The 144179-nt window shown below is 38.6% G+C and overlaps 1 protein-coding gene across 1 annotated transcript; it reads right to left on the bottom strand.

The window, feature by feature from the left end:
* Positions 1 to 44490: 44490 nt before the first annotated feature.
* LOC140234903 (uncharacterized) lies at positions 44491 to 130105 on the bottom strand. Its single transcript, XM_072314944.1, has 15 exons — positions 129969 to 130105; positions 128995 to 129167; positions 100727 to 100819; positions 88111 to 88227; positions 83168 to 83284; positions 79425 to 79559; positions 61683 to 61811; positions 60190 to 60354; positions 58869 to 59108; positions 53355 to 53483; positions 52155 to 52265; positions 51472 to 51651; positions 49380 to 49569; positions 48166 to 48338; positions 44491 to 45324 (listed from the first exon to the last, which is right to left on the bottom strand). Exons 1-15 carry the CDS (start codon positions 130103 to 130105, stop codon positions 45032 to 45034), a joined length of 2382 nt encoding a protein of 793 aa, XP_072171045.1. The 3' UTR covers positions 44491 to 45031.
* Between the last annotated feature and the right edge of the window lie 14074 nt (positions 130106 to 144179).

The raw sequence follows: 144179 nt of genomic DNA, 5'->3' as shown, positions 1-144179 counted from the left end.
CAAATTTCTCATTACGTCCTCAGTGAAAAGGTTCTGAATCAATTAACGACGAACGTAGTTGGATATTGCAATATGCCTTTTAATGGTAAGGAGTATAGTACGTGTAAATGTTTACGAAACGGTATGTTGATGAAGAATTAAAATGCTCAAGTACGGCATTGTTATTATAAGAAGTGATGAAGTCAGAATATTCACTTCGTGTATTTGCTACAAATCGATTTCCTTGTGTGTGTGCGTGTGTGTGTGTGTGTGTGTGTGCGTGTGTGTGTGTGTGTGTGTTTTAATTAATTTAGGCATGAACATGGCTGATTTGCCAAATATACAAGTACGACATATAGAAACGCTAGTATAATGGTCCCGATAGCATCATTCATGTTTGAAGGCTCTCATCATTTTCACAGATCGGTCATTGACCTTTCGCACTACATTCGGCTAAGTTCAGTGTTTTCGAAGGATTTCCTATCCATTCGACGTTTTTCACACGGGATGTCCTGTATTTCAAACTGTGAACTTCAAGAAATGAGAAGAGAACATGAAACGATCCCATAACGCTTAAAAGTCTCAAGTGCTTATATTCCACCTCTTCTCCTCACCGCCCCCCCCCCCTCTCTCTCTCTCTCTGTGACTTGAAGTTTTGCAGGAATAGCTGATTTCTTGTCGATTGTTCAGTTAGCTTGGGAATACAGGGGAAGGAGTGTGGCGTATATGCGTTGCCTGCCCAATTTGCGCTTCATTTCTGGCGCCAAAAATAGCACGAGTGAGTGTCATTTTTAGCGCCGCAAAGGCAATCGAAAGGCCGCTGGTAGGTTAGAATGAAGTCTGAAAATCAAGAAAAATCGAGAGAGAGAGAGAGAATGAACGCAATGACACTTTACAAATCACTACACGGTCTTTTCTAGTATAATTGCAAATCAGTATGCTATCGAAATTAATTCGATTAACATAAACCAAAGTAAGTGCTCAGAAGAAATTCGCTGTTCTTGCTTTTAAGAAGAATGTCTTGTTTTAAACACAGAATACCAAGTCATTAAAATTGAAGCGTTCTGAAGTTTCTGGTTTCTGAAATAACAATATTTTCTTTGACTCATTTCGAGCTGTGCTACTAACATTATATAAAATTACTCAGCAGGAAATTTTCACATGAGTACAAAACAAACCTGATCAGGTATTGTGGATTTTTTTTTTCTTTTTTTTTTTTTTTGGAGGGGGGGGGGGGTTCCTTGCCCCCTGTCTCACCTCACCTTCAATTTGACTTCAGTGAATTGAAAAAAGACAAAACTCAGACCAATACGGTGTTCATCAGAATAAATAACAACCAAATGGTCATGACTTTCTAAAGTTTACATGAGATCTGAAAACGAACTCATTAGTCGCCACTTACCCTTGCTAAAATTAATTAGCTATGACTTAATCATCTTAAAAGGACTGTACAGTACTGGTTGAGGTGGGGATTCATGTTTTGAACATACCTAAGTGAGATAATGAAAAACCTCTAATGAAATATGAAACAGCATGTAATTTTAAAAAGGATTCAACGTTTATTTGATGAAAATTGTTTTTCAAAAATGGCCGAGATATCCAAAAAAGTGATAATAATAAAAGACTACAGGCCACGTCTTTTATTAGGATCTCTTTGTTTCACCTTGTTTTTGGATATCTCAGTCATTTCAAAACCGATTTTCATCAAATAAACTTTTGATACCCCTTAGAATTGCATGCTCTTTGACATTTCATAGAGTGGTTTCTGAATTTCTCGCAAAACGTTAAAAGCTATAAATCCTCACCTCGACCAAAACTGTACACACCCTTTAAAGGGATTAAAGGGATGGTACAGTATTGGTGGAGATGAGCATTGGGCTTTTAACTTTTTGCAAGATACCAAGAAAACACTTATGATATAGTACAGAGCATCATACCATTTTAAGAGGAATTCAAAGTTTATTTGATGAAAATCGGGTTTGGAATGACTGACACATCTAATAACAAAGTAAAACAAAGGGATCGTAATAAAGTGTGGGTCCCACACTTAATAAGAATCGCTCTTTTTGGATATCTCAGCCATTTCAAAACCAATTTTCATCAAACAAATGCTGAATTCCTCATAGAATTACATGCTCTTTCATATTTCATAAGAGGTTTCTCATTATCTCACCAAAAAATGTTAGAAGCCTGAAATTAGGTCTCAACCAAAACTATACGATCCCTTTAAAACCCATCACAAAAACATTTTTGCCAATTATAATTCAGTAACCATGGTAACATAAGCCCCTTTAATCCTCAATCTTATCATCAATCGGTTTTCACACCACAATAGGGATAACGATTACAAGGGTTTTTTGCCATTTTGACTGAACTTAGCTCAAAGAAATTTAGTGGTTGTTTTTGTGCACGTCAAGTTTATCATTTAGGCCTACATATTTTGAAATTTCCGTCTGATTCCCTTTGACTTTTTGCTTCTGATATATCTATCTGACAACCTTGGTTGATAGCTACTCACACTATTACTCGCCATGCGGTAGATGTTCCCTTCACAGACAACGAGAAGACGGGATATAATAATATCTGGGATACTGGGGGGGGGGGGGTAGAGAGAGAGGGGTGGAGGCGAGTTATGACACAAGTATAGAGAAATTGCAAATTGAAATGTTCTTGACGCATATTTTTCTCTCTTTGGTCCAGTTTTGCTTGACCTGAGGCCTGCTCTGATTGCTTTTATTCCCACTTCCGACTTCTGAAGGCTATGTACCGTCAACAAGTCGCAGCCCTGTCACATCGTCATAATACTCTAGCGCAGCAGGTGTATATAGAACATCCACAAGACGCATCGTTCATCATTTCCCTTTCATCTTCTCTTTAAATTTTTATACTTTTTTTCTGTGTTTCGAGGGAACTTGAGATAGGTGTATTTTTGTGGGTTTTTTTTCCTTGTCAAGTATAACCAATGGATTCGCGCGAATATCATATCCGTGTTTATGTGTACAGAATTATGTTGTTTGCATTAGTATATAGGCCCTATGCCTAATGTGAAGACAGTCATCTGGAAATGCTTTCATAATGTGTAGGGCTTCTTTATCATTACGGTATAGAATGCATTCAGTAATTATATTGCATTTATTTGCAATGTGATGGACTATAAATGCCTTGATACCATGTTTCCACGTTTTATATTTTGACGACTTTATACTAATATACAACTATTTTTTTTTTCAGTGTTAAATTGCCTGTACTTCATTTCACATAATATCTTCAAGCTGAATAATAAGGCATGATTTGTGGTTTACGGAGAAAGGGTGGGAGTGGGGGACCCATCCCTGTTGACCTCCCGAGGAAAGGGCAGCCTGACCTCCTTTATATCCAAAGAATAACTGCCGTTCTGCTTATTCGACGTTTCATTTGAAATCATGCTCTATGTTTACAGCTGATCTTAAATGTTTAAAATCCTTTCGCCCCCAACAAAAACAGAAGCAATTAAATCATAGTTGCGTTGACAATTAAAAACAGCCCTTTTATCCTTCTGAAATTATCACTTTGTATAGAACACCGTGATGTTTATTTCATCATACATTTTTTTTCCGTCATCATCTGAGGAAATCCCGAATCTTTCCAAACGTTTCAAGCTCGTCGCAAATGTGTTAAATCATTTCGCATTCGCTGTGAGGGACCATCATTCTGGTGTTTCATGGGATTTCAATAAAAATGTTTTGGTTACTTAAAATTTGGCATACAAAATTGATATTTGGTTGCCCGTGTGAGAACAAGTTTTAGTTACCTGCATGAGAAAGAGCTGTATTGTGGGTTGTTGTACAAAGTTAAAGATCACAACCGAGGTTAACTGCCAACTGCTATTATGACATTTTCCTTTGGTCAGCGCTATCAGAAGACCCAATTTCACTTGATCTCTAATTCCCGCACGAAGTTTGTAAATATTTCCTTTTTGCCCGAAGGCTATTTTATAAACCCGGAAAGAATACCAAACATGGGTACGTATAGAATATTTCTTTCCTTTCTCAAGGCAATAACTTTCAAGGCATGGTCATGCCTTCCTGTTTTTATGGTGTTTACAGAGTCAAAGAAATTGTTGTTGAATATTGTTCTTGTTTGTTTCTTTTTATTTTTCTCTGGTCAAAAATCGTCGGTTTTGTGGATAAAGTTTTTCTTCCGGATGGAGAGCTGGGATTGAAGAGCCGACAAGTTGTCACTGTATCATCATGATTGATTGTCTGGTATTAACGTTGTCGATTTCACTGTCTACCGTCTTCGCTGTCTTCTTCCTGTTTACTACAAACGGTGAAGGTTTGTTTCACTTGTTTACTGTATATAATACATCAAGTGAAGCCGTCATTACTAACCGTGAAACTCTGTTCCACCCTCGAAGTGGACTAGTCCTAAACATCAATTTGAAATGTTTCAACTGTCTTCTTTCTTTCGCCAGACAAAATGTATTTGCATCGATTCCCGCGAGCTGCTTCTCGAGTATATATAACAGTCAGTTATGGTTTGGGGCTGTTTCCTTAAGATATTAATCTTGTGTCTGAACAAGTATTCCCTACTGCTCTGCAAGTACTGTTCCCGCCTTTTTGTTTCTACAGGTCTTTCATGAAGAATTTTGTCTAATTTCTGCGCGTAAATCACTATGATAAAAGAAGTCAGCTATAGCTGAAATACAAGAGGGCACCTGTATGTACACCGCATCCTCTTTATTTTTTAGAACAAAATTTGGATAAGACGAAATTTGAGTAAAAAACGAGACCGGGTTACACTCCCTGACACTCTCTCCCTCCATCCCCCCCCCCCCTCTCTCTCTCTCTCTCTCTCTCTCTCTCTCTCTCTCTTTCTCTCTATCTATCTTTCTGTCTCTCTCCCTCTCGAGTTCAATCAATCAGAAGGCTACCTCAGATGGTGTTAGCGGTCTAGGTCATTGCCCGTTGAATTATGAACCCTTAATCTTCTGATATCGAAAAGGTTTTTACCCCGGCAGCTTGTTGTTTCGATCTCCGTTTTACTTTCGGTTGAGAACGATCCAAGAAAATATCGCCTCGGGTATTAGATAGAATGTCTTCATATGAAATGAGTTAAATAACGAGCTAATATTTGTCAACATCACTTGAGGCGTGTGATAGTTGGAAGAAACCCTTCTGGAAAGAACACAGCGTCCCACAGTGTGTTCACAGTGTATTCACAGTGTGTTCATATAGTCAACTATGTGAAAACGCTCGAATTAAACGTTGTGAAGATGGTGTCACCTTGTGGTGTAGTTTTCACAGAGTGTTCACATAGTAATGCTCTGCTTCACACTGTGAAATAACGACTCACATTGTGTTCACACTATTAAAACGCTCAAATTTTTAACAGTGTGAAGAAATTTCACACTGTGTTACAGAATGTGTTCATACTGTGTTCACACTTTGGTTCTCACACTGTGGAACACTGTGTTCTTTCCAACAGGGAAGAAAGCATCGATCGCAGCATCAGATGACTGAAGGAGAGAGCAGGGGGTAAAAAGGACGGCTGGAGACTATGGAGAAACTATCGTGAGCAATTCAACAACGTCAGTAACGTTGTAACATCCGGCAGGATGTTGTAGCCTGGTTGTACCGTAGGTGTCATAGGACTGTCCTTCCACCATTGAATTGTGCTTTCCTTAAGAGTATATAACATCTGCGCCTGTGAATGTTTCCACAACAGGTATATGGTACTATACAAAATGTTGTGGATCATCATCATCATCATCATCATCATCATCATCACCATCATCATCATTATCTTAGTGTTACTATTTTCCGTACGGTTTATGCACCATACTGAAGCTATTGAACCACAACACTAAACCACGGTATCTCCACAGAGACACTGTACCCCTAAGATCCTCCGTAGATATGCTTTACCTCTAAAAAGTTAAATTGTAACATGTTTGGACAGTTGAAACAGCAAAGATCTACACAACAACGAACTAAATTGCAACATGCAGCTATAGTGCCTTTTTTTTCGACCGTAACACCTTTGTTTGCGGTGATGCAATACCTGCGAGTTAGCGTTCAAACCGCCCTTAAGCTCACTCTAAAAACACAAAATGTTGAATTAGCATTTAAAAGGGCCGAGGAGTGACAACATTTTGAAAGTGTTGGTTTTCCTGCTAGATTCAACATATAAAATGTTATTTTAAAAGTTGGATGCAACACTTCAAAAAATGCTGTCACTCCTCGGCCCTTTTAAATGTTGATTCAACATTTGCGTTTTTAGAGTGCTGTAATACAACGCTATGTATAGAGCTAAAGTCCGACTATTAAAATGGACCAGCATGATTATGGACCTCCTGTACTGTGATGGAGTTACTGCTCCCGAATGAGCTTCTGCACCAACAAGATGCTACCGTACCACCATTTGGCTACTGCACCACCAGGGGTTCACTGTACTGCCTACGGCTCAAGCTACCGTACCACGTTTAAGCCAAGGCACCACCATAAATCCAGCGCACCAAGGAGCTGTTGTACCAGGTGCACCATGACGATTATGTTGTACCTCTTGCTTTTGGTCTACTGAAGTACTGCTGGTCATTTGTGGCCAGGGTAACTTCTGCACCCTCATTCCTCACATTTAAATATAAATTCAGAAAACACTTATTATCTACTTATAATTCTAGATAATCTGAATCAATTGTTTTAATTTATGCTTGAGGTTTCACCTGTCCTGATGTCGCAGCACTTGGCGTGTTCTGTATGCAGACCTCTTTTCTCTCTTTTTTTCTTCTTTCCTCTTCCTTTCCTGTCTTTTGTTCCTCGTAGACTTGTATTGTCACCGTCTTCTCTCTTCTCGGTACTGTCTCGCGTCTTATATATGTGTGGGTAACTGAATGTATGTACGAGTGTGTTGTCCTTCTCATATTTTCCCGGTACACCAGTTCAATGAAAACCGTCTGGGCGTTAGCATTGATACTCTATTCTTATTTCCTATTATTGTCGAAGCCAGCGTATCTCAAAATAGCTATATTTTTACAAACGACTTAAGTAATCTACATTCAATTATCTAGCGATCCACGTCCTACAAGCTTAGCATTTTAGTGGATCGCTATTTTCCAAAAAAAAAAAAAAAGAAAATTGAAGTTATTTTCTGAAAGCTCGCGAAGTATACATGTATACGCATCGTTCCTTCTGATTATTGTACATATGTTGATGTATGTAATTTATTTCGTATATTACATGAACCTTTTGTAAAAGTTTAGACAATATCATTTCATGATATGTATACTTTGTATTACGTTTTGATTTTCGTTGATTGGAAATAAACTATGATTGATTGATTGATTGATTGATTGATTGATTGATTGATTGATTGATTGATTGATTGATTGATTGATTGATTGATTGATTGATTGATGAATATTGTTAATGCATCACTCTTTCATGTCTTTTGGATCCCGTACCATCTTTGAGGTAGTCCTATAATGTGTAAATCGAGTATGTTTTGGATTTTTTTTTCTATTATGTGTGAGTGGGTGTGTGTCTGTGTATGTGTGTATGTTTGATTGGATTTTATATTGATATAGGTTGCCCATTTTCAATATCACACTAATATTCATAACATGTAAACCGCTTAATTTTCGTACGATGAAACACGTTGACGTGAATCAAGTATGACTGTCACATGTAGTAATATTTGAAAAACATCAGTCCGGTAGGGGAAAAAAAAGAGAAAAAGAAAAAGAAAAACCGTCAGCGACATGAAGAAATGAAGTGTATCCACGAAAAAGTATTTGTGCTCCATTTGTATTTAATCGGGGTCTATGCATGCACGTGTCCAGTCGAGGGGTCTTTCTGGCTGACTGGTTGTAATTACACGGTTCAAATACTGACAAGCAGGCACGTTGAAAACGATCAGACTGACCAGGGCCCTGGACAGACGAGAGGTGAGAAATGGAGCAGACGACACACATGTGTTTATAATTATTATTCAGTCTACACAAAGCGTGGCCTGTAGGTTTGTCATCAAGGTAGTAGTTTTGTTGTTGTTGTTGTTACCGAACATGCCGAACTTGACATGCTTGATGCGCGTTATTGACTGACGCTGAATCTGCAGGTCAGAAAGTGTAATATTGGAGACTGAGAGTAATTTGAATTGTGGGTCTTGTAAGGTCACGTGCCATTTTGATGCGATATTCTGTTTAATTTCCGTTTGGTTTGTTATGTTTATTTTTATCTTGTCAAAGTTTTCATGAATAGCTGACAAGTCCGGTGAATGGCATGTGAAGTATCTTTCTGCCCCGAAGTCGACCCCGTAGTAAACACCTGGTTGAAATCAAGATGCCAAAGGTTCGTTTCCGATTGACCGCTATTAGATCATCTGAGAACTTTCGTCGTTCTCACCTGTGTTTTGTTTGCTTTAGTTTTTTGCTTGCGTGTTTGTTTTATTTGTTTTGTATAAAGTCCGCTACTTCTAATATACAATTCATTTGCTCATGTGTAATTTAGCAGATGCAATTTTAAGTATGCATCATTATTTATTGATTTGATGTATTTTAATCCACAAGTCATTCGATTACTTTTATCGCGATTCATTTGAACTAATGAATAATTCATCTATCTATCTATTCCTCTGTTTCCTATCTATCTATCAATCTATCTATCTATCTATCTATCTATCTATCTATCTATTTTCTCCTTGTTCATATCCAGCTCCTGATCTCTGATCTCTGATCAGCCGATTTTACATCCGGGTCAGGTTAGATGAAAGCAATATGCATAAAACCAGTTTTGCATTTACTACAAAAGATCAACCTTTGCATCTCTTTTCTTTTCCAGCGGGAAGCGCAATTAGCTTTGTTGCAGTCAAATCAAAGAAGGAAACGGAGGAAGTTTTATCAAATTGGAATCAAAGTGAAAAAGCTATTGAATTTCAAAGATTCATGGTCGGATGGTGATATCTGTCGCAGGTAATGACGTCATCAATTGGCAACTCATGGTAAATGATTAAGCAATTACAACCCTATCCAATGTAAGAGCTATCAGTGTTTAATTGTGTGTGTTAGTGTGTGTGTGTTTACTTCATGTCAAAAAGGCGTGTGCATTTCTGTGTTTCATATCAATTTCATTAACGTGTTAAGAGAATTAGATTTTAGGAGGCCAGGGCCCCGTTTTATCAAAAGATATAATCGATTATAAATTTCCTTACCACACAGGCTGCCATAGACTTTATAGAAATCAACTATATAATCAATTATAACTCTTCATAGAACAGTACCAAAAATTGGAGTGTACTTAAATGGTGTGTACAGTTCTGGTTGAGGTGAGGATTTAGCTTTTAACGTTTTGCGAGATATTCAGAAACCACTCTATGAGAATGTTGTCAAAGAGCATGCAATTCTAAGGGGTATCAAAAGTTTATTCGATGAAAATCGGTTTTGAAATGGCTGAGATATCCAAAAACAAGGTGATACAAAGAGATCCTAATAAAGGTGTGGCATGTCGCCTTTTATTATTAGCACTTTTTGGATATCTAAGCCATTTGAAAACCAATTTTCATCAAATAAACGTTGAATCCTTCTTAAAATTACATGCTCTTTCATATTTCATAAGAGGCTTTTCATTATCTCATTCATTATGAATCCCCACCTCAACCATGCAGTCTCTTTAACATTACGCAAACAGAGTCATTTATCTTGAGAACTGGCAAAATATCTTTGAACTTAAACCTCTAAATATTGACAATGAGACTTTGCGATAGCTGCTATGTATTTATGCTATATTTATCAAGACGGTGCTGTTAAAAGTGAATACTTATATCCAAGATTAACACATTTGAGTTGAGATGTCTTTTTCTCCATACATGGTAGGTTTGTGTGTTTAGTCCTGTCGGTGTAGCTATGCCTAAGTCTGGACTATTTAAAGTCCACAACCGCAAAAGTGTACCGATTTCATTTTATTTTGAGTGATGAAAGACTATTGACTAATCCCAAACATCAACATTTATTCGATTCAACAAAACGAGGCAAGGACGAACACTGCATAGACAAGAACCTTTTTCTGCCAACCTCGCCGATGGCCTGGAATGAACAAGAATGAATCACAATGGTCATCGAGGTTGTTTTTACTCTTATCGAAATAAACCTTTGATACTGGAACTCAGATACGTTTGGAATCGTCTTTGTAGAGATGGTCGTTGACATCTCTCTCGTACGGTCTAACCTTGCCGAGCAGGGAGCAAGAATGCTGGTGTTCGAGTCGAAGAAAGGGATTTTCAAGGGTCCATACAAAATGGCGTCACCCTGGGGCTGCCTTACCTTTTTTTTTTTTTCTTAACTCCTCCCGTACGAGCGTTGCATTTTACTGATTTCCAATCGAGAGAATGCTCTCATAACAAGAGACGAAGACTAATAGTCAAACACAATACGAACAAATTGCGGCAAGGCATTCTCAATTTTGTCGCAATTGGATGTTTGAAGGGATGGAACAAACCCAGACGTTGTTCCGAATTCGAAGCCATGAGAGGGGCGGGAGAGCAACCACTAAGCGAACGTCCCCAGGAGGACTGGTATAGGAGTTTACTTAGGGGAGGGGTAAGAGTAGATGGATATTTTACCTGGAGTTATGCAATGATTCTCTGGTGTTTAAGATGTTATGTCAGAAGTTACCTATAGATATCGCATAGATATCAGATTCATCTTTTATTGGTCTATGATGGGACATGGAAATTTAGTTTTCATTGGCATTTGTACAATAATCATGACAACACAAACACATCTCATATCACAATTACTCATTTTAATGAAAGTTGCAATGAACACAAACAGCACCCCAGAAACCTTTTACACAATCTCTGACGGAATATAAATCACCTGGAAGTATAACATCAACTACAGTCCTCATACAAGTCAAGTGACAAAAATTGTAATGTCCTAGTTTTCATGCTTCTGTTTACCTAATGCTACTTGGTGTTAGCTAAAAGAAAATCCGAAATAAAACAAAATCACATCCTTCATCATACTGGAATCTGAAAAGGGCAATAAATTATTCGAACACCTGCAACATATTTGTTTTTAGCTGCTCATGCATATAAAGGCCCGAATTCACGAAGGTGGTACAAATGAAACCATGGTTTAAATCATGGACAAAAACCATGGAGCGCCAAGTGTCACATGCAATATTTCGTTACGAAATCAGTCATTTCGTCGATGAAATTATTATTTTGTAACGAAATGACATTTTGTAACCAACTGAACATTTCGTCCACGAAATGATAATTTCGTTAACGAAATATTCCGTGCGACACTTGGCGCTCCATGGTTTTTGTCCATGGTTTAAACCATGGTTTCATTTGTACCACCTTCGTGAATTCGGGCCTTTAAGAGTTACCTTAAGGTGAGATCATGACTTTGGAAGTTTCGTTTTTAACCGATCACAGAGTGTGCAATGGGTAATTCACATGTGGAATGATAGAAGTAAGGTCTTCTTTATCCAGGGTAGCCTCTTCAGTGTTGCCACTGCTCTACCAGGGGCCCCTGCCATTATTAGCCTTTCGAGTTGCCAGGTATATCCACTTATACAACTGCGTTGAGAGGGACATGGCAGGTAAAATCATCTGTCCAGGGACGTAATGCACTTGATGGGATTCGAACCCGGGACCTCCGACGGAATGTCAAGAGTTCCACCCACTATGCCACAATGTCCCCACGATAATGTAAGAGGTTTATTGGGTCGAGGTAACGTCTACAGCAGGCGGCACGCTTCGGTACAGGAAGGACAAAGTCAACTCGCAAATACAGTGAGTGGGTGTGTGTGTGTGTGTGTGTGTGTGTGTGTGTGTGTGTGAGTGTGTGTGTGTGTGTGTATGAGAGAGAGAAGATGTATCATTATTTATTTTTTTATCATTTCGTGACGCAGCATTGTAGCGTACGATCAAGGTCTTCCATCTATATGTGTTTGTCAGCAAGTCTCGTCTTTGATCGGTGCGAGGCTCTTGGCGAGAAATTGGCGTCCAGAAGCCGACGGTCTCTCCCACATATCCTCTAAGTGAGGTTTGGCTACATTGGCAGAAAGCACGAAGCGGAATGAGATTGGCGGAAAAAGGAGATAGCATTACGTCGAGAAATGTCTTAAGTAGGCGATCATCGCGTTTAAATAACAATATAGGATTACAGAAATTACACATCGGAAATTTTTGCTAAACTAAGATTTTTTGCGGGTGGTGGATAGCTGACTCTGGTAGACTAACCACGATACTTATGGATAAAACGATATGTTTCAGTAGTACACTATGACATTATTTCAAGGTTCGATGAACTCAATTATTTGCCGAGTTTTACAGTTCTCGTGACCACTATAGGGATTCATGTGTAGCGGTGCCTTTCTCAGTTTTAGGGGGTGTCTTCTTTACAGATGAATATGTCTGTATACTTTGGTCTGTTTATTACTTTCTCTCTCTCTCTCTCTCTCTCTCCCTCTCTTTATCATTTATCTATCTATCTATCTATATATCTATCTATCTATCTATCCATCTTTCTATCATTCATCTTTCTATTTATCTGTCCATTTATCCATCTATCTGTCTATCATCTATCTCTTTTTATCTATCCATGTATCTATCTACTTATCTATCTATAGATACGTATATCTATCTATCTACATATATCTATCTATTTATGTATTTATCTAACTATCTATCTATCTATCTATCTATCTGTCTATCTTTATATCTATCTATCTATCTATCTATCTATCTAGTTATCTAGTTATCTATCTTTGTAGAACGTTATTTCTTTATCTCACTATGTATATTGAGTCTGCTTTACCAGTCTGACTTCTTCACCTTCCATGTGCTACAACATTGAAATATTCCCACCAGCTATTATTATATTTATGAGAATACCTTCTTCCTAAAAATCCCCTCAGGCACACACTCCGTCTCCTTCTCTTTTTGTCCCTCCCTCCTTTGTCCTTCTCTGTATGAATCTTACATCGGTTTGCCTCTCTATTCGATCCTTGATCTTAACCCTCTTGGTTGCCACGAGTCGTTGGAAGTCTGGAGCTGCTTGCCATTTCAAGGGTTCTGCTATAAGCGTTGTTGAGACGTTAATCACACTCTCTGTGCTAACTTGCCGATCATGTATACAGACGAAAGAGGAGAGGGAAGAAGTGTGCCATTGGTGCGAAACACTGGTCGGATGCTGGGGGTCTTATCGATCCGAACCAGGGGTGTAGCGGTGAGTTCTTTAAGCCTCCACCCTCTCCATCTTCCCCTCCCACTCGCTATTGTTGAGACTCCCTGTCTATGTTAATTTCCTGCTAAAACCTCAAAACTGCACATGTATGTAATACTTGAAATTATAAGTCTAAATATGAATATAAACATAAATGTAAATATGAATATATATATATATATATATATATATATATATATATATATATATATATATATATATCCCCCCTCTATTTCTTTCCCTCTCTTAATCTTCTATAGCAGGTGAAAATCCCTCTCCTATTGATTTCTTTCACTGCTCACAGGTACATCATTTGGTCTGCGCAACGTTTTACTGTCATCAGCGAAATTTGTCAGTCATCTTAAAAATAGCCACTTGCATTGGTGTCATAGTCCCAGCCTTCTATATTAAAATGTCGTTGTATTTATGCTTGTTTACCTAGTAGTATAAGCCACATCACAGATGAGGCCCCATTACACATATTCAGTCTTACACGTATGCCCAAACAAGCGGTACACGCGCGATGAAGCGAAATATTTCACACATTTACAACAAAAAATGAAGACATCGAAAACAATAACAGTCACGTGACCTGAGAGGCTACCCCTCATGTCCGAGGCAGCTAACACGATTAAACGATTCCAGATAGTCAAACACTGATTATGATTTTAAAAAAAGGAAGCATTCAACTGTCGAAATTCTTTCCACCTTTATTTTGCTCTCATTTCCACGTTTTTGCTGACTTATGATACTCAATTTATTTATTCATATGAATTTAGATCCTTCGTCATAAGATTTTTGTATGTACCTCACCAGCAAATTTCAATTATGACGCCACAAACACTGCAATATCTGTTCACTTTTGGCTCATTATGATGCAAATTAATAGATCCGCAGTCATGCCACAGTCGGGTGCAAATCTGCGTCGGAGGGAATATAAAGTTCAGAAGAAAACAGTTCATTTTGGAGAATTTTCCGTTTGCAACAATGATAATGGACTTGCACTTTGCGTGTGTGTTACCGCTTCCCCTGTGGGAATGCCTTCCCTCTATCAAAACGTGCATATTTCACTTTACTGCAAATTCCTAAAAAATTAGAAAGTCAAAACAAAAGAGAGACATTACTAGTAAAACTTGACAGGTTTACGATATCCACAAGGAGGAGGAAAGACGTGGGTCTACGTGGGGGCACGTAGCGACCGTCGGCCACCGCCTACAGACGGCTGAGGTCACCGATACTGCAGAAAGACGGGGGGAAAGCTTGCTTCCCTCCACCCTTCTGTTTGAACCTTACGGTGACCTGCTTTCTGGCTTGTCGCGGGCTTAAAAATAGCGAAGAAAGAGAGACGGGGGAGGTCGGATTTTCTGACTTTCAGACAGGAAAAGGTGTTTCAGTTTGTTACCTGCAGAAGCAAAGCGCCATCCTCGAGAAACTTCGGGGTCAATGACGTGACGAATATGTTGTCGGGACACAATTATGATCTCAAAGAGAAACTTGGATACAATCGAAGATATGTATTCACTATACTGTATTTGGAATCCAGCGTTCTCGAAGTCTCAGAGAGTCATGATAAACATTTTAAGTCAAAGTGCGCTTTAAGAATACAACCAATACGACCAATATGAAAGAACCTAATAACCGAATGAGATCAGATATGAGGTATGCCCTAATTTATGTCAGTACCTTTAAGTGTTGTAAACGGTAAAGGACGAAATGAAAGCAGCGTTGAAAAAACTATGAAAAGAGTATTTTAATTTTAATTTCATTGTTAGACGTCTCAATCACACACATCCACACACACAAAAACAGAAATGATACTCATTGTAAATGAATTTACTCAGCATGTTCTATAGATCTTCAATAAAAGCAGATTTACACTGCTACTTCCCTTAGAGTTAAATGGCATTCAACGATTTTGTCATGCCCATGTAATGCAACATTATCAACTTTCACGACTTTGTCTGAATAAGTGTGTAGTGCTCGGAGAGGAAACAAGCCAAATTAGATACAAACACTTTGTTCACTGTGTTAATGAAGTTAAATTCTAGGAAAAAAAAATACGACAATCTAAAGTACCTGAAGTGAAGTGGTCATACATTAACGAAAAAGACGAGAGCAATAATATAAAAATGATAATTCATAAAATAATTCTCCCCCTTTAAAATTGAGCATTGTGTTCTCAAGTTCACTTGAGTCTTCTGTTGACTAATCCAATGTCTTTTTACACACCTCCCCTCTCTCCCTCTTCGCTTCTCCCTCTCTCCCTCCACCCCCCCCCCTCCCTCTCTCCCCCTACCCCCACACACGAATGCACCCAAAACTTTCTTGTCATCCTCTCATCGTGTTCCTGTAAGGCATCTCGAAATCTTTCTCCGGCCATGGTGTCAGTTCCTCCACACTCCCGAAGTCCGGCCTGCATGCCACCCCAAATTTGCACTCCTAGAGCCGCCCGTCTGGTAAATGGATTAACCCCCTTTTGGGTTGGGTTTCTTGCTCCTATACAACGCCACTCTAACGTCTCATCTTCCACACTAATCATTTGAGAAGAAGGCTGAGCATTTTGTAAAGGTGGGGTGTGTCGTGCGTAGACGAAAACTTCGTCTCACATTCCCAACTTCTCGATAGCCAAACGAGTTTCGCGGCAGGCTGGCTTCGGTGATGGGGGTTTTCTAAGAGAAGGTGAAATGACAACGCAAGCCTTGGGGTTCACTGTCGAAAGAAGATTGGAGTTTATTCCTTTAGACAGTCGGCAGTATTGGGGTTAAATAAAGGTTACCACGGAATGAGAGCAAAATGAGAGATATTTCATACCGAGGCTGGGTTGTAAAAGAAAGAATGAGACCTAAAATTTAAATCCGCTGGTTTCGAAATGTTCTGTGCAATCACAATGTGTAAAGGTTATCAATAGATCCAAGATTCTGAAGGCCCGTCCGTACTTTTCATATACTTTATTACCGCTACTACGCCATTACTGACCCTTGCTCAGTAAATCATAATCCGATTGCGGGCTAGACCCACTTCCATCACCTCCCTGATGCGATCCAATCCTTGACAGTTGTGCTGAATATAAACATATTTCACATGTCGACTCGGCGCGGTTTTCATACGTGCGTATTTCCTACCCAAACTAGGCTGGTTACGTCAGTCTCTGAAATATTAGCGATTGGCCATCTCAGTAATAAAATATTATGATTTGTTTTCAATGTATCATTCTCCATTATCCTTCCCCCATCAAATTATAATATGTATCAGAAAATTCTGAAGACGCACCTGTTCCTCATCAACTGATTTGATTATTGTGATTTAATTTTCATGACTCTAACTGCATGATTTCCAAATAAGATACCGTGGTTTTATCATTTCATCGGGCAGTGTAATAAGTAATCGCCATGAACACTTTCAATGTATTAGTTGCTCCCTGCGATGTTAATTAAAGATCACGGTTGAGTAAAAGCTAGACGTGGCTTGTGATTTTACTTGTGGATTCCCCTCCCCATTTCAGCCGATATACAGTACAATGTTTGCCTACTCATCTTTGAGTACGCCTATATGTGCTTGAACTTCAACTGGAGCTTAGGTTGTGTTATACCAACGGAGAGCACTTTGGTACATTATGAGGGTCGTTACTGTACAGACATGAACTCAACCTCTTGACCTTGTGTCAAAAACTGCAAGCAGCACGCTTCTCCAGCATTGCACTCGTCCAGGCGCTACTTCAACAAAAGAGGGCGTTTTATCCAACTGATTTCGCGTTTCTGGACCCTGTACTTACTTGGGGCCCTGGACCAAAGTTTTGCTGATGAGTGTGCCATGATGTGACGTGGACGAATCACTCGGACATATACGTGATAATTTACTTGCTCCGATATTAAATACGTTTGAAACTATGACTGTAATCGCCGGGAAGAGAATTAAAAAAAAAAAAAAAAAAACACGTTGAGAGTTAAAATGGATAATTCAACTTTTCCTACTGTTACCAGTTTAAAATACCCGACACAGAGTCGTCATCTCAACCACCATCTTGACAGGAGTAAGGATGTTGATTCAATGATTACGATCACCGTCATGTACTATACTTTTCCTCTCCTGGCAACCAGCGGTATGCTCCTAGAATTGCCACATTTCTTTATATACTGTATTACGACTTCTCCTCGCATTTTACGTAGAAATGCCAAATGAATAGATTAATGAATATGTAAACAAATGAATAAATAAATAAATGATGATGATGATAATAATGATAATAATAATATTAATAATAGCAATTGTTATAATAATAGTTATGATGATAATAACAATAATGATAACATACGTCCTACCTAGCGCTTTCTGCTTATAAAGGAATTGTAGTATTTGAGAGAAAAGAGTACATTTCTTAGTCTGAACAAAAATACAGAGAGAAAGAGAGGGAGGAAAAAAAGAAAACAGAGGAAGATAATTATAGAAAGAGAAGAAAAAGAAATCTGAACAAAGTTCAAATTCTAGCACGTTGATGCTTAAAGCATTCGATCAGCATGGAGAAATGGCATGCTATTTTAAACACCCCCCCCCCCCCCATATCTCGACTAGACTGGTAAAACTTCGTTCAGTTAACTAGCAATAATTATGCTGATGAATGAATAGTAGTGATTTAGAAATGTCAGCTAATTTTGCCTCCTAATTTGCCTTTTACCATCCTCATACCACATGCGTTTTCTATTTCTCTACCATCAGTATATTGCATTATACGCCATGTCTTCTTTTTCTTCTTTTCTATTGATTATAGTTTATGTAATATCTATAAGTACGCTTTGACAGTTAGCTTGGTTTTATATTGTTAGTTTTGATCGTTTGTGATGGTTATAGACATTATACATGCTTCACATAAGCAAGTACTCTTTGCAAATGCTTTCAAAAAATAAAAATAAAAAAATGAACAAATTTCTAGAGGCACAAAGTGTACCTTAAACAAAAATGTACGAATCCGTGGAATGCTAACCTTTAGGAGATATCTCTGAAGACAAGTCGGGTAAGGCCTAGTCGTTGTCGACATTCTATTGTTTGCGATATCACCATTTGTCAGACAACCTTCACTGGATACTCCCTGACAAAAAAAAAAAAAAAAAAAAAAACTTAAAGGGTTAGTATAGTATTGATGGAGATGAGGATAAGGTTTCTTTTTTTTTTTTTTTAAGATACCAAGAAACCACTAATGAAAAATTGCAGAGCATACCATTCTAAGAGTATAAGTTTATTTGAGCGTTCAAAATAAAAGGTCGGTCAGCCTTTTCAAACCAATTTTCATCAAATAAACGTTGAATTCTTCTTTCATATTTTATAAGAGGTTTCTCATTATCTCCCCCCCCCCCCCCCAAAAAAAAAAATGATAGAAACCTGAGGTTAGGTCTCAACCAAATCTGTACGATCCCTTTGAAGTGATTTAAACATTTAGCTGTCAATTACTATGTGGCATTATTTGGGAATAAGAAGAGATTTATGTGCTGTTCTTATACTATTTAAACATCCCTAGTATCACCAGCAAGCGGTGGTTCAATGGAACATACAAATTAAGTACGCTATCATTCGAACTTTTAACATTGTTTAATGCCATAATTTTCTCTCTCTGAAGTACAGGTAAGTTGTTATGATCACAAAGTAACAGGAATGTGGCTTTAATAATCACAAACCTATGATGTTACCTATCGTGCATTGACTTCTATCCCTTCCTCGCAGTTGTTGCCAAACTGGTCTAGTCTCTGATTCATTGTAAATATACCTCGGGCAAACAAGACTCTCGTGGACTGCAACAAAGAAATATTAACTGTTTGTCGAGGCACAGAGAAAAAAAAAATATATGATTGAATGCCACCTGGCAAATAGCGGTCTGTTTCCTCATGAACTCTTTACTCCATTCTCAAGACATGTCAAAATCTTCACCGACAAGACGGTGTGTTTGAAATATTGTCGAATACCGAATAGTCATGATAGCTATTGTTCTTAATTCAACACATTTTTAGGTCAAGTATTTTGCTTTTTTATTGTACCGGGAGGGGGGAGTTTCACCATGCTTCTTGGTGAAAACTTGGCGAAAACTTGGCGTCTTCGTTTGCTTTCAATTTTAAGATTGAAGGGAAGATATGAGTAAAAAACATGCCCCAAATTTTCGCAAAATTTCCAATGTGTGTTGTGTCTTCTGCAGGTCTTATAATTTCGATAAGCCTAAAGTAAAACACGCTGAAAATTTGGTGCAACCATTCATTTTTTTTTTTAACAGTGCATTTCTGAAATCTCCTCTTCTCATCTTTTTTTTGTACGGAACTAACACGTGAACTAAAATCTTCGTATAGGCATCTGTATCCTGACCCTCATAAACAGGATCAGCTGTTTATAGTCTTTCGTTAGACTATTGCCGTTTATTTAAACTGTTTCCATGAACACACACACACACACACACACACACACACACACACACACACTCAAGAGCATATACGCGTTGTTTGCAATAGCACATCTCACCATAACAAGTGTTATAAACACATACCATTTCCGAAACCATCAATCAACATGGGGAACGTCTTGTTAATTTCGTTTAGAAATGTATGCAGACTTCCTTCCAAGTCTTTTAATATCACTTGATGCTAAGAACTTGCTATAACTCTCCTTGATATGCTCTTCATTATACGGATATATCGTAAGGACAGTACAGATTTCCGGGTTGTACTTGCGTGTCAGTTCTATAGGTGAATGGACAAGGGTAAACGATTTCTACATTGAGATCCTTCCGCTCTCCTGGTGCGGAAATGTGGGTGCTATGACGAATGTTTACGCCTTCCTTACTGAGGTAATTGGAACTGAAGTTTCACATGTCCTCAAACGTGGATTCTACTTTTATCCACACTCTATTTTTTTTCTCCCTCGGTTGACAGATAAAAGATGTTCAAATTTCGAATGAAACGAACTAGAATAGAATGTCTCGAAGTATTCGTCCATACAGTAGATCATAACAAAAAGTCTATGTATAATGTCTGCCTATCTATCCATCTGTCTATCTCTTTTTGATATATCTATCTACACTATTAGAGATTTCAATGCGAGCATATATCATAATGACTTCGCTTTGAAGACGTATCTGTCCACCAGAAAGATGGCGAGGAAAACTGAAGTGAATTGGCGTGATAATCGCGTTTCCTCATAAACATTCTATAGTCAAAATGTGCGTGAGGACTAGAGGTTGCCTCTCAACGGGTAAGGAATGGCATAAAACAAATGGAAAATTTGGGAGACCAGGACCGAAAGTGAGTTTAAAGTTGAACAGCTGTAAGTGATCTCTGTGACTTAAAGTAGCATCGGAAGGAAGTGGAAAGTGATATAGAGGAGGAAGAAGAAAATTGGGGAATGTTTAAAGGGATGGTACAGTATTGGTGAAGATGAGAATTGGGCTTTTAACTTTTTGCGAGATACCAAGAAAACACTTATGATATAGTACATAGCATACCATTCTAAGAGGAATTCATCGTTTATTTGTTAAAAAACGGGTTTGGAATGACTGAAACATCTAAAAACAAAGTAAAACAAAGCGATCGTAATAAAGTGTGGGTCCCACACTCTATTATAATCGCTCTGTTTTGGATATCTCAGCCATCTCAAAACCAATTTTCATCAAATAAACGTTGAATTCCTCATGTAATTACATGCTCTTTCATATTTCATAAGAGGTTTCTCATTATCTCACACAAAAAAAAATGTTTGAAACCTGAAATTAGGTCTTAACCAAAACTATAGATCCCTTTAATGCCGGGATAGAAACAAGCATCCATATCCTTTTTCCCTAAATTGATAGAGAGAAATATAAACCTTGAGTGGAAATGAATATTACATCCTTCATTAGATCTATAGATTACATTGTTTGACAATAAAAAAAACACACACACACACACACTTTGACGCGCAAAACGAGAAGAGAATATCCGAGGTGAATTGGTGGAACGTGTATAGGAAACATCAATGGTTAAACATGTTATAAACTGAAGGTAATCGGGATCTTATGAAGAGAAAAAGGAATGTGCCATGTAGCGCAGCCATGTAGAGCACCAACAATTGCAATAATAGCATTAAAAAGAAGACACCGGATAAAAGAGAGCTCATTAATGAGGTTATAGAGGACAGTCACAATATAATGAGAAGACGAAACCGATTTAACCCCACACTGTTTGCTATAATAGACGATCGTTACACACTGCGCATGTCATTGCAGGGATGGAAGCTTTACTTGTTGAAGTTTGTGGTAAGGGGACTGTGACGAAAAAGAGAAACTTTTGGCCAACAATCGTCTACAACAGACTGGTAGCAGTGCTGCATTGAAATCAGATCCAAAGCAACATCAAGTCTCTCTTCCTTTCTCATCATTTCTCCTTCTTCTCTCTCTTTCTTGCTTTTTTTTTTCCTCTACTCTAACCCTTCTCAGGATAAATTGACCATCAAACTTTGTTCATAATATTTACGAAGCCGGTGTTCACCTGTTCCAGCCATAATCGTATTTGACCCATTTCCCCCTTTGATGCATTACAAGGAAGCCAGATATACCAAACTTCTTCAAGGGTATGTACAATTACAGCCATTGGAATGTGGGTCGACTGAACTAACCCATTTTTTTTCTTTTCTTTTCTTCTTTTCTTGTACTTGTTGGTCAAGTCGACATAATTCCCGAATATGAGTGGGTTGATGTTTGATTGACGAGATATATTATGATGATATTTGGATGACGAAACGATGAGCAACCGACGTCCAATCAGCAGGGTGGGCATTCCTTCGCGGACACCGTGGGATGCCTTCCGTGATAACTTCGCAAGGCCTGCCCAGCATCGCTCTCCACGTGTGGTTGGGGCACGGAGGTGGAGGGGTTGCCCGGTGAACAGGGACTTGAGGGGACACCTGTTTGATGCGGGTCACAGAGGGTCGATGGAATAACGAAATCAGATGTTCAAAGTTATGCCGATAAAACTTGAATGATATTCATCTTTTATTGACTCATCGTAGTAGTAGGTAAAACAGTCCCTCCCATCTATCATATGATGATGAAATGACGGATTGACCTGCGGAAAAATGGATAGATTTAAAGCAAGGCAAATGCATAGAAATGCAAAGAAGTATCACCAAACAAACAAACAAACAAACAAACAAACAAACAAAAATACCCTTGCAATGAATAGTGCGGCGACTGGAACATTTTGAGTTGTTCAATATTTACATGCTATCATCAAAATATTACAATCAATCGATGTTAAATACCACATGTATTCTGATCAGTGAGGATTATTCTGGCACGTATAAATCTTACACAAAATAAATGCAGAACTAACCTAAGCGCCATGTGATGAAGGATAATTTAGCAAGGGGGCGCATACAGTAGTATAGAGTGGTACCTGACAGAGCGTGCAGCATTTGAATGGTAAGTGTATTGAACATATGGATTCCCACTGGATGAATTCATAGATTGTTATGTTTCACGACCGTGCAGTACAACGAAATCAAATGTCGCGTGATATAAACTCAACGAATCACAACAATAAGGGAGTTCACGGTTGCGATTTGCGCATGTGCAAAATAAAGTTCAAATGAGAATGCTTGTGTATTTGCCATTGACTTTCCAACGAAAAGAATCCTTAGGCAAATGAGGATTTAGAATGTTAAGTTGTGTGTTTCACCTTGTTAGAACGCACAGGTGAAAGTGATTCATCAATAATGTTTAAAAAGCTGCACACGCTTTTCATTGACATTGATTACAAAGGTGGCATGCTTCAACAAAAAATGCTCTGTCACAGGTCCTTTCCATGTAATTTGAAAGTCTGTGGTGTAGGGGTCAAATGAGACATGCGCTAACCATGAACTCCCTTATACACTAGTCTTTATGTCAGCTTCACTTCACGAGTCAAGATTTAATATTTGCGATGAATCCGACATCTGTTCATAACCAACTCCTGGGTGCAATCCAGACCCAGGACATGATGCCTTGATTGAATGTGCAAAAAGTGCGAATCAGTCATTGTCACCTTCTGTCCCTAAAATGACCCATCCGTCCTTCACTCTACACCTTGCATCATTCAACCCTATAGCTATGCGAGTACCGCTGGGCGGAAATGCGGGGGAAATTCATCCCGTCGCCTCGTGTCGCAGAGCCATGCGAGTTCCGCTGGCACTCGCTGCAGGAACTCTATGTTCATGCCGGTGCTGGCATGATCTGTAGTCATGGAAACATACACAACAGGGAGTAAACCCTGGATAGTCTTATTAATATTAATAGAGAATGTGAAATATGAACCTTTATTTCTCATTCCAACGAAAAAACACCACACAACTATAATCTTATGACAACAAATATAAAAGGAACGTAAGAAATAAAAATAATAAAGGCACATGCCAATCATATACACAGGAACACAAAAGTAGAATGTCATCTCGGCTTTTCCTTTAAATAGTTCGACGGTGATGCCTGGAACTGATGATCGGCAAATGCCAGTTTGCAAATTGAACCATCATGCCTTTGTATTCTCTCATTTGTTTTTTGTTCTGTAGTTGTTGTAGTTGTTGTTGTTTACTTGCTAAGAAAAGATTAAGGCCTTTGCGACTTTACATGTGGTTTAAAAGCTCATCTCTGCATGCGAGAAACTCAAGGTATACTTATTGTATATCAACCTCAACCCTTATCAATATATCAATCTCAACCCTTAACTCATACACAGCCCATTTTTAAAAAGTTTAGGTTATTAACAGTGTATGATATTAATAAATTTGCTGTTTGTATTTTTATGTACTCTTATCTTAATAATATTTTCCCCAAATTTCTCGGTAATTATTTTACTTTTACTCAGGCTAGAAATACATACAATACTCGGCAATTTTATCATTTGTATATCCCAAATTATAAATATAATCACTCCAGACGAACAATATGTTATGCTGGTCCTTCTTTATGGAATGCTTTGCCAAATGACTTAAAGTGTATCCACAGTTTGAATTTATTTAAGAAAAGATATAAAATACATTTATTAAGTCAATAATTTTTCTGCTTTTGTATGATTTTTAAACAAATTATTATGTATAAGGATTAACATATTATGCTAACTTGCCTTGTTGTTTTGTTTCTTGTCAGTTTTGTACTTTGTAATGTCTTCTGTTTAAGTTTTTATGATGTGTGTTTTTTCTTGTCAATGTATCATTGAATGTATATTTCTTGGGGATTGACCTTGAAAGGCTGGTTTAAGCCTATGTTGATTCCTCCACTTCTCTTGATATAACGCCTATGTTTTTTATGTTTTTGTTGTTTTTTTGTTTGTTTGTTTTTTTGCCTTTATGATGTCCTTTGTATGCTGTCATGTACAATGTAATTGCCTCTTTTATCAGATTTGTGGAAATAAATTGAATTGAATTGAATTGAATTATCATGACTGTAAAGGCATGTTCAAGCACAAGTCGACAAGATGTTTCATCTGAGACTTTGTCATTGCGTTAGGTACTTTTTTTTCCCCGTTAGCCAAAATATAGTTTTGTTAAAACCCTTGTCATAGTTTATGGGGAAAAGATCACGTTGTAATATAATTTAATAAAGTCAATGAAGAAGCAGGGTAGGGTAAGGTTGCAGATTTGTACAGATCGTTAAGGTTTCAGCTGACGGTATTCCTTTCGATGAAAATCAAATGAGGTTCGTTATTCGGAAAGTTCGTAATTCCGAAACACACAAAGTGCCTACACCTAGACGTTCATTAAATTCAAAAATGAATTAGGAATAGTAGATCCGAGCATTTACGGCGTTATTCTGAAGGTTCGCTATTCTTTCAGAATTATTGCAAACCTTATTTCTTTTTCGGCATAGCAAACCTTCGGAATAACGAACTGTAACCAGCACATGAACACTATTTAGGGGGAATAGTGCAGGTTGCAGTGGAGGTCCACACCACTGTTAGTTGGCTCGAAAAATCAAAAGAATATTTCGCGAGTCCGACACTACGCAAAAAAAAGGCCCACGAAACCGACACAGTGATGTAATCTCGTTCTCTCATGAGCGTTTTGCGCCTAGTGTGGGCCTTGTTTGCCTACTGTGAGGATGAGTTTATGAAAGGGGTATCAGACTCGCGGGCTTTATTTGCCAAGTGTCGGCCTCATGGGTTTTATGAGTCGTTCAACTCGTGGGCCGTATGACTCGTTGGTGTTATTCTCGTTGGATGATCCCCTGTGTACTACCACATAGGCCTATACATAATAATTATAATTTATGGTGTCGTGCCCATCATCAGCCTTCATTTCACTTTTGATACTTGTTTTTCACAATATAGAGTGAAGGATGCCCACGATGTTTTGGGATCTATCAAAGTGAGGAAGACGAAGAAGAAAACTCACAAACATTTACGATTTGACAGTGAGTAGCAATCGAATCGCACTCTGCCCCTGTCTCCAACCCCTGTAGAGTTTGGAAGTTACCTCATCAAAAAAGGAAGCACGGGCAAGTCGTAGGTATGGAACGCCATGTGTTGCAAATGTTGGGGAAAACCACTGATCATAGGTTTTTACTCTGTGCGTGCAAAGTTACAGATCAGAGGTTTAAAACTATATACTAATCAACGGTTTCGAGCTGTGCGTGCAGAGTTAAAGCTTCTGATCAGAGGTGTTGCTTTGTTCTGCAGGGGGTGGAAACCTCTGATCAGTAGTTTTTACTTGCTCGAACGAGCAGAGAAAAAACCTCTGATCAGTGGTTTCTCCGACTTTTACAATACATTGCGTTCTATAGTCGTGAAATGACTTTCAAACTCAGACCGGAAGGTGTTGTTTCATCGTACGTCGAGAGCGAGCGACTGTATCGTATTTCTCTCTCAGTTTAATGAAAGTTTTAATGGCGCGTGACTCATTGGCGGCAAAACTAGATCACATATTTACGACCATAGGTCGCGCTCTACGACCCAATTTGTTCACTTCCAGCTCCATGTTCAACCGAATTCATACTTTGGTGTTACCCATTTAGCGAAATATAGATAAATGCAAGAGAGAATCAGTGAAGTAATGAATGAAATGCCTCATTCATATACAAATTTACTACAATTTCTACAAAATGGTATAGAAACGGGCTATCCGAATTTCATCAAACATGTATTGTTATATTATAGAAATCGAATACAATCCCAATACAAAGCAGAGGTAAACATGTTTCATCTTTTTGTAGGTTATTCCAAAGTCGACTGGATTCAGAAACATGTCTACAAAGCGGCTCGCATGTGATGGGTGTAGTTTTACTTTTATTTAGTAACACAAACATAATATGCTCTTATTGTTAACAATATCAAAAGTCAAAAACATAATATGCTCTTATTGTTACCAATATCAAAAGTCCACTTTTTACAAGGTGCATCAAAGTAGCCTGGACCAGTTACGCTATCATTGACTTACTAGTATCTCAAACTGATATAAACTGTTTCTATGGGGGGGGGGGGGCGCAACAACAACATATGAAAGATCCTTCTACTTAACTGTAAAATTTGCTTTCCATTCAATTGACAGTCCTTGCGGGGGCATGGTATTTTGTGCGAGTGCACGTGAGTGTGATAATTACAGTATTTCGTTGCATGTGTGTCTGGGCGTGCTTGCGTGTCATTATTTCTCTTTCAGGCAAATCGAGTATATTGCAGTTGAATATGCGAATATGATTTCAACAAAAAGTAGGTTATGGTTTGAAATTTACAATCAGTGACAAGTTAGACAAATTTGATCTCACCTGTCATTCAATGTAGTTTCACAGAAACTTGAAAAGAATTTATAATTCATAATCAGGAAGTAATTCTTATTCCAACAGTCACGCATACCATACCAACGCTGCCATCTTCGGAGTAAAGCAATCTTGAGGTCTTTTGCTAAACAGTCTGGTCGCGGGCGCAACTCGCTGGGGCGAAATTAGCCCCCAAATCTCTTATGGTGTCTTCAAGGGGACACATCGAAAAAAAAAAGTCCATATCACGGGATGAAAACCAACTGAAATATACAAAGAGAAATAAAAGAAAGGATAACACGTAACACAACGGAATAAGAAGAGGAGATGTTATAATAACGTAAAGGAAAAACAACGATTGGCAGAGAGGAGGTTGTGGATACCTTCAGCGGATCCATGACGTTGGCTTTCATGGTTGATGAAATATCTGCACGCCAAGCCAAAATTCTACCCACAAACATAATCCTAACGCCCATCATAATCCTAACATTAAACTAAACCAGGGATGTGAGAAGCTTACCACCCTGACTTAACCTAAAACCTTATCACAACCTTAACCCTTACCCTAACCCTAAGACATGGAGAAAAGACCGGAGCAATGTCGCAGGAACAAAATGTCGCGTCACCACGTTTAGCATCTAGTGACACTACGTTTTGATTGCTGTTTCACATATCAAGGGAATATTATTATATGAATGTACCACATAAACTGTGTTTTACTCTTAATGGTAATTTGACTGATAGGTATCGTAAATACTCCAAACCAGATCCCGAGACAGAAGAATGATGCGATGGTCCCCAAAACACAGACAGTACAGATCCTTGAGGCATATCTTTGACGCCTTTTCATGGTAAGGTCATTATATTGACCTGAACGTCTGCTAGCTGAACCCTTATTAAAATGAACAAGAAGCAACAACAACAACAACAACAACAACAGTAACCAGGTTTCCCTTTCAAACGAAAGGATTACATAAGGTGTAGCTTTGTGAAATTGTACTTGAAAGGATGCATAGAAGGTGACATTCTTCTCTTTCTTTAAAATTTTTTGATGATTTCAAGCAAAGGTTGGTTTCTGAAACTCAACAGCCGTAATTATTTTTCTTGTTCGCCCACACGTGCGCAGTCATTATAATGTAATTTTCCTACTCTTTCATTATTGCACAATGTTGGGTTATGCCCACTCACTCGTTTAAGTTTTCATCCACATACTTTTTCGAATGCCATATTCTGACCTGATCTAATATACGATAAAGGTATTTTGTCAAATCTTTGAGAAAAGCTTACTTTTCAGGTTTCTCCCCTTTTCTTACCATTACGCAGAGTAAATAATCATTTCTAATGCTTCTACACTAATTATAGATGTGATAATTGTATGTTTTTTCTTTCCTCTGGATACTTGTTTTTATTGCCCATTTCGTATATATTTGATATTTTCTGTCGCGAGTTTGACCGGTGATTTCGTGAAGCCTTGCAAATGCTACCGCTGCAGTACAGTACCATGATTGTAGTACAATTTTAGAGTTGGCCATAATATATTCCAAGGATATCCCACACACATTCTTTCTAGCTTTGTTCCTACGGTAAAAAACCACACACACTTACACTATCCGTGTGTTCTTAAATTAGATTCCTTGGTATTAGAATCTCGAAAACAAAAGACATGGCACATTTACGTCGAATTGTTCAGCAGACTCTGATGAGAGTGAACTATTTCGATAATTAGGGCATTTCTGCTAACCTCCGTAGTCGGGGAGAGCGATACTGCAGGCTGCATGCAGTATCCTGTTTGCAGTTTCTGTTCAGCTCTACAAAAAGTGAGCAATGGAGGCAAAAACACAAACATAAGTTCCACTTTTTATGTTAAAGCTTAGCAAAGATCTAGCAAAATGTCAGAGTATTTTTCCCGAGGCCTTATAGAGTCGACTGTGAGAGGAGTTGTATTTCGTCCCCTACAGGTGTGGAAGGATTACTGTCGGAAAAAAAAGGCGATATCTGATGGTCGTCTCACATGAAAGAAATGGAATAGTTCGGGAGGTCAGGATTTTTAAAGCAAATTCTTACATTTAAGGGATTTTTGGCCGGATTACGAGAAGGAGCCATTGTTCCGGTCATCTGTGAAATATTCTATTTTGTCTGGTTGCTTGTCGGTCTGTCGCGAACCCTATTATGATTGTGTTTGCGAGAGTCGTGACTCAGGTCAGGCGTGATACCGGCCAGTAATGAGGAAAGGATCGGGTTTTCTTCACGAAAAGAGAGGAAAAATAACAGTCCAAGAACGGGTTTTTCATTTTTCCAGGACACGGAGGTGAGGATTCAGGTGAAGGAGAGGTTCTCAGACTGATCGTCGGCTTTGTGGCTTCGAAAACATTCAAAATTACGAGCTAGACTATTGCACTAGTTGAATTTACATTATGAATATTCATGAATATTCATAGATTGATTGAATAGACACTTGGTTTGTTGATATCTTATCAATTTTATTAAGTCATTTATTTTGTTAGTTGTTAATCTATCTAGAGTTTTTACTCATTACTACCGAAAGAAGGCCTCTTATATAACTCGCCTCTCCCTTCGTCTTTTTTGTTTTCATTTAGCGCATCATGAACGTTCGATGCTTAATCCTTTGTATGCTTTGAGTACCGATTGGCACAGAAAACCTCGTAGCTTTGTACACACTGTCCATGGTCCCTGACACAGAAAGGGGTATTTATCAATGAAAAGGTTGCGGGAAATCCAGGTTGAAGAAAACAAAGAAACAAAGAAACGAACAATCTTAATACATCACGTCGACGGTGAATCCATGCGTAGTTAGAACGATACACCGTAACTAAAGGTTTGCGGGAAATCCAGGTTGAAGAAAATAAGGAAACAAAGAAACGAACAATCTTAATACATCACGTAGACGGTGGATCCATGCGTGGTTAGAACGATACATCGTAATTATTTTCTAAGTTTGTATTAAATCATTCCCATGCTTCAACTGAAATAACAATCGACTGTTATTCTGACTTTTTCCTCAATTCAGAGTTACAGACTCTTTATCCTAATTCTTAATCCCACTTCAAGCTTCTAAAAAGCGTACTAGCTGCTAAATATGACAGATCAGCAAATTGCACCTCAGTACCTTATACCACGATATTAATGCCTAGTTACACGCTCGACATCTCGGACGGGTGGCTAATACTTGTAGGCCCTATATTGTGCTAAATACGGAGTCTGGTTTTCAGATATGTCACACAGAGTGAGGAGGGAAATCCTAAGATGGAAGAAGGCAGAATTCTGCCCAAAATATACTGGGTGTCTCGTCTGTTTTTCTTCTCTTCAAAGTGCCTATTTTTACTGAGGCGTCGCGGCGTTAAATCCCTACACTCCCTGGTCAACGTCGCAAAGATTTGAAAGGGGTCAAGAGTGAGGAAAAATATCCAGGGTAAATATCTGGCGGGATTCGACAGCAACTGTAACTTTTTTAAAGACTTTTTGTGCTCCCCTTTCCTCCCTGAAGTCTGCAAATTTGCACAGGAACAAAGGGTTAACAGCGATCCAGGGATCGCTACAGGTTCTTCGTGACTTAACAATTTAAACAGAGGTCACGTTCAAACTGTGCTCTATATACAGATTCTGCAATATGGTTTCAATTTTGCCCCGGGCCTTAATTGATTTGGATGATTATCTTTCTACACGGTTTCCCATGAGGGTGATTCGACGGTGCTAAGCGACAATTACTTTCCCAAATTGATCCTAACCGCAACGATAATCGAATTGGTTAAACATTATTTTCTCCTTTCCGTGTTCTCCTCATTTGCCTCCGAATGTCTTCCTTTGGCTATTTTTTAACTGAGTGGATATGACGCTTTCTAGAAGTGCTAATTTGTTTTTGACTGATGTTTAACTCTTAAGGGACTGAGATGTGGCCTGTAGCAAACAGTAAATATTTATAGCAGAATGTATCAGAATGGCTAAAGTGTACACATTATCAAAGAATAAACATACTTTAATATGAACAGTCCTGATGTCTGGTTCTTTATGAAATATCCATAGTCGCATGGTACACTGACCCTATATAGGTTGCTTTTTTGCCATTTTTTTTTCTTTTCCAAAGAGACATTGGTTGGTATCTTTCAACCTTGGATACATTGTTGCGGAAACAAAAATCCTGTAAAAGGCGCTTAACAGCTATCCTTTTTTTTTTTTTCAAGCTGTCATATTTCACAGCACCAAAGTAAGCATTTGTTGGTAGCATTTTTCATCACTTTCATGTGAGACTGATGTCTTCTTGTTTGAACATTATTAATGTATAAATAATATAAAATCAATCATTGGGTTCATTCAGTTGCTAAATCTGATATAGTCCGACCCTTTGTTTTTAATCCGGAACAGAAATATTTTTAGATTTTGTTTTATATGTGTGTGTTTTATTTTTTGGTTGTTGTTGTTGTTGTTGTTGTTGTTGTTGTTGTTTTTGGTAAACCATCAATAACCCCCACTAGGAAGATATCATGGTATCTATGATAGAATTGATAAAATGCCACTTACTACCATAAGACTAAAAAACCGTCCTTTTTCCTAAAATACCTACAAATGTGACTTAATAAAAATACGTTCGACATGTGACAATCGCTTGTCATTCTTGGTAATTTGAGGTTTGTTTTGTTTTTATTCAAGCTTGTTTTTTGTAGAGTATTTATATAATTCTCCCAAGGACACATCATTTTTATCGTGATTCAAACTGAAACTATTTTTTTTTTTTGGGGGGGGGGAGGGGGCATAATGATCAGTCACTATTGAGAATATTTTTACACAATGAATTATCTTCGATTATGTTAATGTATCTCATATCCACTTCTCATCATAAGCTGTTTGACTTTTTTGAATGACCGTTGTTTGATAGTATATGATCAATGAGATTCATGTATCTACGCCGGTCTGCACACAAACGCATTGGTGAAAGCTTCGCGTCCCGCCCCTTGCATTGCTGCGAAGCAGAAAGTCGTGTTTCTGCCTGGATGCACTGCTCGACAAGCAGAGGTTAGTCGATCATGCGGTCCAATGAATCATTTGATAGACACAAAAGTTGTCAAAACATCGGTCTTGTCACCTCAAACCATTCTCTAACTCTTGTAGAAAAAGTGCAATCCTCGTCGCCCTCCTTTTTTGCCAACTGGTGAGTATCCTGTGCGACCTCGGAAACCAGCTTGCATTTCATTCGCTGTTCAAGATGTTGTTCAAAACGCGTAAGTTTGTGATCTGTTCAGTCCCCACATATAATCAGTACCCCTGATGTTGATTTTAAAAATGAAGTAATGGCACAGATGCTGCAGAAAATGACCGTAAAATTTATCTGAAAATTGAAAATGTGGGAGTAGTCGGATATAATTATGTTACTCTTTATTCTTCGTACAGCATTGTCATAATAGCCAAATATAACAACAATGGTAGTTTTCTATCATGGTGATTTGTTCAAAGCAGGGAGGCCACCTCACTGTTCAAAGATATCGTGGTAGGGGCAGGACTTTAGAACTCTTGCATGCTAATAGTGTTCTGTTTTTTAATTCATTTCAACATTACTTTACAACTGTGTCAGCAAAGTTAGGTTTAGTTTACAAACTTGAATTACCACAATGTTAAACGGTTTCTAAGGTATTAATATGAGAGAATACTGACAGACCTCTGGCATCGGGATTGTCTCAGTTATGTTATTTGTTAAATGTCTTCCAATATTCATACACGATGTTGTGGAATGCATGCTTGCAGTTACCACGAATGACACGGTTTTTCGAGCACAAAAACTTATTCGTCAAGATTTTGCCTCAACCTTTGACTTTGCCCACGTGACTGTTTGCACCTTTAATTTCCCATCATCGAAGGAGATTTGGTAGTTCACCAGTATAAGTTAAATTTATAAATCAATAAGAAAGCACTCTAGGCGATTTAATTTAGTCTAAAAGACTATTAACGTGTCACAGGTCAAATCGTTGGCCTGTTAATGAATTGTAACACAAACTTTCTATACTGATGAAACAAAACAAAAAATAATAAAACCGTGGCAGATTCCCAAACACAAGGAGAGTTATTGAACACGTACAACAGACAGTGTTGTGGAAATTAATGCTGTTTTCTGCCAAATTAAATAATGCAGATTTCTGAATCAAAGACAACGGTTGATGAAACAGAGAGGATTTTAGACAAACTTCTTATAACTTCTGAGGAAAGCCTAGACGGTGAGAAAATACGAATTTTAGCGACATGGCATGTGGAAACAGTGGCAAAAAAGAAGAAGTAAAAGATAACTGTGGATCCATCGGCAGATTGTTTTTGTGCCACTTACACTTCTGCAACTCTGGTCAGACAAGTAGGCGTAAATCAGTGAGGTAAAAACTCGAATCTATACAGCTCTCAAATGCCAATCACAAGTTGAAGCCTCGAAGTGGGTCAGTGCTCCAGATCTTGGAGGAAAAGAAACTCTTTCAGTATTCAAGAATGTATTTTGTTTCTTTTGCTCCGAATAGAGGAACAAAACCGCGGAAACTCGCTAGCACTGAGAGGAATGAGACCTACATTTCTAGATTTTTCCTAAGAAATAGAATAGTTCTTGCCCGTCAGTAGTGCACCACAATCTTGGCAACTGTCTGCCCTGCACCTGGGACAAAATGAAGGCTTGGCTGAGATCTAAACGTGGAGGACATCTGGTATACTGGAGTGCATGGTGTCGAAACTGAACTTATTCGTCCATTGAGATTAGATTAGGCACAACTGCATGTCATTCAAGTCGTCGACAGCTCGTTTATGTGCAGTAAAACAAATAGATAAAATCGAAAAATCCCGTCATCTTTCGAAACCATCATTTTCATTATAATAGATTATTTTGACATCATTATTATTGTAATTGTTGTCATTGTAGTGGGAGTAGCAGAACAATTAATATGATCACAGGTAACACTTTTATCATTACTGGTTGTCAAATGAATGGAAAATGAGAGTCACAAAAATATCCAAGTAGGCTACATGTGCATCACTAATAATTACTTTCTAGGTATTCATTCATTTTTCTGTTGTCTAACTTTGAGATTTATTAGTTTGAGGTATTAGGGACTTACAAGGACTCAAAACGTCATGTTCAATTACAATGATTGTAGGTCTTCAGCCTGATCCTCCCTAGTGGTCGAACAGAAGGTATTTTGTGCTCTTCTATCTTTTGTCATGGACTTAATTCTTAAAAAGTACACAACCCCTTAATAAAGCTAAGGGTGTACTTTCAATCTTTCTCAATTTAGTGAATACTCTTTACCATGTCTTCGTTTTATAGGGTAATAGTTTTGGTCTTTGATATCCAAAGATATTCATAGAAACGTGATTTCTTATTCCTCTGCCATCCTTCGGTAGGAAGTAGGTTAGCAGGTTATGATTATGTGATAAACTCACGCAAACCACTTTGCATCGGAGGAAGTGAAAACATGTGAGAAAATATTACTCACAACTCTGTCCTCGCAAGAAGGCACGTTCGCTCACACCCAGATATCATCACAAATATCGGAGGGAGACGATCATGTCAACGAGAATTTGAAAAGCGATAGTGGAGTTGGTATGGAAGATGCATTATTGCAAATTAGTCTTAAATCAGATCATCATCAGGGGTCAATCCAGTTTACACCAAGATGAGGAAAGAACGGTGGCGAAATTCGATCCATCAGTATCTCGAGTTTTGCGAACTATTCTTCGCGTTAACCTGCAAGATAGGTCTCGGCCATGTTTATATTCTAGGTGAAATCACTTGTCGACATTAGCCGATCAAATAATTGCCAAGCTGCTGAAAATGGCAGAACGATGGCCGTTTCACTACCTGGATAAACTCTCCAGACCAGACCGAGTCCCGGTAATTAATTCCGTACGGCGTCTGGGCACACTGTTAAGGTCAAATTCAGGTAGGAGTTTCGCTCACGTACTCCCTGTGGCAACAGTGATAGCTGAGCAGAACGACATTTTAGATTTCCTTTTCATAATGGAAGACATTCATGCATCACAAAGGTGAAGCATAAATATATATAAATGTGTTGTTGTTGTTTTTTGTCTTTTTTTTGTTGTTTTTGCTTTATGTACCATTACCAAAGTGATTAATTCTCAACAATCTGGAATACATTGAACAGCAGTCATTCAACAAAATAAATCTGTAACCTTGTTTCTCGACGTTTCGAGAGTCCTCTAGAGTTTAAATTCAAGAGTCTTTAACTCCCACTAGTATGATTCCACTTTAGTTCAAATACACCTGTGTAAGAAATTGATTTAAAGGCGGAGGAGGTGCGGAACCAATAATCTCAATGCATGGGTTAACCGACTTATCCCTATGTTAGCAATTATTCAATAATTCATTTCAAGTTGCTTTTTATGAGTACCACAATGATGTATTTTCAGGTGAAGTGTTTGATATTTCGTCCTATTCTGTGGCCATGCAGGAGTACTTCTGAGTGCTGTAAACCTTTTTCTTTTTTCTTGAAAACTATATCATCTTCCACAATATTCATAAGATGTAGCCCAGGTTGTTCGCAAACCAAGACATTTCATGACATTTTATTGGTCCCTCATATCTGTTTCATCATTTATCTCAAGCAGACTAAATTTGGAGGAATAGTGCCTATCAAATCAGAGCATACACACCAATATCCATGCATCCGGGCATCTTCATCTTTTAGGACTAAAGGTCACCTCATTCGTAGTAAGATAACCTGAAAATAAATAGTAAATTATTAACATGACGAGATTAGTTGCTTTATCATGATTGTAACATCTGTCCACTAACATTCCCTTATAACATGACATTTATATTGCTCCTCTCTTCTTGGTCCTAAGTTCTTTCCACTATAAACTCTAGACTGCCGAGGTGACTCTCTCCCCTCCAGTACGAAATATAATTATTCTCGGGTTTCACTCATGTAGATTCTCTAGAAACCATTTAGCCACGTTACACAGTAATAAATGTAAATTTTATCATTATTTCCTATTGGCCACATTTTGAAAATGAAATGTTTGTGGCGTCTTTGCCTTATGACAAGTATATGATGATTTGTTAGATATCAGCCTCATAAGCCGTTTTACATTCTAATCATCTTTGGCGAGTAACTATGTAGATTAAAGAGCTAATTTGCTCAGAGTAAGTGTGAGAGAGTAAAAGGAAAGTCCAAATTTGACGTGGATTGAATGAATGAAATTGAACACATCAGTGAAGGTTTCAAGAAAATTGGACGATCCCCAAAAGGTATGATTTTTTTTCTTTTTTTTTTTTAGCATAAGGAAAGAACACTTGACTTACCTCTTCCAGAAAGCAGGGGAATGATATTACCCTTATGATAAGAATAATCTATGTCAGTAACAAGTAAATGTAATGTGTACTTTTCATTTGATGGAAATATTCTGTAAAAAAAAAATGAATTCTTATTTATTCATTTTATTGTGTAAAGACGTCGTAAACTGTGGTAGTTTCCATATCCAGCCATGACGGCACCGACATTTCAAAAATTCATAACTTTTGATCGATCGTCCGATTTTTCTCAAACTTTCATTGAATGTGTTCTACTAACATTACTGCTTTCATTCAATCACCATTTAAAGTTGGGTTTCAGTTTCCTTTGAGAGTTCAGGCAGTGCACAACAAAACCATTCAATATAATCAACGCACCGCTGACTGAGCGAGTTTCCACGAAACTGGCACCTACGCCTACAGTGTGCATGACAATTTCATTCCGATATGACACATATATATTTTAATTTATAGAGTTCTTCTGACTCTGTGAGTCCAAATATTGTGGCAGCTTGCAACCATAACAATTCTTGATCTTGCCGATGAGCCTTATTTAATGACACGTCTTCGCTGGAAAGTATTTAGTTAGACCATGGACCTACAAAGTAGGTCCATGGTTAGACCAGGTAGGCTTGTCCAAACCAGTGATTTGGAAAAGAGAGAGAAAGAAGAAAGGGGGTAGAATATTTGGGGTCACAGTCAGAGATGTCGTTTTAATTTATGACAGGAATAGTAGGCCAACTGAGATGGCCATTTTCAAAGGTCAGATATTTCTACCTTTGTCTAAAGTTTTCCCACATACCTCTACATTGCACTTTTAACCCTGTCCATCTGTTTCTAATTGAAATGAATATGAAACACGCACCTGGCATTATTATGCTTGCAACAGGAGCGCAGTTAGACAGATCGAGCTGACCAGTGCTTTCCCCAAGAGTTATCCTCAAGGTTAAAGTTCAAGACAATCTCTCTGGTAGACTTTAAAAAAAGTACAAATACTTTTGAAAAAAATTGTTGCCTTCTAAATCTAAAACGACGAGAAAGTTAGTATCAAATAAAAGGGTATGTTGTACAGTAGTAACATAATTCATTACATCACAGGCATTGTTATTTTCTCTGGCTTCTGAAGGAGTTACTTCAAGTTCTCTGTTACTGTGTTATAAATCGTGTGATATCATTTGTTCCACTACTATGACATTACGAACTGTCATGACTGTTGTAGTCTTTCATCCGGCGATGGTGGCACCAAAATTTGAATAATTCCTAACTTTGAAGTGATTGTTCTATTTACCTCAATCTTTTCTGATGGGCTCTGCTGATATTGCTGCATTTACTGAATAAACGCATATAAATTGGAGTCAAATCCCTTTTAACCTCACTTACATGTTTTCATGGAATCTTCTTGATTTAAAGGGATAGCATAGTGTTGGTTAAGATGGATGAGTCAGATTTTAACTTTTGGGGAGATAGTTAGAATCCACTTATATCAAGGAGGTATGAGACACCTCCTTGCTTATATTAAAGAGCACACGGAATTAAAAGTTAATTTGATGACAATCAGTTTTGAAATGACTGAGATATCCAAAAACAAAGTAAAACAAAGTGGTCCTAATAAAAAGTGGGTCCCACCTTTCTTAGAACCTCTTTGTTTTTGGATATTTTAGCCATTTTAATACTAATTTTCATCAAATAAACTTTGAATTCCTCTTAGAATTTTATGTTCTTTCATACTTCACAAGAGGTTTCTCAGTATCCCACAAGAAAGTTTGAAACCTAAAGCCCCATCTCAACCAAAATTATTCCATCCCTTTAAGACAACCATCGTGCGTAAAGGAGGCAGCAGTCAACCAAGGAGAGTTGCCGACAGATCTCTCTCCAACTTTCCTGAATCGAAGATTTCCTTTGTTAAAGGACCTTTTATCCCAAACAAAAATATTTCCCCTGGTATCAACCAGGCAGGTATAGTACCAGTGTAAGAGCTTTCGTCTGAACTTGGTGCGTCCAGCATCCAGCATTGACAACGACCTTTTTCAGCAGAAACTGGTTCTCCAGGGAACGTCAGCTGCTACGCTTGATCCATTGGGGAGGTCAACGGAGCAGCCCCATATAAAGATCCACTGGTATCACGCCCGTGATCAACAATAGTTCTCCTTCATGTCCTTCAAGCACAATCCTTGAAAATGAATAGCTAAAGTTTATAAACGATTCTGCAGAAGAAAAAGAATGACTTTAAAGTCAATGTACACTTGTGTTCAAATTAATACTTTTTAACTTATTCCCAAAGGTATCTGTCCCCATGATTCAACATAGTTATCTGCATCTACGGTTCCATGCTACTAAATTCCCTAGGCAATTATGTCTATTAAGCCACTTTAGTATGAGCGATAATTACTGTCCCTGTATCTATAGATACAATGTTTGATGACATGAAAATGGTCACCTTCAGAAGACTTAATAAATCTAAATTCATCAAGACGTCACAACAGACGCTTTGGTGCTATCTAGCACGAATCATCATCAATTTATCAGAGTCGAATTAGCACAGCCTTGACTGCAACTTACGCGTATTACTTCCGTTCTTGAATACGTATTTATTGTATGCGGCACTTCTGAGTGTCTAGTATTTACGATCTTACTTTATTTATTTTATTTTATTTATTTATTTGATTTATTTCTGCTTTATTCCGTAACATCAGAGATGATTATGTACATGTCATTTATGACAAACAGTATATCGACACATATTTTTAGTACAATTATACAAGACAAATACAAACAGCTTATGGAACTTAAACAGAAGGGTCTCCAAAAAACTTTGAGGGTATATCTGAAGGACTGTTGAGAAAATTAATTTCTGTTGTGAAATTGACATGTTTTCGGGGTTCGGACAATAAAATTTGAGTGTAAGGCAGCTGGAGCCTCAGAAGAAACTTGCTCACATCGCTCTGACATGTCTGACGTTATGCTCAATGCTTTGCTGTTGTCGTCGTCGTCGTCGTTGTTGTTGTTGTCTGTCACTCATTACCTAAAACATGTTTATCTTTACTCTGACCCTTTGAAGGTGAGTAAACAAACAAAAAATAACGACAAAAAAGTGTTAACGCGCATTGACTAAACAGTGACAACGAACTCCGATATGTTGAAATTCAACAAATATTTTTTTTCTTTTTCTCTCTTGGGTAGGTAAGGACGTTACTGTAAAAATGGCCATTTTCGTCCATTTTGAGGTCCCCTAGAGAACATCATGATCAGTCATGAAGTGCTGACCTGACCTTCCAGTCCTTTACATTATGTTATCACTTGCCTATACTGCCTAACTTTCTCTTAGTTGATTTGTAGCTATTTTCATTGATATCATTGGCATCATTAAGTTGATTTCAGTTTTCTCCCCTCGTAATACAATAAGACCATTGTTGGTTGAAACCAAGTTACCCAAGTCCACACAGTATCTAGAGAGAAACTGGCATTGAGCTTGCCATCATGATTTTTATAGGATTTTGTAATGATCGAATATATAACGCTATATACAGAGATCCACCGATTAAAGGACCTACCAATACAATTGCATGTTGACTTGTATTGATTTATAACGGTCTGATCATTTCCTGTGTGACAAAAACATCTAGGCTTGTGTCATATGCTTGAAATATTTTTCTACTACTTTTATTTAGGTTACTTGGATACGCCCACAAAAAATAAAAGCTTTTAAAATCAATCGTCGATGATATCATCACTGTCAACCACTGCTAAACTACTTCTATGATTAACAAAAGACAGAAGAATGTACTTTCCCCTTTCTGCACTCAGCTGACCATAACTTGCATTTTTCCATGTAATGTCGTAATTAATTTTGTTAGTTATGCATTACATAGGTCCCTTAAGGGAAGAAACGCCATATGACAAGGCTAGCACAAAACCTACATTTCCGACATGATATACTTGTCGGCATATAACAACGCCTCTTTGCTGAGAGCGCAGCAGAATTTGAAAAACGGTTAAAAGCACTTAAAGTCAGGATCGATTCGTCAGTTAATTATGAAGCTGTGTTAAGCTAGCCTTGCAGAGACCACCCTGCTAACACAAACACGTCGAAATGAAGTATTTTATGTGAAACACTGACTTGTTTTGTATAAACTTTTTGATTGTAACAGTACACTAATAAACCGAAAAATATGTTAAGTATTACAGCGAAAAAGAGAAGGAAAATGAGGGAGTTGAATATCTCGTATGCTTCTCTTGTCCCAGATATCAATTTCAAACTAAATCGGCAATGTCCTTGTTGACTTTCCTTTGATATCACAGTTTCGTACACTTAGCATATTTTGCCATTTCATGACTTTCTTCGTTCTAAATCTAACATAAATAAAGGATTTATGGTTCGATGTTTGTTTTTATTTCATTTTATCGCCTGCTATCACAGTTAATCCGTACATTAAGAGGGCGCTGGCATCATGATGTCATTTTGAAGTAGCAGTGTCATGAATAACGTGACGACCGCATTTCCGGGAAAGTGAGAAGGCTACTAACTGAGGCTCAGTGGATAAGACTGCAGACTCTGAAATATGCGTCACTGGTTTGAGTTTCGTGACATCAGCGGTGATTGTGGCCATATAGGACATTTTTGACGGGACGTCATCATCGCATCATTCCACAGTCCTGCTGTAGGAGCTAAAAACCTACCGGTCCTATGTTTGCTAGGATCCATTGCTCTCTATCCGACCACGTAAAACAAATCATAATTAACTTCAATTCACTCGTTTATATTTCCCATTTAAATCAAATAATTCTTCCTCTGTCTCCAAGTGTTATTTTTAATGCACAGAGGCGGATTAACCCAGTGAAGACCGTCCCCAGTACACTCGGGTAGGCGTCTATGGGAAATGCGTAAAATAACAAAAATCAGCTCGTCCTCTGTGTGTTAAGGTGCAGAGAACCCTCACACCACACTGAGAGGGAAAGAGAATAAAAATGGAGTCAACAGAAACACTTTATACTGCGCCCTCATGAGGCCAAATCAGGAAGCTAAGGGAGAGGGAGAAGATAGCGAGAAACGTCTTTGACATATTTTACTATGTGATACACTGTAATACCATGCTGTCCACAATGGCGACCGGAATGGTTTTTATTTGATTTGATTTGGTTTCAGCATTCATACAAAAGTATAATAACAGAAAGCCAGTTGAACAAAGATACTGAGTAATATTTGAATAGAGGGAACAGGATTTGCGAACCTGCACATGTTCTCATAGTCATGACTCCTTTAATGTCATTGGTACGACAGAGAGCGTCCGACAAAACAGACGTATCATTCCTAATTCCTGCCTTGATCATTAACTGAACTAGGAAACATAATACCACTGCAAACAGCACGTTCCGCCGATCACGAGGGTCAAAGGTCAAAAAGATTTGTCTTTGATGATGCCATAGAGGGCGGGTTGAATGTACTGCCTACCAGGGTGGCATGTGGAGGTAATCATCCGATGAAACATAGAATGGTATCAAATTGCTCAAAACTCATATCAAAATCGAGGGGAAAATAAGCATCCTCGTGGAAACCTAACTGTTTCTGCATACCTGATAAAACTGCGAATATATCATAATTATGAATACATATTTATGTGTGTGTGTGTGTGTGTGTGTGTGTATGTGTGTGTGTGCCCATGTGTGTGTGTGTGTGTAATATATATATATACATTTTTTTTTGTATATGTCAATACTTTCTCGTGAAGAAATGGTCAGTAGGATTGATTTATAATCGAGTTGTTATGTTTGAAGGGAGATGATGGGCAGTATAAGTTGGTAATGGATTTGTCTTTTGAATGGCATTTGTACCGTTTTTATGTTCATATTACACCCAGAATGGGTTGATTTATGATTGATTTGAATGAAATCAATAAAATATCATTGAAAAAAAAAAAGGAATCATATCTCTACATGCTAAATGAATGGACAATCTTGTTCAATCACATTGTAATGAAGCTCAACATGTTGTGTATTAGACTTGGTATAGTCGGTCTGATAGTGTAAGCCAGTGACTCGATACAGCGACTCGGATTACCCAAAACAAAACAACAACAAAAAAAGTTCCAGCAACGTTCGGACATGAGTTCAGTGAAAATCCGTTTGTTTGGTTTGCATGACTCAGATTCTTCTGCATGTTCCAATTGTATACACTGTACTACATGACTATTGTGTCTATTTATCTCGAACAGGCAGAGACATAATACTACAGTAAATCTTTTCTTATTGTGGAAGAAACATGTAAGTGTGAATTTTAGCATGCTATTACCTCCTGACCTAGCTCATGATCTCCAAGATTGAATGAAGAGTGTCTTCATTTTCTTTGAGATTAAAACGACAGATAAACAGACCTCCGAATAATAAACACAAATCTTGTACACACTGACACAGGCACGTACGCGCGTACACACACACACACACACACACACATACACACAAACTCACACCTATCCCAAAACAACTGTTGTACCTACTAAGCGTGATCCTCACAAACCTCAATCAAATGCACCCGGGAATTAGGCTGTTCTCCATATGATATGGCTCACACCTTAAAATGGAATGTCCCTGACCGCATCTCAAAATTGTACCAATGATACTGAAATAAATGAAAAGAAAAACTAATTAAAATCAGAAATGCAGTTTGGCAAAAAAACTGAATAGCTGCAGATATTGATTATGAATTTCTCTACAAACTGCATTTCGGCTGGAAGATGAAAGCTTTTCTCATGGAATTTGAAGGGATTATTATTTGATTGGGTGCATGTACAGAAAATGTGTGATTTTTTTTTAGTAAAAAGAACTCGTAGTCTGGCTTTGCGAACCCTTGGACAGATTTTGAGCTGAAGATCTCCCCTTGGAAATTTGAAGGATGAAAGGATGTATCTCACTTGAAACACCTCATCTCTCCCAGCTATTTTACAGAATTATTTGAATTTTGAATTTTAACACACGTCTCTATGGGAAAATATTTACCTGTGTGAGCCCTATAAGCCACACGTTCCCAACGCCAGCAGTAGTTTATGAAGGGAAACTCAAATTATCTTGACAAGAACATGACAATAACAATCTTTGACAATTCAGTGATTATTCCGCTGATTTATTACGACTTCTCTGGAGACGGAAAAGCAATACAATAATCTCATTGTTTACTTAACTAAAAAAAAAAACACAACAAAACAATATCTGTACACTTATATCAATTGAAGATAATTTTAAATTTGAAAAAAAAAGAAAACAAGTACGTAATTGTATATGACAGAGATTTTCATTACATACACAGATCTGAAAGTCTAGACGTTTTCTTTAACTACGCTGATTGATTGCATAGTTAATAGTTTTAACCTAATAAATAACACAGAAACAAAATATATACATTAGTCTATGCTTTCCCAAGTCTCAACTGGATTGTGCTAATCACTGACAGGCGTAAACGACAGCAGCACCTGCGGGCATGTATTACATAGAATACAACAGTTTAATGATTATGTAGACAGATAAATAATTTGATCATCACCATAACTGATGACAAGAAAAAAAAAAAAGAAAGAAAGAATTTGAATGCTTAATTTATTAAGTAAAAATGCTGTCACGATCTCATCTAGGTCGAAGCTGAATAGTGCTGTAGAAACACTTCTTTGTAGCATTTTTTCCGTCCTCTGTCCAGAACATTCTTTTCTACACATACAAGACAGCACTAGCATTAATCAACTACATTTTAGAAGGCTCTACAACAAGTTTTGCACTTAAAACGAGTCATTTGACGTCAGAAAATGATATCGAGTAAAATTCTGAAAGGCACGATGGTTACGTCACACTATGTACATGATACGGAATAGCATCTAAATTGTCTTCTTTCGGCAGTAAAATTGTCAATACTGGCGTAAATTAGATTAATTTCCTCGCGAGTTTGTGGCCATTCCATCTCTAACTTAGAGCTCGATGTTTGACATTAATATGAAACAATTATGCTAATAAATCGCACGAATGTTTCTATTTTAGCACTTCAATCAACATATTCTCCCAAATAAACAGCGCCCGATAACAGATAATAAATAATGATAAAGGTCAGAGCTCTTCAGGTGTCAACACAAGGCCTCAAAGAGCCAAGAGGAACAGAAAAAAATTTAGCAAGAGGATTATGTTTTAATCAAACAAGAATATAATTCTATTGTATGGGACTACTTTTTTTTTTTACTAGTAGATATTGCCAACTACTATAGTAGTCTAAGATTTCATTTATTGTTTTTATATGTGCATCATCTTAATAAATAATGTGTAATGGCGGTCAAGTTCATGAAAGAATGGAAGACGAAATTCAACTTAATTTTGGCTGACAAGAAGAACAAGTCTCGTCACCAATCTCTTCGATATGTTTATCACATGATTATCCTTTGAAAAACTAAGTAAATTCGATTTGAGGACAATAACGTTGTAAAAGCAATATATATCAAATTTGATGAAACATAAAAACGGAAATCATGAAGTATTTAATCTGTCAATGTATGTTCATGAATAGTTATCATCAGTTGATAATGGGTCATATACAAAACTAAAACCATAAGTAAATCAAATATATAGCCACTATGTCTGCTATTTATTGAGCCGGTAGGACAGGCAGCATTTCGCATGATGGTCAATTTTATACGCTTTTATTAATCACATGTAACCTTTGTCAGAAGATCATGAATATTCATTAGATTCTGTTAGAGTTAGACACACTAGATAGTTTATCAGAAACACGTAGCAAGTGCTGTATAAGCCGCTGCCTGCAAAAATAATTTTTTGTTAGGAATAATGACTGGTCTTAAAGGTCGCCCGAACCCTCAAATGGTTCCTCAGTGAACAGCTTGTTGGGCGAAGTGTTCTCTCCCGGGGAGGACGATGAAACCGACGATGAAATATACTCCTCGAGCTCACAGTAAGGTTGATAACCGCTCCAGTCACCACATGGCATGCATACTCGACGCGAGCTGCCGTGGAGGGCGTAATCTGGGTTGCAGTAGTACGTGACTTCGGCACCGAAAATGAAACCGCCAGTACCGCGTCGCACACCGTTCTGAATATCTCCGGGATCTTGGCAGCCCTGGTTCGCGGTATCTGTAATGACGAAGCAAGCGACTTACGAGTTTCAGAAAATAATACTGTAATCTTTGGAAAATAGAAACATTCTGGGTAAAAAATAAATCAACAAAGGGGCACTGCAGCTGGCTGCAGCTCAAATGAAATGAAATGAAATGAAACGGTACATCACAAGTAGGAATTATTGCTGGTACATGTCTTTTATTAATCTTTCCAATACTTTCCAACACCGGGCTTTGTCATTCTTTTCCTTTGATTGAAACTGACACAGCTGTGTTTTATGTCTTTATTTTTTCTTGTATATTCAAGCTAGACATTATGTATTCCCACATTTTTTATGCTTTATGTATTTTCGATAGAGAAATAAAAAAATAAAATTGAAATTTGAAATTGAAAATATTCTAGACTGTTGCTACTTCATGTCATGTTTTATCATTAGCTTATTGAGAGAAAGCAATCTAAGTTAAAAAAAAAGTGAAGACATAGTATTCAAGCAAATCATGGTTACATATATAAGTATTCAAAAGATTAATGTTGAACAATGCGGTAGTCCTGATAATCGTACGAAATGCAAACTGTGCAGCGTTAGCAGATTCTGTCCAGTATTTCGGTTTTCTATATTATATTATTCTGCTGCAATTCAACTTTTAAGAAAACAGAAGATGCTGCGATGCTGTATTATTTCTAACGTGGTACTGAGGACCAGCGCGTGATAAAAAAAAAAGACAATGTTGAACAACGTCATTTGTATCTGTGGAGCATCATCATTCGCCACCTCATTCTGTGACGGATGAACACTGACATACAATGAGGGACAGAAGAGGGCAGCAGTTAATATTATCTGTGTGAGGGGTTGAAGCTCGGATTATCTGCAGCTACTCTACGTCGATGAGTTTTATTTTAGTCACTTCAACAAAGGGATGTATGTAGAAAATGTGAGTGTACCTCTGTGTACAAGTTGAGCGATACAAGAAGATGAAATGAAAGCATAAAAATATATGATGTTCGATCCATGACTCCGATGTTATTATTGTACAACATCTACTAACAATTCTTAGTACCCCCACCCCAATCAAGCAGCAGTGCAATGGATGATCAATGTGCATGCTTACGGACAAAATTTAGTGTGCTGTGCAATCTAGTACCTAACTGACTAGCCATGTAAACTTCTGTATAGATGATAGAAATAACTATAAACAATGATAGAGCCGAAGATAGCTAGGCATGTACGCAAAGCTGGATTTTGTTTAAAATTTCTTCGTTTGCGTGTGTATCATGTTCGAGCGTTGACTATCTTCCACATCTTTCCTGCTTGGAAAAAATCATTTCAATTCAGGTTTAATTTCAAACATTAAATCAGTTATTTTATTTTCATTGTATTATTCTCCTTTTACACTTCTTCCCCATGTGCACCAGCCGAGGCACCGATAACATATATAAGAGATGCTTACGTTCTTTAATTATATACATTTTTTTAATGATATTCTTTATTTGAGTTTCATTCAATATCAGGTCCATGTTGACAATTAAATTAATATGAACAACAACAAAAAAGCAGCTGTATTCTTCTTTCTTGCGCTGCTAAATCTCTCTCTCTCTCTCTCTCTCTCTCTCTATATATATATATATATATATATATATATATATATATATATAATACAATATATTTTGTAGGGTTTTTTTTTCCAAACATACTGGGCAGTTCGGAGTTCAGCTCATGTACACATTGGTACGAATGACCTTTGTATGTTTGTTTGTTTTTTCCTAGTTGGTAAGGCATTTCATTCGTTTACAAAGTGACATTATGCATAGGCTTGCTCGACGTAACAAGCCGTCACGGTGATGGACTTCGTCAATCATGTTTAAACAAATGATGAATTTGCGTAGACCAGGTGACCAGAATGATCCGTCAATTAACATTTGGGAAAGCATCAATTTCATTATTTTGCATTGAATATCTATTTTTTTTTTTCTATCGATATTGCCAAAATCCACCTTCGCTGTCAGGTGGTTCTGCTTGCAAGCACGACTGTCAAGGATTATCTGAATAATCATTACATTTCACATCATTATCTCAGTAAATTTAAAAAACATTTTTCTGCAAAGTGGAACCCCAAACTGGCTTCTTCCGTTTAAATGGCTGGTTCAGTTTCGGTTGAGATGGAACAACAGATTGTTAACGTTTGGGGGGGGGGGGTGTTCGTTTTGTTTTGTTTTGTTTTGTTTTAAGAAATATGAAAGAGCATATTTTAAGCGAATTCAGAGTTTATTTGATGAATATTGGTTTTGAAATGACTGAGACATCCAAAGTAAAGCAATCTTGATAAAAGGTGGGACCTAGCTTCCATTAGGATCGCTTTGTTTTACTTTGTTTTTTGGATATCTAGGCCATTTCAAAACCAATTTTAATCGAGTAAACTTTCGATTCCTCTTAGAATTATATGCTCTTTAACATTTCATGAAAGTTGTTTCTTAGTATTTTGCAAAAGTTAAAGGCTGAATCATCACCTGGAACAATAATATACCATGGATCCCTTCAAATTCCCTACTGGAAAGAGCACAGTGTCTCACAGTGTGTTCACAGTGTGTTCACATAGTCGACTATATGTGAAAACGCTTGAATTTAACAGTGTGAAGACGATTTTACACTGTGGTGTGCATGTGGTTTTCACAGAGTGTGCACATAGTAATGCTGTATTTCACACTGTGAATTGATGACTCACATTATGTTCACCCTGAAACGCTCGAATTTAACAGTGTGAAGAGATTTCACACTGTGGAACACTGTGTTCTCTCCAGCAGGGAAGTTTGGCCGTCCAAACATCAACGAAGGAAGGTTTTGATGGAAGACGACTTTACCTGGGACTTTGAAGACGATGTCTGTAACGTCTTCGGTGATGTCGTAGTCAGCGAACTCGCCACTGCATGCGTGAATGATACGCATCCTAGTTAATGTCTGCATGATGGCCAGCGCTGATCCATCCTCTGATGTAGTCAGATGAAGCTGGTAGTAGAAATTTACTCCCCAGACCCTGGAAAGGAAAATATACATGATTTGAATGATGGTGATGATGATGATGATGATAACAATAATAATGATAATGATAATAATAATAATAACAATAATGATAATAACAGTAATAATAACAATGATGATAATAATAATAACAATAACAATAATAATAATAATAATAATAATAATAATAATAATAATAATAGTAATAATAATGATGATAATAATAATAATAATAATAATAATAATAATAATAATAATAATAAGAATAATAATAATAATAATAATAATAATAATAATAATAATAATAATAATAATAATAATAATAATAATAATAATAATAATGATAATAATAATAGTCATCAATAGTGGTATCTGGATATTTGTTGGTAATAATAGCATTTACAGGGACTGAACAGTACTAGTTGAGGTGGGGATTCATGTTTTGATCATTCCTCTTATTCCTCTTTTGAAATATGAAAGAGCATGAAATTTTAAGAAGGATTCAACGTTTATTCGATGAAAATTGGTTTCCAAATGACTGAGATATCCAAAAAAGTGATAATAATAAAAGGCGACAGGCCACGCCGTTTATTAGGATCTCTTTGTTTCACCTTGTTTTTGGATATCTCAGCCATTTCAAAACCGATTTTCATCAAAGAAACTTTTGATACCCCTTAGAATTGCATGCTCTTTGACATCTCATAGAGTGGTTACTGAATATCTCGCAAAACGTTAAAAGCTACACCCTCACCTCAACCAGAACTGTACACACCCTTTAATGCACTAGATTTTACTTTGCTCTAAACGAAAACTCGAGACAGCCAAAAAGATAAAAATCTCAATATTCTAAATTGTTCTGCAAATTTACTTTAATTGGTAGATAGCAACAAATACATCAAACTCATACCTAGTCCAAGTAAGGCGTAAGTCGCTCATTTTACCATTCACATATAGGAAAAGTGCACTGAAAACTGTTCAAGGGCATGAATGTTTATGCTGTATTATGCATTGAATCTATACTATATGGATGTTTAAATATATTATCAAAGATACTTACACAACGCTTGTGTTGGGGGCAACGGTGGAACAATCTTCAGTAAAGCATGTGTGTATGGTGACTATCTGTGTAACAGGCCATGGAAAGGCGGCCGCCCACCATGTGAAATGTTCGGTCTGGTAGACCCAGACAAGCCCGCTGCCATCAGAGGCCTCCTCGATCGTTCCCGTTCCACTCTGTACCCAAAGACCTGTGAGATAAAGGTATTTGGAGAACAACAACAACAAACAAAATGAATACGATAATGGGACGTTCGTTAAAGTCGCCAAATTTGCAGGTTTTGCAGAGTTTTACTCTTCGCGAGTACTCGAAATCGTCAACATTTGTATTGTATCCAATTACCAACCCTTATGGGACGAACACCTCAATGCAATTTCCATAGCTTAGTCGATAAGAGCACCGGTCTAGCAATCCAGAGGTCTCGGGTTCGAATCCCAGTGGAATTCCTTTGTTCATTTTTCATATGAGTTATTAAGCAATAGCTATAATTCTATGTTGAATAGAATGGGTAATGACTAAATTGCGCTGGGATAAATTTTGTACCAAGGATATGGATTAAAAAAATACTGGAACTAAAACGACAGAAAAGAACAATACATTTTTCTTCAGTTGTGTCGTTGGCTCTAAAACTCACACAGTGTAATCAATATAAAAATCTTTGCTTAAAACTTTGTTTACGTAAATATATTTTTCTCTCTAACAAAGGTTATCCCATTGAGGACGAGCACATTTTCCTGTAAAAACACCTGCCCAAGCGTGTGGGTAAAGAGCAATCCCACAATGTAGCCATGTAATGTGACGGGGGAGAGGGGAGCAGGAATGGGGTGTGGTCATGAAGGCCGGAAAGGTTGGCGGTGAATTGAGAGACACACCCTAACTCTGTCCTTAATGGATTGCTATTTAAAGAGAACGACCTCATTGTTCACTATTTTACACCTCCTAATGTCTCTTATTCTCAGTTTAACCCCTAGTCTCTGAGACGCTCTAATTCCCCGCAGTGTTGACACAGGTTAACCTGGTTCTGAAAGCACTAGAGCTAAATGAATTGAAACTCCGTCATGACTAAAGCGTCATAAACGGATTAATGTTTAACAACGAATGAGAAAACTGACGAACACAAGCCCTCAACGTTTGATTATGATGACGAAAAAAAAAGTGAATTGAATTGAATTGAACTGAATTGCATTGAATTGAATTGAATTATCGATAAACTGCAAATAAGCGTGTCATAAAAAAAAATAGAATCTTACAAAGCTTCATTTTTGGAAATCTTGATTATTCAGTGACGCTCTTCAATTCTTTTGAGGAAAAGAAATCTGACCTCAAAAAAGACAATTTTAATCATTTTGCAGGGATGAATATGCTCCCCATCTAGTAATGGTGATGTCTATAGGAATTAGAAAACAGCGTTTAGTGAAATCTATAGTAATTACTATCACGATGAGTACTGAATTGATATTTCTAAGTTGTTGTTTAATTTCACACTAAATTGAGATATGTCCAGATATGTATTTGATGCGCTTTTAACAAAGTTGAAAGTAAATGTGACAAAAGCACAGCAACACAGAATGGTCCTAATAAAAGATTGGTCCACTTTTTTCTATTAGGATCGCTTTGTTTTGGATCTCTCAGTCATTGCCAAACAAGTGTTTCATCAAATAAATTTTAAATCCTCCAAGAATTGTATGCTCTTTCGTGCTTAATTTTCGTAAATTATGTGCTTTATAATCTGAATCCCATTTAAACCAAAACTATACTACCAATGCAATGTGAGTGATATAAGAAGCTGATGCAAAAAAGCAACAAACAATATACATCTTAAGGTATCTTAATAACGTCAATCTAGATGACCTACCAATTACTGATGGCTTTGAATCATTTGAATTGTTAAACAATTTTATTGTGTGACTTTCTCTTCTTCTTTCTCATCATAAGTCTCTCCCTGGTTTTTACTTTTCTTTTTTCCCCCTAGATTCAAGCTCAAACCTTAACCCATCTGTCGAGAAAGGAAATTCTAATCGAGATTTTATTTGATCAATCCTTGTAGGTACTTTTCCAGCCTTCTTCAGGGTTCAAGGTTCAAGGCACTAACCGATGGCCTCGTCGAAGTACCAGGCAGGCACCTCGTCGCCGACTTGGACTGAGGCGAATCGTTCTGATACAGGAATGCGAATAGTGGCCGCTTCGGTGAGATCAACCTTTGAATTGGACCCTGGCTCCGTGACAGCAATCTCGGCCACTGCCAATGCGGCTAGTTTATCGGCTGCTTCGCCTGGTAAGGTAAAACGAGGGGAGAGTGTCGAAAATGAATGTCTCTCATTAACACACAGGAGAATAAAATAGATTATTGCATGAAAGTTAAAAAAAATATATATATTTAAATGAGGGGGATATTGAAAGAATATTTATGCTCTTAAAGCAGACAGACAAAAGGAAAACGAATATTCATTTACTAAAAGCTGGTTCTCGACATAATTGCTGTTATAGATCACCAGAAAATTAGCGTGCTGATATTTAATGATACATGAATCAGCATTGGGTGAAATCGATCTTCCGCAACTTTACAGGACTTTTGCTACTACGGATTAGTGGTCCCAATTTTTCTCTTCTTTAGCATCTACTTAATATTTTCCGTTTTCATTTATATGCATCGTCTTTTTCATCGTCTTTTCTTCTCCTTCTCTTTCTTCTTTTCCCATCTTCATCTTATTCTGCTTCATCTTGGTATTGCGAACACCGATCACCGCGCGGCACTACTTTAGTATAGTGTCTTACCGTCCCCTGTGTGAACGTTCAATTCCGGTACGCTCTTGGAATTGTCCGGTTCGGACAGGTCGACGGTGAGGACGTCGATAGAGACAGGTCCCTGTGTCATGTTCAGACCACCTGTGAAAGATAGAAAGACGATCACAGTGAGGAGAAATGATGTTGAACAGAACAGGAAGAGGAAGTCATAGGTCAGATGACGCATTAAATCAGATTTTCAAGAATAATTGGGTATTAAAGAGCATCTTTTATGTTGCCTTTCTTGTGCGTACGGCGTGTTGTTTTTTTTTTTATATTAGTGTTTACATGATATTTGATTTACATAATCTCAATCTCTAATAAATTCTCACTTTTCAATGATACTGTACTCTTCATCCCATGTTTTCCATGTTTATGGATTTTCCTTTTTTATTCTTTAATGTTACGTACATACTCTGTGATTGTTATACATGTGAGTCCGCAGGTGCCCTCGGTAAAACATTTGGCAAACTTAAGCCTACATTGCTAATAGAAGATTGAATGAATAAACAGATGAATATATATATATATATTGTATAAGTTAATCAATATACAAATGTGAATTTACGATGAACAAGGTAGCATGAATGGCAGAGAAGAGAAAGTTGTCAAAAAATTCATAACGGGCGGATTGCGCTAACTAAAGGCGAACATTCTTTACATAGTGTAAAGAACGTAACAGAATATAAAAGTAACTACATACAGCAATGAAAGTTTAAGAGTGGAAACAGAAATGAATAATTCGGCCTCAGAGACTATGAATATGACGCAAAAAAAAAAAATTATAGTAACTGCTCCAATATGTCGGTTTGTAGAATTGAAAATGCTACATTCAAAATCTTCTGAAATAATTTGAATCCTAAAACTTTTTGGCAGATATCATCATAAATCAGAGTTTCAATTTAGGGACAAAAAAAAAATCAGGGCTTGGTAGACTTATGAAAATCACATCTAAGAACCATTAAAAGATTTGATCAGCAACAAAACATCACAACACTTGCTGATTCGATTTCTAGCCATTTACATCATAGACTTAATATCTTGTATCCATCAATTCATTCCAATAGTGAATTAACAAGACACGTCTAATAAAGGGCAACACAAGAAACTGTAAGAATTAAATTCTCAATCCATCCCCATCTGTCAATAGGGGAAAAAAGAAATTTAAGGAGTCTATAAATCTAAATTTACCTGCAGGTATTTCCACTTCGAGGGTTCCAGCGTTGGGGTCAGAGAAAGAGAACGTACGTGTTGTCGGCAGCGGGTATGGGAAAACTACACCATCGTTGTAGTTCGTTAGGGTCAAGGTTACCAGATTATCTGACGAAGCAAAGAGGTGACATATAAGTGAATCATATGTAGGACTCAGATGATGGCTGATACTCATTTTGCATCCAAGAATTATGCTCAATTATGCTCTCTTTACAAGCCAGAATGGATTTAGAGTTCAGTCAATAATCCCCACGTGAAGGGCTTCTGAACTTGATGATTTCGGATGATTCTTATAACCTTTTTTCGGACATAATGTGGAGTTATTACTGAAACTTTTAATGGTACTAGTTGAGTTTGGTCAATCTATATAAGGTACAACAAATGAGATAGTAATACCATTAAAAACTGTCAGGGATCGAGCCCTATCAATGCAATCGTGCCCCTGAGCCAAATCATTTACCCCTAAAACTTTTCCCTTCAATTCACAATTGATAGGTGTGAAAGGTTACAACATGTTGAGAGTGGACATGACTGAGTTTTGTCAGCTGTTGGTGTTAGGATGTCAGTCAGATGGGGAAAATGACAGCCTTATTCTAAAGGTCCAGTTTACCTTTGGGAGCAGTGATTTGAAATGTTTTCAAGATATCACATTATTTTGATGCCTATGTGTAGGTCTGTTGTATCACAAAACATCCTATACCATATAACATTTTCGCAGTAAAGCCCTAAATATAAGGACACATGAGTATTTTTCTCAATAAACCATAACTGTAGATGGTTTAGTCTGGAATCATTTTTTATCATAACTATTGTTCACATTTTGTGTATTCAACAATACGTAACATCGATTATACGGATTCAAATTCTAACAGTAATTGTTTCTATCCGTAACTCACATTTTATAACTATTTTAAAGCACTAAATGCTGGGTTTTTGCTTCAACGCAAATGGTAAATTATGCCTTTAATGCTCTCATGTGATAAGTGTAGTGCATGTGGTGATACGAGTCCAGTGACCCGAGCTATAACGTGCTCATTTTACAATGTTTTACCACCAAAATATATTAAAAAAAAAATATCCCGTCTGTCATCATCACTGTCATTATTTCTTGAGACACTAGAATTGTGTCATCAGTGAAATAACAAAGGCGAACCATTTCTGTTCTGTCAAAAATTATCTTTAAACCATGCACTAGAAAGCACTCCAGATTTCAAGTCCTCTTTTAAGTATGATAATAATTTCATAATTCAAAGCATGGTCTTCAGATCAACCCTTTAAAACATGGTAAGATTTTTTTTTTTTTTAAATCAATCAACATATTCATGTTGCCTTCTATAATTTGATTTTTCAGCGGACCTTTGGATAGCTGTTGCAAATTCCCTCTTCGTCTCGAATTGAGAAGTTCAATGCTTCCCTTTAATCCTTCGCATGCCCCCCCCCCCCCTCCCCCCCGGTCATCTGCCTGCTCTTAATCATACTCATGAGGTTTATAAATTTTTACTTTCAAATGGGATATTGCGCTAATAATGATACGTGTAGTATGTTCATCGTCAGAAAAGCCTGTTCTAATTTGAGTCATTTAGCTGTGTACTTTATAATGAATTGCTCATGATAGTTACAGGCGTGAAAAATGCCCCCCCCCCCCCAAAAAAAAAAAAAAATAATAATAATAATAATAATAATAATAAAATAGAATAAAATAAAAAAAGATAAAAAATAAGTTCGCATCCCGTGTTGGTATTGATGTCAAAAGTACAGTCTGCGCTGGTCTGATACGATGCGTTCTTTACTCCCACTGTCTCGACGCGTGCTTAAGGGATAAATTTCTCCGCTCAAGATATTGCTAAATCCCTCTTTCAGCAACAAAAGTCTAACATAAGTTCGAGAAGGATGGAAAATGAAAAACTGCAAAAATAGAATATAATCTTTCAAAATTTACAACTGAGAAGAGACTGATAATTCCACTGCGAAGACTGCTAGCACGCATTCGGCCATATGACTGTTAGTTCATGAACCCTGGCGTGAAAGCATCATTTCTTTTGGAGAGATGCTGCATCCTTTCCTATATAAATAGAGCACAGAAACTAAATGAATTAAACGGGTTTTAATTTTAACTTAATCTTATAGAAATTTTAAGGGTAGCCATGATGAAAACATATTTCAGATTAGCTTCTATTAATAGCGTTACTGTATCAACGATGTGATTATCATTTCGATTGCGATAATATGAAACAGAAACAAAAAGGGGAAATCTACTAGAACCGATAGATGAACTCAGATAGTTATTGCTGCGCACCGTGTTGACAAGGTAAAGTAATATACTGGCGTGATACCTCAGCTCAATGAGCTGTCTATGAGGATCACATTAATCAATGTTTGCAAAAATATCATCCCAGCAATTTGCCTATGTTACTTCTTTAGTATCTAATAATGTGACCATGTCATTTAATCCACTGGTTTTGTAATGGGAGCTGCGTGTGCCATAAACACAACACTGTCAGAATCGAGTTGGTAAAGATAAAATGGAAATTAATGAGAGTATCGTTCCTGAATGGAGAGCACTTTCGAGTTAAACCTCATAAAATTAATAAGTCAGTTGATATCAACACCACTCCCGTTTTTTTCTTTTATTCTCTTTATTTCGCTCTAATTCTCTTAGTCTTCCGTCATCTCTGTCCCCCCCCCCCCCGCCAACTTATTTCTCGGCGTTTAATTGTGATGATTGTAAAATGACTCACAATGATAAACTTAATGTTACATGATGCTGGTAGCAACGATATCAATGATGACGATAATAACAAATATGATTATAACAACAATGATATCAATAATAATGATAATTATAATAATAGTAATAATAACAATAGCAATAGTTATAATAAGAATATTGATAATAATGCTACTAGTAGTAATGACAGTAATGGTATTCGTAATAAAAATAATAATAATAACAATAATAAATTGGTACAACTTAGACAAAGTTCTGTCTGCAAATTAGCATCATTAGCATCATTGCAGTCAAGAATATTCCCCACAATCTAGGCCAAACAGGCACAACAGCCGTACAAGAAATCGAAAACCTCAAGAGAGAGAGAGAGAGAGAGAGAGAGGGAGAGAGAGAGAGAGATAGAGAAAGAGAGAGAGGGAGAGGGAGAGATACACATCTCGAATCGTGAACACAGAACTTTCCCGCTACTCAAGGGGAAAGGAATGCTCTCTCTCCCTCTATAAACCTTATATGGAATGCCAACTCGGAACTCCCATCTCTATTAGTAAGAGTGAGATCAAGAGCTAAGAGGAACTTATCATGGATTAAGGAACAGTCCATATTAGACAACTTTCAGCTCTTGCACTTTTTTAACATGGGGTTGAGGTCGTAAGAGAGTATTTTAAGAACGTGTTCACTGAAAAACGCAGACGTCCCTCACAAGATAGCAGTAATCCACCAAAAGCGCGCGCTTCTTTTGTTCCTATTCTTCGGTACCTTATCTCTGTGCCCTAGCCGGCGTTGCGTCTTCACCTATCCGCCGATTAGCTATCATTGCATATTACCACTTATAACGAGTGTCATTAACCTCGTTCACTGATAACTCATGTTGTGACAGCTTGCCGATTTACATGCATCTTTCATGAGTGATAAAATCTCGGCGTGCATGCTCAACTGCTTGGCTGTATACCTTCTTCTCCAGCAATTTAAAGGACAGTGGATTTTTCCCACGTCGTTTGCATGTAAGATTTTTTTTTTAATCAATAGCAAGTTTTGTTTTGTATTGTTTTTTTTTCTTTTCATCTCTCTCTCTCTATCAGGAAAAGGAGAAATTTGGATGTCATACAGAGAAAAGGTTTGCTTTTGTTTTTGTTTTTGCAAACGAAACTCATCGACAAGCTCGAACTGCTATCATTGGCTATGAAATAACATAAAAACAGAAAGGCAACCCAAGATAAATTCATGTAATTCTAAAGAAGTCTGGTTGAATGATTGATTATGAGACTGATCTCTTGAGCTATTGATCTTATTACCGTTTGATTACTAAGAAAGCGAATTTTAGTCATCATGTCAATGGGCTTAGTTCTGATGTGTCTGTCACTCTGTCTGTCTCTCTATCAGTATATTTTATAGACTAGTATCTATCTATCTTTATTTGTACCTCTGTGTTTGTCTGTCTACCTGTCTCTTTTTTCTTTTCGTCTGTATCATTTTGTTTGTTTGTCTGTAAATTTCACATCTTCTTAGCTTTCGTCCATTATTTTGAACATTCAGTGCGTTCTGTTATGATCAGGTGTTGTAAACCAGAACAGTTCATGTGTTGTGACCGTGTTATTATCCAATTAAATTATGTCTGTCTTTCTTTCTAACGCACGTCTTCATCTGTCAGTGATGTCGGTCCTATACATGGCTTTTCCCCCTTAATGTCTGTGATCTATCCTTTTACATACTCTATTCACGTCCCCCACCCCACCTGATTCTACATCAGAAGTGTGTTCTGATTAGTTTGTCTGCCAATGTCGTTTCGCCGTAGTGATGATGGTGGCACTGGGCAATGTTGGGAGGAAAAAATGTATCCGAGACCATAGAGCTATGCCGAGACTAACTATCATATGACAGGTTGTTGGAATATGGCTCTGGCTGGCTTTATTAATCACTTTTTAACGACCCATTCACATCGAGAAGGACATGAAATAGATGATTATGATTCCATCGCTGGGAAGTGATCGATCATCGGTGATTGACGATGATTACGAATCATCCATCAGCGATGATCCCCGCTGAGATGTATTGCGGATTTACTGAATTCCCTCAAGGAGTATCAGTACAGTGTTCGGCGTAATAGGCACCCATGTACGTCATAAACGACGATGGTTATGAAACCATTGCATCATGCATGATATTTCTAAGCTACCCTTTCAATCTTTCATCACTAATATTCAGATTCCTCATTTGTACATCGTGGTGGACGCAGCGTTACAACTTTACTTACCGCTTATTCGTCGATAACTGCACAAATATTTTTCATGGCTTCAGAAATTAATTCTTATTCTTCAAATAAACTCATGGTAATCATTCAACACGGTTTCCTTTCATATCAGACTAACGTTTTATCATAACTTATTATTGTGCATATTTTTTTCAATATTCTTTTTTTTTTCAATAATAAAACTCAACAATCAAAGCAAGAGGGCAACGGCATCTTTATTTTCTTTTAAGTATAAATAATCAACCTTTCCCGAAATATAAATATTCTTTTCTAGCTGATTTAATGCGCTCATATTATCGTTATAAAAAGTGGGTCCCACCTTTTATTAGGATCGCTTTGTTTGGAATATCTCAGCCATTTTAAAACCAATTTTTATCGAATAAATTTTGTATTCCTCTTCAGATTAGCTCTTTCACATATCATGAGAGGTTTCTCATTATCTGATTAAAAAAAAGGTTGGAAACTTTAAGCCCCATCTCCATCAAAACTGTCCCATCCCTTTAAGATTGTGACTTACTCTCGTTATTGCGGACATCAAATGACGTCGATGTCGTGGGATGACCAGGCTTGGAGGCAACAACGATAATGCTGGCGTCGTTCGGTACAGGAATCTTCGCCACACCATTGAGCTGGGTGAAGACTTCGTTAAGGGCAGCATCCCCGCCTTGGCGGACATCGTAGGTACGGATCCTGGCACCAGACACCGGCGCGCCACCGACTTGCTCCAAGACTAAGATAGTGACGTCAACATTCCTAGCTATAGAACAATAAAAACATTGACCAATCGACATCGGTTATTCAAATTTGTTTTAAACATTATTGCATGTACATCAAAAGTATCGATGATTATTGAATGAGTATGAAATAAAACTTTGCTTTCATGTCACTTCCAGCCACATCATGATAAACATTTCCTTTAATCAATACCATATTTCTCAACTCCAAACATTCATTCACTAGAGTAATATGAAAATCAAATATGTTATAAAAGTGAAATCATTGATCTTTTTATCTCCCTCTCATCTCCATTTAAAGACTATTGATACCATTCGTGGCACACTCTTATCTCATAACCTCCACAAAAGTGTTGCCTCTGGTACCCTCTCAACCCCAGAGTTGATACCAGTAGTATCCCCCCATCCCCTTTCCTCGGACCGGAGCTGACACAATATTGGTACCATCTCACCCCATTACCACGACATTGGATACCATTGGGGATACGTTCTTGTCTCGTTGCCCCTGGTACCCTCTCACCCCCTTGCTTCCAGGATTGACACCAGTAGTTACCTACCTCCCATCACCGTACCTCCAGAATTGGCACAATTGGTACCTTCTAATTCTCTTACCACAACTGTCGATACCGTTATGGATATACGTTCTTATCCCCATATACAATGTACCTCCCAAGTTGTTACCACTGCTACCCTCTCATCTCTTTTAACCCCCAGAGTTAATACCACTAGAATTCTCCCATCCCTTTACCTCCAGAGCTGATATAATAACGTGGTACCCTGTCATCCCCTTACCACAACTGTTGATACCACTGGAGGGTACGCTCTTATCCCCTTCACGTCCGTTGTTACTATTGACACCCTCTCATCTACCGCACCTCCACAGTTAATACCACTGGTACCCTCTTATCCTCTCACATCTTTTCAAGATTCCATTAGTATCGTGTCATCGACTTAATTTACTCCAAAGAAAAATTACACCATCATTGGTACCCCAACATCCACCCTCGCACCCTCTCGTCTTCACACTTTAAAGCATTGATGCCCTCTCAGACCCTCAATTTACAGTAAAGGTGATGTAATCGGTACCATCTCACTCCACCTTACCTTCACAGTTGATACCATCGGCACCCTCGAAGCCAGGGGGGCAAGGACCACACTCATATCGCTTGGCGGGTTCTCCCGAGTCATAGTCCAGGGAGTTGACATCGATCCTAATATTCATACACCTGACCCCTTCGAAACAAGGTTTGTCTGCGCATGTGTCGAGAGCTGCAGCGACCAATAAAACAATGAAACGATTGGGGGAAAAACTAGCCTATGCATTGTTTGCATTATCATGCACAGAAACAACAATATGAATTACAGAGTCATAACACCGTTGGTTTCTTCCTTGATTGTAAGAGTTTTGTTGTTGTTGTTGTTGCTGCTGCTGCTGCTGCTGTTGTTGTTGTTTTGTTTTGTTTTTATGAGTACCAGCTGAGCAAGACATGGCTTCCATTATCATTATGACCAGTTTGGATTCCTACTCTCCAATTGCTTGTCATCAATATGACTAAAATGAATGATCATAATATCAGTCGCACTGACTTGAAAGAGTTAATTGTAGATGATAACACAATATCATAACACAACATGAACATTCGTAACGTCTTCTTTATCAGTAGTGGCCCTGAGTCGACAGCAACCAGTTGTAAAATAACAAATTGAGAAATCCCAATGCTTAGAGTTCCTATGTTTTAACATCAGCTCATTGATATTCTGTTTTGTGCTGTCCATGACTATCCCGCTATACTGTACTCCAGGGTTGTTGTCATGTTAAACCAGACTTTAAGAGCCCAGCTGTTTGCGCCCTCAAATTCTATCACTGTGTTATGTATATTTTTCCTTCTTTAAAGATAGATGGGACGAGGAAACAGCTGGTATTTCACATTCTCATTGCACTGCAACTGGTTATTGAATGTCTTTTTTTTTCTGGATTTGCAGGTGCATGTGTTCCCTTCTTAATACACGCAATGTACACATTTCTAATACTGTCTAAACGGTATCATTGTTATTGTATATTAAGTCATATTGTATTGCCAGAACGACAATGGTTCATCCGCTTACAGCATGTGGCTTTTCTGACCCCTAACCTGCACTAGAGAAGAATTTGCTATATAACTGTATAATTGTACTTTTTTATTTTGTTTTTCTCTTATGTTCCGATCATTGTTGTACCCGTGCTCCCCTTCTCAATCTTAAACTCGTTTTTAACTGGGACCTGCGCTCAACAAGCTCGCTTTTAAGTAGGTTCCTTCATATTTCTTTAGCATTCATTCACAGATTCCAAACTTAACAGATCGACCACTATTATGTTTTATATATTTGCAATATTCTATGTATGTCATGTATTTCATTTAATTTTGTTATATTTGATGTAATTTTTCATCGAGAAATATGAAAATAAATTGAAATTGAAATTGAAACATAGACGTCTTATAATGCATATTCACATAAATTTGCCCTACATTTGCTGGTGTTCATTCTTGTTGACAGTATTTCTATGATAAGATACAAGAAGGTGCATAGCTTTGACATACAGTCTGTGTATTACTTACAAAGTGGTAGACACCGTTCGCCCGTGCCTACGTATCCCTGGTTGCAGACACAGCGGTATCCTCCAGACAGATTCTGGCAGTAGGCGTTGGCGTCGCACTTGCCTCTGTTGGCGGCACACTCGTTGTCGTCTGCTCGGCAAAGAAGAGCAAATCAAAATCAGTCAACATCAATTAGCATCAATCAAAATTTTTCACGATTTCGTTTCTTCCTGTTACTATCATATGCTTGATCGGTATCATTGTAAACATCACTTGCCAAAGAAGGAACCAGCCTGGTACATGAACACGCGTCACCTTCCCATGCTTGCCCGGCACTGGCAATCATGACTGGCACTACAAACTGAGCTGAAGCCACTCATTCATTCAATAATTCATTCGTTCGTTCGTTCGTTCGTACGTTCGTTCGTTCGTTCGTTCGTTCGTTCGTTCGTTCGTTCGTTCGTTCATTCATTCATTCATTCATTCATTCATTCATTTTCCCTATTTCCAGCAGAAACAATTTAATATTTCACAGAACTTGAATGCTCAAATCATATCACATTGTAGTATAAAGGAAATGTATAAGTTTGCAATATATTGACAGTATACGGAAATTTCATGGCAGTGATAATTATGATGAGGCTAAAAAAAATAATCAATGCCTTACCTCTTTAACATTTTCTCTTGGTCTCATTCATAATCAATAAGTGAGGCATGTTACACTTATGAACGGGATATGGGGAAAAACAATTCTTCGTTCAATCGAAACATTGTATACCTTTATATCTATGTACCAAAGCTTCGTGGAGCTGTAGTGTTCTGCTGAATAAAGAATCACAGATCTGGTACATCGTCGAAAAATAGAATAAATTCATTTTGGCATCCCTGTCAACTGAACCTTGATCAAAGGGCTTCTAACATCCGGTACGGCGTTATTTGTTCTTGAAAATTTACAATACCGTAACATTAAAAACTCCTATGGAGTTATTAAAATCGATCTATACGAAACAGAAATTTCACGTATCTCAAATCATTTCGTCAACATTGAAATGACGGTGCCGTGCGAGTGGTTGAAGCACTTGTAAAATCTACATATTTATGTGGTTGAAGCACTTGTAAAATCTACATATTTATGTGCTTGCTCATAAGGCTACTTTTTGCCTGTATACCTTTTATTCCCCCTCCATATCTGTCCATGACAAATGTTTCGATATGATATTACTCAACATGATAGATGTATAAGATTTCAGATTCCTCCGTGTGAATTCCCCAGAGTCGTGCGAAGAGTCGACCCAGATCGAGTAAAGTGTGTCGGGGTAATAATTTTCCTCTCTCCCTCTTTCTCTTTCTCTATTTCCTTCTCTCTCTTGGCAGCGTATTTATATTATCATTTCTTTCATGGGTGTTGACAAACTTGATTTGCAAGTCAAAACAGCAACATCGTTACTGCAATTTCCAGGAAACATGCGTGAATGGAACTTTGACACGCAGTGGTGATTGATAATACAGATTGAATCCGAAAAAAAAAAATTCCGAAGTCTCCCTTAGGATGAAATCTGTATTGCTGCATGGACCTACAACGTAGGTCCATGATTGCTGCTTGTGTATCACGTCAACATTAACGTAGATTCTTTCATCAGCTGATTTTTTTAGTATGACGCCTCCGTCAAGATCATGCACGTCCTCATCATCTCCTTCAGCGTCGAAATCGCCATCATCATAATCGTCATCATTGCCAACATCATCGTCATGATCATCAGCAGCTTTTTGATGAGGGTCATTATAACCACCATTCTTTCTTCCATCACAACCTTCATCAATATCATAATTATCCTCATAATCGACATCATCATCATCATCATCATCATTTTCCTCATCACTATTATCGACATCATCATCATCATCAACAGCCTCATCATCGACATCATCATCATCATTGCCATCGACATCGTCATCATCATTTCCATCTTCTTCGTTACCACTTGTACACTATTCACGTAGTCATTATCATCAGCATCATTGTCATGAATACTGACATCATCGATGTCGACTCTGACATCACTACCAAGGCACGACACTGCGACACACTCTTCACACAAGCTCCTCACAAATCGTGCATCTGATCTTCATGAACACAAAGTTTAACGCAAAGGATAGCATAGGATATATTCCAAAATATGTTTTGAATTTTCTCCTGTTTTTTCTCGGTATGATAAAATTTGAAACACGCATGATGTACAATATCTCTTCGATGAGATCGTCGACAAAGTTGATAAATGAAACCTTTACTGTCCGTCCCGTGTCAATGCACTTTCCTGCGTCCGTTGGCGTATGCTTCTAATATTGTAGGTTTGACGTATACGCCCTCAATGGCGGGGGCTTCTGCACTAGCTAATCGAGTGGATGTGAACCTAAACGTTGGACCGAAAGGGTGACCCTATTTGCGTTTTCAAATGAAATCCTGCTGTTCCTATATGAAGATTGTTCTTTGTACATTAAGGGACTTATAGAGACATTAAAGGTTTCAACCTACTAAGAGTCACAACAATTAGAAAGAGAACGTTTGATAGGTTGTGCTGTACAGATATGGGCGAATTATGAAGACGCTATGGATGATAAACAATTATTCACTATAAAAGATAAATCAATAACCTGAACGTGAATATCCAATTCCTTAGCAAGTTTCTTGTTCATTACCATATGAATAAGATTTGTCATCAAATACCAATAAATAAGAAAAGTAGCATTTCATAACGTAACAATAAGGGTAGAAGATTTCACTGTACTTCAATGTCTTCATTCAATCTTATTTGACCACGTGGATTGTATCCTAGTAGACCCAACATTGCCATTGTTCGTTTGCCGTGGAATTAATGAATACATGTATTGTACGTGGACTGCCTTTGTTGTTGGCGAGTCGTTACCAACAAACTAGGACCCCGTTTACAGCCGCGGCCGAGCCCGACCTCAATTGCGCGGCCGAGCCTCGCAATTTTGTCCGTTTACACTGCTGGGCTCGGCCGCGCTTTCGATTCAAACCTTTCATTATTTGGTCGTAGTGGCGCTCTGCTTGTAAACTAACGCAATTTGGTATTGTCTGGTTTTCAGACCCTTTGCCAAATGAATTCCGTGGCGACGAAGTCGCCGTTCGGGCAAAGGCCTTTGCCGAAGGAAAGAATCCTTTGCAGGACAAAACCACCTTAAACTATACTAGTTTTCGACGTTGAGGGGGTTTATATCCTGAATAGCGAAAGAAACATGCAGAGGGTTTGGAAGCCAGACTAAAATTGGCCGCGCAATTGGCCACGCATTTGGCCCAGTTTGCGTTTACACCAAGAAAAGGCCGGGCTCGGCCGCGGCTCGGCCGCGGCCGAGACCACCTCCAGAGCGAGGCCAAATGCGAGGCCAATTTTGGCCTCGCATTTGGCCTTTTGCGCGTTTACACTGAAGCGGGGCTTGGCACGGCCGCGGCCGAGCCGCGGCCGAGCCTCGCACTGTAAACGGGGTCTAAGACCCCATTTACAGTGCGGGGCCGGAGAAGTCGCCGTTCGGGCAAAGGCCTTTGCCGAAGGAAAGAATCCTTTGCAGGACAAAACCATCTTAAACTATACTGGTTTTCGACGTTGAGGGGGTTAATATCCTGAATAGCGAAAGATACAGGCAGAGGGTTTGGAAGCCAGACTAAAATTGGCCGCGCAATTGGCCGCGCATTTGCCCCAGTTTGCGTTTACACTGAGAAAAGGCCGGGCTCGGCCGCGGCTCGGCCGCGGCCGAGACCACCTCCAGAGCGAGGCCAAATGCGAGGCCAATTTTGGCCTCGCATTTGGCCTTTTGCGCGTTTACACTGAAGCGAGGCTGGACTCGGCCGCGGCCGAGCCGCGGCCGAGCCTCGCACTGTAAACGGGGTCTAAGCCGACAGTTGCCGTGTGCAGCGGTAATACTAACAACCAACGATGATCTCTCGTCAGGACATGTCATATTGCAATATCAGTATGAAATGTACGATGTTTGAGATAATGATAGCGTGTGTGACTCATAGCCATAGAGGAAACACTTTATATCTCTCATCCAGATATTTCCCTCGAGATACAGAGTTCAGCATGGCTCTGGACCAAATTTTGTGGGATGTGTTGGAAGCCCTTTGCGATCTGTTTCAGCAGATTTGTGAGGAAAGCAGTAAGTCAGTATTATTTACGGTCTGTAAAACGTCTGAGCCAGGTTTAAAGGGGAAATCCAGTCCAAATTATAAGATAGTATGATAAGAAAGAGTAAAATATAAACGAGTTCAACGGTAAAATTTTGATCGAAATCGGACGAAAATAAGGAAGTTATGACATTTTTGAAGTTTCGCTATTTTGGAGAGAAACAGTTCTTGAACAGTCAATATGAATATGCAAATAACAAATTGAGCATGTCATACCTTCACAATACTTGCCATATAGTTTGTTTTGAAATTTCCAGTTTTTCATTAAAAAAAAAATCTCAAAAGGCTTAAATTCTCGTACATGTTACTGATCACTATTCTGAAGTTATTCAACCAGGAATAACATCATGTTTCAGACTTTAATGACAGAAACATTGAATTTTCATCATTTTTTGTACACGATCAAGAGGAAATTGTAAGGTTATGACATGGTTAGCTCATTCATTTGCATATTCATATCCACTGTACAAGAACTATTTTGCAGAAATTAACTAGAAATGTCGCTACAGCGACTGGTTATACCCCCACCAAACAACATTTCATAAGCTTTGGTCAAAAAACTGAGGAAGTAGTTAAATCCACAAGATCTTTCCTTGATCTTCTGCCATTAATATGCCGTTACCATGGTAACGTACTTTCGGGTACTGTCGAAAAATGTGTCTTGCACATCTACAACCAAAGGCACACATCTGTACCAAGTTTCATGGAAACTGGGCAAAAACTGAGGAAGTAGTTTGCAACACAAAATTTTCCATCATTTTGGCTCATAATATGTGAGCTGTTACCATGGCAACATACTTTTTGTCACTGTCAAGAAATGTGTCATGCTGACCTATATCCTAAGACAAACATTCAATATGAATTCCATGAGAATTGGAAGAACACTGATGAAGCAGTTTTGCCATGAAGCATTTTGCCCTATATTTTACCAATAACATGCCGTTACCATGGCAACGCACTTTTTGCCACTGCGGAAATATGTGTCTTGCACATTAACATATTCAGATGAACATCTGTACCTAATTTCATAAAAATTAATCAAAAACTGTGGGAGGAGTTCGCGACGCAAGATTTGTACCCATTTTTGCCCATAATATGCCGTTACCATGGCAACGTACTTTTGGGTACTGTCAAAAAATACGTCTTGCACATCTACAACCCAAGGCACACATCTGTGCCAAGTTTTATGGGAATCGGTTGAAAACTGAGGAAGTAGTTCGCGACGCAAGATTTGCAACGGACCGACCGCCCGACCGACCGCCCGCCCGACCGCTGATTCCTATATACCCCCTTCAAACTTCGTTTGGCGGGGGTATAACAAAACTTCACTTTTTATCCGATTTGAGTTATATTCTTACTGTCGAACTCGTAGGACTTTACTCTTTTTTATCAGGCAAACTTATATTTGGACTGGATTTCCCCTTTAGAGGTAGCGTCTGGAATCATTGCGTCTTTTTTTTTTTTCTTTTTTTTTTTCGATACGAGGGTTCCCTCAACTGCCAGCATGCGCATGTTTGTTGTTAATCCTGTTTGGCAATAGACCAAAAAGTGCCAGTATTGAAATCCACTTGTAAACCTTGGTTTCAAGAAGAATATTTTTGTTATCAGATATACCTTTGGCAAGATCAACCCAGTTGCCATGGGAACTACGGGAACTGTTTACCAATATTACTGTAAATGTTGGGTGAGACTATTATAATAGCTTGTTTTTTATATCTTTTGAAATAACCGTATGGACAGTCTGATCGCAAAACGAAAAGAAAGGCAACAACAGGAAAGGGTTATTTATCTTCTGTCTTATGACGGACTTATTTTTAAAAGTTCAGAAATGACGTTAACCCATTTTGCAATCAATCTCTTCATACTGTAACTGATATATTTTTTAAGAGATATTTCTAAGAGTAAGAGGAAATAGAGTTAGACCTCCTGGTACGTAAGTCAATGTTACGATGAAATAGGATACTGATTTTTAGCTCTGCTTGCTTTTACCCTTTCTAGTCTTTTTGCCTGAAATGTTGTTCAACTGAATTCTACGTCAAGTATCAGCAAAACATAGATCTTAATCCAGTAAGGAGTCGATTATTCAATATACTATACAATCTACGGCAGGCATCTCCGATCATACACCTGGCTGAACATGTTGAAATGTAGCGGATAAACCGTTTAGGAACGCACTACCCACGTGTATCGAGGAGAAATGAAGCGGATGACGGTCCGAAGGAAATGGATAGGTATATCCGATCCGAACTTGAGGCGGATGGTGGCTCACCGACGTGCAGACATGGCGGATGTGACGGTTATTACATGACTCATGATCACAGCCGTAGTCACGGATATTTCTCCCGTACCCTCGAGGTGAATTCCACCGTGCAGCTGGGGTCCTTACCTTTCGCTTTTTATTTCCAAATGATAACTAACACTTGTAGCTGTATCGAGTGTACAAAGTGTATGATCACGATTTTTATATTTGTATCAACTGCTGCTACAAGACATCATTACTACTCCTGGACCCTATTTCATAAAGCTGTCCGTAAAGTTGCATATGACTTTACGAACGACTGGAATACGAAATGCCAAAATGTTTGCCCATTTTTTCTCCTTACGTTTTAACAAAGTACGACTGTATGTCAATATTTCATCTACATTGGGGCAAAAATACTCTTTCAACAAAGAAAGTGTTGAAATGTAGGAATAATCATCAACATCTGCAAATTTCAACCCTAGCTACTGAAATTAACAATGATTAGGAAACCCATGTGGCTTGCCATATTTAAGTCGTTTGTAAATTCGTGCGTAATTGGGGAACTGCTTTATGAAACAGGGTCCAGCTGCAACTACAACTACATCTTCTTCTCCTTGGACTACTGCTGCATCTATATCAAGAACTATAATATTTCTATACTACTACTACTACTACTACTACTACTACTACTACTACTACTACTACTACTACTACTACTACTACTACTTCCACTTCTACTACTACTACTACTACTTCTGCTACTACTACTACTACTACTACTACTACTACTACTACTACTACTGTGTATACTATTACTACTTCTACTACTACTACTACTACTACTACTATACTACTACTACTACTACAGCAATAACTACTGCTACTACGACAACAGCAACAACAATAACAACAATTACTACTCCTACTACTACTATCACAACAAAAAAAACAACAACAACAACGACTACTACTACTGCTACGGTTATTGAAGTTAATCCAATAGGATAATGCCAACTAAATAACTAAATAACTAAATGACGCCTATCCATTATTCTCCATTTAGAACGGAGAGCAGAAGTTTGATGGTGGCATTTCGAAGTTATATGTGTATTATGTTTCTGATTTTTTTTTATTTGCTTTTATTTAATCTTTGCGTGCGTTTGTCGTTTTGCGTATTTTCCTTTGTTCTAGTGGAATCGAGATCAATTAAATGTCCATCAAACTTTATGATTTTATGCTTCATTACAAAGTCATGCTGGAGACAACGAGGAGAATGGATTTTACTTCACATCAGTATAAGATTATCCAAAAAAAGGACAAAAGTCTCAGAATTTTTAGATCATCAAATTGCTCATAATGCGTCAGCAGCTTAGCATCCTGCCAGACTTTGGAAAGATATCGCCACCATGTGAAAACCCAAAGTTTTAACGCAAAATTAATCAAGTTAATCCTGATTATGACAAAAAGATGAGCCAGTTGTCGTGTCGCAATGTACTCTACTTCTGTCATGTTTAAGAGCCGTGAGTGAGGTAAACACAGCAATGATATTGACATAATCTTTGTCTCTCCGTCATTGGCCTATTGAAAAGAGGTGATTAATTTAAAATTCCTCTTGGGTTCTGGAGTGTCATAAAAGAGTGGTGTGTCACGAAACTATATATTGAAGGGTTTAATCGTAAAACTGGTTGAGCGCCAACCAATTTTACGTAAGTCCATCATTAGATAGAGTAAAATAAAAAGCATTACAGTGATTCCTTACTTGCCATAACAAGGATTATTCTTGAAGTTATGATGAAAAAGCCCCATATTTTCTTGTTATTTTCTTTGTTCTATCGCAAAAATCTCAAATAAATAAGAATGGAGATTACGCGTTTCGTGACAAAAGTCTGTATTTTATGCATTCACTTACAAGCCATCGGATGAAAAAAAAAAACCAGTGAACTTTAAAAAATATCTATTCCTTCTTTTCTTTGAAAACTTTTCTCTTTGACAGAAAGCATCCTTACATGGTTATCGAAATTGCAAGCAACATTTCATAAGAAAGATAATTTAGTTTGGTATGATTCGCTTACACGACACGTACAACCTCACATAAACGCTATGACGCAAGTGGTCGTTAACCTTGCTCGGAAGGACTGAAATTTGTACAGTTGGACAGTTTTATGATCCGTGTTTTACTACAGCCATTTCCATGGTGAACAAGTTGAAGATTGGATGAGGATTTTATGTTATTTCCCCATTTGACAAAATTATAATATGCCTTTTCCACAGAAGTCCCTATTAATTAGCCCCCACCCCACCCCCATTTTGGTTTCAAACGACCTACGTAGAAATCAAGGAAGACTATGATGTATTGGCTAGACTCTTGCATTCAAATTTCCTTTGTGTGGTCCATTAATGACTCCATTTCTGTATAGGTATCCTTGACCGAATTGAGAAAATGTCAATTGATACTAATCAAGTAATTTGCTCCCATGAAAACAATTAACCGAATTTGATTTTGTTTTACCAGGAAAATTGTTTAATGTCATTTTGCAGGTATTGAGAGATAAGTTAGCAAACTCGTGGCATCAGGTCACCTCCGCAGGGTAATTGAATTCCTCTCAGTTTAAAGATGAAAAGTCACCAGGCGTTTATCATGCAACGATATTTGTTACTTGTCAAGAAAGAAGGGTTCGTTTTGTTTTTGCGTTTATTTTGTTGTTGTTGTTTGTTTTTTTTTTGGGGGGGGAGGTGGTGTGCTAAATTACTGAATAGGGTTTATTTCTTCTGGTTCTTTAGTTCTGATATTCAACCTAGAATCTAGAGTGAGAATCTAAAAATTATTAAGAGTCTATTTCATGACATCATTGTGTGGTCTCATTAAAATACGTACTACTGAGAAGATGTTGAAAAAAAAATAAAAAAAAAAATAATTGAGCTAAATTGACTTGAATTGAATTGTACTTTATGTATCCTGTTCAGGGAATATTTGGGCGTATAATCATTGTACACAACTCTCTTCGACATGGGTACTGAGATTTCCTGATGATATCCACATTCAAGCTTCCATTTCTTCTCGCTTTTTTCTTTCTTCAGTTTTGCTAATTCATCTTAAAGAGAAAGAGAAAGTTGGGAATAGACGGCACGATAACTGCACGAGTTGAGTTTAAGTTAAATAATGAAATCTTGATATTACCGGTGAAAATGCCGTTGAAATTTCTCCGAATCACGTACATCTCAGGCCACTATTCAGCCGAGTGTAACCTCAGCCTTCGCCGTTCTGAGGTTAGTTATTTCAACTTGGTAATTAAGTCCGACCCAGGATTTCCTTGTTATATACGCTGACCCACGCAGTTTAATTTGTGGAGTGAAGGAAATTAGTGTGGTCTTGAAATTTCCGACAGTAATTTCCGAGAAAAGGGAAAACGTCAATATACCTTTCACGGCAAGTTGTAAGAGACTCTAAGGAGGGAAAGGGAGGCTAGCGAGTGAAAGAATTTTGACTTTCTCGAACGCTGATATTACTTGCCACAAACATGTATTTTTAATCATCAACGAGGTGAATGCTTCGCCTTGAAATTGAGTTTGTGTCTATTTTCTTTTATTCATACGAGATACAAAAGTTAATCCCTCCTGAGCCAATCTGGACTTGACATTCATGCGCCTCAGTCATGTTAATGAAGAATTAGATCATTGGTGGTGTTTGTTTGTTTGTTTGTTTGTTTGTTTGTTTGTTTGTTTGGGGCGGTTTTTTTTTTTTTTTTTGATTGAAAGTAAAATTCGATATCATAAAATTATATTTATAATATCGACGTTAATCTTGAAGAAAAAAGCACACGTCACTCATGGGTCTCGTTGCATAGGATTTCGTATTCAATGGCCAGTAATACTTGACTGTGTGTATTTGGGGCACACTTTTAAGTATCATGTCACTTATAAGTATCGTATCGATCACAAACATACACCTGGGGCCCGTTGCATAAAAGTTATTATTATGGTAACTTTGCCATCCAATGGTAACTTCCATGGAATTCTTGATTTTGATTGGCTGTCGAGTATTGTTGCCATAGTAGTTACCACTGGATGGCAAAGTTACCATAATTGTAACTTTTATGCAACGGGCCCCTGGACATTATGAAAATGAATTCTGTCGTAACATGGTATGAATCAATGGTTTCTAGTTATAGTTTCCTCATTTTTCTTCATTCTTCAAAGTCAATAGTCTTCTTTCTGGTTATGAATTGTAACCGTACAGAGCGCCGCGCTTAATTACTGTCTTGCTTGTTTACACTCTGTCTGTCGTCTGGCTTTGGGGAGGGCGAGCGGTTAATGGGAGCACCAACGGACAGACATTTCTCATACGCTGACCTGGACATTGACGTCAAAAACTGCTATTGTGGTTAATTGCGCTTCCTCGGATCCCTCCCTCAGGGAAAGGATTTCTGGTTCTTTTTCTTTATGTTAAGAATTTGTAAAGTGTCTAGAATATCGCGCTTTCAGGGTTTGAGGTAAGTCAAGATTACAGTAATGATATCAATTGACTCTGCCAATACTAAACGTAAGTTTTAAACAGAAATGTAAAGACATAAATGGGTTGTAACCCGCGCGATAGTCTATTAACACTTTACCATAATATGTCAGCATTTGAGTCATGAAAACAGCCTCATTGCAGAATGTGTACTGATTTGTTACACACTCTTTTGCATTGTTGAAGTTGTATTTTGTACTTGTGTTTGTACTTGTACGTGTATTTGTATTTGAAGGGTTTGTTTGCAAAAACCGATAAGTCCATTTTTGAAGATTTTGAAGTACGATCTCTGTCATAAAGTACAAAATAATACCTTTTAAATGATATATTGGTCACTACATATAAAGGTATATTTTTGAAGTTATGGTCAAAAGAAGCAAAAATTTTCTTATTATTCTCTTTATTTTTCTTGACATTTAATCGCAAATATCTCCATTTGGGAAATATGGACTTATCGGTTTTTGCAAACAAACTCTTCATTTGTAGTTGCAGTTGTAGTTGTAGTTGTTGTAGTCGTTGTAGTAGTAGTAGAAGTAGTAGTAGTAGTAGTAGTAGTAGTAGTAGTAGTAGTAGTAGTAGTAGTAGTAGTAGTTGTTGTTGTTGTTGTTGTTGTTGTTGTTGTTGTTGTTGTTGTTCTTGTTCTTGTTCTTGTTCTTGTTCTTGTTCTTGTTGATGTTGTTGTTGCTGCTGCTGCTGTTGCTGGGAGTTGGATTGTGTCATGAGTCCTTTTGCTTTGTCTAAAGATTTGCTTCGCCCTTTTTTACAGTACTGTGTACTAAGATATGGGGCAATACGTCGAGCAGTGGATTATGTTCTTACCATGTCAGGTTACATTTTGTAATGAGGGTTTTTAAAATCTGCCGGCTGTCAACTCAACCATCTTTTTCTGACCACCCACAAATGCACATTCGGTATATACCATGTGTTGTTGGGAATGATGATAACTTGCAAGAAAGAAAGTTATCTGTACGATACGAATTGTCAGCAAATCTTCTTTAGTTCTCACCCATACAAGTCTGAAAGTTCTATACAACAAACACGCAAAATGAGTATGTACATACATGATGTGTTATAGGCAATCTAAAGAGTTCAGTTTTTATTGTAGTACTTTTCCTTTTACCGTAACATATTCTTATTTCTACAACTTACATACAAGGATACGTATGAAACGAAATCTCGTTCACTTTTTCGAGGGTAGAGAGAGGCTCTTATAAGGTGTAAGCATACCAATAGGTCTACATTACGGTGGATAATAACGCATCTTCAATGGAACTTATGATTAGCCCCTTACATGGTGGTTGATAATAATAATTATTGATGCAGCTGTGTCTTCGGTTAAATCAGAAACATGACACTGTATAACTTTTCTTGTCAAGAAATTGAGATATGTGACAACGGACAACACTCCTCGGTTTGGCTGGGGTCATCCTACGAGCTCAACGGCCACGAGTCATACAGCCCACGAGCTCGACATTGGAAAAAAAAAGGTCCATGAGTCATACAGCCCACGAGTCATACGGCTCACAGTTTTCTGCCCAGTGTTGGACTAGTGGACTTTGTGTGCCTAGTGTCGGACATGTGGACCTTCATGATTAGTGTCGAGCTCGTGGGCTGTATGACTCGTGGGCTGCATATGACTCGTGGGTGTCGGACTCGTGACGTTCACCCATTTGACCTTAGGGCAACAATGTATTTAGTTCTCGGTGTCAGCATGGATGTCATGCCGACAAAAAAAGGGCAAAAACAAAAACACACACATTGTTACCGGTAAATAAATAAATAACCCTCCTACTTTGTCAACTAACATAGGCAAAAGTACTTTGCCCTCTCTGGTAAGGGTAATACGTAGGATGTTATGAATGTTCAGTTAAACTAGATCAAGTTAGCTTTGAAACTGTCCTACAACATAAAGGCGGCACACAAACTATATGGTCCATAGTCACTGTACATTGTTTGATGGGATACATTCATTGACATTTCATTTATCCCACAATGAGAACGTCCACGTTTTATGCATGACAAAAACAAGACCACACTATAAACAAGGCATATCACTTCGTTTGTACAGATTGAAAAGAGTACGTTTACGTCTTGAACTCGTTTTAACCTTTGAACTTTTGATGCTTCATGACACTTATCGGGCGCTTTGGGAAACAACACGAAAAAGGTAGCGAAGATATTGCAGGTTAGGAAAAAAAAAAAAAAAACGAAGAAAAGACCAAGCTGTCACAGCATAAAACTGTTCATTGCTGCTTGTTTGGATGCATCTTTTTTTTTTCATATATATACAACCAAGTATTTCTTTTTTTCATAAAGGGAACGTACACACAGAAAGCAATTTTACAGAATTACAACGATTCAAGTTACTGGTCCCTGGCTATTGACTTCCTCAAAATCCCTGACACCTACAGCTGTGAATGTTTTATCAGGCATGGGGATAATCGTATCAGCGGGTATCATAAGTGATACACGAGGGAAAAAGAACCGAAATAGAGCTATGAGATGTTGAGGAGTATCAAATATACACACTGCCTGTTACACCTGTCCAAGTCTATGGATTAGATGGGGAATATGCCAAAATTAGAGCTGTGAGAACTTGTGGAATATCATGAGAAAATAAAAGATATCCAGTTTGCCTGTTACATTTGTCAACGTCTGTTGATTAAAATAATATTAAGATATTTTCTCTGGAAGAATATTAGGAATTTTACAAGCAGTTACCATCCAGCAATAATTGCTAAAAGAAAAACAAATAGGAAAAAAAATCTGATAACTGTTAACAAGGTAGCAAGCGTTAGAATACACGAATCAGACTACTCGCGAGATTAGCAGTTTTATAATGATTCTTTGTGAATCTGGAAACACGCTAGAGAACACGAGTTATCCATGGATACTTGGTGGTGAAATCTACTATATAGATTAGCAAATTATCTTGTTAAGTAAGTCACAGCGTGTATAGACTCGCGCGCATCAGAATATACAGATATATAGACTGTTTAGAGGTGTAATATAACACTTGACACCCCTCGGGAATTGTATATTCCCTAAGAGATAATATTTTCCCGTAGAACATTGTAGAAAGCAGGGTTGAGTGAAAATATTGTCTCGAGGGGAAAATATTACTCACAAAGGACTGTTGAGTGTCATATAACAACGATAGGCAAGGCAATAAATGTTATATTATGGTCTACATAAATACATATCATTTTATTTTCTCCCCATCGGCAGCCAGTCAAATTCTAAAATGATATTACCTGACGCAACTGCTCGCACTTAAAAGAGTTTGATCCTCGCTGCATCACGTGATACATTAAGACCAATCACAGACCAGTATTTATGTAGACCATTTTAATATAAGCAAGTATCAGTCACACGTGATTAACTTTGATATATGTGATCCGTTCTATACTTTGAAGGTATATAACTATCTAACTAACTACAGTAATCAATACAAAATGTTTTGATAAGCTTCTTATAATGATAACGATTCAACGCAAACAGCACAAGAAAACATATCAACACAGCTCACACAAGCAAGAACTGAAACAATCACTGCAAAAAAAAAAGAAAAAAGCGAATGCTGAGGCCAGGTCAAAAGGTCACAAGAACTGCACATTTATAACCTATTGCAGGAAATAATAAGGGAGAAACCATTTGGCTTGGCATGGTATCAGTGTCTGTAGACAGTCAAAAAACGATCTTCTTCCGTTTGTCATGGACTTTACAAAGGAGGAAGTTATTGTCATGTGTAATGTTGGCAGGTGTTCAAGCTAACAACATGAAAAAAAAGTGTGTATATATTCCATGTTGACATATTAAATGATATGTAGGTTTTAAATCTCTGTTCATGACACAATATGTTCCCGTGTTGAAATTTTTCTTTGGTTTCGATATGACCCTTGCCTGTAGGAGAAAACCATTTTTTTTTTTACTTTTCGTGTATTGATGTTAGTCTTAGCAGGAAAAAAAAAATGCGATATTAAAACTAAACTATTACCACTGTAATTTGCTTCGGATGTTAGCGTACCGAAATAAATATCACAGACATAATATTCCAATATTGCAAGTGAATGAAAATCAAACTGAATATACTTGTGTTGCAGTTGAAAACTCTATAGTCCGTATGTATGTTTGAAACAATGTATCAATACGTTAGAGCGCTCCAAAAGCATTCTACCAGTTAATGTTTATAGCTGATTTTGGTGTTTTTTCTTCGTTAGTTTTTTTTTTCTTAATATTCTTGCCTGATAGATAATTTCTAGGCAGATTTGAGACATAAGGACCTTTCTATAGTATGTAAACCATAAGTTGTAAATCGCTGCAAAATCATAAGTTTCAGGAAATCTATATCTTTACACTTTGTAAAGCAGCTTCCAACATGCACTTTACTGTATATTGAGTGCAATCGCTTTGCTTTAGGAGGAGAAATAACGATAACATGCGTTCTTTCAAGAAGAAAACAAAATAAACACAAACAGAGATTGAAAGGGTTGCTACCAACAGCGAGAAATGAAGCTTTTTTATCACAACACAAAACGATAAAGTTGAGATCAAAGTTGTTGCAGGTGAATAAAACGAAATGTAAAGATAACCGTAAAAGTTTGTACTGATTGCGTGTTTTCTAAAGAGCGCTAAGAAATCAGAAATCTTGACTCTATCGACGGCTCTCAACAGTAAGACACATGTGTTCCACAGTGTTAGATGTTGAGTCCTTATGACTTTGAGGGTTAACCTTCAAACAAGCGAATTTGTCACGGCTGTTATTGTGTTCTACGAAGCGTGCTCGTCGTTAATATCGAGTAAGACTCAGAGGCCTCCTTCGACCCCCTCGGCCAGGAGCTCGAGACCAGTTTCTGACCTACCGTGATAGTCGCTATCATTGTCACTTTCACCGACTGAGTGACGTCATTTATCCATTAAAGGAATGCATTAAGAGAAAAAAAGGGGGCAAAGAACAATCATGAAAATTAGGAGATGATGAGTTACAATCAAACACCACAAGATCGCCTTTACCACACGACGAGCAGCTTGCAATACCATACATGTTCAATAAATAACACACACAAGCACTCGCACTGACACACATTCACATGAAATCATGCAAACACATTATGTATAAAGATCGGTGATTGGTCACGCTAGGCTGTCCTATTCGGTTTGCAATTGAAATTATGTCTTTCGCAGTCATATTCCGTCAGGTATTTTTGACGGACAATCTATGGTTTAAAAAGGGATAAACATACTTTGTGGGTCACAAACGATAGGCAAACAGTGTAAGCCTTTTTTTTTTCTTATATTCTTTTCATTTGCAAATTTTCTTAAGAGTTGTCAACCATGATTAATACCATACAGTTTTCATGACAGGCATAGTTTTTGATTTGTTTTCAATATCATGTTGTAGTTGTGTTGAGAATGCCCCTGACAACACATTTTGACTCTTCGAAACTCCACTACACATCTTCCAGCTAAACCCTGTTTGTCACACTCAATGTCAAGACATCGATTTAATATATTCAAAATTTTGCGTCTTCGTCTTAGCTCTTCACTTTATATGATTTATCTCTGTCAGCGTAGCTTAAGTTATATGTCTGCTTCCTAAACTTCAATATCCTCTAATTTCTTCACTAGTGATAAAAGAATTTATTCCGTCGATAACCATGGCTACCTTGAGGACCACACGAAAAGCTGGATAAATTATGCATTAATCCATCAAACGCCAACGATGAAACCAATCTAGACGGGTCGTTAAGGAAACGGTTTATGCGTCGTATCACAAACATCACGCTGGCTTAGCTTGGACAGAAAAGCAAAGAAAAAAAAAAAGATATACATACATATTCTAACCTGACGTGCCAAATATGATATCGAGTTTTTTGTTCTTTATCACTGTTATTTGGGATGGGTTTTTCTCCCCTTTGGTGGATAGGGAAAAAAATATTTCACCATCAAAGACACAGATTCAAAAAGTGAAACATAATGTCTTCTGCTGTGATTTCATGACATTTCTGACAAGAATGCATGAGAGGTAACAATAGTAACAAGTACACATACACAAAATCATACACACACAATGTTACGAATTGCACGCAAGCACCGTACACACATAAACACACATGCTGGCCTATGCACGAAGTATACACACTTTGCCATAACTCAGATACACGATCACCCGAACTCCCCAACCCATACACTGATGAAAACGAAAAGTCGATCAAGGATAAGATTGAAGTATACAAAGACTGATTTCATAGGAATGCCTTGATTTCTTCGACTTTTATAGTGGAAGTCATATCAAATTTACCCGACGTATTATCTTTGGGGAAGGAAACATTGAGTGTTGAAATATGAGTGTTGTAGTACTTAATGTGACGTCGTAATAAGATGACCCAAAGAGGTACGAGGAATCAGGGCCCTGTTTTATGAAGAGTTAAAATCGATTATAAAGTTGATTTCAACTGTAAGTCTATGGCAGACTGTGTGGTAAGGAAATTTAAAATCGATTTTATCTCTTGATAAAACGGGGCCCTGGTCATTTGAACTCTTGATATCAATGAAACTATTAAGAATTTCGTTATATGTGTCCAATTTTGATATGATTGATACCAATTTGTTGTGTTTTATATCGAAGCTTTTTTATAAATACTCCTTTGATTTACATGACATTGATTCGACTACGGATGATTTCATCATGAAAAAGGTCCCGTTCACACCACTCATATACTCACACGAGGTGTAAAATGGGCATCAACACAGTGACTCGCACACATGCACCCGTCATAGTGGCGCTCTGGGCAAAGTGCTACTCACCTACACACGCTAGCTTTCCATTCACGTACTGGAATTTATAACCTTCCTGGCAAAGACACAGATAGTTTCCGTAAGTGTTCGAGCACCGTCGTCCCCTCGGACAGTTCGCAGTTCCCTCCGCACATTCATCGATATCTGCACATACAAAGAAAATATTCAGTCTTTAGTCCTTCATACATTTCTTCAGTATTCAAACTGACTTCTTTATCTGTCTCAAATACACTCTCAATGCCAAAATAAACAAGTGCAATAGCAGACAAATACGCAGATCAAAAGGTAAAATTATACCCATGGTGAATCGTTGACTTAACACAATTTGTTTTATCAATTTAAAAATTTTTTTATTGGATTATAATCTTATACTTTTCCTAACAAAAGAAAACATGAAAATATTGATGTCACATTTTCTTTACACTATTACTGAACTGCACCTTGACAAAAAAAAAAATGATTTTTGCTTAAAAAAGACCAGAAGCAAGGGAAATTTCAGCGTACCGTAATCAAGTAAAATCTGACTGAAATAGGCATATTGATGTAGGCGTATTGATAATAGCAGATAAATCTCGACAAAGTCTGATTCTAAAGACTAGTGTGATGTCCCTGGAGTCGAGCGAGACAGGCACAGGTGACCAAAATTACCCGTCACGCCCTGCCCGCTTCATCGAATCTTTCCGGCCACAGGGTAATAACGGCATGGTGACCAGGTTAGATCCGGGGTTCAAAGTCAACTCTGTCTCCTTGCCTCGATGCCCTCAGTTGGACAATGTCATGGTGACTAACAAACTTTTTTTTTTAGGAAGTAGCCTCTCTGATGTGGGTCTTTAAGTGTTAAGAAATATCAGTAGAGTTTTATCCACGCCTGACAGTTTGCAACAAAAGAACTGGCTTGACAATATAGATCAATGTACCCTCGAAGAACATTACTCATCAACGAGGGTGAAACGTTTTAATCAAGAGAAGATATAGCAAATTCTAAAATGACTGCATACACGGGGTCAGAAGTTGGTCGCAAGTTTGGTACGTAAACGTCGATCAATTTGTTTGACTTTATCCTTTTATTTTCCCTTTATCCTTTTATTTTCCTCATTAGTGTAGCAATGGAAGGAATACTTCAAATTTCTCTAGATTTATGAAATATACCTCGTCTCTCTACCTCTACCAAACGAAGCTGAGTGTGAACGGCACACCATCAACCCATAATGTACGATTATTTTACCATATTGCCTGAATCTTTTGACTCTCACTTTTTTTTAGACACACAGTCCCGCTGTCTTTTATCTGTAGCAGTATACGATAAAGTGCACAATCTTACGCGATATATCATTGAGAGGATGAATCCTTGCCACCTCATGATAACTAGCATAATAGTTGCTTGGTTTAGAAGCCTGATAGGATGATGTAAATCCATTAATGATACAACCACTACCGAGCAATGTGCTGGAATTATTTCCTTGCTCGCAACTGAACAGATGTGAATACCGGTAACGGATATACAATAGACAGCGGGATGACTTTGTGTGTCTTGAGTGCCACTACATTCATCTACATCTATCCGACCCTGGGAATTAATAACCGTAGACGAATATGTCTCGAAGCCTCGGAAATATTTTTTGCGTGATGTCTGACACTGCTCTCCACACGGCATCCAGAGCGGCGCCTACAGCCGCCGTGCGAATTCGCTTCATCACGATTAACCTGTCGCTAAGCGTCTGGCGGTTTTCATCAGAGTAACAATGAAACCACCTGCTTGTACAAGGATTTAAAGAAGACGAGAAACGCCTACATCAGTCTGCCTCACGAAGACATGTCTGAGCTTCCTTGATTGTTCTTGACATCTTCGTAAGTCTGCCTTTGATGGATCATTGTCAACTGATGTTGAATACGAGCGAATATTCACGCGGATCTTCCTCATTACAAATGGTAATTGAGGAGAACATGTCAATTCTCTAACGTGCTGGGCGCCATCATGAGACGACTAATAATCAACTTTATTTCCAAAAGCTCTCCGAACGAGACAATTCCACCCACCTTACGATGAGGGTGGAAACTAATTCAAATGATAGCTGCCTATAATCAATTCATCATATTATTTTTTCCATTATCAATCTATTCAATTGTAGTGTTTCAAGGTCTCACGAGCACGGAAATCTCGATGAGTTTTATTACCTATGCTGTCAAAGACATGTATTCTCATGACTCATGACTCATAACGCAAAAATGAGATTTTGCCTGTGGCTGAACGATCAGTATGGTTTATAATCATACCATTAGAATTCATCTACAATTATTTCTAGTTCCAAATCAATGGAAAAGAAAAGTCATGGAAATATTGTTTCCATGGTGGTCAGACGGCCTGGATGGAGTGATATATCATTAAAGGGCAGCATGATCCGCATTCACAAGCCTGATTGCTGTACGGCTATATGGATGAGGAAATAACGGGCTTTGGGTCACGTTAGTGGTCAATAATTCAATCGAACCCCACAGACTCGCTAGATGAGCTTACGTGACGCATAGGTCATGTACGTGGCAGAGGCGAGTATCAAAGGACATTTTAGTACACTCACTTAGCTTTGAGTCTTCATGGCATTTGAAAGGATGACTCTATAACCCCCATGCTAAAATTCGAGGATGAAGAGAAACTCTTTACTTGTAAAGAGAATTTCAAATCAATTTCGATCTCCGTACAGAGAGCATCATGCCACCTTCTTTTCTCCAATATTGGAAGTGCAAGGATCAAGCCATTAGCCCTCAGTAATAGTCTCTAATACTTGGCTGCAGCGTCGTTGCAGATACCTTATACTCAATGAGTCTTGCAAAAAACGGGACTTTGTACGTAATAGGTGTCATTAATGGCCCAAAAAACGAACCCTTTTCATGATGATTTTGTTAACTAAAATGTTGTCTAAAAGCGGATTCGAGATGTAATGACTGATGCCGGTACTCACGTTTATACTGAAACATTGGCTTCAACTGCCTGCAATGTCACACTCGTGTGCTGCATGCAATAAATGCATCAACCATGTACTCTCCGCCATAGAAAACTTCTGGATATCTCATAATGACGTCACGATGCAAGTTGATCACTCGACGGGCAACGGAACAAGATTTCGTTGTATAGAAGGTCTCGCCTTTCACCTCGTGCGAAATCTTGAGCCATCCCACCCGAGACCATTATGTATTATTGTATACTGATCTTATCCATGGCGTACACCAACAATAATACATTATTACATTTAACAGAACCTTGAAGAGGTTTTCTGACGTTGTATTTGGCTTTATGACTGTCCACTATTCACTAATTGTTTCGCATGTCTGTTGGCTTCAAGAGTATACTGCTTCCGTTCAAATGACTGCACCTCAGGTTGATTTTATTCTTTTATGATACGCATGTGATTCTAGATTCAGTTGCGAATACAAACCAGTGATGTGATTCAGTTACATTATAAACTTCACAAGCAATGAGAGATCTTTCACCCATTAGGGCATTTAGAGCGCCCAAAGAGCGCTCCTGTACCCCTCTAAGCTCTCTACGAGCCTATTGGGCCCTGGAGCGCTCTAAAGTTACATGCATCGCTCAAGGCTAGGTTCGGGAGCACTCCTGGGCCCAACTTTGTGCATAAATGTGGTATTTGACTACAGGAGTGCTCATAAAGCAGGAACCAGGGTTAGGGAACCACAGGGTGGCGTGACGCCATATGGCATGATGTCTGGGGATGAGTCGGTGGGTTAGCTAGCCATACCTTCACACATAAGGCCATCTGCGGTTATCCTCAGCCCGTCGGGACAGAAGCAGTTAAAGCCGTCTTCGTACTGTACACAGCCGAAGGCACATCGAGTCGAGTAGCACCTGTCGTCACCTGTAGTACGTGCAGGAAAAAAGAACAGAGCATTGTGGTTGATCAACCAGTGGTGTGTCATTATCATCGGATTTTCAGTAACCACGTTAGGTGTGCCAAGCTGCGTTCATCGCATCCATATATTCTACATGCTATTACCAGTGATTACTGTCTACCAAAGATATTTCTAACATGAAAATGCATAATCATTCACCTTAACCTGAATGCTGTTCAGTGGTGCTATGCTCAATAACACCGGAAGACCTCGGAATATGTGGTCATAATGGCCTCTATAGCATCATTTACGAATCACGATGGAAAGTAATGCAATTCCTACCAACATGCTTAATCATAAATTTGGCATTAGTTTGATACAGATTATACATCCTTTATCGGTTTCACCATGAAATAGATCGAAGGACAAATCGTGCGTCAGGCAAATCATTTTGTGTGTGAATACTTACAGAAAATCTTTTTTCCAGTCATGACACTGCACACGAAACACCTGATAATGTATTCCATCTCAAATTAAAATGGTATAAATTGTGGAGTAGAATAACAGCAAATCTGTGTTCTCGAAAAGATAGCTTTCATAGTGTTGCAGTTTACCAACTTGGAGTAACTTATTTACGACTTGTCTAGGGGTCACAGGACAGATGAATTCATGCAGCAATGAAACACTGGAAAGACATCATAACAAGTATTTGATGAAGACATTACAGAAATATCTTCACTACGTTGATTGAAGCTAGCATGCACATCGAAGATGACTTTAAATGACATTGTGCAGTCCTTCAGAAATCTCTACAAGACTTTTGACATGGTTGCCGTGATGGAATTTGATAAGCAGGAGGGGCGCACGCACGCCCCCTACCGCTGGTCTAACACGGGTTGCTTACACAGTGACAGAGGCATGAGAGGGGAGTCCAATATTGTCAATTTTCAGTCCCTTAGCCCTTAATGGTGACAAATGAATTCTGTTGAGAGGAAAAACCTGAAAGAAGCTGTTCTCGTTCAGGGGCTCTCAGATGTTTGGAGTGAATGATACCTGCCCACACTGGAAACGTTTTCTCCAAATAGTTAAGGCCTCTGAACGTTGCAGTGACACCCAGTCCAAAAGGCAAAGAATACGAATTTACAGGCTCCAGCAGAAGGGACAAGATCTTCCTATGAAGTAAATATTCGATGTTGACGAATTCAACGTCCATATTGTTCCCGTTTTGACGAAAACAACAGGTTTGGGGAGCCGTCCACAGTCCACCCACAGGTTCATCCCTGGATCCCTGTCCGCGGTTCCGAGGTTCCCCTTGACAGAGCCTAATCTTCTCCCTAAGCACCTGGATATCCCACAGCTTCAACGCACCCTCGTGTGCCCCTGTGTTGTTGGTATGATGCGACGTAGTTTGTTGTTGTTGGTGCTGTTGATTTTCTTACACTGTACTGTACCAAATTTAAGTGACAGTTCAAATTCTAGATGTTGACGTTGTGTTTCTTTCTTTTTTCTTTCCTTCGCGTCAGCTTTCCAATCGCCTAGAGAATGACATCTACAATGTGTCATATGGGCGTTGGTTTAATCTCTTACCCCGAGTCTTTGGAAGAGAAGGGAAGAACGTATGATTATCATTGTTGCTAAAAATGGACGGTTTTCACAACGACGTTTAGTCGATTAAAGGTAGCGTCACAATTTAGAGATGAAAGTGATCGTAGGAAGTTGAGTAGTCATTAGTTAATTTCCCTAGCTGGTGCCATGGTTTACCCTACCTGAGGTATAATATCGTACTTGCGCCTATGAATTTATTTCTGGAATGTGAAGGCCATACAATGTAAGGAAGACAAACGCGCCTTGAATGTTTGATGAAATATCGATAGACACTTTTTTTTACCTTGCAGAAGAAGGCCTTACATAGAGTAAGTGTCATTTATTGATTTTGCAATTTACCAGTTTCTTTTGAGATTCAGGGATCTCCAGAGGTTTTGAACAGGGTGCTCTGGGTGCTCGAAGGCAATCTGTTAAATTGGCAACGTGGGAAGATGTTGGTCTGACATAGATGGACACGTTCGCCTAAAATTTCAATTATGAACAGAAAGCATTGATAGACAAAAACGAATTAATATAATAATATCATCAAGACATGTGTGCTCATGCGTGAGCTAAACGTTTGTCGGCTTGTTTTCTCTCTTGACCATACTGAGCTTGTATATTGACGTTTGGTTGTTGTACTTTTGTTCGCTTGTTGTAGTTTAAGGTTTCAGTCTAAACAGGACAGCTCGTCTGAATTGGTCAAAATTTGTTTGTGAAGCACTCGAAACATGATTTTATGTGAGCTATGTGATTTTATTTTTTTTTACTTCTATGCCGATTCATTTGGGACTCAGAGCTTGCATTACACGTGAAAGAATCCAATGGAATTAATGAAAGAATCAATCGATTTTTGCTTAGCCACTCAGAGAAGATGATTATGCGAAAGTCGATTTAGTCATATTTCAAACATGAACTTCATTATCTTGTTCTCATCTTTTGTCCATCTTCGAAGTAGGATATACCAGATTAGAACCCTTCTCGCACACGTCGAGGTCTCAGCTCCTATGTGGATGTTCCTGTTATTCATAGGTTCACATACAGGTACACCCCACGGGAGTCGAGTACTTACGGCGGCATGACAATCAGAATGCAGTGAACACGATGACTTCTGACATTTAGTGTTCTCTAGAAAAGGGAAGGAGAAGGGTGGATCTCAAGAGAGCAGGCGATATTTCTCTGTGGTCAACTCTTTTCATCTCTTCCAACACCGACGGTTCTAGTTTCGACTTCCATTCGTCAAAAAACTCCAATCAGAGGAGTTTTGTCTGGACACGAAGATGAAGGAAACAAGAAATGCGAGGTCGTCACGTTTTGGGTTTTACTTTTTTTCCCTTCACGATTCTTCGTTGCCTATTAAAACTGGATGTGCACCAAGACCCGACCGGACATTCTTCTTGGCAAGTAGAATCGTTGGGATATTTGATTTGCCCTTGAATGTTCGATCGATAGCTCAATCGATATCCAAAGTTGTCAGCATGGGTTGCGTGGAGGTGCGATGCATGCACTTATCCCGTAGATGTGTTATTTGAGTCATGTGTGTCACACCAGCGAGGAAAAAAAAGGTGATTTTCAAAATCATCTCATAATGGTTGTTTCTCTTGTTAATGTGCGGCATGGTCACAAATACCAGAATATATAATTTTGATGCCTGGATGCATTCCGTGGATGCAGTCTTTGCAGTAATTCTGCAGTAATACTGGTGATACTAATATTCTTTTTTATTATTATAACCAATCAATTAAGCGTCGTTATACTGACTGTTAATCACTCAAATTTTGCGGAACCATTTTTTTTAATGCTCATGTTTGCTAAAACATGCGCAAATTATATATGTTTTCTATCTGCTTTTTTTTTCTTTTTAGGAAAGACTAACATAAGTTATTGCCATCCTACCATAAGTTTATATATATATATATATATATATATATATATATATATATATATATATATATATATTACCTGAATCATTTCCCTACACGTTAACATGTTTTCGCCCTTTAATTGAATGGAGAAAATGAAGTTTTCACTATCCAATAAAAAGGGCGAAATCCTGTCAAAAACTATACATACGGATATATTTTTTCCCTTTTCTCATGTGAGCTCAAACCGCAACTGCTTCTTACCGCAACTAAACTGGATATGGTCGCTTGTGGGGGGGGGGGGGGGAGTGATACGCCGAATTTGTTTGTTTTGTTTTGTTTTATTTCTGGCCCTGTCTCCAGGTTACTATTAGGCAACTAAAGTATTTCCGAGTGACTGCCAAGATGATGAATTATAAAGGATCTTTACATGAATACATTCATATCTCACAGGCATGAAACATTGCTTCAAACAGGATATCCTGAGGCTATACAATTCCTGTGAAACAGTCGCATTATATATTGTCGAATCAACCATGTCAGCTTGAAAGTGAGCTTTCTACATTAGCGATGTTTGAGTTTTGCCACGATATTTGTGTTGATCGATTGTCTTGCTGTACAATTCACCTGCTAGTTGAGCCCAGAGCGATGGGGAAACTGTCCAATTAACCCGCTAACCTCTAAACTCTGTCCCCTTCTTACGCACTAACAGTTATATTTCTAAATAGGCTGAAGTGGCTTAACTCCGAACCACCCGCGAGCGGATTTTGCCCCATTTCTGGCAAAACGATGAATTGTGTTTATTACCTGTTTGTGGCCAGAAACTCTGGCGCCATAGATTTCATTCATAGATTTCGGGTTAATTGATCGCTGGTTTTGAACTGTCTGTAGAAATGAGATGTTCAATGAGTTTATTTTGTAAATTCTAATGAATAGAATAATTGATGGTTTGTTATTGAATATTTCCTCACCCTATCAATAGCAAGAAGTCAACAAACAATTTTCAGTCGGTCGTTCACCCATTTTTTTTTTTTTTTTGGTCTTTTGTGTTTTCCACGTGTTACTTCGTTCCCACCCCCCATGTTTTAGTCCAGAAAATGTTAAAGTTTGATTTCTCTGTGTCTGTAATGTCTTCGCACATATCATTCAAACATCTTCAAAATGAATAGTTTAATGCATTTGTGTGGGTTGAACGGATGTACTGTTTGTTTGTTCGATTGACTGCTTATCTGTTTAGTCACTTTCTCTTAATGTCGGTACGGTGCAACTCTTTTAAAGGCTAGTCTACGAGTCGAAGTTTTCATCAATGGTATAGTGAAAAAGCAATACCTTACTACAATTTCTTTTTTGGTAGATATGTCAATAAGTCTCAAATCGATCTGGGTTTAATGACAACGTGTACCTACGGGTGCAAGTGTGCCCATCATTGAGAAGAAGAAAGCCGTGGTCGCAGTAGCAGCGGTAGGATCCTGGCGTGTTCATACAGCGATGTTGACAGGGCCTCACGCTGCACTCATTGTAATCTGGAGAGGGTGAGAAAAGAGGACAGAATTGACATTTTATTTCTGTATTTTGTAGATCTGTGATAATTCACTGCGAAATCCTAAATACCGACTGAAAAAGCTGGCAGAACCGGAAGGATGATAACGACGATGACGACGACGATGATGATGCCGATGACGACTACGACGAAGACAACGATGATGAATACGATGATAATATTGATGAATTTGATGATGAGGATGATGATGAGGATGATGATGACGATGATGATGATGATGATGATGATTATGATGGCTATGATGATGAAGATGATAATGTTGAACAGCACTTATATAGTGACATTTATCTATATAGAACATTCAAAGGCGTCCAGCTCTCACAACATGTGACATAGTTGTTATTCACAAAGTTCCTGGAAAAGATGGGTCTTTATGACGGCAAGAAGGTAATACTTTGGAGTAGGATGGGAAAACAAGGTCTTAACGTATACTGCTGAACTCAAATCTAATATTACGATTACAATTACGATTACAATAACGATTTCGACATGCTGAAGATGATTATCTATAGCTCCTGGATATGAATGTTTATGAGTATACGATGTGCATGTACAGTGAGCAGGCTTTGAGAAGTTGAGAAGTTTGAAGTTGAGAACATCTTGAGTGGACTTTGGATTTGTTTCGTTTTCTTGTTTTTCTTTACTTTTTGTAGAAACATCCTGATGTAATTCAGTTGCATTAGGAAATTAGCTTAAAAGGAAAACTAGAGGAACCAGATATTCATTTTGTCATGAACAATATTTCATTGCTGTATTTTTAAAAGATGGTTACAAATGATAAAAGTAATTATGTACGGAAAATAGATGAAGACTCGCTGTCTGCATGAAATGTCTCAAAGCAGCTGATAGCTGCTTTCAGGAAGATATCCCTGGGAGATTTTGGTGCGTGATTTTGAAAACCACAGTTATCTAACCTCTAAAAAGAGCAAATTCAAAAGTAAACAGAAAGAAAAAACAGGAGAAGGGTAAGAGAATGGTAGAAATCGACTAAATTTGAATGAATCGCGCACACGTTCTCTGTCGTTGAATATGTCATTTGCCAAGAGTGCAAAACTCATTAAGTTGTTTTGATTTTAGAACACGCTATGGGATTTGTAGACGCGTGTACGTCGGGAAATCTTTACTCTAAAGGTTATCACTACTTGGATACTGTGAAAACTGGAGGCACCTTGTCGCCTTGTTAGCATCCAATATGGCAATGAACGAAAGTTCAGACTTTTGGACGGATACTTAATCAGCGCTATCGCTTCATCTCACAAATCTCGAGACAGCAGTGAAACTGGTGGCCTTTTGAGGCTGTAGACGATACGGTGTAAGTGATTTCTTCCAAAGAGAAATATTGTCTGTCTATTCACTGTCCCGCGGGGACTTGAGATGTTTTCATGTGGTGAAGCCCAGTCAGTCTCGGGGCCTTCTGTCTAGTGTGGGCAGAGCTTGATTCAGACTAACATTGAAAGCTATGGCTTCCTCAGCCCGAATGTGCCCTACCAGCGTCACATGATCACGAACTCTCAGTACTTCTTGCGTTGGCGCGCCTCTTGATTCGACATGCCAAACGTGTAGTTCAACCCCGCGATAAGAATCGATTGTATGCGGATATTCCCATTACTTAATTCCGCGCTTTCTTTTTCGGCTTAGCTACACACTGTCTGAGAACATCTTGTTTTGATTATTCAAGGTTACACGAACGTTCTGTAGGGGAAATTACAAACACGACCGTAGGGGGAAACATTAATTCTCGGCAAAGTTTTTAAGGCCAAGGTCTATTATGGTGGGTGTTCACATGCGGTTGGGGTAGTGAGAGAAAGAGTCAGAGGTAGGGTGCGCAACATCATGAGGACGACATTTCAAATCGTGCCCTTTCCATGGTGGCGTCCTCACTTTCTGACGGATGGCGCCTGGGAGATGTAATCTCGGCCTCCCCCCTTTCCGCCCCCTTTTCGCGTGGAACCAGGAATCGATGTTCCCTTGAGCATCATCAACCGGCTATGGGGAGGAATGCGAGACTTCGGTAGACATAAAAATAGCATACAAGTCTACAACGAAGAATGAATGGTCGCTCTTCTTGTCGCAAACTGAATACACACTCGGATATTTTCACGCTAAAGTTCATTGTGTATGTGTTTACAAGCTATTAAGATTGAGATCATATTCCTCAGCCGCAGTCACTAGTATTAGGTTTATTTGGTAGCTTTTTTTTTTTTTAAACTAGCATCTCCATATCATCCCATATAATACTCTTAGGTTTAGTTGCAGCTGCTATGTTCAGAGTCGTCAGCAGGACGTTTGTCTTTGTAATGTTGTGTCAGCTTTTACGCATACACAACCATGATCATACGAAAATCACATTATTTTCGTTTATCCGTGAATCAATCCATCAAAGACACAAAACACCCTTTTAACTTCTAAGATCACCTTGTATACCAAAAGGCTTTAGTGTCCTTTATGTAGTGGCTGAATGATTTTGTAAATTAAATTAAAAAAATCCCTTGATCTCGAGTCAGCTTCTTGAACTCTCCGTAACGCGCAATGAATGCAGGGAAGGCGACTTCTCAATATGAGAATTGCATTTGAAATGCACGCCACGGATTCGTGCCAGCATTAGAATGATTACAACGGAGTCCTCCATAAGAACATTATATCTGTTTGGAAATCTGTACATATCATCCAGATCATGATAGACGATTTGATGTGTAATCCATAACACTGAAATATTCATGACCTTTTTTTTTTATTTTTGCTTTTATTTTCCAGGGTTATTTTGGCTTGTGAAAGACATGAAGAATCTTTACCAGGAGAGGAATCTGGTAAGAGATACCATGATGCCTGATGTCAACATTGTACCTTGCTACTGGATGGTTTATTGAGGGACTGAATAAGACTACAAAAATTTACGTGTCATGACACGTTACAAAATGTTAGAGTTTCATACATTTCAATCTCATACGATACATGCATGATATAGGGCGACAAAGATTTCACTCGATCTGTTTCCCGTATGATGAAATATTTTAATTGCTTGTAAATAAATTGTACAGTCATTACTTTTAAATCCGTCCTATACATTACATCAGATTGTTCGCCACGAACTGAATATCGCATGATGAGTACCAAATGGTTGAATGTGTCAGATAATCACGAGGCAATATCGGCACATGGATAATAAATGTGAATTAGAACCCCTTGGAATACTAACACCCCTGTCTACAATGCTTTGGGGAACACGTATTTCTGTTTGCTGGTGTCCGTGTACTTGCGAAGAGCTTCTCCGCTCCTCGCGACTACGTGACTAGACGGAAAAACGACTAGCGACACATTCCTCGCACGCCGAAGCCCTGATCGACAGCGTTGATGATCGTCGGAAGTGACTCGTAGTTCAAGGATTTGTGAGGAGAGTGATGTGCGCGCCAATCATACCCTAGACGAAGTGTTACTTTTTTCCCCTCCCACGTCACAACTATGTCGCTTGGTAAACAGGGACAAAGTAACCCGTTACTTCAGTATGATTATGATATACCGCAGGTGTACAAAGATAGCTTACAATAATGTAATGGCAAAGCAGCGAGCAGAAATCTTTATTTAAGGCTGGATTTTGTGTGTTAAGTGTATTTAGGACAAGATGGGTAGCCGTGGCGTGTGTGGATGAGGTTTACGCAAAGACTGCAACCCTCACACCATTTCCCAAACTCTTCGAAATACTGTATCTTGATTTATAATAATATAAAAGTACCTATTTCAAACGAAACAAGTCATTACGATCCCATTGTCAATGGTTACCTCTTAAGAGTGATCCGATTCATGAGAAGGATTGTCAAAAACAGAATATCCTCGACTAAGTTTAAGAAGAAGGTTAAAAAGTTTTTACACTCTTTAATATCGACCATCGGTTTGAAATGTTGGAGGGAGTGGAACATTGTTCCCTATACCATGAAGCTGTATTCTCGATTTTTTTATTGTGCGCGTTATTATGACTGTAGGACATCGACGAAATCAGTAGCGATTTCTAAGGAGAGAGGCAAGGGGCAGCAGCGGTTTTCCAGATTTTAACTTTCTACGTTTAAGGATATTACATTACTGTAGTTTTGAAGTTGCCGAAACCTACGATTTTCGAAACCAACTCAAGTAATCCTGACGTATATGACTGCAGTCTGACATTTTGTAAAACCGTACGCAGTACAGAGTCAAGAAACATAGCCTTTTTTGTCATTTTTGTTGTTTGCTGTTCGTTTCTTCTTCTTTAAAAAAAAAGAAAAAAAAAACCTTTACAGGTGCATAGTGGGATCCGCAGAATAGTGATCTGTGATGGCATTATAGAATCTGTTGAGTTTAAAGGGAACGCAAACCCAAAAAGACAATAGATGCAAAAGTTATGAATTTTTAAAGTTTGGTGTTGGAACCGCTGGATGAGGAGACTACTAGAGATTATGACGTATGAGTGGACAATATTATAAAGAACATATAACGAAAATTCTACAAGAATTCATTTTTCATGAAAATTACAAATGCCATCAACTTGATACTGACATATGTTGTTTTTCTGTATTTCATTTTTATCATTTCCTATTGCTTCCTTTCATATATGATATTCGTTCTTGAAAAAAAAAATGTATGTAAGATCCAAACGTTACGAATATTAGCTGTGTAAATGACTATGTAAGTATTTTGTTGATTTGTGGATTTGTATTGATTTTGAAATGCAGAAATAAAAACTGAACTGAACTGAATATGTTAAGGGTAGCAATTATTCCCCCTGCTTTCTGAAAGCGGTTAGTCAAGTGCTCTTTCATAATGCTAGAAAAGTGAATTTTGTTGAATTTCCTTTATATTTTCTTTGTATTGTTGTCCACTTATACGTCATAACCTCTAGTGGTCTCCTCATCCAGCGGTTCAAACACCAAAACTTTAAAAATTCATAACTTTTGCATCGATTGTCCAATTTTCCTCAAACTTTCACTGATGTGTTCTACTAATGTTGCTGCTTTCACTCAATCCACATTGCTCTTTGGGTTTGCGTTCCCTTAAAGTGACTACACGCGTGCTATATGGGTCGAAGATATTGTAACTTCCAGAAGTCATTGTATACCGTTTATCTATGTAGAGATCAATGAGCACACGATGTGTGTTCTGTGAATAAATTTATTTCAAATCTCTTCATCTTGATAATTGCAAAGAGAAAACCGTGACCTTAGATAAACGTCTTATTAACATTCCCGCCATTCACTGCTAACTCAAGGGACGATCTTACGAGTGGAACCTTTATTATGAATATGTATTTTGATGCATATCAACCCTGAGATCCCTGACCATGATGGACAACACATCCTTACATAGATATGAAGTTTGCTGAGGGTAGGTAATAGATGCATCATTACATTCTTGGTAAATTTAGAAAGGCACGTGGATTATTTCAAACGTTAGACAAACGTCGTCTCGGAACGGACTGCGTCAATCACGTAGCGCGGAAAGGGCTGTGGATTCCTGCCATCTGGTATTGAAGAGAACCAAATAATCTCGCTAGTGAATGACGGATTTGCGCGAACTCCTTGGTTCCATCATCCATGGGGGCATGGTCTCGGAAAAACATATTGACGTCATAAACGCAAAAGGTTTCAGAAAACTTTTAGAAATGCTAGACCTAACACTTATTTCTTTTATGATTCTGTTTTCAGTTGAAAAGTCGTTGCTGTATCGTTTTATTTAATTTCAGTCTCTGCAGCATAAAGATCTGCACATCGTCTTTCTCATCCTGAAGTTTGTGGAAGAATCGGCGAATGAATGCGTCATTTAAATAAAATACAGCAAACCTCGCCTTAGTAACACTCGCCTGAGTCCAGAATTGACAAAATAAAAAGAAATCTACCCCGGACTGATATAAACGTGTGTAAGTGCTACTGTGTAAGTTGAAATTCACATAAAGTTGAAGGATTTTCTTCAATTTTTGTTTGGACTTCACTTAGGCGAGGTTGACCATCTATGGATCTAGTTCGTAAGTTTTTGAATGCTTAGAAGTGAACCCACGCTGTGTGTGAATTGACGGAAGCACAGATCAGAGCAAGAAGGTACCAGGGCGAGCCCCTCTCGATCTGCCACTGGTGTTCCACGGGGGAGGTTAATTCCAGTTATTGCTTAGATTCTTCAGTCATAACGATCGATTCATTTCTCTGGCATCTCAAGATCTCCAGTGTCACAGTTTGTGGAAGAGATCACTCCTGTTTTTCATATGGACATCGGACATATCAAAACAAAGTGGACTTTTCGTGAAACCTGCTCGCCAGAATTCGATCCAGATTATTTCCTGGCTCGCCATGAGGTCAGCTCACTCTTGTCAGACCATCTGGCGTCCAGACGTTTCGTGACACGGTATCCCGCTGAAAGTCATGAGAGTCACTTTTTGGAAGACAGGTAAAAGAGACGAAAAATTACCTTAACCCGACTTTTTTCAATCGTCCTTCCCCTCCGTGCGCTACTGTCATACATATTTTACATCACATAGACAAGAAGTATACGGGGGATATTCGTTATTCCGAACTTTGCCGAATAAGGTTCCTAATTCTGAAAATGAAATACTGTTCGTTATTACAAAGGGTCGTTATTCAGAAGGTTTATAATTCGTCGGTCTTATGCCAAAAGGGCACTAATAGTGTACAAAGTCTATGGCGTTACAAGGGCCTTTTGGCGTAAGGCCGACGAATTCCGGTAATGAAACACGGTTCGCTATTCATATAACGAAAAGAAGGTGTGTATTATCGAACTTTAACCAAATATACCAGCACATTGTGATAGGCGAGGAACACACACGGAGTGTGAGGCGAAATTAGATGAACTGTGCTAGTGTCGTTCTTTTAAGTTATCATGGATCGGGGGAAAAGGCATGGGAAGGACCTAGTTGGTTAGCTTACTCATAGAGACAGGGTATATCGAGTTAGATATTACACTTGCATGGTGAGAAGGGAGGATCAAATCGCCTGAATTATAAATGGCCCATATCTGCCCTTCAACAGGTACGCAGTCCCTCGGCATCACAGCGTGACCTCCGAAATCTTATCGGTGAACTTCCGGTTTTTCCGGTCACGCATTATCGAGCAGAGAGTTAAAGCGTAGTCTGACACGCGACGGAGAATCATGTATATCTTTTTCCAAGGCTAAGGGTGGGATTTCACGGAGCACGCGAACGATTTGCGAAGGACGCGAATGACAAAATCCAACATTCGGAAAAGTTTTTCTCCGAATGTTTTCCGACAATGAAGCCGAAAACTATTCTTGCGCAATTTGTGCGAAGTTTCCACGACGCATGTGCGAATGTCGTGTGTATCATTGCTAAAGTACAGCATGTTACGTACACGAAGAACACGCGACGGAAATGCGAACAACGAAAAATTTTCAATAATCATGGGAGAAAATGTACCCAAGGAGAGGTGGAAGCTGTCTTGAGTTGAATTTTTTTTCTTTCCTCTATTTCTCCTTTCTTTTTCTCTCATTTCTCTATCGTGTGCTTGCCGACATTTTTTTCCCTAGGACATATCTCCACTAGTAAAGCCTTTGATCTTTTTTTTCTTTTTTTTTTTTGCAGTTCCTCCAATACATAATCTCTATAGTTCAAATGAAATTTTATATACTTTAGATTAATTTTAAGTGTATTCTACGATTTTTTTTATATCAAACATTTATTTCTCTTTGCTAGTATTTAATTTCTTTATTATAATTGTTTGATGTTTAGATTTATGTTACGATTTTTATTTGTAGAAAACGTATAGGTCATACATCCCCCAAACGTGCGCTAAACGTTCGCAAGAATATCTCAAAAGGTACGCGAACAGTTTGCGATTACGTCGTAAAATGTTCGGAAAAACTTCGCAGATTTCGCGTAACGTACGCGAGACATTCTCCAAAGTTTCGGAGTCTGTTTGGGGTTTCACGAACATTTTGCGAACATCGCGCGTGTCTTGCGATGGTCTTGTGCATATGACGAGGCTTTAAAGACACTTTCGAGAACAATTCACGAGCAAATCACGACCAAGTGTGCGGAAAAGGTTTGCAAAAAATTTCAAACTTTTTTGAAATTCTCGCCGAAGTAAAAACGACATTCGCGAACAATTGACGACGCTTCCGAACCCTCACGTTCGTTTGACAATCTTTTGCAGACTAAAATACGAATGCTGGATTTTGCTATTCGCGTCCTTCGCAAATCGTTCGCGTGCTCCGTGAAATCCCACCCTAAGCGCGCGGCATCTTCATATCAGTCGTCCTATACTACAGGTTTGGACAAAATCTATTTTCTAGTGTACATTCCGATCCAATTTGTTTATTTATCTCGTCCCCTCTACGATATGAAACTGATGACCATAGAAACGTGTGGCTGGACTGTATGAAAGTTATGAAGAAAGTGTCTACTGACGAATATTGACGACATTTGAATTAGAATTAACATTTTAATGCGATCAAAAATGAAATCAATAATAATTAAATAAAGTCAAAATTTTGAACTGAAGTCTATCGAGTCAATGCTCTGTGTCAAAAATAGATGGTAATAGATTGATGCTGAACAAATCATTTTATGAGACTTTGTTATTTTTCCCCCACAAGAACCAATATAGGGTATAGCTGCTTAAGGTTACAAACATTTAACTTCAGTCAAGAGTCACCTTATCCGCAATAGCAGAATTCATGAAAGATGAAAGAAAGAAAAAAAAATGTTTTTCCCTAAATACATAAGAATTTAATGATTTCGAGATACGAGAGAAACAGCGTTTGGTTTTTCATTGCAGGGTGGAAACTTGAAAACAAGATGCTTATGTTAACCCTGTAACTGACTGTTTGATTCAAAACGTCGTTACGATTTGCAGTAGTTCATTTGACAGTTTTGCTTCCAGGAGTAAATGTTTCAATTGAACTTCACATCCAATGTACATCAAATATCAAGAAACTGAAGGCTGTCCTTGAAGCAAAGCACGAACCTCTTTCTATGCAAGTACCTCGTTTGGGCTGCAGGGTTACGGAGGATGTAGCTATCAATCAAGGGCACCTCGCGTTGAGGTTGATTTTTTTTTTTTTCAGGGGAGGAAAAAATCCCATCGCACCCCGATCTGATGTCGCCAATCGAGACGAATGCGAATGATATCCATGGCCTCGAGAAGTGATACTCAACAACGGTTCCCACCTCACGATCCACTCCTCCTCTAGCATATACTTCTAATATGATACAGAAGGTTCTATGCGTTTGATGTTTAGAATACCAATGAACACACTTTTGGCACTGGTTTCAATTTATAAAAAGTTTCTTTGGAGGAACATGACCAATGTTACACAATTATCTTTTTCGCACGCCTGAGTTGTAGATTGCATTGAATGATAAGCAAAATAAGAAAAAAAAATCAGAAGTTATTTTGTTGACAATATGAAGGACAGGGCGTCAGTAACTTCTGGAAACCAAAAGCATAGATTTCGTTATCGGGATCTGCGCTATACATATAAATAAACCCACAGCTCACAAAATGAATGTAGTTACTATCCAAAACCTGACATTAGACAAAGATCACCTTGAGAAATGTTATTAAGAATGCATAAAATGTCGTGTGGTTTCTTTTTCATCTTCTGTCACGAGCAACAGGAGATTTGCTCGAGTTCCATGCATGTTTGGCAAAAAGTATCACAAAACTATAGAGCAAAGCCTATCTATCTATCTATCTATCTATCTATCTATCTATCTATCTATCTATCTATCTATCTATTTATATATCTGTCTGTCTGTCTGTCTATCTATTTACAATTTCATTATATGTAATATCATTACTTTTGGTACAAGGACAGAACTAGTCAAAGTTCAGTTCAGAGTCAAGCTCAAGGCTTTACCAGACAATGGGTCTCATGTGACTGTCTGATTCATTGCACCAGTGAGCTCTGGGGTAACCATGACAACAGGAAGCGGAAAGGGGATGTTTATGGGATGGTTTAAAGGAAGGGAGGGGTGTGGAGGGGAGGGGAGCGCAGTAGGGGACAAGGAAGGGTGAGTGGAAATTAGAACACTTGAGTCATGTCAACTTACCTCCAGCCTTATCGTCAGCGTAGATCGTTAATATAGGAATAAAATGAAGAGGGGGGGGGGGGGGGTGCTCAATAGGAGGAAGGGGAGAAACTTAAGGATCTTCTAAATCTCGCGGTATTTCAAATTGAAATGTCAGTCTCAAGTAGAATGCGCATTTCCTTTTTCTTACATAACAGTTTTACGCAAACAATTCAGTGCGAGAGCTTCCTACACCACTGGGGCTGCTGTATCAGCCAGTATTTGTGATTGAGTGATCAAGAGTTCTGGGGATTTTCTTTTTGCACTTATTGAGTGACTTTGTCGACCCCCGCCTCCTAGTTTACGAGTCCGTAGTCAGTGAATGGATTTTGATGGGTGACTAAGGATGAGCTGATGACGAGAAATTGGGTGGAAATGTAGGACATAATCGAATCACTCATTGATCTGAGGGAAGCTGAGGAGCTGGATGGATGAATGAGGACAATCGGAGTGGTGGTTTTACATCAGCCTTCTTGTTAGCGACGGTGGGGAGGGAGTAAAAAATGATTTAGTTTGGGGGACGCCATATTAGAGGCAAAGTGGACGAGATCATTCACTGCGCACAACCGCTAAGACATTTATTTCTGCGCACAAAAACTACAACTGCTTTCCTGCTGGAACAAGAAGGCGTGAGATCACAACATTTTACAGTAAGCATGGTGCCATGGATTGGGAAACTGTTCTTGCTCTTGCTATTGTTGTTGTTGTTTCATGTTGACGTCATTTCTGATGGCCTTCACATGAGGCCCATGGGTTCTTTACGCAGACTTCAGTCTCCTCCGTTTCTCCGTAGTCAGAAGACACCGCGTGTCGTGAACCAGAGATACAGCCTAATTAACCCAATATCAGGGGTGGTAATGCTTGCTTGTGGCATTGACCATATTAGCAGGTTTGATATCAGGGAATCTAATGGTGTAATAAGTTGAGCAGTTAAGATTTCATTTCTGGCATAAAGGAAAGTAAATTATCGGCTTTTTCGTCTTCTATTGACATTACTTTTGGGCTTAACGAATTATCAAATATCTGAAATTAGCTAGTAAACATCTCCATTAAAAAGCCCTATTTCTTACTACAACGATTGCTTGGGTTTATAGAGAACTTTGTCTCCAGGGTGGCTAATGGCGCATTGTGAGGCAGTTTAAGACTAATGGGATAAATGGGAGAAATAAAAACAGGTCAAGGTAATATGCTACCAAAATTTGACAACATTGAATGCACACTTTGAGAGCTGTTAGCGCTTTTCCGAGGGGTGAATATGAGGTCAGATCTATCATTGGATTTTCGCTTCAATAGGAATTACTGATCTAACTACAATCTCGACCAACTGTTTCCTACCGCCAACGTGTAGAGCCGAATGGTCATTAATGCGGGGTACTTCTAAAGACCTTGTGATATTGAGTAAAACTATAAATACTTTGTTTTGTATATAAGCCAATTTTGGATAGGTGTTGAAAGGTAATGTTATCAATATTTTATAAACAAGCATCAACGAGGACAGAAGATAACCATAGAATTGGCATTGGCAAACGAAGTCGGGATCAGAACATTATTTTCAATTCCTCTTTAAGAATGACTGCTCGTAAGAATTGAAATTACTGTTACTGTAATTGGGGCTTTTCCGGTCAAGTCATGTTTTATTTTCTCTTCAAATATTGCTTTCTTGTCACATTTTGTTGCCTTCGTCATTTCGTATTATTTTCAAATTTTGTGAAAGCCGCGAGAGGGAGAAATCGCTCGATTTCTGCATGTCATCTTCAGCACTTTTTCATTCGTGTATATTTCATGGATATGGTGTGAAGATTATTTGTTATGATTTGTGAACGTAATGGTGACCACATAAGCATTCAGTATCCTTCCTTCCATGGGTTCGATTGATGTTTGGAATGGTGAGGGCCACTGAAAGGGAAAGTCGTCAATAAAAACAAACACAAACTTCAGGTTCGTTAATCGCAACGTCTACTAGTTGTTACAACAAGAAACACATGAACTCGATGATGTGTATATGCAGTGTGTGGGGGAAATGACATTTATGTTTAACATGAGCAGAGAATATTGCAGTATATTGGTGTGAATGATATTGCCTAGCTGTAAGAAAAAAAAAAATGTCAGCCGGCGAACATGAAAATGACTATCTTTGGACCAATTTATGACACAAATCATGACCGTATAGCATGGGCAAGTGATGTGTGTGTCGAGGGTAGACAGGGGCGGATCCGGGAATTTCGTAAAGGGGAGGCGCCTTTACAAAACTAAAGGGGGCGCGCACTGCCCCCCCCCCCATTTTTTTCTATTTATTTCTTATGTCTTAACAAAAACTAAATAACTAAAGAGAGGCCCACGCCCGGTGTGCCCCTCTGGATCCGCCACTGGTAGAGGAGAGAAGGGCGGGCATCAGTCTTACCTTGTGAACATGTGGGTCCTGTCCATCCAGACTCGCACTTGCATCGGTTTGGTCCCACGCATACACCGTGTACACACTCATCTTCACAGATAGCTGCAAGAGGGAGAGAACGCAACAAATGAGGGATACGATTACATGAATGCTCTGGGGGATCATCACATCGTAACGATTTCACATAGAGATAGGTATGTGGGTTCAAACCCAAGTACTCTAGGCCATTCATTCGTGTAATAGGATCCGACAGGTTACATGGGTTGGATTTACTCTGCGTGGCGTCAACCTGCAGTCGGCGAGCTTGATGGCGTGATACGTAAGTACATCACTGCCACAAGAGAACATTTATAATTGACTCTGGTACGAGTGCAATAACAATTGGACACGCCATTACCGTAGAAACACATTATTTACACATGAGGTACAATAATACCGCAGGACTACATCAAGAATACAAACAAGATCATCAGTAGCATGGGAGTGCATTAATCATGCATACAGGTGCATGGTAACGGGCTACGGGAAAACCACTTCTGAAGAAACAGCATAACAGACAGTGTTATGGAAGCAACACCCCAGTGAAGCTTCCAGCGAATTCAACGGATGATGATAACTTTCTCCTCCACGACTCCCTAAGTAAACTGCTGCCCTGGAGGTGTCTTCAGGCAACTACGGCCATCACGTGATTGTGACGTCACAACCAGTTTACCTCGCTTGCTTTATTAGACAGAACGCTCCCATGTTTGGTGTTTTTCGAGAAACATTAGACCAAATGTCTTTGTTTGCAAAAAGATTTCCTCCACACAGTGCAAGTGATAAAGGCATGCAACGTCCAGAAAGATTTTGCAGCTTCTTACTTGCGTGACGCCGATGAAGGAGAAAAAAGGCACCTCATGCATGGACGACAAAAATCACTATGAAATCACAGGATGCCATGCTGATTGATTTTCTGACTAAAGCTTATATCTAAATTTCATATTTGATATGTCAGATTTTGTTTAGATTCCCTAGAATTTGGAAGTGTTACTTTTCACGCTGGGGAAGAATAAAGTGCTGAACTTGGAAAACAAAAATTTACCAGTTACGCCCTTTTGCATTGTTTTGACTGTAATACACTGACAAATATACTGACAAACATGTGAGACATTATTTCTCATGAAATGACCACTTTCAAGCATGACACTGATTTTCTGATACGAAATTCAATCCTTTTTTTTTTCCATCCTGTTTACTGTGGAAAAGACATGTATCTCACCAGCTATGCGTGTGCGCGCGTGCGTGTGTGCATGTATTGTTAGATTACAAGTTAGAGACGACACACAAAAGGGAGATAAAGAGAGATAAATACACACAGAGAGAGACAGAGACAGAGATGAATAAAGAGATAGACATATAAAAAGAGAGATATCTCCCTTTATCGTATAATATATCCAACCAACTATGCGTGTGCGCGCGTGTGTGCATGTGTTGTTAGATTAAAAGTTAGAGACGACACACAAAACAAGACAATCATAATATATACAACCTGCTTTTGACTAGGATGGACAGTCGCCGGGTTTATGGACCATCAGCGCTGCTAAGTCGATCACACGGGAAGCAACTGACAGTAATCACTTCCTATTGCTCTCTGTCTATCTCTCTCTCTCTCTCTCTCTCTCCCTCTCTCTCTCTCTCTCTCTCTCTCTCAATATATCTTTCTATCTCTCTATCTCCCTCTTTATCTCTCTCCCTCTATATATTTATCTACCTCTATTTCTCTCTCCGTATATTTCTCTTTTTATCTATCTCTTTATTTATCTCTGTCTCTGTCTCTCTCTTTATATATCTATGTCTCTCTTTTATCTCCCTCTTTATCTCTCTCCCTCTATATATATATATATATATAAATATATATATATATTTCTCTCTTTATATCTCTCTCTTTCTATCTGTCTATCTCTTTATTTTTCTCTGTCTCTGTCTCTCTCTGATTTCTTCTGTTTCACATATTACTGTCTCCCTATTCTTCTCTCACTCTCTCTACGCTCTATCTCTTTCCATATGTAATTGGCAAACATCTATCTATACATTGTTGTGGTAGCATTGATTAAAATGGTAATCAGTTTCGCTAGAGTATATTGTTATTATCATTACAATATACCCTATTATGTGTTTTTTTTTTTATTCTCATCACTACGGACTTAAGTAAAGTGTAGAATCATTATTGTTTTAACTGGATTGTATCCTCAAGTACTGACAATTACCATTACAAGAAACCTAATTTTACGACTGCTTTTTTTTTCATTCTCATCACTGTGGACTTAAGTAATAGAATGATGATTGTCACTTGTTTCTATCACCACTTCTGAGGTGAACGAAAAATCTGTGACATGTGAGGTGAGATGATTACTTCTACCATCTGGATGAAATGGATTGATATTTTTCCATCTTTATACCAATGTATATTTCTTTCTTTTTCGGTACAAAAGCTTGAGTGGAAGGAAGTTAACGTCAGCGTTCAAAACGCAGTCACATCCAGATGTTTGGAAGTCTGGTTTTATTAGGAGCCGCTATATGAATTCAGTAGGGATTGATAAGAATGCATTGTTAAAAGAAATGTTATGTGGCTCTTAGCCACAATATGGTAAGTGTGTTACATCTTTTACAGAAAGAAAAAGAGTGGTAGAGAGGGAGGATCGAAAGAGTTAAAGAAGTAGATAGACAGAAATAGAAAGAGAGAGAGGTAGATATCTCAATATAGAGGGAGGAACTCACATACAAACATTTAGCAGAGTTCTTCTGTTATTTGTTACATAATTCCAGTGCCTCTAAAATCGAATGAAAACGACTTAAACTTCTTCAACTGCTTCAAAATCAAAGAATGATTCAGGAAGATGATTGTTATGAGAACTAATTTTGGACATGTTCGGGATGACCAGTGTTTTTGGTTTTTTTTTTTCTACATCCTTGTGACCACGCCTGGGTGCTTGCTGATTAATCACACAGAATTTGGCTGGTCAACACGCGGACAGAAGGTCCTTCACCCATGGAAGTCACACCGATGGCTTTTACAAACAGCAGAAAAAGAAGCGTCACGGTGGCAGCAAATTCGACAAAATCGCTCCGGATGAGAGAGCTCACTCCCTGGAGCCCGAGGACACAATTAAACACATCCACTAGTTTGCAATCGTAGTTCAAACTTCAGTTGAGTGTTTCAAACAAAACGCCGAAGGGAGAGGTCGCACGCACTGAAAACCATTTCTGAAGTGACGGTAAAGTGTCCTGGGGATTGGAGACCTCAAGTCATGTAAAGACTTGTTGCTGTTGTTGTTGCTGCTTCTTTTTTTGTTTCTGTTCTTGATTATAACTATAAAGCAAAAGAAACACAAACTAAACACTTGAAGCAAGGGGTGTATTCAGTCAGATGGACGATGCTATCAAATCACGTCATTGAACAAGGGAATACACTTTTACGAACAAGCTGACTCAAAACTGACGTCACTCATTGGCCGGTGATTGTTGGTCCTTTCAAAAGTTTGTTACTGCAAAAATGATTTAAGGTTCGTAATTCCGAAACACACACGTTCCTTATACCTAGATGTTCACTTGTTGATAATACGAAAATAAAAAAGGGTTCGTTAACCCGAACATTAACATTTTTTTGTGTGTCGTTATTCTGAAGATTCTTTCATCCGAAAAAAATATGTGGTTCGCTATTCAGAAGGTTCGCTCATCCGAAAATGGATTTAAAAAGCTACGTGTACTAACGAACCTTCAGAATAACGAACTTTTTTTTCGAATGAACGAATCTTCGGATTAATGAACCTTCGGCAGTGGCGAAACCGATTTCATTTTCAGATAAACGAACTTTCCGAATATAGAATCTTATTCCATTTTCCGATTAACGAACTTTCGCAATAACGCACCTTTGGAATAACAAACTGTAACCCTATTGGCAACCTGCTTGTGAAGGTTAATGGACGAGGAAACCTACTCCATTGGATGGCTACCGCATTCTAGGCTCCTTGATAGCAATCTTGATCCTGGTAAAGTACACACTCGGTTAATCTGCACATGGACTATGCTATCTTTTGTTCCTGTTTGTCAAGACTTCTAATCAAAATTGATTAACCCAACCAATACCACTCGACTCTTTTACTGTTACACCTATTTAAAGAGATACCTTACATCGTGGAGCGAGATGAATTTTGCGTGTCTCAACTTATTATGTGTGTGCATCTTCTGCATTATTTTTTCCTGCCTGCTCTCGTCGTTGGTGAGGTCGGTGAATCTTTTTTTGGAAAGAACGCCAGCTTTCTCACAGTGTGTGTTGTTTTCTTTCTGTTTAGCGAGGTATAAAGTCAAATATGAATCCTTACAATGTTGAGGTCTAACTTATAACCTTTTTTCACTCTGACCTCTGAAAGGTTATTGAGACAAATTCGTTGTATATAGTAACTCCAAGCCTGCAGACCTCAAGAGACTCAGCCATTAATAGTCATCACTGAATACAGCGGAGTGTGGGGACTGGAGGTAGCTGTGACCAGGACCACCCTCCCTCCTGCATGTATGCCCAGCCCGTCCACAAGTCGAAACAAGGTCCAGTGTTAGCATTTTTTAAATAATATTCATAGCTTCTCATATTACTGTAGACACATTGAATCCGCACACAACCCCCCCCCCCCAGAGAATACAAATACAAATCATTGCTTTGCGCGAGTACCCTATTGGTGGTGTATCCTTTCAAAATTGGGTCAAGAATGTGTTATCATTGATTTCTTTGTCCTTTCGACTCATCTAAATCTGTATGGTTCAAAGAAGAAAAAAAAAAATGAGGATTAGTCTACATAAATGCCGATCGAAAGGGGGTGTGCTAAACTTAAAAGACAATAGTAGGGAAGAAAGAGGAGAAGAGTGCATCCTCCTTTAGTCCAGTACAGTCCATTCTTGCCTTCAGGCTGAAGCCCCCCCCCCCCCCCAAAAAAAAAAAAAAGGAGGCAGTGGTCACATGTTCCCTCAATTCTCTCCCACGGACAATCCCATTCATTTGTTTGTTTGTTTGTTTGCTTGTTTGTTTTTCGGTTGCCTTTACCTATGGACAACAGAAAGTGCGATCGGCCTGTCCGCTCGCCCATTCTATTGCGCGTAGAAAAGAGCGAATGTCCCGTAAGGGGAGGCGAGGAAGCAAGTAAGAAAATTGGACAAAAATATGCGTTGAGCTAACTTTAGTCGCCTGCGTGCGGCAAGACGCGATATGCCAGTCTCCTGCGAGGCGTTAAGCCTGTTTCTGCTCAAACAGCGCTTACGGAGCAAATTACGAAGTGTGCCCGCTAGGCTAATGTAACGGATCCAACCTCAAATTGCTTTAGCTTCCGCCTGTCTGTCATCTTGCAGCTTACTTAATGGATGAATTCCTTCAGGGAAATGCGCCTCGCCAGTTGAGAATTGGCGAAGCTGTGCTCCAGGGTAAGGTTATGCAATAGAAAGGCAAAAGAATTACCAGTGTAAATATTTGCTTTGAATTATTTAGCAGTCGCTGTGTACAACGAGGATGCGATGATGTTTAGGTAGCAAAAAACTAAACAGCCGCCTTCACTTAGGCTACGAGTGGTGATAGACGCGTGCTCGAATATTGCCTTTCCTTCAAGAGTACACCGTAATGTTCCATTCCTGCCATTATTTCTATGGGTCGTTGGGGGAAAATGCTTGAAATTAATTTTCAGGTTAGCGCAGGAAAAGGCTCGTACAACTTTATCATCTTTCACAGTGGTTTTCCCTCCGTGAAGACGGCACAGAAAAGTGCACGAAGTTCAGATCTACTGAAGACGAGACGTTCTTGACGGATTTCCGCTGGGGAGGGCGGAGCGACTTGGGTCAGGCTTTGTTCGCCATGCTACTAGAATTGAATGAATAAGCAAAGCTTGGCCTTCTTATTTTACTTCAAATCCCATCTATCACTGTTTCGCAAAATTTCGAAGCATGTTATCATTTCCATGTATCATGTTGTAGATATTTACATCAGGGATTCAAATTAAACATACAGACACAAACAAACGCAAAAACAATCGTGATGTATTTGAAATCAATATCAGTGGAAAAATGAGCAAAGGAAATGGGATTCCAATAAATGAAGAGCTTGCTTCCAAAAGCGCTAAATCCATTCAAAAATGATAGATTTATCGCCTTTTGGAAGCAAGCTCTTCAAACAAATCAATTAAAAAAAAAATCATCAATATTGTGAAAGCATGGTAGTGTTGGTGTCTGTGGGGTAACGTGAGATAATTGATCATTGTTAGTCAATGGGCTGTTGGCACTTTTAGATACACACAGACAAACGCATAGCGCTTGTGTACTTAAGCAATCATCTCACTCTTGAGATGCGATATTGTTTCCTTGAGCAAAACATCACAAATACTTCCGGTCATCAGATGGAAGGTCTAATCATCGCGGAATCTTTTGACGAATTCCGGAAATGGTGTTAACGGACAATTTTAATGGGTAATTAGAACACAGAACAATGTCTGTCGGTTTCAGCGATAACTACCGCACAAACCATCCGTAGATGGAGTGAAAACCACACCATAAGAACACGCGGATCTGTGCTAATTCCCTCGATACAACCTGCGCCGTTCACTCGGCAGCCCGCTAACATTCTGCACCTGGTGCCTGGGGCTTGATCTCAAGTCTGTACACACCCCCCAAAAAGGGCAGAAAATGCCTGCAGTATATACCCTGGTGACGAAACAATAGAGAATCTGTGAGGAACATAAGATAATTGTCCTGTAGTGACTATATGTTCCCCGCTTTTCATCCGCGAAGTGTATTTGATATGTGCCATCAACTTTACGAGCGTTTTCTGCTGACAATTTGCCGTGAAGAAACGTTTGATTGTCGTTACCCTCGCAGTTGCGCCTGTCAAGTAGAAATGAATTGTAAGACACTGCTGTTGTGATATCCTTTGTTTAGATTCATGTGTGTGAGCGCGTGTGTGTGTCTAATATGCCTGTGTGTATCTGGAGGAGGTTTTTTTTTTTTTTTTTAATCCTGTTTCATTGGACTCTCCCCCCCCCCCCTCCCTTTCGCTGTTACATTGCTGTAATTCGTGACATTAAATCTCCAGTTTTCAATCACATTACACTACAAGGTCGGGCCACTCGCAATTAAACATGATACGCCCTAACACAGATTATTTATATGGTAAGAGATGTTTTGCATACATAGACGCTTCTCGGTGCAATAATTTAGTTCGATATGTCCCATTTTGTATTTTCTAGATTATACATTTAAAAGGAATAACTGCATACCTGATTATATAAAATAGGTTTGAATGTATTATACGCAATCCGATAGAATACCAACCCTTTCACTTGCACACATCAATACACTATAGAGGTATTAGTAATACCGATTTTTCCCCATTTAGATTTCATTCTCACAAGCCCACATTATTTATTTTCCTTCTTTATGTTCTTTCTCAGATCTTGTTGGTAATCCTTTTCTTCTGTGCTTAAAGATAAACGTATATATTTTCCCATAACCGGTTATGCGTATGTAACTGTATTTATGTGAATGCACTTTATGTACGGAGATTTTATTTTTAACCTGTGTGGACCATTTTGAAAGCCAGCCTTTGGCTGACGAGGGTGTTCCATCACATGAGTGGAACATAATTGAATTGAATTTGACCTGGACGAACACGAAATGCGAAATTCTTGTCGTTTTATTTTCTTCTCCCTGCTCTTTGTCTGCTTCTTCATCTTTACTTTATTCAGTTCTTTCTTTCTCCTTCTTTCCTTTTTCCTCTTTGTTATTCCATTCTCCTTTTTCTTCTTCTGTTCCTTCACCTTTTCCATCCTTCTTTCCATCCTTCCTTCTTCCATCTTTCTGCTTTTCTTTGAAGGTTTTGACTTTTTGTCAATTTGGCCATCACAGTCATATCGGTCTCCAATGGGTTTCCTTTATGGGTTTGCATCTATTTCGGTTTTCAATCCTGTGATGCATCCCCGAATGATACGACTCACTGTCCTTCTTCTGATCCCTGCTATTTTTATCAAAGCGATATTGAATATTTTGTCCTGGAAAGGCAGAGATAACAAAGAAGAAAGACACGAATCGCATTGTCTTTCCTCGAGAACAAATTGCTGACATTTTTGTGCTTCTATTCGCAGAGTAATTTATCGATGTCGTAAAATTTGATAGAATCTCTTACCGAGAAATAGAAAAGGATAGTTACTGATAGTGGGTGCACTGTGACCTAAAGCTAGTACTCAAGCAAAGAACCACTATATCTCTGTTGTGTAGCGTGGCTGGAAAATGCTTTGTTAAAAAAACAAACACAAATATTTACTCTGATATCCTGTTGTGCAAAGAATACTATTATTATTATTATCATTATTATTATTATTATTATTATTATTATTATTATTATTATTATTATTATTATTATTATTATTATCATTATTATTATTATCATAATCATCATCATAATCATCAATATCATTAATTGGTAATTTCAGACTTCTCTACACAGACACAGCATTGCACAGCTGCAAAGCAGAAGTGGAAAAATAGGCCTTAATTGTGACGTAACAAACAGGGCTGCCAGGAGCAAGAAAAGGTAAAATTGATAAACATGACTCACAGGTCTTCTATCCGACACCTCGTCAACTATGTCAAAATCTATACATGAGATTGCACATAACACTCATAATGTTGTCGAACAATTATTGTTGAAATCTGTACTTTAACATGTGACATATTTTTTTTTAAGACTCCGTAACTCGGGCAGCGTGAATCTATAGCACGATGCCAATTGAAATAAACACCGACCTTATCATATTACAAGCAATAGATGACATCATTGAAAATAGAGCCATCCGTCGATTGACGATGGTCTATATTGGGAAAATAGGATAGCACCACAATAACACCCCGCCCAACAAAATTATGTCGAAAATGTCAGGGAACTTTGTTTAATATGTTCAAATTAGGAATGCATTTATTTACAGTCATTTTTTTATACTACGTGAAATTATGTTTTCATCTTCTGTTGGAGGATGATTTCCCAATTATCACATTGCTCTGCACTACCAGATTTTTGGGGGGCATAATCGTATACCATGATACATTACATCATAAAAAAATCAGCTGGGATTATGAGAGATTTTGATTTGCATTTTTGGGTGAACCATGATTCCGAATTTGATTTGACTCCTATCGACTTCATCCTAGGGTTGAATGGTGGAACTCCATTAAAATTGGCCGATATGATGCTGGAGAAGAGAAAACGCCTCGGAAGGATCGATATACACTTTAGTTAGAGTATACTTGCAGGGCTTCACTTTATATTAGCGGTGGCCCAGTGGTACAGTGCCACTAAAAATTGGCGTCGGGCCACCAAATTTCGAAAGAATGCTAGCTTTAGTTGGCCCGATCGGGCACTTAAGATTAAAATGCATTGTTATCTATATTTTCGTGTTTTTTTTTTTTCTGGCCACCACATTTCTTTTTTGTGCCGCTAAAATTTCAGATTTGTTATTCTAGTGGCCCGAATGGGGTCACCAGAGAAAAAAAAAAATAATAATAATGAGCCCTGATTTGAGATCGATTAATTGTCAACAATCGTTGTTCATGACTAGCGTCTTATCACTTGTATAGTATTCTGGAAATACGTTTAGGCCCTACAGCACACAACACTTACCTCATGTCATGAGAGTGAGTAAACAACCATCATATTAAAAAGATTTTTGCTTTACTTCACTCCTCCCAAAACATAGAAGAACAAAAAGTGCTTTAATCTGATTCACCAGATATTTTTTTTTTAAATTTCACTACATGTAAAAACGCATCGTTTCCAAAAGTAATCTTTCTATCCAACCAGTTCTATACAGACTCTAGTTATGCTTGCACGATACATTTAACAGAAATGTCCTGGGCTACGTACATTAGCAACCACTAAATATCGTTGATGTCTTCTTTAGTGAGTGAAAGAAACACACAAAGTAAAGTAGATATAACCAGCCTCCTGCAAAGCCAGTATGCTAACACTTTTTTTTTCCTACCAAGATGTAGAAACTATGGTTGTCATTGTCAATAACTCATCGCAATTTTTTATTGTGATATTTCCCCTAGTAACTGACGGTAGTGTTTACATCAAAAACAGCAAAGTTAAGCATGCTAAGGAACAAAACAAAAACTCATATCATGAGGTGGACGCTGTGAAAACGAACAATGAAGTCATAAACAAAGCGAGAAAGAAAGCAAAGCGAAAAAAGGGGTGAGCAATTCACTACGAGATGCAAACCTTAAGTGTTTTGTGGTCGATGCACAAGGGAGCGAATCATCAGATCAATAAAATATGTGACAAATCGGAAACACAAAACCGAGGCTCTCTGACACGGCGTGACCCTGAGATGAAATATCGAATGTGACAAGCAGTACGCTGTAAAATGGCAAGGGAGAACAGGGTGTTTATAATGGCTGTTAATGAACCCATTCACGGGACAACGCCGATTGCATTTACACAAAATGGAACAATAATGTATGACTAATGTTCACTAATTTTTAATATCCCCAGCGCGGAAGGATACAAAGAGAAGCACGTGCAAAGTGCAACACAAAGTTTATAGGACATCCCAAGTGTCATTCTAATTTTCATAAACTCATCAGAATTGATGCCTGCCCCGAGATGCTTTAAATTATTCCCGATTCTCCCTATTCATATTCAAGCACATCACTTGCCTATAATGTCTCTTTCACCAAATATGATACAATCGTGGTGTGTGTGTTGTTGTTTTTTTAATTTCTTTTTTCTTTTACTCCCTGGTCAATTTTAAGCAGCTGTTTGCACCAATAACCCACTTCAGCAAGTGAACTACATATCGGACATATTCCCTCATTACATTATATCATTATAAGTATTGCGTTACTCTCTCTGTGAGGATATTAATGTTTGAATATGTCTAGAAAATGTAGTCGAGCTCTTGATGTAATGCTTTGGATTCAAATATTTCTCAGCCCCGCCCTGTACGAAAGATGTAAAGATGACGTCATCATGTATGACGTTCTACATGACAGCATGAGCTGATGAACACTTTAAAGAACACACAAATTTGTTTCAAGGTTACGAAATAGCAAAGTCAACATGTGCTCCTACAGAGATGCTTACTCCCTGGAAGCAAGTAGTTCGTGTCAGTAAAAGTTACTCGGGGGAAGTTGACATAAGCGTGTAAATCTAATACCCGCCTTTTTTCCAAACTTGGCAGTCGCCTTCCATCCAATTCAGGGAGAAGACATCGTGCCAATTTCTCCCACAGTGGAAGGAGAACAACGAGTGTGTTGATTTCTCCCCCACACTCTTGATTTGATCTTCTTTCTGTCCCCTCTCTTGACTTTCCCGCTCGATTCAATTTGGCGGGAAAGTTGGGCAGACAGAGAAAAGTTGAGAGGAGTTGCGCATTCAGGACAAGAGAGACTTTGGGATGGGTGGGAGGCGGGGGTTGGGAGGCTAATACTAGCTTGGGGCCTAGAATATTATTTCCTACAACTCTAGAATTACAAATTAGTTCAGATACCATTTGCAGAGGCGCACTTTCTACGTATACGCCCAAAATGTCCACATTATTTTACGATGGATGGCACACATAAACGTCAATGAATACGAAAGTCACAGACATAGCAGATGATGTAGCAGCAGAGTAAATATAACAGACAAATGATTAAAGTGCAGTCGAAGTGAGGAGGAATTCTCTGGCTTACGTGAAAGATGTAAGGTTTACAGATCATGGAATGGTCCATACGTCATCGGATAATGGTTACAGCAAGAATGACGTTTCACTGCTCTTGTCGTATCATACCTCCTTCTTGCAATCTTTACCAATATATATTTGAGTTTTCGCTAAGGATTGGCATTGCACATCTATATTGACAAGGAAAGGCGGATTTTTTTTTCTCTCTCTCTATAAGCAGAATCCAGTCTTTCAAACCTGCAGCATGAAGCGAAGGAATGAATGAATAGTTAAACAAACGTGATCTTGCCAACAATCCTAAATCTCTTCCCCTCCCTATTTCTCTCTGTCTCTCTCTTTCTCTCTCCCACTCCCTCTCCGTCTTTCTTGCTCTGTATGGGGCCTATTGAGACTGACTGTGTAAATCGAACTCTCTGCATGGTAGAGTGCCATTACATGTATCCCTATAAAATAAAAAAGCGTACATAGCTTCACCTCAAACTCAAATTCTTCCAGAAAAGTTACGTGCAACACGTGACATCAAGAAATTGAATCCCATAGATTTAAAAACGTAATCATTTCCAAACTCATTTTCCTCCTGTCATTTTGCATGATATTCATGAATGATATTCCACACTGGATAACTTCAAAAGACCCCAAGTTTGGGCCTTCAAAATTGCGCGTCTAAAAGTCATCGACGCCCAGTATTAATTTCCTTGGACGGCAGGGAAGAAGAAAACGTTGTTTAGTCGATCTTTTCTATTCCCTCCCTTGCCTACAGACAAACCCATTTCAACAGTGGCTCTATTCCCAATGGGATGGTGAGCACGAGTTCGTTTTTGGCTGCACTTTGATGAAGCTAGCTACCATCGTATCTGTCAACAAACTGTGCATTGTTATCATTTCATCTACGGAGCTTGGGTAGCAGCGAATGCAGATCCCGCGGTCGTCCTGCGGGAGACATTCCCGCTCTTCTCCGAAGACGGGAACGAAACAAACCAGGGCGATCGTCGTCAACATCTCATATTTCGTTGATGTTGCCGTTTTCCCAAGCACATACGCGGTGTAAAAGTTCGTTTTCGGGTTTTGACGTCATCAGGTCTTCGTAGTTTCTACCTACGTAAAAATCTATAGCGACAGAAAGAAAAAAAAAAGGTTCAACTCCCTACTTCTAAGATTCATGAGCACCTTTTCCCACCGGGATTTCTGAATCGGGACATGATAAACAACACAATATGCGCGTTGGCGTATTGGTATTAGGATGTCATCCTCCCTTCCTCATTCGACTTTTCCTCCACTTTATTATCATCACAACAAAACCAGTGCAGTAAACTAACATCTGGAGCGCAGGAAATATCCGCCAAGTCACATTCTTCTGCATGGAAACATGGTTCGATGAACTATTCAAACCAGCAACATGTCTTCATAACGTTGTTGGAAGTCGATGTCTCATAGTTGGCATGATTTTGTTTGTTTTCTGTTTTGTTTGTTTACTATTAGTTTTGGGGAGGAAAAAGGTAGGGGAGTTTGGCTGATTATATGGATGCTCACTGCTTTATTATGTCACCTGTTTATCAGCACATTTTCTGCTCGTTATTTATGACGTCATATCCTTCGCTCTGCACGCTGGAGTTTAATGAAAATTTACTTCATCATGAATTCATTTGACCCATATTTTACAGCGTATGTTATCATAGTTCTACCAAGGCTTGTTCAGAGTGTATACATATCAACTACTGTTGGTGTTTGTTTTTTTCGTGAAAGAATGCTATCCAGCTTGCGTTTCGGTTCAAATCAAAGTTCAGACCGATCTCCTCAGTGATGGTGATTTATTCCCCGGCCACTTCCCTTTAAGGTCAATGGACGCCAGTCAAGTGTATCAAAATCATGCATGATATTACACTTGGATCTGTAGTAGTATGCCTTGCCTTGTGGATGTGGTTCTTGGCCGCTATCAGCAATGACCGTTCAGTGATGTCCAGTGATGTCCGAAAAATAATGAATCAAGACGGACTTGTTGATTGCGATAAGACTCCTACTTTCTGTTTGTTTTCGACTTTCTTGGCACAACCCTACAGGTGCCAAGCAGCGTGGGTAGTGTCTGCCCCTCGACTTAGCCTCTTGACAATTTAGGCATCGATCGTGGTTGAGGACGAGCATTGCGAGTACCACTAGGCCTTGTCGAAAGGCTACGACTTGGTGTACCGTGTACCTAGTGTCAGCCACCTACCCACGGATTGACGAGGCTTGTCAAATCAGTACTCCCCTTCTAAGTCATCAAAAAGGCTTGTCTCTCTCTTCTCATCACATCAGCTTATGAGTAGGGAGGCTTAATTGGTAATGAACATGGATATCTTTATCAGATTTATCAATTCGATCAAACTCTTTTCGAACGGTGGATCCCTTTTTGGTCAAATCTTCATACTACAGTTGACAGCATCCATCATGATAGGATGAGAAAAAACTGACTTGAAGCATAGAGCTGTTAGTTCATGACCTAGACACTGTATAGGTGTACTGGGGGCGGATGTTGGACCTTTTACAGACAAGTGCATATTTGTGGTGGTGGGTGTAACGTTGTGGCTTTCCCCTAGACTCGATTTTTTCAGCGCTTCGACGCACAGCGAAATGAAGCGCGTAATGCGAAACGTATGCAATGCTTAATGATGCGCGTAGTGACTTAATGTGCGTGAATACTGCCTGGCACTGCGGCAGTACGTTGTGAAAAAAAAATATATGACCACTGGTGTATTGATCTGATCCTCCATTCATGGTAACACTTCACTGTGAGAGTCTGAATGGTTGATCCATTCAAAATTTACTATTAAAATAACGTTTTCAGTTTCAGCACTTTTACCTCCCATTCTTAGATTTACTGCAGAAACTAAACGTGTAATGTCACGCATAGGTATTTGCATCTCCGAATTATTTTGCTTTTCAAGGTCGACTAGAGACGTTTCGCATGATTCAGTGTAACACAAATTTTAACAGCTTGTTGCATACGTCATCATTAAACATCAAACTTCAAGATCAAACAGCAATCGTTTTGTTCATGAGAAATTGCCTTGAAAGTGTTTCTGAACAGGAAAATTAAGACATAATGGCCCTAATCTCGATTCCTTAAATCGGACTAGCAGGCATTTTTCGCTGCGTTGCTACTTCCTAGTGGGGTCACGTGTCCTTTATCTGACGTCGGTCACTCTACTGACTTCTGATTGACCCTTTAATCGAGCCATTATTATTGTGACGGTATTGGCGACGCCAAAAACAATGTCAGGTTGAATCATGGACACAGACGTTCAAGCTAGGCAACAGCCGATTCGTATCTATGGGACTAAAAGGTTGTCGCTGCCATACTGGGTCAATGTAATTCGTAGAAAATTTGTCACGGATCCAATTTTAGACTCGTCTGCCCCCCCCCCCCCCCCCCGAAATAGATATCAAATCGAACCCGTACTCACTCGTATACTTAATCATGCTTCCTATCGCTCTCAAATTTGTAAGGAAACATCCTTCTCTTGGACAATATCCTATAATTTGATTTCTTCTGGACTAAATTATGAAGATGTCTACCAAGTGTTATGACGGTCAACAAGCAAAAATAAACCTATTCACCACCAAATCTTGACTCTGCAAAGTGTTCGTGACCCGAACCTACCAAATTGAATCTCTCTGAGTATGGACTGACATCGGGCAAGAATCCTGTTATATTGCATGACGGGCAATATTGATCAAATGTTTCCTGTCACATGACACGTCATCTTGTCATCATTGCGTGCTATACACTTGTATGTAGACCCGAGCTGGAGACAAATAATCAGCATCCTACGTGTTTGTGAACGGCAACGGCAAGTCACTGATTGAAATCTAACCAAATTTTCGCCCTCTCCAAACTAAATCTAATCACACTCTAGTACAGCTCCGCAAACTTAGCTACACTGTTTGTTTAGATTCCGCCCCCCCCCCTTCCGTGTTGCCAAGATTCCTTTTTTAAATGCTCTTCTGCATGACAATAACAGTAGATATCCATGTTGCGAAGCCACACGAGCAGCAATATGGCATTGAATAGAAATGGGTATCCAAACAAAGGTCATGTCCGTTTTCTAACACATAACATTTTAACAATTACAGCACACATGACAGTTAGGAGTATATTAGACGTCTTACTTTTATCCACATTTTCAGCCATGTTGCATCTTAATTTTTCTACCTAATAAATGTTGAACTGCATTATTTTATATTATGTTTTTTTTTAATGCTACGATTTCGAAAGCTTATGTGACATCTTGTGCAGTATTTTGATAATGTGCAGTCAAGAAAGCCTTAGAGTTCTCAAAGATCCTAAATATCGTGAAGGAAAGAGGGATGGGGTGCTAAAATCACTAGGAACTACTGATACAACCCTATTTAACCATCCTCACATATACATGATGATGATGGTGATGATGATGATGATGATGATAACGATGGTAATAGTGATGAAGATGATGATGATGATGATGATGGCTATGATGATGAAGATGATAATGTTGAACAGCACTTACATAGTGACATTTATCTATATAGAACATTCAAAGGCGTCCAGCTTGATGATGATGGTGATGATGGTGGTGATGATGATGATGACGATGATAATGATGGTGATGATGATGATGATGATAATGATGATGACGATGGTGATGATGATGATGATGACGATGATGACGATGATGGTGATGGTGATGATGGTGATGATGATGATGATGATGATGGAGATGATAGTGATGATGATGATGGTGGTGATGATGATGATGGTGATGATGATGATGATGATGGTGGTGATGATGATGATGATGACTTCTTGTGTAGCGCCGATATCCGCCTTTGAAGGGCGCTTATGGCGCTATAGATGTAGAATGTCTTAATTTCAACTGTTCAGTCAATATCATAATCATATTGGGACATAATTATGATCCTCCCACTATACTGCAATCCCTCATCTACGAGTGATGAGTAAGCAGATATTATATCTTTGAAGTAGGTATGAGCAGTTAAAGAAGTGGGAGGAATACTCCTATCTTCGACGATGTCTTGCTTTGCATCGTAATTGGTGTTTAACGATTAGCATTTCGTCGTAAAATATACGAAACAATTTTGTCGTGAGAAAAATGTTTGCGATACTTGAGTCTCATTACATGACACAGCTCCTGTTAAGTATTTGAGCTGACAGTGTGTAGCTGCTTCGTTAATCATCACCCTCTCTTTAATGGCCATAGATAAGAGACACATCCGGCTCATTGCGTGTTGGGGAGGAACGCTGCCTTAGACGTCGATGCTCTATCGGTCGTTTTTAGTAAATTGGTCGTGACAAGCAGCTCTGTGTGGCAGCATAGAAAATTGTATGATGATCGCGTTTGCATCTCCACAGCAAAAATAGCTCTACACGGATGAAGCATCTGTGTATAATGAGAACGATCACCGGATACATAATTCATGTCTTCCTCTTTTTTCCTGCAAAAAGTATTTCACCTGGTAGCCTGTATCGTAGAGTATCCATGACTATACCCCAGGGAACTGACGTCTATTATTCAGCAATCTAAACCCGATACACAAGACAAACAAGCATGAGATCTTGCAAAATAATGATTCCGAGGACAACGTGAATGCAATTGTTAGGGTGTGATAGATGCATCTGGGACGGAGTTCTTTGGGTCATCTTCTGAAAAGCGGAGATAGATAAACCCGTCGCGTTTGAGTTTCGATGAACCCCGAAATGGATTTAACCAAGTACAGCAAGAGCGTATAAAGGCCCAGTGCCATATAAGGATGGTGACTGGGAACTTGAAAACAGATTCGTAGTGAGAGAGATACATGGAAAGGGATAAAAACACATACATCATAATTTCTATACACCTACATAATATACTTTCCCTGAATAGGTCACTAAAGTGCCAAACATCACCTTGCCTACTCCGATTATTATGGCAGTTAAGCAAACATCACCTAGGTTATTTCTCTGCTCAGTAAAACCCTTATGGTGGTCCCACTTAAATATATATCTTTTATTATAGACAGTTATGGGTGAACTTGACTACATCTTGGCATATTTACATTTTATCCTGTATACCAACTTTACCCGATGCTGCTCAGGGGCCGAAGGGTTAAGATGACCACGACTAAGTTTTAACACAAAATGGGAACGATTGATCTCACCGCCCTACCTTCAGGTCGAATAAAAAGAAAAGAAAAGAAAGCAACGAATTAACGACTGATCTGGCAGTCGTGCCGCAGGAAAACACTACACAGACATCTTTGAGGTCAAGACAACATTGATATCATGACGGCTGAAACCGAACAAACACTAGGGTAACATAAAACAATCAAGTACGATAACAATCCTTATTAAACAATATTTCCCGTAAGATCCTCTCCGTGTATCCTCCCTGGACGTCTCCTATACGACACTACTCCTATACAAAATAACCTTCCCTACAAAATACCTTTCCTACAATTTATCCTTCTTACAAAATACCGCTCCTACACGTTATCCTCCCTACAAAACACCTTCCTACAAAATACCTTTCCTACAGATACCGTTCCTCCAAAATACCTTTCCTACACTTTACCTACTTATACCTTTCCTTCAAAATTCCTTTTCTAAAACATACAGCTTTCCTAAAAAAATGCCTTCTTTTACGCGACATCTTTCCGACACGATACACTTCTCAGTGGCGGATCGGGGGGGGGGGGGCGCAACCGGCGCACGCCCCCCCCCCCCCCATTTATTTTTCGTAAAAAAAAAAAACCCAAGAGAAATAAAAAGAAATAAATGAAATGAAACCCAGAAGTGGCACCTGAAATATTAGTTGCGCCCCTCCCCCCCCCCTTTTTTTTTTTTTTTACAGAATTCCTGGATCCGCCCCTGCTTCTTATATGATACTGAATATTTCTTTGACAGAATCACTTAAATGTGCAACAGGTTTGAGCACAAGGCACTCTGAAAAAAAAATCTGATGCCGGAAAAGAAGAAATGGTTCTCTACAGATCCAAAAGAACGTTTGAGACTGGGAGCGCTGGGTTCTACACTTCTACGACCGCTTAATATGTTCCAGTTCTGCATCAATGAATTGTGACATAGCCCCGGGCAAAAATGATTTTCTCAAACTTTCGCGATGCTATAATTTTATCCATTTTGTACTGAGATCAAACTGCACCTGTTGAAGGTTGTTGAACCGGATTCCTTCACTCAGCTATCAGACATTACCAGCTGCTGCAGACAAAGCCTCTAAATTCCATATTTTGCAATCCAAACCCCACTGTGATTCGTCTGAATTCCACATCTTCCCAACGTCCCGTCTGGCTTCAAATGTTCGGGTTGTATATATAGATATACGAAGCGGAAATAAGTTGGGGTTTTTTTCGGAGCAGAACGATCTTGTTTCTTTTTTGCTCACGTTTGTCTCGTCTGGCTCTGCACGCCACGTGGCGAAACTGGCAAGAGACAAGGTAAAAACCTACGAGAAAAGTTTACCGAAAATTAAATCAAATGGCAGACGATATCTGTATGAACGTCTCAATTTCTTCGCAGCATGCCCGGGGGCAGAAACACAGATCAGTAATATACCATCATGTTTGTTTCTTCTTCTTTTTTTTTCTTCTCGTTCTTCTTCTTCTTCGTCGTCGTCCTCTTCTCCCTTGAAGTGACATTTTGACCCAGTTTCACATATTTTGCGAGGCATATAGAGCTGTGTGTTCTGTCTCCATGATCCATCAAGCAAAATTGTCAAGTAGATGTCTGTGGCACCAAAAATTTTCTTTTGGAGTAGGCGCAACCTTACACAAGATGAATACACAGAAAGCGATCATACAAATTGTTTAAGAAGACGAATTCAACACGTCACTATGACACAAAACCTCTATTCGGTTAATATTCTGGTTCAAGTATCCATACCCCTATTGTGAAAAACTAAAACAAAATCTTCTAAATCGAGGACAACTTTGTGATAATATGGATAGAATGATAAATAAACGAAGATTTAATTATCTTCTTTGTGATCTCAGAAGAGAATATGAGTCTCTAACCAAAAAGAAATATTGATCTTTTTTTTTTTAAATCAAATGACGTCCGACCCTACGACTTTTACCGTGTCGAACCTTTTATGATTATAATATGTTTGCGATTCGTTTTGTTCACTTTTTTGTTTGTTCGTCAGTCTTTCTTGGTAGCCGAGTGACATCGGGTGATGACTTAAATTGTGAAGTCATGGTTTTTGACGGTTTCCTGTGGCATATTTCCTCTCGTTAATTCATGATCACGCTTGACATTTTTTTCCGAGACAATACGATACAAGACTATTTGCTCCTTTCAAAATCATTGAAAAGTAATAATACGGCATTCAAGATCATTGAAAAGTAGGCCTATATGGCATGAAAATGATAACATTTGCCAGAGATTTGATAAGAAATTGATTTAGTTTCTAGGGGTATATGTACAATATAATGCTGAGTTCGAATACATGTATTACTCAAACATACGACCTGTCGACACCGAGCATCTGTCATTGCGTAATATGGGTATATATTTCTATCTCTTTCTTCTTCTCCAACCTTCTTATGTACAACTATGATTATAATGTATGTTATTCTCTTTATAATTATGTCCCTCTGCGCCTCAGAATAAGCTACTAGATAGATGGCGCATTACAAATATGCTGTACTTATTATTATTATTAATATTATTATTATTATTATTATTATTATTATTATTATTATTATTATTATTGGTATCTCTATCTTCACAAGATATCTCTTGGAGATTAATATCACGTCAAGTTCCATCCTGGAACCTTAGACTTCCAGTACTTTTCTCAGGATTCGTGCCGTCCCCAGCAATGCTGCTTTTTGGAGCGTTTGCACTCGATCTGGCACACCAACATCGTCCAAGTGCCGTCGCAGCTGCTTTGGCGTTATTCCGAGTGCTCCAACGACAATAGGGATCACCTTCGTTCTCATATTCCACAGGCGGCGAAGCTCTCTGGCAAGGTCTTGGTACTTCTCTATCTTTTCCTTCTCCTTCTCGGCTACTCTGCTGTCTCCCGGTACCGCGACATCGAGGATTGTGCACATCTGTCGAGCCCTTTCTACGACGATGATATCCGGACGCCTGTGCTGGATGACATTGTCAGTTTGAACATCGAAATCCCACAGGATTTTAACTTGATCATTTTCAGAAACTTTCTGTGGTTCGTGCATATACCATTTGCTCTCACATGGTATTATTATTATTATTATTATTATTATTATTATTATTATTATTATTATTATTATTATTATTATTATTATTATTATTATTATTATTATATTATTATTATATGGTTATCTGAACATCGTTTAATATTTTCTCCGGTTAGAATTGTTGTTATTTCTCATTTGTGTCGTGTTCCCACTATCAAGATTAACGCCGCAATTGAAGTCGTAGTCTTAATGGTGGAGTATACAACAGTGGCGATCTTATCAGATCTTATCAGATCTTGATGTCAGTTGTGTCAATCGTGTTGATCGTATACTACAAAGGAAAAATTTGGACGGTTCAAAGATTGTCTATGATCAACATTATTTATCGTCAATGCACAAATGAAGAGTCTTTAATCATAACATCAGATCATACTGGATCGTGATAAAGTACGAAAGTTTGTATCCAGTAGTACAGCTGCTTCCAAATCGGTGATCGCGACCAACCTTGGACAAGATAAATAACACGAGACGCGCTGCGATCTCCCATGATTTGTAACGATATGTGGCCCCCTGTAGAGAACCATTGCTCACGACCTCACACAAATGACTCACGAGGAGATACGCGTTGATACGAGTTGATACGAGTAGATGCGAGTCAGACGAGTAGTCACGCTTTTGCATGGACGCTTACAAATTCTTACGAGTTCTTGCGCCAACATGCACACGCTGGGGACAAAATTGAATGCGCCTTATTCTACGCTTGAAGAGAGCACTTTCAACGAATGGCTAGTAATTATTGAAGCCTTCGAGGTATGCCACCAAAGGCATCAGAGGACTAAAGGGAAAGGGAAGGGTTATCCCGCCCCTGAGCCTCAACCAGCCCAATCAGGGGCGGCACCAGTGGAGGCAGAAGTGGCGGTGGCGACCACCCCACCCAGAAAACGAAGAGAAAGTAAAGAGTAATTACTTTTATTGAGCGAAATGAAGAAATCGTTTAGTTTCTTGTGAGAAATGAGGTCCTCTATATCAAATGTGGGTTCCAAGAATGTCACCTATATGAGGGCGGCCTATAGGCATTACAAAAAAAAAAGGAAACAAACTTCTACGATCGCAGATAAGAACGGCCAATCGTGGCGCTCGTAACGGATTGCACAAAAGTAGGAACCTACATTACAAAAATATTAGTCACAAATTACTATTGACATGATAAAGCTGTCTACGTCTTTTCGCGTTTGTTCATATGTGCTGCCCTTGTCATAACAATCATAACAATCCTCATATGTGATTTAACAAAATTATCACTGCTAGATTTCAATTTCATTTTGTATGCACTTCTCAATTTTGACTACGTTTATCAGTCGTCGTGGTTGACGAAATTAATATTCTTGTCACAGTTAATAGGTTCAGCTACAGTGCCGGTCTATTTGTCTATACTATATCTGTTAAGGAAAGAAAATTCAGATTCTTCAGCCCAATACAGAGAACAACTGCCAGATACAAGGTGGAGGTATATGAATCAATTTATTCGTCTGTGATCTACAGCTCTCAAAAGTTCAAGTCTTTGGGCGTCAAAACCCTTTAGTGTTTATGTCCTAGAGGAAACGTCTTTCTTCGATAGTTTATTTGTTTTTGCTTTTATTTCTTGTTTTTTGTTTTTTGGTGGGTTTTTTTTTTGCAAAATTTTTGTACATTTTTAGAGGGCGGCGAGATGGCTCAGTCGGTAGCTTATCGGCCTTTCAATCGAATGTCTTGCGTTCGGGTACTGGTTCGAATCTAAGTGAGTCTACACTGAGCAATGTTGTGTGTTATCATACCATCTGGTGCAGGCAAAACAGTCTGTCACTTGGATAGGACAGAAAATGGATCGAGGTCCCGTGTGTGACAGAGTCACATCCCGTGCACATTAAATGGATTGGAAAGTATTGATTGAGGTGAGGATTCAGCTTTTGATTTTTTTTTTTTGTGTGTGTGAGATACTTACAAAACCTTTAAAGAACATACAATTCTAAGAGGAATTCAAAGTTTATTTGACGACAATCGGTTTTGAAATGGTGGAGAGATCAAAAAAAAAAATCAAAGCAAAACAAAGCACTCCTAATAAAAGGTGGGTCCCATCTTTTTAGGATAGCTTTGTTTTGATATCTCAGCTATTTCAAAACCCTTTTTTTAATCAAAATGAGTGGTAAACTTTAATCTTCTCTTAGAATTGGATGCTCTTTCATATTTCATAAGAGGTTTCTGATTATCACCACCAAACAACGTTGGAAACCTGAAGCCCCATCTCAACCGAAAATGTATCATCCTTTTAAAGATCCCCCGTCATCCATTCACAATAGGGAGCTTTAGATTTTAGACGCGCGGACGTTCAAAGGGGAAAAACATGGTCTGAGCGTGCGCAGTAACTTGACGTGCGCTATTGCGCATGCTCAGATCATGTTTTTTTTTTTCCCCTTTGAACGTCCGCGCGTCTAAAATCTAAAGCTCCCTATTGTAAAGAGCAGGGTGTATAAACTCGATGAAGTGGTCCACCGCAAGTACTCACAACAGGGCACCGTTTCATGAAAGTTGTCAGCGCTGACAAGTTGTCAGTCACTGACAATCACCATAGTAACAGTCAGTGACCAGAGCATCTCAGCCAATCAAAACCAAGGATTTTACTGAAATTGTCAGAGACTGACAACTTGTCAGCGCTGAATAAATTGATGAAACACCCTCCTGGACTCCATGATACGTAGACCTGCTATAGTACAGATGAATATGGGCTATCCAGCCATCTTCTCAGATGGAAAAAAGAAAACAAATAAACAACAAGCACATTATATTTATTTCGAATGCAAATGCACTAGAGTCCATACACCTATACATTAAACCAAACATATTGCGTCCGCTATACCCAAGTCGCAACCCGAGTCATGCATTTCTACGGACCTGTCTTCTTTTCAAATTCATCTGTTACAAAGATTGTCATGGAAACGATGACATTTCCCTCACTAAGATAAACAAGGGGCGATGTGAAATGAGGTTAAAGGGAGCAAAAACCAACTGCAAAAGGAAACAACAAAAATTGTAGAGCTCGAATCGGTATTACGTATTGATCTGCTGAAGGGTTTTTGGCCAACAATGTGGAGAATTCATTTCACAATTCAAGGGCAAACACGTGTCTAACTTGAAAGCGGGTTAATTTGAAAGGAGCATGCTTCTGGCCATTCATTGTCATGCAGAATGCTTATCGCCAACAACGGAAGGCTGTAGATTCGCCGGGGCTAGATATAGCAGAAGTTTATGGTTGTAAAGACAGGAAAGGCCTCTTAGAAACAAACACCCCATTGCAGAAAATAGCTTACCGCCACACCGCAGGATGTGTTTCAGTGATAAAGGGACATTGAGCTAATCAAGCGTTCTATTTTTCGAGGGAAGTTTTAACAGCTCCGACCAGTATACAGTCACAAAAGGGCAACCAGTACGTTCGTCTGGGCTGCACGATCAGGTTCTACAGAAAACCAGAATCCACCTTTAAAGGGCTACGAATAATAGAAGTATAAAAGATTTCATTACAGTAGCGTCAGGTGTGGGAGAAAGGTAAACATGCTAGGGTTACCCATTTTTATTTGAAGGTCAGGTTTTTGTCTAAATAATTATCCTTGTTAAAATAAACGATCAAACATACACACACATACAGCACGCACAGACACACACATATCATTTTGAGAGAAGAATTGTAAAATATATATGAAAGGTTTGTTGATGACTCCTTTAATATCACAGAGTCAGTCAACGCAGTGTCCTACGATTATAAAGACCTTTAAATAAAGGTCACCTCTTTCAACTGACTGGTTCTTTGCGTTTCTTCTGATGTACGTGGTTTTTTTTTTTTTGCATGCTAATTATGCATATTTTTTTTTTCAGGAAGGACGTGCAATAAGCTCGGTCATATCATGTACTGGACGTACGGACAGTCACATCTGTTTCATTTCTTTTATTTTCTTCGGTCTGCTTCAATTTACGCAAACATTTCCTTTAACTTCAACTTCGGAGAAGAAAAATGCCACATAACGAAGGATTCGTTACAGTCTCGGCCATACCCGAACCAAATGGGCCCTGTTTACTGATCTCCACCTGTAGAGCGGTCGTGTATTTTCAATAAAAACACACGTACACAGTCGCTCACTTGTTTCAGCGGCGACCTGCCGAACCTTAATTAAGACAAGCTGTAGTGTGTTTTCTACCCTTGAGCTCCCTCGTTACTGTTGAATCAACCTGTGCTCGACCTATGCTTCATGGTTAACGGTCACGTTGACTTTGACCACAGGAAATGTAAACCATGCAAAAAAGTCCCTGAGTAGCCGTGGGTAAAAGTAAAAAGAAAGCGTGAAAATTAAAACATTAGTAAGGTTGTATGCTCAATGGATTGCCGGTCAGAAAACTTAATCAGAATCCAACTTTAATAAACGTACTTACCAGGTCTGCGGGGAGGGGAACCTGTAATGATCACACAGAAAATATGGAGTGTAATTTAGGCTCACTATTTTTGACATGCTTAGAATTAAGATCTTCTTCTTGTTGTTCTTTAAATCGTGTGTAACCGAACAAATTTAGATTTTTTTAAAAACAAATTCCCAGTAGACCTCATTGAATTAAAAGACATGGATTTTCTCACTGACAGAATCAAAGTAATTCACCTGGGGCCTACTTTCTCGTAAACATGTAAAGGAGTGTAAGGAAATAAAAGAATATGATTCTCATTGATCAATAGTCTACTTGAAAGGCTTTGAAATGAAACGCAAACTAAACAAGTCTAATTAATACATTGTCATTGTTAACATAAATCCTCTCATTTGGTTCTGTGTATGGAGACTAGGCCGGCCAGTATGCAGCTTTAATCTGACTGAGAATCAGATGTCGGACTGCGTGTCTTTTCACCCAAGTACAACGTGTTAAAAAAAAAAAAGTCTAGCCTTCGTTCAATGAACCGCTTCCTTTCGAGCGTTTCCTCTGTACACAAATTATTCTTGACGCGTATGACAGATCGTTGAGAGCTGTCGTAACCACAGTTAATACGTGGTGTTAAAGGAACTATGTAATGCTAGCGCATGTTGGCTTGTGTTGCTTCATGAGACCTCAACCTTATTTATGTGGCCAAATTAATTTCTGAATGCGTGTTATATATTTTGTATCAATATTTAATTCAATTCAATAGTTTATTTATTTACATTAAAAAACATGATTCAAAGCGATACAAGTTGTCAATTAGACTTTCATTCATCTGATAAGGACAGTTCGTCGAATACAATATAAAGTATATACAGTTGTATGCACGAATGATGTTAAAAAAAAAATCTTCGACTATTTTTCTTCAGATTCATGATAATGATTTACAAAAGACATTGCAGGGAATCATGCAAGTTATGCTCGGTTTAGGGGAAGGCGCATTCCACTGTCTTTTGTTAATCATACCAGTACTTTAGCAATGATAGACAGATGACGTCACAGGCAGAATCTTGGATTGGAATTTTTTGTGTTCGCATCCAAACAGTATGAAGAAAAACAATAGATAGAAAAAAAAAATTGACACATTTAGATATTCATTCGGCCACAAAAGTGATGATCAATGTATTATATATGAGTCAATACAAGTCAACATGAATTTGCATTGCATAGTTCCTTTAAATCATCCGCTACGTCTCGAAAGCTTGGACATGTTGTGTGGTTTGCACCAGCCGTAGCTCACTGACAAACGGAAGGGACTGATATGACCAAAGCAAATCTCACGATTGTTTTACTGTCAAAGAAAAATTTCCCACAGTAATGGGGTCTTGGTGAAACCAACAACAATGCATTTTATTGTTTGAATCACCATTGCTGATTGGAGACTGAAAACGAAAATAAAACAAATTTCGGCAATCGACCCAAAAGTTTGTTTCCAGGTCAGGTCGGGCTTGGCGTCTGGTGTGGTTTGGTTCGGCGACTCATTGTAAAAACCAACGCTGCATCGAATGTGCCAATTATGCAATTATGAATGAGACAAGCAGCAAATATCCTGGACACGGAACATCCCTCTTCTATGAAAAAAAAAGCAAGAATAGTTGCTTGAGGCAAGGAAAACATGCCATTGTGTTCAATGGTGTAAGTTTGCTCTCGTCACTTCCTCTAGGAAAAGAGAATGACAGTTGATTCAACGTGCTTTTTACAGTGTGATCACTGAGGTATCAGCTCCATGGTCTGATAAAGAAAAGTGTTTTCTTTTTCTTCCCTGAAGTGATGTCTGTACAGCTGCACACACACACATGCTGTCAGACAAACAACCATACAAATCGTATATTTATGATGATAAATGACAAAACAGATACAAACGATCTACTAAATGGGTTGTCTGTTATATCGGTTCCAGATTTAGAGTGGAAGAATTCCAAATATTCACATATCGAAAAGGTGGAGTAAACTTTGAAAGAACTAAAGGCCTGTGCATTGGCTGCATTGTGAACTCAAAAGGTGTAGCCTGTACACTGAAAAGCTTGTTGGCTCAAAGACAGTCTCAAAGACCCAATAGGTATCACACTCAAGGGCGCACGTACACAAAGACATGGGCACTCAAACGCTACAGGTACGCTGGAATGCTAACACACTCATAGGCATTGTATACTCTCAAAGGTAGGTAGGGCCTAACAGTCTAACCTGTCTTAGCGGTCACCTGTCTGTAGAAGTCAACTGCCGCATACGGCCCCTAACCCCCCCCCCCCCCGAGAAAAGCCATGTTAAAGACCCTGTTTATAGCTGCCATCTGTATTTAACGGCCACTTTTCCATCTCCCTCAGGTTGCCGCTATAGACAGGTTTGATTGTACATGTGTAACGGCATATACACGTAATAAGTATAAAGATGCATACAATAAGAAAGACGTGCTTTCAAAGGCATATAAACTCAAAAGCATGGTATATAATTCATAGCATTGAAAATTTATACGCTCGAAAGGGTAGACAAGGAAAGAAATAGAAAAGTTACAGGCCTATGAAAATTACCATCTTATTTATTATCAGAATAGCTAAAAGATGTCCTTTCCAGGGAAAAACCATGAACTTTAAGAGTTTCTTATCATTCTAAGTGATGTAATTGGTGATGTGATGTAAACATATTGCCTGGTGTCACTATTACCTACACACAGACAAGAAGACGTGTTATTCATTATGAGTCAAACTAATACTTCATCATGCACACGTGACCTCTAAAAAGGGCTTCTACTGCCTATGGGACAGGCCTAATATCATGTGACAGGCCTGATATCACCTGACACATCTCCCTAGATATCTACACCATGAGGAAATGCCGACAGTCTGCTTGTCGGGACATCCGGGCACTTACGTGTGCATTTGCCGACTTCGTTCCTTTTCCAGCCGTAGCAGCAGTCACGTCGGAAGGCCCCGTAGCGGCAGAGGACGTTCCGGCCCGACGAGGGCTGGTAGGATGAAATCGCGTTATTCTGTGGCCTCGAGAAGTAGGGTCCTCGGTATCGCTGTGATTGGTGGATGAAACCCCTGAGAGGGAGAGAAGCAACAGGTGGAAGAAAAGAATGAAGTGACGTCACAGGACCGTGAACAAACTTTGAGCAACTCACAGAAAGGTTCTGCCGGGTTGATTTTTTTTCCCTAATTAGGAATTGACATTGCAGGATAGTTGGACACATTGAAATGCAACTGGAATAGTACTCTAAGCAGAGTTGTTTTATTCTTAACACAGCGGGTACACATGAAAGTACATTTAATTTTCGATATCATATTCACAATACTGACACAAACATTGAAAAATGCAAAATCTAAATCGAAAAGGATGAAAGCAGCTCTTCCTCGGACTTCTGACAAGATGACATCAGCATTAATTGGTTATCCAAACATACAAGGTGCATGTTTCACAATACATTCATTGTAAAGTATAGAGCGATCGATGTACTAATATTGTCTCCATTAATCAAACGCAAAGATTGAAGTGGCACCGGAATGTGTCAAATGAGTTGCGAGTTGCTCTCCAATACTCTCTTACAATTCTGTACTCCCTGTTTTTGTTTCCCTGGTGGGTAGATAAGACACATGTTTCGAAGAGCTGTCATTATATCATAATTATGCACATTCTCTCTGAGATACTTTGAACAAGTTCCTCTAGCTTGGGTTACTAGCACCCCGGAAATGGTCATATTACTTCATAGTGGGTTACACGATCATGTGTAAGACTTCAAGCTGTCTTCTGCAGTAGTCAGTATCAACCATGTCAACTATATAAAGTTCAAAAAGTCGTTGACAACGTCAGCGACGCAGACGCGTAACCAATCCCTCTTAACAGACCGGAGGACCTCTTCTGTCCCTCGATAGAGCAGTTTCATCTCGTTCCGCCTTATCATTTCATCCTTCCCGTATTGATGAGAGATAAGTGGAGCTGGATTCGCCGCACCGTAAACGGCTAGTCTTTCGCTAATCGACATCATTATTCCGTAATTCAGTCCCTCCGACAGCGATTAGTTGATTACATCAGCAGTCAGGATACAAGCCGCACGGAACATTTTGGTCTCAGTCGCAAGATAATATGCTAAGCAGTACATGACCTAGACAGTTAATATCTTACATCAAGGATGTATTATGGAATATAAGTCATAATGTGCCTGATGACGATATCTAAGGTTTGATTAATATTCCTCAATGAGGTTCTGTCATTTGGATCATTGTCTTGTTATATAGGAAAGGAGACTCCATTTTTCCAGCCAGGCATGTTTTCGGCTAATCATGCCTTCATGCCGAAAACTGGTTTTCGTGTCAACAGAGGGGAGATAATAAACCAGTTTGCCGAAGTCCAGCAGTGGGGAATTAGATTTGAAAAGTCTGACGTAAGGTTTGGTGCATATACCATTCACTAATTCACGTTCGCGGTGAAATAGAGACGGTCACTTTAAACCCCACTAAACCTTAGTATCATAACATGGCTGCCGATTTAGAGTGGCAGCAATCCAAAGTGTCCTCAGATCCAGTGATTCTTTAAATCAACTTATTGTTAGCATTGGGTATAAAGATAAACACAACAAGAAATTCCTAATGAAAATTCACCCCCACATTCTACGAAATCAATTCAAACAGTAATGGTATTGCCTTCAGATTTTATTCTAAAGATGAGAGCTATGTTGAGTGTCGTTTCTCTTAAAGACCTCTTTGATTTTTATTCTCCATCTAAAAGCATTACTTTTATACTATGTAGTTTGCTAACAGAACCAAAACTTGGTATGACATGTATCTCGTTTCAACATCTGGGGAATGTTGTTCTTGTAATTTCTTTGAAATTTTTATTTTCCACTCGCAGAACCATGGTTTATGCCAGGAAATTACTCTAGAATGAAACAGTCGACATGGCAGGAAGGAAATGCGCCATAAGTCAATTAAATAATTACAGACTTTAGTAAAAAAAAAAAATTAATAAATAAAAATAAAAATAAAAATTAAAAAAAAAATGTATTTTTGCAATGTGTCAAGAAAATGTCAAGACATGCTTGCCTGTTGAAGTTTCACGCTAGACAGAGAGACATGCACATTCAGAGCTAAACAAGAAAAACTCACAAATTGAAATCAAGGAAAGAGAAACCGCTCTAACTATACACCTCGGTGTGAAAAAAGAAAAGAAAAAAAGCGGCATTGCATTGTAAACGCCTGCCCTTGTCACGCTATAATTCCTAGTACATTTTGTCCAATTCATTCTATCATCTTTACAAGGAATTACACGGTTGTTGTGAAATGGCTCCTTGCTTTACGTTGTCAATATGCACTCAGTCTCTCTTGTCAAAAAAGATTAAAAAATGATATTTCAAAGCCAAGGCTTTTGCACGCACATCGTCGCACACACATAATATGCGAGTTTCAGGTCATTTACAAGTGCCTGACTTCACGGATGAGTTGAGTAAGGAATCACATCAGTCCATTGTGTGTTTCCTGAACAGTCTACAGTCTAGATGATAACAGGAAACATTAGAGACGGCCACTCTCACAAGTTAATCCTATGAACATTTCCGCTTGAGAAGTCACAAAATTACTTCATATCAGAAATTGTCGTGTTTTCCTTTCGTAACAATAAAACAACATAACACTTTTTTTTATCTTGTCTATCAGTGCAGCAGTATTCGGGTTCAATGTATAGGATTTTTAAGCTTTCTTACACGAAGGGGAGCATTCATTGTATTGCATAATGAGAGATCTACGACCACATCTCTGTACGATGGATTGTCGATTTCTCTTCGTTACATGTGTTGGATAACCACGCATAAATTTTAAAGGCTAGTTTATCAATGAAAAAGAGCTTGTGTGTAGTTGTCATGGTGATTTACAGTAAGATTACATTTCTTGATATAAATGGTGGATGGTGCAATCTATGATAAAGGTAAATGAAAGTTGATTCAACGTCAAGTCCGCCTTCTCTGATTAAAATTGGGCTTCTAGCTATCATTCTATACCTCTTTACACTATGGACGTACAAGTACCTCCATGTTTACACTCCACGAATTTTCCCCTTGCGCTCTCATTGTGTAAGCTTATAGAACTTGTGAAATTGATGTCAATCTTAATATTGGCTACTTGGCAAACATGTCTTAAACCATGTTGTAACTTGGGTATATGCTATGATATCAATGCATTGATTGATTGGTACAATATTCACTCTGCTATACAGGTATATACCGGCTTCATCTCGCAACGCAGCATTTCTGATAGTCAAGAAATCGATGTTGGAGGATGTGGACCGCAGCCGCCACTTAAATTGTTGGCGTAAAAATTGACCTTCTGTGCCGGTTTCGTGGATTTCTTTATTTCTGCAACGCGGGAAATGTATCTGAGCGTGTTAATTTGATTGTGAGCCTTTTTTTTTTTTACTTCAACTCTACGTTGAAATACGTGAAAATCTAGGCTCGCATATTGTAGAACCGAATGGAGCTGCATTTTATTAGCTGTACAAATAGATATGCAGATACTATGATAAGGACAGGATTGATAGTGCTTTGCGTGGAAACAAATGACTTGAAATAATACTATCATGCCATTGTTAGTATGAGTGTGCTATACACGAAAATATACTGTTTTAAAACCTCAATTCCATTATGATTTTGTTTTTCTGTGTGGATGGGGAATTAATTTTCCTAATTGACCTTGCATTCTACCAGTGGGAAGTCACAAGATATATATTATTGTCTGTTCTCGCTGGCTCATCACTTCCATGTATCTTACGTAGTTTTCTCACAATAATAACTCAACCTTCCCTCAGGATTCTTCACATCTACTATAGACATGATCGTTTGATATTCATCTCAGTCCAACTAGTAGAACAAGGAAATGTTGCAGTGTTCAATACCAGTACTTGATATCAATCCGTATTGTACATAGATTTCAGCCGTACACTTTCTTTCTTAAGGATAAAGTCTTTTTTTGTTGAGACTTATCATGGCTCCCTTCCAATCTGAACTACTCTGATTTAAGTTCAGGAGTCAATTATGAAAGAATTCGCTGCAGATGTTTTCCAATCCGATATGATGTATATTATGTACAATATCTTCATTTGTTTTTGTTTTTCCTCCTGAAACTGTTATTATGTGGAAAACTCATTCAAAGTCTTATAAATGTCAGGGCATTTGCTACGTTCGTATGTTTCGGTATTGCGTTTGGAGCAGCCGACATTTCGCGTCACAAAGGATATACACTCCCTCCAACCTTTCTCGAGGCACACTAATGAGCATCTACGTTGAACAAAAGATTGAATGTCCCAAAGAAATTGTTCAATATAAAATGATATAAAAAATCAATATCCAGCTTGCAGAAACGTGGCATTTAGGGAACAAAAGGGCATTTTTTCTGTTCTTTGTCAAAGCTCATTTAATTGTACACATGTCCCTGGGCACCTGACGTTTTGGAAACACCCGTTTCATCAAAACAAAATAAAACAAAACAAAACAAAGCAAAACAACAAACTGGCTGAATCACCCTTGGATGTCCTTTTAAAGATGCGAGTGCCGTTGCCATGACAATAGCTACCCCCATATTTGCCTAACGTACGTTGAAGCATACTCTAAGGTAATGAAACAATGACCAATTTATATGTTTACTCCAAATTGTTTTAAAAGGGCAATCTCATTCCGTGACCATCGAAAATCAGCTTTCTATTTTTAATTATCTTCTTTAAGACAATACATGAGCTTCCATTGGACATACACAAAAGTTGATAATGATAGAAAATCTGACTGGAAGTACTGAAATATACTTAAAGTGTAAATAAAACGCCGAGAATTAAAATGAAAGGATGTTTAAAAATACTATCATGTTTGTAAATGTAAAGATTTACTAGTGTCATTGTCAACGAAGTTCAGCTATGATGAAAGCAGGAACTTCTAGGAGTGTAGGTTATTAAACATGAAATTCCCTTGGCTTGTGATAGCTAGTGATTGCTTACTAAGTTGGACAAGTTTCTCAGAGGGTATGTAAATGCTGCGATTCCACGTACCTTGGTAGGTGGCAGCGTACAAGTGAAATATCTGACAAAAAAAAATAAACAAAAATCTCCGACGAGACCTACAGACGAGTGACCAAATAAGGAAGAAATGTTATTTTGCCTAAATAAAAGATACGCTCATCACGCTGGATTGGTGTCTTTGTGAATGAAGGTTAATCAATTAAAGTTATGCATATCAGATGACTCTAATGTTTACTTCACAGCGAGCTACTAATAGAAAGAAACGCGTATGTATAGTCTTTGTGGAAAATTCACAACCGAAGTTGAATTTCTCTGTCTTGACGAACACACTTTGAGGTTCTCATCACAGAAAATGTAATCAGGAGCGCAAAGATTGATACTCTGCGCAAAATTAGACAGCAGCAAAGAAACACCCCATAATTCATCTCTCAGTTGCCATGGTAACATCGTCTACATGATTTCCCACTTGCTATGCAAGTCAGATGGCAGATTGTCTCCGCCATGTCTCTACAGGAGAAGAAGTCATAAATTTGGACAGTCCAGTGACATAGAGATAGTAGGGTGGCGTGATGAAATACATCGGGTTTATTGAGGACATAAATTCTGTCAGCGCCCGTTTGAAAGACTACCAGTTTGCCAGGGAGTATGAGGCTCCCATTGCGTCAAAAGTGCGTTCGTACTGTGTGCTGAAATGTTGATGATGATTTAAAGGGTATATATATCTACTCTTACGAGCAAATACTACTCGAGACTCGAGAATCGTAGCCTTCATGGCTGTGTTTAAACCTGGTGCGCCAGACAGAATAACTCACTTATATGTAATGAAACACACAGTAGGACTGAATCTGCGCCCATTACATTCTATTATGAACATGTGATGAATTAAGTGCACTTTGCACGTGAATCACATCCCCATTTTATGAGGCTGTTATAAAATGGCTTATGTCCCTTCGTGCATGCATTCCCTTTAAGATTCCATCCATATCCTAGAAGGCATGAATGATTGAGTGTGGAAGGGGTACCAATAATGTTAGCATTCCTTTCCCCCATTGAAGGAATGTTCTGAGCCACGCCACAGTGATCATACCGTCAAACCGTGTGACATTGGACCAGTGTAGCTGTGAGGTCCTCAATGGAATTTTCTTGATATCTTCGGCAGATATGAAAGTACGCTTCAGACATACAACTGCCTTGTGTGAGAGAAAGAAAGAAAGAGAGATAGATTGGAGGTCTGTGGAGGAGACAGAACGACAAAAAAAAAAGAGAAGAGAACGATAGAAAGATAGGTGGATGAAAAGGGTAGAAATGGAGAAAGGACTAGAGGCATTAGACATCTCTTCATAGAATGGCACAGGTGAGTTGGGATAGATGAAAAGGAATAAACTAACCCACCAACAATACATAATACAGACAAGATTTAGGTATTCCTTCGAGTGTGTACATTTTCTGTATTTCTTTTTTGTACTTTTGTGATGCATGAGTGTGTGTCTATAAATCATTGGTATGTGTATTGATGTGCATGTGTGGTATATTCATTGTGTGTGCTCAAAAGAACAAAAGCGATACGTTGCATTGGTATGGGAGGGAAAATAGAAACCTGACTCGGACAAAACAGAGAGACGAAGCCTGAATGAACCAGAAGGAGTTAAACAAAGAGGAGGAAGCAAAGGTCAATGGAAAGAAGGAAGAAAGGAGAAAGATGACTAGAGGAAGTAACTGAATATAATTTGAGGAAACTGATGGAAGTGGTGGTGGTGATGATGATGATAGTGATGATGATAATGATGATGATGATGATGATGATGATGATGATAATGATGATGATGATGATGATGGTGATGACATGAAAGATGAAGATAGATGGAGAACAAATAAGAAGAAAAGGACCTGTAGAAGTAAGGGCGAGGACAAATAATAGTGCGCTCAATTTCGCTAACAGTATGATGATTGCAGAGGGAGAATGAGTTAGCTGTTGTCAGTTTGTTTTTCTCGCACCGAGAAATCAGCCATACTGAATAGCGATAAAGCCTAGATTACTCCTGACATCAACTGGGACGAGAATTATCCTCCAAGAGACGATGTCTTTGTCTCGCACTAAACTGTTCTGACAGACCGCCAGGGACGAGGTGTAAGAAAAGGAAACGAGAGTGAGATTAGTGGGAAGAGAGACGAGTTCCGACGAAGTCTCTGAGATGTGCAGGAGAACTGATCTCAACCCAACGACAGGGAGGAGGGAATCAGTATCGCTTTCTCTTTGTTCAGTACGTGAGTGCATATTGCAAGAAACCAGTAATTACTTTGTTTTCATTGGTATTCTGAAACATTTTAGCAGACCAGCCATTAATCATTTACTGCGGACTGGAGGTTAAACATTTATTTTGACGTGCAATAACACACAGGCTACTCACCCTCTTCTTGATAATCTTTATTTCGCAATTTTTTTTCATTTGTTTTAAGGGGTCGCATTCTCCACTTACAAATATCCATGGTAATCTTTTAATAAGATTATATATTCTAAATAAATCTAACATGTCAGACGTAAAGGAAAAGAAACTACTAAGATCAGAAGAGGAATCTCAATGTTAGGTTATTTTGGATCGTAACAAATCTTTTTTACTCTTAATTAATGTATGATTTTTTTTTTATAAGTAGATAAGCAAAATTGTGTGGATATACAAATATATATATATATATATATATATATATATATATATATACCATATCTATATTATAACTGTGACAAAGATTTGTACGATAGAGAAAAAATTTTGTTGCTAGATATTTAGAGTCAGACGATGATGCAGCGGAGACGTGAGAATCATTCGAAATTGGGGATTTATGCCGCTATTGTGGGAAACAATGAACTTTCGGGAATGCAGAAATATCTAACGAATATAAATAAACTAACTTCAGTAGAGACAAACTGTTTTGTGTTTGACTCAGAACCTACATATGACTAAACCCTGCAGTCTCGGAAGGTGATGATTAAAGTATCAAATAAAAATGAGTCTTGTGTGTATTTCCCTTTTTTTTTTCGACAGCAAAGATAGTCCGGTTACACATCGTTTCATACATTTTTCCATAGACATGTCATACGATGGCACGTGACCATTTACCTCACGCGTGCGATGGACAGCCAAGGCTAGCCGATAGATAAAGCGTTTCCCCTTACACAATTGACGAACCTTGAACGGGACTATCTACGGTATCTTTAGATAGCAGAACAGGAAATTGGTCCAATTGAAAGCAATACGTGCTTCGCTAATTAACCTTTGAGAACATGTAAGATGTCCATTGGGTGAATAGTGCACGCTACATGCGACAAAAATAAGATTTTCTTGAGCCGTGGTAATTGCTGGAAAATAAACGTAATATCCCGCGCACACATACATATATTTAAAAAAAAAAAAAAAAAAAAGATGTTATGTTATTAAGATGACACTGGAAAATTAACTGATGAGATTTAACTTGTGACTCTTTTTTTCATTTGATGACGATTAAATAAAAGACGTAGCTTCCATTTTATTTTTGGATTACAACCAATGCCAGTCAAATTAAGTACAATAACAGTTACTGTGTCACCTTGGAGGAATCCAATAAGATGTAAGCACTCACTTACTGCGAAGGTTAAGTGCAAGTATTGTCATTCAAAATGAACCAATTTCCTATTAAACTGTTCCCAATCATGGTCGTTTGTTCTGAGGTCAGCTTTAAGTTTTCTGATTATAAAAACTGTTGTTAAAATAATTTTCTTTCTTATAGCAAAACCTTAACCTAAAAAAACACACGCGCACACCATAACTTCAACCCTATTTGCCAAAGTGTCGCTGTTCTTTCTCAAATGTGTGGAAGTAGTGTTTGAAAACTGCATGCTGTCTGGAGAAACAAAAACAAATGTCTCTCTTGGTAAATTTGTTTCATGAGCGAGTGAGTGATTCTATCTTTAAGTTGCATTGGTCTTTCCATCAACATCACGAAAAAAGAAAATGGCTTTGTATAGCAGCTTTTGGCTATTGACCATGTAAATTGTCACGACTGCAATGCACGGAGCATGCACGTCACATCAAGCCAAAGTTAGTTTCTATTAAAAGAAAAATCATGACTCAGTGTGAATGAAATCGCCTCACATCACTTTATTCTCTTGCTATAGGGGTTGGTGACTGTGCTCTTGGGTCTACCACACCTGTCGACTGGCGAGAATCTATGGCGTCGCTTGATTTCTCTATGGGTACTCATAAAGGCTCGTAAGCGAAGGCGCTGCGTTTGTGTTTGAAATTCCCCTATACACACGTACATAGAATGTAGAGTGCCTGCATTTCACCCTATAGAGCATCCCTGGGGCACATCTTCTTGGTCAGATAACTATACGGTAGACCTGTTTTGGGACGGGATGTTCATCCTATCTCGATTTGGAAGGGCACCGTGCTATAAAGGTACACGGTAACTTAACAACATACTACGAGGTAACACAGCCGTTGCCGCGCTACTTTGGGTCATTGTTAGTTCATTTTGTGCGTCGTCTGCAAATACTCGATGACACTGCTCTCCATTGTAGTGCGGTTCCCCTTGCAATTATGTCTTAAATGGTATAGAAGCCGGATTCTCATATCATAGTAAATTGCTGAAAGGCTCAAGCTGTATATATGATCCGAGTGCCCCAGCGTACCTTGTGGTTCCAATGCGCTCTCCCATTATCCGATATCTGCAACTCAATATCTTTTGATAATAATGGCTCGAGCCTGCAATCAAATCACCATTGGACGCATGGACCACGTGTGTCAACCGTTCTCTTCTGATATTATTCTGTCTGGTTTTGTTTTGAGGCTGGATCCTTGTTTGTTTGTTCTTCCGATATTTGCCCTTGAGGAACGGATATGAGAGATAATTACACCCTCTGGTATATGACTATCTAGTTTGGTTGATTTGCTGACCAGTTTACTTTTGCTGGACGATACGTTTATTGGCTAGAGCGTTTATTTGTTTGTCTGTCTGTTCGTTCGTTCTGATGTGTGTGTGTGTGTGTGTGTGTGTGTGTGTGTGTTTGGGGGGGCTCCTTTATTCCTTCATCCATCTTATGAGTGACTTCATTACCATAGACAAGTGAGTCTTGTTTTTATTTTCTTGAGTAATTTTGCCTTGTTGGGGTCTTTTCTTACGCTTTTCTTAACGCAAATGTAGGTGATTATGGAAAATGTGCCAGATATTGATAAAATCAGCGAGTTTTCGCATTCTACCTATACATCCAACACAGCGGGAGATCTGTGTCGGTTAACTGTGAGGAAGTTCAAGTGATTGAGCCTGATTGCTATACCCACTACAGATTCAGAGACGCTTTGGTTGACGACTAGCGAATTCTTGCTGATCATTGGACTAATATTGTCTGGTGAGCGACAAGGGCGTTGGCTTCCCCTAAGGCAGGCAGAAAAACACCACACCCAGGGGGTGTGCGGTCACCCCTTGATGAGGGTATGTTTGGCTCCGGAGGAAGGCGCGATACGTGAGCGGTTTTACTTCTAGCAATTACTTACCGGTATATCATCCACAAACCAGCAAAACGAACACTAAATTAGAATAAGTCAGTTCGTAATTAGCTCATGTGCACATGGATACAAATGACCTTTCTTTTTTTTTTCTCAGGTGGTAGGGCGCTTCACTGTTTTCAAAGCGACATAATGCAAAAGATTGCCCGACGAATAACAGTTTATGGAATTCATAATCAAACAAAGAATGAACCTGCGGGTGACAAGAATGGTTTGTCAGATACCACTGAATTGGGGAAACATAAATTTCATTGTTTTGCATTGAATATATTAAAAAATTGTTTCTATATTGATATTGTCAAATACCAGGGTTACTTACTGTAAGGTGGCTGTGCTGACAAGCATCATTTATAAGGAATACATAATCATTACACCAGAGATGTTTATCTAAGTGAAATTACAAACCAACATGGCTACTTGTACAAATGACCTATTTCTGCTCATGCGCAAAGTGGAATTACGAACTGGTCTTTAGAATTAGGACCTACATGGTTACCGTATTACCCTGACAGCAAAACGTCTTGTGAACAATGATTTGCTTTGATTTTTATAACTACCATACCGATCCGCGCAGAATGACTGTGTGTAATCCTACTTCTGACTCATTGATTATTTTGACAAGAGTGATTGCACAGCCGCGATGAATAATGGAAACCTCGAAAGCTTTGTTGAAGTTAATTATATTAACTGTGCTGCTTTGTCATCAACACCTTTATCGATCCATGGTTGTCATGATTGTTTCAAGCAGAAAGACAGAATCTGACGTCACGCTCTTTTAAAATGCAATTTCGGCCGTGTAGTCTAAGAAACTTCTTTTTGGCAACATTAGTTCTATAGTGCGGCACAATATCAACATTGTAGGTCCCTATTGCCGTTCTAAACCTTATCACCTGCAGCGTACTTGCACAACGGAGAAAAACAGTAAAGGCAAATCATGTTAATGTCATTATACCTTATTTTCCTTAACACAGTTATTCACGAGCAGGACATTAAATCGTGGTTTGAGGTCGATGTGAGTCAGCGAAAAGCACGGTATATCTTCTTTAAACGTCAACGTCTTGTTACCGCATACGGAAATCTTACGTAGAGAAGTTCGGAGTGAACCGAAGTACCGTCCTTGAACGTACAGCATAATGACATCAGTATGATAGAAATGATGAGGTTATCTGAACTGCCCCGTGTGAGATAGAGATGCGGCACCCTTTAATCATAACGTGTACTATAACAACTGATATGTAATCATCTCCAGGAGGACGGCGTGTTTGCTAACGGTCGAGAGTAATAATGAGGCCGGGCGGTCTTTAAACAGGCGCCACAATCTAGAGCAGTCATTGTAACGACTTTCTTGCAAATTTATTTCACTGAAATAGACTGCCAGGAGAAGTTAGATTCTTTTGCGAGAATTTTGCTTCTACGTTTTCCATGAAATGTGACTCAAATGGTATCCCTTTAAGATGAGGCTGTGAACGGCTCACAGAAAACAGGATCCAAAGATTGCAGTTTCAGAGCTGATTGACAGAATATCACGATTTATAGGTAACCAAGGTCGGGTAAAAAGCCACGCATGAGCTTCCACCCAATCAATATAGTGAAATATATCTGAAAGATGCTACCGCGGTAGCCTAGAATCATATAAAATGGAGGTTTAAATTGTTTGTCCGATGATCACGAAAACTTTTGTAAAATTTGAGATTCACAGATCAGCATGGAGACACTTTCATTAGTTCTGAGAACGATGAAGTCCATGAGTTGGTGTTTCCCCTTATTTTACCATCGGTATTTGTGTCAGATTTATGACATCAATTCTATTGCTGCTGGTACAAAGAATCAACGCTATTTAGAGCTACTGAGAAAACATTATTGCCGAGAAAATGATCATCAAAGAAAACAGCGTAATTCTCCTGGCGACATTTTCTCCGGGCATTTCGTTTTCATTGCGGAGCGAAAGCAAATAAAAACCATAGCAGAACGACTTTATGAGGTTAGATATGCTCGAAAAGTATTTCTACCTTCTGGGTCTCCAAGAAATCGGTATTAGTATTGATAAGTTATTTCTCACTATTCTGCCATTCGAATTTACTCGAATTTAGTCATGAAAAGGCAGAAAGTAACGCAAACACACGCAAATGAATTAGATTAATGTATTTCAATTCACTGCCTGTCTCCAAGAAGACTTTGGGACTACCGATTTTCAAAAGCGACAGAGCTTTTATCCTTCTCAGCAGCGCCATCGAGGATTGCAGAGTATTTGCTCAAATCTCTACTTAATATTTTTCTGTTTGTTGTCGCTATCCTGAAATATAGCATTGGCGAGGATTACTCCAATTTTATCTCCGAGAGTCCACTTGGAACATAAAACTGGGTCAATCTCATTCGCCATCTTGGTCTAGAAATCCTTCAAGCTGTACTTTCCCCTCTATGACGTGTTCGGCTTCAAGAGGTTACAAGACGACCCAGGTTTATGTCTTCCCAAAGAGCTTGTGTTTGAAGCTCCTTGGTCTTCCATTCAAAAACCTCAAGGAGTCGGACAATGGTAGAGAGTGGGTACGTTACGACAAAAGAAAAACAAACTATGAACGAGTTTCTCTTCAAGCCCATTGTATAGGCCTACATACGTATCATCATCAACAAGTTACCATGGCAACCTGGGAATATGACGGTCTTACAGGGGGTATCGTTTGTGATGATTGCGTACTTGCGATCTTAAGCGATTGCATTGTTTATTTGATACTTTGTTCGGAGACATAGAGTGATAACATTCAGAATAATGTCCACAATCATAGCATGGAGGTGTTTAATGTTATTCTCTTCAAACGTCTCGATATGACAAAAACCCTCCCTGATTCGTAGTGAATCAGTGCAAGGGGAACATGACTTTAACAAGTCGAAATGAACAATAGAGTTAACTCAAACTTAGATTTCACATTTGAACAAGTTCAATCATACCAATGAAAGAAGAATCAGCATAATGAGTAAGTTAGCTCTGCCACTATCCAAGAATGTGAAACCAATATCCAATAGAACATAAACAAGAGACCCGCGGGTCTAGCGCTCACCTGAGTATCGCAAGTTCACCTTTCACCCAGTCACTAATCTAAATTATTCACAGCTCTACTAAAATTTGACCAGGCTTCTCAAGTAGAAGATGAAAATGTACAATAAGGGCCGAAATTTTTAAAGATTCCTTCATTTGGGGGGATTGGGGGCCCCCTGGGGCCCTCTGGGTGGGGCATGGTGCCCATTTTGATAAATTGAGATCCTGACCCCCTAGGGATGCTACCTGCCAAGTTTGACGAAAATCCATCATGAGGTTTTCAGGAAGAAGATGAAAATGTACAATTCAGGCCCCCATTTGGACCTTCCCAACCCCCCCCCCTGCCCCCAAGAGGGGCACCCCTGGATTTGCTATGAACAAACTTGAAACTACAGTCATTAATGTACTCACTCATAGTATTATCTTAGCTCTATAACTTCTGATTCTAGAGAAGATTTTTAAAGATTCCTTCATTTTGGGGGGTTTGGCCCCGCTGGGGCCCCTGGGTGGGGCATGGTGCCCATTTTAACAAATTGAGATCCTAACACCCTAGGGATACTACCTGCCAAGTTTGGTGAAAATTGGTCATGGGGTTCTCAAGAAGAAGATGAAAATGTATAATTTAGGCCCCATTAGGACCCCTCCCCACCCCCCTCCCCTGGGTCCCAAGGGGGGCACCCCTGATTCTGCCATGAACAAACTTGAAACTACAGTCATCAATGTACTAACTCATAGTATTAACTTAGCTCTATCACTTCTGGTTCTAGAGAAGAAGATTTTTACAGATTCCTTAATTTTGGGGGGTTTGGGCCCCCCTGGGGGCCCCCTGGGTGGGGCATGGTGCCCATTTTAACAAATTGAGTTCCTAACCCCCTAGGGATGCTACCTGCCAAGTTTGATGAAAATCGGTCTTGGGGTTTTCAAGAAGAAGATAAAAATGTAAAAGTTTACGCACGACGGACGACGCACGACGGACGACGCACGACGGACGACGCACGACGCACGACGCACGACGCACGACGCACGACGGACGCCGGACGAAGGGCGATCGCAATAGCTCACTTGAGCCTTTGGCTCAGGTGAGCTAAAAAGGTAAATCTGATCAAACAAAGCCGGAGTGTGACTGGTGAAGACAAAATGCTCTCATCTCGAAGAGAGTGACAATTTGTCAATCAGTAAAATAATTGCCCCTAAACCAGTAAATTGGGAAACCATTCTGGTCCAGTTTGATATCATGTCGTAGTAGCCATTTGCAGCAGGTTTGAGGGGTTATATTGTGCATATGACTCACTTTTTTTTTATTTCTGCATGACAACCAAGGATTCCTCACCATGTGTGTTTGTGACAAGTAGATGAGTAACTTTACGTCCCTGCCCTTGGAGCTATGCAACGCTAAAATAATTAGAAGATCATTTTCTAAATCAAGCTGAACATACAATCACCCAATGTTAGATACCAGGTTGGGGTGTTGCATTTAGAGTTTTGCTCAC

This window comes from Diadema setosum, chromosome 11 (assembly GCF_964275005.1).
Source record: "Diadema setosum chromosome 11, eeDiaSeto1, whole genome shotgun sequence".
Taxonomy (NCBI): domain Eukaryota; kingdom Metazoa; phylum Echinodermata; class Echinoidea; order Diadematoida; family Diadematidae; genus Diadema; species Diadema setosum.
This window is presented reverse-complemented; position numbering and strand designations above follow the sequence as displayed.

Bases quoted from the DNA above. Each gene is read 5' to 3' on its own strand.
- LOC140234903 (XM_072314944.1), bottom strand. From the start codon at position 130,105: ATGTCGATTAGCGAAAGACTAGCCGTTTACGGTGCGGCGAATCCAGCT. The intron at 61,812-79,424 runs GTGAGTAGCACT...TTTGCCGAGCAG, and splicing joins TGGAAAGCTAGCGTGTGTAG to ACGACAACGAGTGTGCCGCC. The intron at 45,325-48,165 runs GTAAAGTCGTCT...TCGTCATTACAG, and splicing joins CATCGTCTTCAAAGTCCCAG to ATACCGCGAACCAGGGCTGC.